This window comes from Rutilus rutilus (genome assembly GCF_951802725.1).
Source record: "Rutilus rutilus genome assembly, chromosome: 10".
NCBI lineage: Eukaryota > Metazoa > Chordata > Actinopteri > Cypriniformes > Leuciscidae > Rutilus > Rutilus rutilus.
In genome coordinates this window covers 6,925,172-7,064,665 of record NC_140215.1, presented here as the reverse complement: position 1 = coordinate 7,064,665, position 139,494 = coordinate 6,925,172, and the positions used below count along the sequence as shown (strand labels likewise).

Genomic DNA, 139,494 nt, shown 5'->3' with positions numbered 1-139,494 from the left:
CTCAAGGGCTGTTGTAAATCAGTTGTTCTCTTTTTTCAGCAGTAGATGTCATACGCTGACCTTCATGCAGGGGCAAACTGTGGTTAGATGTCTATCACAGGTGCTTAATCTTGGTCAGATGGATTGGTGGGTTAACCACTTCCTTTCTCAGTGATGTAACTTCCTTTCTGTCTGCTCAGTAGACATCTGTTGATAACTGTAGGGTATTATAGGTTTACTTTACATGCTCATAAAGAGAGCTTTACTTTGTTAAGCCTTACAGGCATCTTATGAGTTGATCAATAACCAAACAACTGAGACTTTAAAAAATAATCGGAAACAAAAAGTGTATTTTGTATTCACAATCGTAATTTCAAAGCATCAAGAATTTGGAATTCAAGGACGTTGTTACAAGGAGCGTCAAAAATAATCTATCTATCTATCTATCTATCTATCTATCTATCTATCTATCTATCTATCTATCTATCTATCTATCTATCTATCTATCTATCTATCTATCCAACAGAACTGTTATTAAAAAGAGCTTTTTTACACTACTTTTTAAAATATATATCTAGACTTCACATTTCAAATGTCAAGCGTAACTGTTATTGGTGAATAAGTGATGGATCAGGTATGGATGGTGCGTGCACTGCATATCTTCTTCCAGCAGGTTTCAGGCCAGGCGTATTTTTGGGCTTCGTCTCGCCCATGTTGTTACTTTTCACTTTTTTTTTTCCGGAAGCGGAAGCATTGCACTTGAAGTTTTGGAATAGTTTTGGCAGATGATTCCGTACAGATACTTTCTAACTATCGGCGCGCAATCATCATCACGTCCTGCTGTTGAGAGATGGTAAGATGCGTTTTTCTGCTTTTTGAGGGCTATTCCTTTCTTTAATGTTTACTTTAATCTTGCGTGCTCTCATATTGGCTTGAGGTTGTTTTATGCGTAGATGCTCACTGAAATACAGACATTTAAGCGCTCGTGCTAGTTTAATGCGTGTTATGGCGTGTAAGCACGCGCGCGCTTATTTCTAGTTTAGTAGTAGAGTTGTTTTGTATGCGCGTGTGATTGAAACAGTATAATAGTATCCATATTTTAGAAAAGTAAAGTAAAGGGAACTTTTGCACTGTGATGCAACAGTTTCGCGACTGATCGGATGACATTGACATTATTATTTTTTTCGTGAATTCCCTTTTTTAGTTGACACTTATGATCATGGTTATGATAATGGGTCATGTTCATGTCACTTGCTACACCCTCCTGTTTGTGTATGGAAAGTTGAAACCGACCAACAAGTTTACAGCCTCATTAGATAGGCTACTCTTGATTTGCTAGAACATTTGTGTTGTTTATTGGAATGATAATGACTTGCTCTTCATAGCTGATAGTATCTCCTTCATTGCATTTTTGATACATTGCTAATAAAGCCAGATGACTAGAAGAAAGTTTTAGAAGTCATCAGGGCCACCCAAAGCTCACCTAAAGTGGCAGCTGTATTTAGGCCTATGTTTATGGTATGTTGGTCATCCCAAATGACAGAATCATCAAAAGTTTGTCTGGAAAATGTGTTTGATTGTGGACCACCTGAACAGTGAAACAAAACATGTGGACCATTTAACACCTTAACTCTGTGGGAAACTACTTGAAAACAGTTACCTCCAGTTTAAGAAATGTAAACAAAAATAGCCTTACTTTTACCATAATCTTGCCGAAAATTGACATAAACCTGTCAGTTATGCATTTGAAGTGAGACAATTGAAGCAATGTATCATTAATTATTGTGGATCAGTTATTTACTATTAAGTTAATCACTTTATTAATTAAGTGTTGGTGGGTCTTATCAGTTATTATTCATTGTTTTATTTATGTACACTACCATTTAAACGTTTAGGGTCTATACTTTTATTCAGCAAGGATACTAAAATGAATCAAAAGTGACAGTAGAGATATTTATAATGTTATAAATACTGGTCTTTTGAACTTTCAAATAATCCTTATTTAAAGGGATAGTTCACCCAAAAAATGAAAATTCTGTCATTATTTACTCACCCTCAAGCTGTTCCAAACCTGTATGAATTTCTTTCTTCTGCTGAACACAAAAGAAGATATTTTGAAGAATGTAAGTAACCAAACTGTTGACGAGCATTGACAAACTGTTGACGAGTCATGGAGCATTGACTTCCATGGTATTTTTTTTTTTTATGGACAAGAAACTTTTTGGTTACCAACATTCTTCTGCTGAACACAAAAGAAGATATTCTGAAGAAAGAAATTCATACAGGTTTGGAACAGCTTGAGGGTTGAGTAAATGTTGACTGAATGATCATTTTTGGGTGATCTATCCCTTTAAATGTATCATGGTTTTCACACAATTTTAAGCAATTTAAATGCTTCTCGATCACCAAATCAGATTATTAGAATTATTTCTGAAGGATGATGAAAATTCAGCTTTGTCATCACAGGAACAGATTACATTTTCAAATATATTAAAATAGAAAGCAGTTTTTTTTATTCTAATAATGTTTCACAATATTACACATTTTACTGTTATTGATCAAATAAATTCAGCCATTGTGAGCATAAGGTATTTCTTTGAAAAACATGAAAAAACCCTGCCAACCCTAAACTTTTTAGCAGTTGCTGTGCTTTATTATTAAAATTAATATTATTTTTAATTGCCCATCATCTCGCAGACCACTTGGGATCTTTCAAGGACCACTAGTGCTTCACTGACAGCAGTTTGAGAACCACCGGTTTAGACTGATCTGAAGTTTTAGTACTCTTAACCATTCTTAGTTTTAGCCTAGTGGCTCTCAAGTCTCCTTAAAAGTTCATTCCACTCTCTCATGTTCGTGACTTTTCCACAGTTTTATTGCAAGTAGGGCAGCTGTGTTCTATGCAAACATAAAAGTCAGGACTGTGGACTGTCTTCTGGGTGTCTTCAGATAACATTGGCCGGGTGTAAACACAGCTGACATATGTGTGCGTGAAAGAGTGTGTTTGATCAAATGAGAGCACTGGTGTGTATTTGCAGAGATAACACGGGTGAATCCGTGTGTTGTCGCATGATTTACCGCATTCCTTCCACAGGTAGAGACCGTGTAAACGCGTTCTTTAAGGAAGAGTTCTCCCAAAATTGAAAAAAATCAGTTATTCACCCCTGTAGATGGCTTAGTGGTAGGGATAAACTGAAATTTAAGCTGTTATTGACCGTAAGAGCTCTCAAATCCCATTTGCGGTTGTGATATTCAAACTTGCTGCATTGCAATCTGTAGAATTTCCATTTAGGTGAGCTATCTCTTTGACAAGAGAAATCAGCAGTAGTGGTTGAGAGTAAGCCAAGTTTTTGTGTTAACAAGTCTCGAGTTGCTTTTCGTGGAAGATATGTCACGCTAACTAAACAAAAGGTGTGGCTCTGTTTCCTTAGCAAAGTACTGTTATTTACAATAGGAAGTTAGATTATATTAAAGAGAACCATTTCTATTGATGCCACTGAAAGTCACTGCAACAGCGGATTACGTTTCCTTCCCTGCATGGTCTAAATGCCATCCTGATTAGTTTGGCTTAATGCCTACTGTTTCACATCCAAAGTACAATTTTACAAGCCATCAGCTTTACAATATTCCCATATTAGACATGCAAAACAGTTGCTACATGCCGACTGCTGCCGATGCTGTGTTATAGTTACTTATTACACCACGGCTCTGTGGAATACTATCAATCGTGCCATCCAGCGGTATGTTATTCCTTGAAAACAACTGGTAAAAACTGATAACAGGCTCATCTGGGTAACTGAAGTCAGCACTATATGCTTGCTAGGAATGTTTTTTCTTCATGGAAGTTTTGCGTTTGGTGTGCTAATAAAATATTAAAACTCAAATCAATATTCAAGTGCGCAATTAATTTAATTATGTCATCAGGGTATCGCGGACTCGCTGTTTTGTTTCATCCAAACACAGCTGGTGCCATTGATTGTTTTGTGCACTGTTACTGTAATGGATAATGAGATAACAAACTAATAAGATTTTAAAGTTTAATCTCAAATCAATCAATCTCTTATCCCCATAATTATTTATGTGGTGGTGAAATGCCATGTAATAAGTGACATTACTGTACCGTATCCCTTAAATGTTCGTCTAGTTTGAACTTGCCGCTTACTAGCAACTGCTTTCTTCGTGGAAGCTTTGCGTTTATAGACCTTTTTAAATATTTCAACTCAAGTCAATATTTTGTGTCTATTTATTTACTTATGTGGCTAGTAGCCGTGTAATAAGCGGGATAATGTACATCCAGCCGGCTGTTATCGCAGAATAAACCACGGCATGGTGATCAGTTACCCGATGTGCCGCGGAGATTGTTTTATAGCCTACATTGTACAAAACAATCATTGCAAATTGGCAACAGCTGCATTTGTATGAAACAAGACCGAGCGAGTCCACAAAATACTGATTTGAGTTTTAACATTTTATCAGCTTGCCAAACGAATTCCTAGCAAGCATATATAGCGCTGACTTCAGTTACCCCGGATGAGCCTGTTATCAGTTTGTACTGGTTGTTATCGGGGAATAACATACCGCTGGATGGCACGATTGACCAATCAGAATCAAGTATTCCACAGAGCCGTGCAATCTGCGATAACAACCTGTTGGATGTTCATTGTCCCTGAAGCAGGTTAGGAAGTTTTCTGATGCATTTTAGCAGTCATCTGCCTCATGCTTAAGCATCTTCTAAACGGCTTGATTCAGGAGAAATTGTCCTAAACTGGTTGTTTGTTTTTATGCACAGGGCAGAAAAACAAGTGAAGGTCCTGTGTGGCTAATGTGAATGGCTATTCGGAGGCTTTGTCCACAGGAAATGAATTCAGCTAGGGGCTTGAAACAGACACGGCTTATTGAAATCTCAAGAGAAATGCTTCAAAGAGACTTGAGGGAAATGACACTGTTGTGTTGTAGGCTACAGTCTACATTACTCTCACAATAATTGTAAGATGAGGGTTTAGTAAATACTTTATAAACCCCACAAAATGATTTAGTGACGAGCACAGTTTTCTTTTCTTTTCTTCTTAAAACTAGATAAGTTTTTTTTTAAATGGCTAAATAGGTTGTGAACTATGATTTACTACTTGCTATAGCTAGTCAGATGCAGAGGGAGAGATATTCTTATTCTAGAGAGCTGAAAGTATTTGGGCTAATTTGGTCAAAAGTGACAGTAAAGACTTTTATAATGTTACAAAATATTTCAAATAAATTCTGTTCTTTTGAACTTTCTATTCATCAAAGAATCCTGAACAAAAAATGTAGCACGGTTTCCACAAAAATATTAAGCAGCACAACTGTTTTCAACATTGATAATAATTAGAAATGTAGTTTCTTGTGCACCAAATCAGCATATTAGAATGATTACTGAAGGATCATGTGACACTGAAGACTGGAGTAATGATGCTGAAAATTCAGCTTTGCATCACAGGAATAAATGACATTTTACAATATGTTCACATAGAAAAGAGTCATTTTAAATTGTAATAATATTTCACAATATTTAGCTTTGGTGAGTAGCCTATAAAAGACTACATAAAAAAATCTTACCGACCCCAAACTTTTAAACTGTAGTGTATCTGCCAAATGTTAATGTTGTCAACTTTTAGTTTTACCATGTGACCTCAAAACCTGACATATGAGACATTTTTGAAAAATAAGAACTAGTTTACCTGGTCTCAAAAGCTTTTAGCCCTAAGGCTAGTGCTTGCTAAAGCAAAACCAGAGAATGTTATTTCCCCTTTACTGTGGGAAAATCAGAGTATAATGCACAGCTTTAACTGGCTTATTACTTTGAAATGTGATTACATTAAAGGGATAGTACACCCAAAAATGAAAATTCTGTCATAATTTACTCACCTCATGTTGTTCAAAACCTGTATGACTTGACTTTCCTTCTTCTGTCGAACTCAAAAGTATCCGTTTTTGTTGCCGTTTGTTTTGTTGCCGCATTGTTTGTCATACAATGAAAGTAGAAGTCACAGAAATAATGACAGAATTTTCATTTGGGTAAACTTTCCCATTAATGTGATTAAGAAACACCAATGTTAAATACATATGTTTATTAATAATAAAAAATGCCATGTAATATAGTTTATTAACCTGACTGTAGACCTTTTACCGGCTTTGAATGTTAATAAAGAACAGTGTTCACAGGTGTGAGTTTATCTACGTTTTCCATTGACTCTAAAAATGACTCATCTAATCCTAATTTAGATTTTTATAATGACATTTTAAGCTATTTGACATTTGTATCCCCCCTTGAAATTCATGTGAAAGTGCTGTCATTAAATATTCACTACTTGTACTTCTGGCAATGCTGCAGGCAATTCTGCGTTCTGAATTAAGTAGGGTGTCTAAGAGTAGTTGGAATGAAAAGCAGTGCACTCATAATCCATCAGGACCCTGTGCTGAGATGTTTACAGTGCTGTTTTGAAGAAGCGTGCCGGTCTAATGGATCTTGCATTGGTTTTTCTCATCAACTCCTTCCTATTGCTTTCCATATTTCTTCCATAATCAGATCCTTAGCTGAGGCCTAGTTCCTGGGATTCCAGCCAGCCCTCCTCTGGGTCCAATGTCAATGCTATTCATCACAAAGAGTGTGTGTGCGTGCATTTGTAATGGTATGAAAAAATAAAACCGATTAGTATTATTATTATTATTATTATTATTCACTTAAGCTTTAAATGTTGCTGATGAGAGTTAGATATTTCCACCAGGTATGAAATCGGAGCCTGTTCCAAACTGAATCCCAGTGTCTGGTAAACTACCATGCTCATGGTAACACCCTGGGCGCTCCATATGTTTGTTTCACACTGCGCAAATTGAAACCCTGGGAACCGCTGACCTTGTTCAGGCTAATGATTAAACGGTTTTATCATAATGCTGGTACATGGTGTGTCTCTGTGTCTGGATCTTTAACAAACGGGCAGCCGATGAGGAGCCTATCTTGTATAATCAGTTTTTTTGTATGTTGCTGTTCTATTCTGCCTCTAGTCGTCTTTATTTTGGACGATTGTAGTGTTTCAGATCTGATGCAACTCTTAAATAAGGAAACGATTAGGTTTAGAAAATTCCAGAACAATGTAATTTCATGACTGTTTCCTGCACCACTGTTTTGAGTGGTGAGTTTTCCTCGTCTTTCTATCGGGATCTCCTCATTGTATGAAGTCCGTCTCATGAACTCTTATGAGCTAATTCTATTTAATGAATCACTCAAAGACAACTGTTATTGGTTTGTATCACTCTTGACTCCAAGTCATTACTTGCATCATGTCCGACTCAAAATGATGCAAAAACTATTATATTATGTGACACTTAAATCAGTTTAGTTACTGGCTTGTTCATTTAAGCGTACCAGAAAATAGCATTGTTTAGAGTATTTGTTAGGTATATACACTACCTTTCAAAAGTTCGGGGTCATCAGATGAAAACAGTGAAGGAAGTCTCTCATGCTTACCAATTAAAGGTATAGTGGAGGATTTTCCCGAATTTTAGAAAAGAACCGCCCTCTCCACTTTTTGAAAAAATGCACATGCGCAACACTCTACCTGCTCCCGAGAGGGAATGCCTATTAAACGTGTGCACGAGAGAGCATGCACGAGCTAATCATAGCTTACATTAACTTTTACTAGCAGTGATTTTAAATGGATTTCTCCAAATAGCATGCCAAACTTTACCTGTCAAGTAGAAACTTCGCGACTGAGGCATCAAAACTGTGTTTTGAGCGCACGCCATCGTGTGAATCGTGTGCACGAGCACGTACGACGGCCTTACGTAAACATATCAGGAGGACCAATAGTCTTGATGATCCACCCGGAAAAAGAAAATCCTCCGCTATACCTTTAAGGCTGCATTTACTTGATAAAAAACAGTAACAGTAATATTGTGAAATAGTAAAATTGATTAATTTTCAGCATCATTATGTCTTCAGTGTCACATGATCCTTCAGAAATCATTCAAATATGCTGATTTGCTGCTCAAAAAAACAATTTCAATGTTGAAAACAGATGTGCTGTTTGATATTTTTGTGGAGACCATGCTTTTTCATGATTCTTTGATGAATATAAAGTTTAAAATAACATTTATTTGAAATAGATATCTTTTGTATTAATCAATTGAATGCATACTTCCTAATAAAATAATTAATTTCTTAAAAAATGGTAGTGTAGTTTGAACCAATTGTTGAAGTACTTAACTGGTCATTAAGGTGCCAGGTATAGCCTAACTATTAAGAAACAATGTTGTTTTGCTACATTTTTGCCATAAGTGGTGTGTAGACAGTGGTTCACACACACTTTGAGGTATGTTGTTTAGGTCTTAAGAAAATCTAACCAACTTCACTGCATTATAGATGCAGTGTGTTGATCCTGTAATTAAGTTACATAATCAGCCCTCTAAACGCTAATCACGTCCCATCTCACTTCTTGGGTGGTAGAGTAGCTGTGACAGGATGTCCTGTTGCTTTCACCACTTATAAAGTATCAAGATCCATCAAATGGTTTGTTTGACCTTGTGCGTTACCCTGGCACCCTGTCCTCTCTCATTTTACCCTTGCTCTCTTGCAAGCTTCATGAAACCCAGTGTCTAGAATACAAAGTGTGCCATAGAGCAGACACTTGGATTAAAAAAACATAAATCAGTGCGTGTAGAAAGACAGGGTTTTTATCTGCCTCTTGCTATTACAAACATTTTTCATTAAACTAACATGGGAAAATGAGCAGGTCCAGGTGGAATCAGTGTACATGTATTTTCTGCGCTGATTTATGGGGAATAGTTATGATAACAATCAGCTTTAAAAAGTGGTCTTTTGATTTTGACATCACACTTTTGGTACTAATTCATAATGTTGCTTGTTAGAAACTAGACATATTAGGTAGGTGCCTGACACTTGTCCAAGAAAATGTACAGAACTGTGCAAGGTAAAATAAATGTTTAATATATAATAAATAAATGTATAAATATTTATAAACTTCATTTTGTTTACCTGAGTATCACAAACAGTTACGGTAATTTGTTGGGTCGCCACTTGATGTTGAAAGTAAAATGGATCTTGAAGCAAAAACATTTGAGGATTGCTATAATAACACATGTGATAACTGGACTGCATGATATGATTTTGCTCTTGTCCACTAGCACTGTAAGAGAACTGTGATGAAAGTGTGTGGGCATTAATAAAGGTGAAAGGCAAAGAAAAAAGGGTTAGTTCACCCAAAAAGTATCCCATAATTTACTCACCCTCAAGCCATCCTAGGTGTATATGACTTTCGTCTTTCAGTCAAACAAAGTTATCTCAAAAAATATCCTGACTTTTCCATGCTTTATAATGGGAGTGAATAGTAACTTAGATTTTGAAGCCCAAAAAAGCACGTCCATTCATCATAATAGTGATCCATACTGCTCCAGGGGGTTAATAAAGGTCTTCTGAAGCGAACTGATGCGTTTTTAAGAAAATTATCCAACTACAACTTCATATAAAATTCTCGTTTTAGACTTCTAATTCGTGACTGGTGTTTTGTTTTGTTTTGCTTTGCTCTATCCTCTGCGCTTCCACGTTCGCCAATGCGTCGTGTCAGAGGATTCTCTTCCGCCGGAACTCAACTAGCGTATTGAAGCCAGTGATTCTATTTTATAAAGTTATAAATATTGATATTTTTCTTACAAAAACGCATCGCTTCGCTTCAGAAGGCCTTGGAGCCGTATGGATTACTTTTATGATGGATGTGCTTTTTTGGGCTTCAAAATCTCAGGCTCTATTCACTCCAATTATAAATCTGGGAAGAGCCAGGATATTTTTTAATATAACACAGATTCTGTTTGGCTGAAAGAAGAAAGTCATATATATACAGTATATACCTAGTATATACTCGCTTGAGGGCGAGTAAATTATGGGATAACTTTCATTTTTGGGTGAACTCGCCCTTTAATTAGTATTTTAGTATTACTTTTTCCTTTATCTTGTTTCAAAGACGTTTAAATATTTGTACTGGGAAACAAGACAAACATACTGATTAAGAAAGTGATTTTTTTTGGCTGTGAAACTTCCAGCTGCTCTGGCTCTTGAGGACACACTGAGTTTGATAGTGTCTTAATTTATTGTCTCAGTCCATCTTCTCACTCGCTGTCAGAAGACAAGTGGAAAAAGACTCAAGTGTAAGCAGAGAGGGAGAATTACCCAAAGTGCCATTACTATAAGCACAGTGTCACTTGTTCAAAACAAAGGAACATCACATTCTCAGAAGAGATTGATGTTTAGACTTTAGCCCTCCGGTGAACACTTTTCTGGTTGAATAACAAAGAGATATTCTGGAATAGGTTTCCCTTCTTTATCCTTGATCTCTATTGAAGCTAAAAGCATTTAGGTAGTTTTAAGATTTAGGTATGTTTAATGTATTTCCTGTCTGCATTGCATAAGTGACATTCATTTTTGGTGCCCATATTAGGATGTTGTGATATTTACCCTGCACATGGAAGACCTGAAACTATTAATTAATTAATTAATTAAAAACATCCTCTGGAATGTAATGTTCTAATCCTAGAAATTAAGTCTGGGGATCAGCAACTACCTCATACACATTTTGTCATGGTTTAGTATTTTGCGATATATATATATACAGTATATATATATATATATATATATATATATATATATCACAGTGACATAATTGGATTTTGATTGACAGCTGGTCAACTGCATGGGAGAGAGAGAGAGAGAGAGAGAGTGGTATCACTTTCATCGTTTGCTTCACTTTTGTCCAGTACCGTATCTCATAGAAGAGACTGTGATGCACTGAAAATGACCCATCATTAAGTTGAAAATGATATGAGTGAATGCAAAAATAAATACAAATATTTATATAGGATCCTTATGTATTGGAGCATTATTGTAAAAAAAAAAAAAAAAGAGAACTTTTTTACAGTTTGTGCATAACATCCCTTTGAATTGAGGCGCTTAGCTTACCATTGTTCATGTTTGCATTCCTCAGAGAGAAATCTCATGGTTCACAGCATGCGGACATTGATCTTCTGGTGATCTTTACGGAGGTATGGAGCATTATCGGTTTGGAAATGCTGAGCATGAACAATACATGATTGTTTTGTTTTAGGTGTACCACAGGGTGTTATATTTGGCTCTAAAATGTTGTCAACAGCAGCACTTTTCACCCCTAAGGGACTTATGGGAGGGCTACAGAATAACCTTTTCTTTTCATAGATGCCGTGGTTTCTAAAACAATATCACAATGAAGGACTTCAACAGAATGCCATGTTATTTCACATACTAGGCCTTGGGCTTGTGTCTAGAGCCAATACCAAAGGTCATTGAGGGTGGCAATTCACCAAGGCACTGGCGCAGACTGGATATTGTGTTTCTATTTTGGGAAGAAAACATTGCAGGTGTGGTTCAAAAAGAGCAGCTTGCTGGGTAAGGCTTATCTTGTTCTGCTTTAAAGCTCTTGACATCACTGCATGGTTGCAAGATAACATTTCTTTCAGGTCACTGGCCACTCTTTCTTAAAATCAGTTGTGTTTTCCTCACTAGCATATTGTTTTAGCTCCGTGTCTGTAAAAATGGATTAAGCTCCTCTTAAAGGTTAAAATAGCTGAGAATTATGCCTGGGTGAAATTTCTAAAAACAATAATATCTCAATATTTTTCAGCCTTTTTGGCCATGTTTGATGAAATATATTTCAGTATTTAGGCATTAGAGCTGGAACCATCATTTTAACCAAAAAAGTGTTATTGCCAAGTAGATTTAAAGTGTTTAATGCAAGAAGTAAAATGCATTATATATGTAGTTAAAAATAATTAAGCCATGTTTTCACCACTTGAAGAATGATATAATCATTTTCATTAGTCAGATGCAACAACCAATGATGTGATTTTGGAGTTGGACTATCTGTTTGTCCATCCAATTCATTATTTTTGCAATTCCATTTGATGATGCTAGTGACCACATACATGATGTAATTCACCTTCATGTTTAACTCAGAAGCACTAATAATCACTTTCATACCTGAGAGACAAGGAAGGATTGGGGAACTAGTCTGACGAGGTTGTCCTCTGGAAACATAAATAAATATTCATGTTTAATTTTATATTTCCAGTGAAATTATCCTGAATATTCAATAAATCGCCCAGTCCTACTAAGAATCAGCCTGTTTGAACCGGATGTGTTCTTAATCACTAGTTCTATGTGTAAGCATGATGCATTATTGTGGGATGTTTCTTAGGATGCGCTTTGATGTGCTGTTGTTTGTGCCTGATTGACTCGGAGCCCCGGGCCTGTTTTTGTTTGGGGCCTTTGGGACGTGGGGGACGGAGACAAAAAGCAACCGGTCAGATCTGGAATGAGATGTGGGAACTGGGACGTCCTCAGTTCAACAGAAGGAGGTCATAGCGAGAGCATGTGTGGGGTGCATGCAGCATTTTAAAAATAGTGACCGGTTTTCAAGGAAATTTCAGCCAAACAAGCTTTTGTTGACAGGTTTGAGAAGAGTGAAGTATGATAGTGACAGCGTGTTTATTCAGTGGAATTGAAGAGGTCACTGATTTTTCTCACAGCTCTGACTTTCAGCTATTTTTCATAGACTTTTTTGGTTACAGGGTTTAGAGTGGGTTTTATCAACAACAACAAAATTCTCATATTTAAGTCTGAAGGTCCAGAAGGTCCAGTTATGGCATTTTGATCAAACATTACGAGGTCAATTTTTATTTTTTTTAAACATGCACTGTCACGTATGCATTTAGAAAATAGGGTGAAGTAAAGAGATCGTTCAACCAAAAATTCATTATTACTCACCCTCATGTCGTTCCAAACCCATAAGACTTTTGTTCATCTTCAGAACACAAATGAAGATCTTTTTTGAAGAAATCTGAGAGTATTTTTACGATCTCTTCATGAACTTTTTTTAAGCATCAAAGTGGTAGTTGCGTAGACTGTCAATGGAGGGACAGAAAGCTCTCAGATTTCATCAAAAATATCTTCATTTGTGTTTCTGAAGATGAACAAAAGTCTTACGGGTTTGGAACGACATGAGGGTGAGTAATTAAAGGTGCAGTGTGTGATTTTTAGCGGCATCTAGTGGTGAGATTTGCGAATTGCAATCGGTCAATAATTGAAATTTCAAACTCGAATGAGAGGCTACGGTGGCCGACGTAGGAAGCCGCGTCTTTTTCTGCTGCTTCTCATTCAAGTTAGTGATGAAACGCGTCTGTCTGTTCGCTGTCGGCTACGGTAGAAACATGACGTCACGATATGGCGACCTTCATAGAAGGGGTGGCCGCGGTTATGTACATATAAATGACTCATTCTAAGGTAATAAAAACATAACGGTTCATTAAGTAAGGTCTTTATACACCACTGAAAACATAGTTATGGATCTTATATTGCATTTCTGTCAATAGATCCTCAGAAATATCACACATTGCACCTTTAATGATAGAATAAAAATTTTTTGGGTGAACTAAACCTTTTACTTTCATTTCATGCTATCTATAAACAGTCAAATTAATGCAAATATCTTATATAATGCAAGGTTCATAACACAAACACAGCTGGATTGCCCGGGAATATTGGAACATTTGGTTTACTCTTGGATGTGTGTGGGGTTTCATCAAATGTTTCCCCCTATTTAGCATTCTGCATCTGTTCTGTGATTGGTGGATACGCGGCATGCTTGACGTTGCTTAGTAGCGCCGCTTATTTATGTTAAGTCGCTGCTTTCCCCATCCTTCTTCCCCAAGTCTCTACCCATTTAAAGCAGAGTATGCAACTGTTTACAAATCGCAGGTCCAAAATGGAGCGGAGAGCATGAGTTCTGCTGTGTTTATGGAATTAAAAGACTACGCTGTTTGTGAAAGAGAATGGACCATGTTGCTCTCATATGTGGCTGCTGTTACCTGGGTTATTGACAGATTTAATAAAGAGCCCAAACAAAAGTCTCTATCAACATGCTTGACTGTTTTGATACTACCTTTGTCAAAGGTGGCCATGTATCAAACTGTTTTTAGGACTCATATTTGCAGTATTTGCACACTCTTTGGTAGTAGACTCTTACAGCAGTGGGTTTACGCATCTCTTCAGTGGGTTGTACCATTATTTAATGTTTTTAAATCGATCTGCTGACGAAAATTTCCAAGAAATTTCAGTAGACAAAAAACTCCAGAAAGTATGAGCTTTGAAAATTATAAGTGATCTAGGAGCTTTATACAGCGTTATAACGCGGATGCATTGAAAACACTGTAAGTCTATCCCTCACAGCCTCACGTTCATGCCTGTCATGGAGCTGCTCTGAATAAGGTATATTGACACAGTGCTCCAGTCTGGACTGCTCTGGCAAAGCAACATTTGCTGATGTGATGTATTAATTGTGTTTAACATGACATTGGAGAAGGTTTATTTTGTGTACTAAATGTAAGTGTGTTCCAAATTAACAATTTGTTTTTAATGAGAAACGGGGTGTTTGGCATGTTTTTTAGGGAGTCTACATACTGAAGGACACCGTTTGCTTCCTTTTAACTTGCTCCAAGTTGACTTGACATCAATTTTGTCATTGGAGTCCAAAAATAACAACCTCTGAAGAGATTTCAACATGTGAACAGATATGCAGCTAAAAATGAGACTCTGTTTGCATTAGACATTTTTTTTTTATCAACCTAGCTAGTACATATTCTACAATATTAGGACATGGAATACTTGGTTGTGATTGTTTGTTTGCAGCAGTTTTCAGTCAAATATTGATTGTATGAAGACTGATTAACAATTTTATAACTGATTTTCAAAAGTAGTTGACTCTGCTAGTTTTTGTCTTGTGTATTGCTCTGCAGTCTTAAAATTTAAACTCAAATCAAAATTAAATGGCCGTTTCTATCTCGTTTTTAATGGATCCATGCAATAAGGAGGTGAATGTAAGATTAGCCAGACGTAATCGCAAAATAAACCTCTTTATGGTGATATGAGACCTGATCTCCCTATCTTGAGATATACTATGACTGTAGGTTAGTATTTCACAGCCTTTTTTGTTTTAATAAATAAACTGAATGAAACAAATTGCCCTAGCTTTGTTTTCATTTAATCTATGGGCTTAATGTAACTTTCTGTAATCTAAGAAAACTAAAATATGATAAAAAAAATTATATTACACACATATTACATCAAATATTATATTATTAAAATATTTAATTAATTTATAATAATTACATTTCAGGATTGCAGAAGTTTGAGGAGCTGCATTTTTCTTTAGTGACTGCTAATAAATTTACATGACTCTTCCAGTCATTTATGATTTTCTGCATGTTTCTTTTTTTTTTTTTTTACTTACAATTTCTATACCCATTAAAATATTTTAGAGCTTGTCATAACTATTAAAATGTATAAAAAAATTTTTTCTTAATTTCCATGACTTTTCCAGGGCTAGAAATCACTTTTAAAATTAGGCTACATCATATATCCAGTTTTTCCAAGACTTGTGATTTTTAGCTTATTTTAATATTTATTTTTGTCTTATTTGAAGGCCCCCTTGGAAGTTTGCTGATGCCTCCTGGTTGTAGATTAAATAACTTTCTGAAGGCAGGTATATTCCCTAATGTTGATCTGCTTCCTGATAATCAGTGGACTTTAGCATTAAAATGAGGTGGTTGTGCTGGCTAACAAGATTTGATTTTAGTCATACTTCTATGATCAGTCTTAAAATAGACACATGCTATTAATAGCAGTGTGTGAAATGTGGGAGATCAGACCGCTGAATTATAAATCCATCCCATTTGGTCAGGCTCATCTGTTCCTTCATAAAGTGCCAGATCCAAAACAGGAAATGACTTCGCACCAGCTTGTAATCTTTCAACTAAACAGACATTTCCTGCTTAACTTGTTTTTTGACTTTTTCTTTCTGCCATCAATTCCAGCTAAGACCCTCATCCCGCCCCCATCTCTCTCTTTTTCTCTCCCTCCTTCACCCTCTCTTTCTTCTTCTGTTTGCGCCGTATTGACAGGAACCTTGGATTCTCTGTAGATGTTATTAGTTTCTCATGCTGGTTATTTGTTGTCCCACTGCCGTCACATGGCCACATCTCTTATTTGAGTTTCCAGTAATATCTGGAAGCAATGTTCCCTCTAATTTGTGTTCTTGCTAAGCAAAACATATTCCTATTGGACAGAGCCTTGGGCCATGTAACAGTTTGGTTCTTAGGTTATCACATTTTGTAGACTCTTTGAAGACGTGTTTTTTTGTTTTTTTTTTTTTCGTAAAAAACATTCTCTTCAGGATATTTAGACTGACTCTGTCAGGATGATTATGTTATTTAAATCTGCAGTGTGTCATTTCTACACCTCTAGCATCTGTTACTGGACAACAATATGGCACTGATAATTAGAGCTGCACGATTAATCGTTGTAAAATTGCAATCTCGATTCAAACACACGCTATCTTATTCCTAAATGGCAATGATTCGCCTGTGTCTACTAAACCTTTGACAAGTACAATCACAGCGAACATTCAGATCTGCTTCCGCGCTGCTGCTGAGCCAGAGACAGCAGTTTTCATGTATAGGTATTCTGTTACAATAATTTAAATGATCACAGAAAATAAAATACTTGGTTAAAAGTTTACATTTCGGATATAAACACTAATGTCTGCCCTATCGATCAAAATAGATGGATTAATCTTTTGAAAGTAACTTTTTCAAATCAAGATTGTATCGATTATATCGTTAAGCCAGTAGGTGGCAACAAGCGAAATGTATTTTGTCATTGAATCATTCACTCAAGATATTCGTTCAAAAACGCCGATTCATCCAGTAATGAAACAAGTCTTTATAAGTGAGTCGTTGAATCATTCATTCAGTTTTTTTTTTTTTTTTTTACTTTTTAAATAGACTGCAGCAATTAACATTCATGTTACTTAGTTGTCTGTTCTGAATAGTGGGAGAATCATGATCTCTAGTTGAAACAAAAAGAAAAAACACCCAATGTCTATTTGGGTTTATGGGTTCAGCAATAATTACAGAGAATTACTGTTATTATTCTTGAAAGTGGGAAGTTACATTTAGGATAATATATGTACTTTCAGAATCTGTTTGTGATTGCGTCCAGCATGCAATTTTGGCTTTGAGAGTCTGTGTGATTGGAGACGGTGCTTTTTAATGTGCTGACACCTGGTCTATTACACATTCTGTTTTCAGTTAACACCCTTCACCAACTTCATGTGCAAGTAATGCATCAAAGACATGTCGGCTCATGCATTTCTGTTCTTGCTCAGACGAGCATATGATGTGTGCAAAGTTTTGGTTTATGTGGCTTGGTTCAGTAGAGGAAGACTCTTAAAAGTCTGCTTCATGTGACACAAGACAGTCACAGCACTTTTCTTTGGACCTGCCACCAATCCCTCTGGAGAGATTGGGGCCTGGATACTGTTGTGCAATTCAGATCTGACCCTCTTTGCTTTTTGTGCAGGTGAACCGTCCCCCACTGTAGTTTCCCATCCGAGCCAAGGACATGGAGTGCGAGTCCGCCCCTGCCAGTTTCAAGAGGAGGGCCTGGGCTCAGAGCCGAGACTCCTGGCAGGCTCCTGAGTCTCAGGACCAGGGAGCAGAGGAGCTGCTGTCTCCACAGCCTATGGAGGATAAGACTTCGACAGCCTCAGAAACAGGTACAGCCTTTCTTTTAATGATATAGCGGTTCCAGTTTTTCAGGTTTGTTCGGTTCTGTGGTTACCTTCATACTTATCTAACCTTCCTCATATCTACACTTCTACTCGTACTTTGAGATAATCTTCTGCACTCACTCTTGTTCTCCCTCAAACTCGCACAACTTCTATAGGGTCATATTGTTTGTTGCCACAGGATGTGCCAAACAGTGAAAGTCTTCTTGTTTTTAAATGTTGCCTTAAGACCCATCTTTTTAGGCAGGCTTTTATGTGATTGCTTTTATGCTTGTATCCAGTTTCCAGGCTGTAATAATGATTTATTTTATTTTTTTTGTCATTTAATGTTGATTGTTTTATTGTGTTTTTAAGGTGTCCAAGAGTGTCATGTAAGGCGTCGGAATAAAAAGTATAATAATAATGCATAGTATTAGGGTTGAATTTTCAGGAATTTGTCATTTCAACCAATTAAGCAATGATTGGCGCAGCCATGCGGATTCAAAAATGCAGAAAATACAATAGAAATCTTGTTAAAAGATTGAAGGTATGTTTACATTTAACAACATGTAATGAACAGCAGTATTTACCATTGTATATTGTTGCGTAAATGTTTTGATATATGAAAAAAACCACACAAAAACTTATACCACTCAGAGATTAAGCGATGCAAACAAATAGTTGATTTTAAATCATTTGATTGAAATGGACAGTTTGAACTGATTCATGAAAATAAAATTAATTATTATATTAACTATATTTTTGGATGTTTCAGCCAGAGATGTTATTAAATACTCTTGATTCTGTAGAAAATGATTAATTAATCTCCAAATATTCAATATATTTGATATGCTAAGATTGTACATTGCTAATAAGGATGTTAATTGCACACACACAATTACTGATAACTAATATTTTAACATATTGTTTGCTTGATATGGATTGTATTGCCTCTTTAAATTTCACAGAGCTGTTGTTGTGTTTTTTTTAACCACACTTTTACATGAATTAAGCCTACAGATAACAGTCTGCATTTTGTGAATGTTAATATTTCTAGGCGTATAAAAATTCAGCGATATGGAGAAATACCATTCATACTCCTATAAATAGACACCTAAAAAATGTATGCAAATTTAGGCTGATATTCATATGCAAAACAGAATGGCAACCCATAAGATTGTTGTTTTTATCATTTGAATCGGAGTTATCAACACGACTTTTGGAGGTTTGAAGGTTTACTGGAAGTCGTAACGTCATAATGAACACAGCATTTTGTCTGCTCGGCTTGGCATTTGATTCTCCATGCAAGTCATGATAAACCAATTAAGAGCAAAGAAAGGTTTTTTTTTTTGAAAAACAGGAATCGCAGAACACAGTGGTAGTTCAGAGAATGCCGTGTTTGTCGTCACAGTTAGATTTGTTGTTTGTTTGTTTGACGTTGCTTTTAGGGAAATTTATTTGGTTATTACACGGAACAGTTACTTGTATTTTCTTTTCTCCTCAGGTCCTAATCCAAATCAAGTAGAGAACTGGCTCAGGACCTGCAGGTGAGTTACCTTAAAAAAACACTCTGTTTCTAAAATACAAATGCAAATAGTGTGAGAAAGATGTGTGTACACGCCATGGTGTGACGTGAATTGGTAAGTAAACAAATCGCTCAGATCCCTTCTGGCGTTCTGTCTCCTGTCTCTGGTGTCTCTGACAAGCTGTAAATTTGAGAGAATTGTGTGAATAGTCTAGTTGGTTCAGACCGTGATCTTCCCAGAGTCAGGAAAGTCTTTACTTGTGAGGACTGACTATTGTCCTTTGTGCTGCTGGGTTTTTTTTTTTTGGTAGCTTTTCTGGGTCTGTAGGGGCCCATTAATGCTGGAGTTGTCCTCAGAGAGTTTTTAGTCTTTCTCTCTGTACTGCCAGGCTGTTTTTTTTTTAAAGATGCACGACTGTTTAGCTCTGAAACGCAGGAGGAAAGGGCCGTTTATTTACTTTGTAGATATACGTCCCTCATGACCAACATAAACCTTCCACGTGAAAAACAAAACCGAGATTCCAGAGTTGTTGGTGCGTGTCCATGTCTGCCATTTCATCTTGTGATCTAAAAGGAAGCCTTGCGTGTTTGTTTGAACATTGAAAGAAATTTGGCTTGAGAATCATTTGTTCTCAGTGATGTGATATTTAATTGCGGTCATAATCTGAATATTTGAGTAATTGAGTTTAAAAGCTGGTATGCTTGTAAAGGTTTTACCAACATGTTTGGAATTATTCACATTGATGAAGTTATGGTGCTGTTCCAAAGTGAAAAAAAGAAATAAAAGAGAGCCAAATCACATTTGATATGGGCCATTATACCATTTAAAGTTTGGGGTTGGTAATATTTTTTGAAAGAAGACTCTTATGCTCACCAAGGCTGTGTTTATTAGATGAAAAATACAGTTAAAAAAGTATAATTGTGAAATATTATGACTATTTAAAATGACTAATCTCCATTTGAATATGTTTTATAAGGTGTTGCAAAGCTGAATTTTCACCATCATTACTCCAGTCTTCAATGTCTAATATGTTGATTAGCTGCTCAAGAAACTTTTATTATTATCAGTGTTGATGAAATGAAAGTTTGGTTACACTTTATTTTTTTATACACTGCCTGTGCCAGTGTTAAATACTGAGTAATAATAATTAACTAGCCTACATGTACTTACTGTAGGATTAGAGTTAGGAATAGGGTTTGGTTTGGGCTAGCTACATGTAATTCTGCATAATTAGCTGTTTTTACTAAAGTAAGTACGTGTTACTGAAAGTTCAAAAGACTTATTTCTCAGAATCTTATTTTCGGGTGATCTGTTCCTTCATCGTTGATTTAATCAAATGCTCAGAACTAGTGCAAATTCCCCCGTTGAATCCAGTGCCACACACTAGGTCAATAAAAATACCTCGTGCTCGTCCTATTCCCAATTCCTGCTCATTATCATTAAACACACATGAGACAGACATCCTCCTACAAGCTGACAGGAAATGTAAGTGTCTCTAGCGCCGAGAGTTTGCTGGATATCCGGAGCCTGAAAGACTTTCGGTGGTGCTGCTGGTGTTGTGAAACATGGCGTGAGCTATTCTTAGCCTTGTTGTACGTGGTGTGGTTTTTTTCTCACGCCGTTCGGATCTCCAGGTGTCTGGATGAAAGTGCCAGGGGATTTCGAAGGCAGCGTTTTGTAAGTGCCTAGAGAATCTGTGTCGGGGCTTTGCAGTTCTGTGTGTACTAAGAAACGAACACGGGAGGGAAGGATGTTTGAGCGTGTTTTTTAGGGAGAGATCTGGCGAGTGTAAGGAGAGGAAATGACGTGTTATTGATCTTTCAACAGGACTCCTCTCGGGGCCTCTTTGGATGAACAGAGCGGCAGTCCGTCCAGAGGTGAGTTCATCTTCTTCAGACCGAAAATGATGCATGTGTCTGCATTTACATAAGTCGCATGTCGACGTTCTGGGATCGGTTTTACTGTAAAAGGTTACTCAACTGCTGGCTGACTCTCTTCTCCACCACTCCTTGTGAACTTTGGAGCAAGACCTCACAGTGCACTACAGCGCACATGCACATTCATTGGCACACACACACGCGCGCACACGTATGCTGCTTTGGGGCCAATAGCAGACCCCCACACACTCCAGGCAAAGTAGTGCTTGATTAGATGAAGGGTTCTTCAGAGATTAACACTATACGGACTGAAGCCAAGAGCCAGATAATGTGTTATGGATCAGGTCATTCGAAACTTCATCGGCAGTCTTCCTGATAACTTTGTAGGTAAGGCAAATGCACTTAAGAGTAAATATTTACTTTTAATCTCTCAGTGCGTGCAAGCCATAGCCACGTTCGGGCTCTGAAGTACTTGGATGCATTTAAGTGTTTTTTTATGTTGAAGAGAATGGGAAATGATCACTTGTTCGTCACGATTGGTCTGTGTAAAGTGTTTGCTCTCTGAAAGCTGTTCTCTTTGTTTTTCAGGGCCATTAAAGAATGGCTGTAGCTTTGAAGATGACCTGTCCCTGGGAGCTGAGGGTAAGTACTCGACACTTTATCCCTCAATCAGATGTAATTGCTCTCAAGTGTGCTCCTTTGTGAGGAATGTGCCGAAGTATTCTAAGAATCCCACGTAACTCTTAGAGAATAATGAACCAATTGACAAACAAGAATGACTGCTGGCCGCCTTGTGTTATGGCTGTGTTGTTGTTGTTTTTAAAACCTAGTGGGTTTGTTTTCAGTTTTTGTGCTCTTTAGTGTTTACTTTCTATTTGGATGTTGTGCTCTTAAGGACACACAGTGACATGTTCACACACGCATGTGATATTCTGTTTGAAAGACTGGTCTTGGCACGTCAGATAACTTTTCTCTGGTTTCATGGTGCACCTTATGGACCATGTGTTAGCGGGAGAGGAACGCTTAAATAATAAAAGTGACTTTGCAGCTCACTTTTAATTCCACTAGTTCTCAGTGTCATAGCAGAGGTGTAGCAGAAGTCTGATGTTAGCTAGCAATTATTTGTGGTGAGGGAATTATTTAATGCTGATGTGTTATGTTTAATTAGGGAGTGGATTTTTAAAACATTTTTGTGTGTTACATACTGAGGGTCCAATATGGCACAATTTCAAGCCATAACCCATGCTTAAAATTTTTTTTCACATTATATTAAAAATATGTGTATGTGTATATATATATATATATATATATATATATATATTACACTGTATGCATATATTTATTTATATTTACTTTGTTTTAATTTTTTTCTGGAGGGAAAAATTTAGGCATCCTAAATTTTTGGCTGTGGAAATCATTATTTTTTAGAAGGCTGTATTGTTTGTTTTGACTCATGCACGTCTTTGCTTGGTGAGTGTTAACTTTGGAACCTGTGTGTGCTACTTAACTTTAATAATGTTTAAAAAAACAACAATATTTATGACAAATGAATGTAAAAATATTAATAGTATGAAAAGCACTTGCATTGTTTGCTTGTGTAATGGGCCATCAGTTATACTGTGTTTTCTTGTATTATGCTATTTTATGTGTGGGTGTATTTTTACAGTTGTAGAATGACTAGTTTAAACAACACAACAAGTTGAGGAGAAACTTTTTTCTGCAGATTTGCCACAAGCCATTGTGAAACTGCAGTTGACCAGGTTTCACCCCTCACTGTGTGTCTGTATGTGAAGAAACGAGTCCAGACTAGTTCCACTGAATGACTCAGCTCCTATCCGCACTTATTGACAAAAGCACAGGAATCAGGCAGCACCAGTTGTGGGAATTTCTGTGGAAATTCGAGGTTGAGCATTTACACCTGAGGCTGATGGATGAGTGCATGTAAACCAGGATGCTTCAGGCCAGAAAATCTCTGGCTAATGTCCTCAGCGTCTCTGTGTTCAATCCTGTCCTCTTTAGTGAACTCAAACTTGGTGTCTAATGTGATTTGTAACACGAATCGTTTGGCAGGTTAGGATGTGTGCACATATAATTCTGTCATTGTGCTCTAAGTGCTGAGGAAAAGTGGATTGTCGTCCAGAGTGGATGTTCTCAGCTGAATAAATCACTTTTGGAAATGAACATTATCACAACGTTAAATAAGGCCCTTTAGTAACAGAAAATCAGACTATTCCCACAATGCTAAAATGACAGCCTGGGCTTTTGCTAACTGCACTTGTTGTTTCAAAGGTCGACAGGTGTTTTGAGAGGAATTTGGTATCAAATTAGGTAGGAATCCAGCACAGTTAAGCCTATATTCTTCTTTTTCTCTCTACAGCCAATCACCTCCAGAACAGCAGCACAAAAACAGAGGCCAATGGGTAAGTAGGATTTCAGAAATGTTCCCATCTTCTGTTTTGGTCTAGTCACAGGTGGATGACTGTCTTCTTTCCTCAGCTATGAAATGCCAGCCAAGGCCAAAAGGAGCCAGTTCAAACAGAAGGGCAGAAGTATGAACTCCACAGGCTCTGCAAAGAGCAGCACCACAGTGTCCAGGTACTTTACAACAATGACGTACTAAAGTTATTAACACATGTAAAATCTATGTGCTTGTGACTCAGCAAAAACTCAACCAGTGATTGGGCAAGGAGTTTGAATACAATAAATGTATAATCTTTTTAATTTATGTTTTACTATAGTTAATGACAATCTGGCTATATTTAAATAACTTTTACTTATGTTTCAGATTAGTGATAGACCAATTTGTTGGCTGATATTTGGCTAGTTAAATGGCTATTACTAATTATTTTATATGCATTATATATTGTATGTACAGTATGTATGTATGTGTGTATGTATGTGTGTGTGTGTGTGTATGTATGTATGTGTGTATGTACAGTATGTGTGTATGTATGTGTGTGTGTGTGTGTGTGTATGTGTGTGTGTGTGTATGTATGTGTGTATATATGTGTGTATGTATGTGTGTATGTATGTACTGAGTTTTGTTTAAGTTTAGAGACGTGTTCCAAAAAAAAAAAAAAGCCCATTTCCACCTCCATTGCATTGGAGAAGCAATCCCACGTAAAATGCAGGTTGCATACTCCTGCTCTAGGCGGGAACTCACGGTCTTCCAGGCCAAGTGCATGCAACCACTGGCGCCTAATTTCCAAGTCTGCTGGAAAGCTATGCAGACCAGCAGTGCTGTTGCAATCAGCAACACTACACCTACGTCCCATCCTAAACACTGTACTAAATACAGATAAAGCTAATGCTAAAAATCTACGCTAACTTGAAGCTATCCTAACTGATGCAATACTGTGCTACTAACTAACTATGCTTCTAACAGCGTTCCCATGGGTCCTTGAAATCCTTGAAAGTTTGTGAATCAAAAAAATAAATAATTCAAGGCCCTGGAAAGTTTTTGAAAATAAACATGCGTAGATACAGGTCCTTGAAAGTGCTTGAATTTATTTTGTGCAAGGAAGAAATTCCATATTATTCCCTCCGGTCCGGAAATGTGTTATTTCGCCAACACTTCGTGGCCTATGCATACTAGCTTGTTCGATTTACGTTAGTTACGCGCATTTACGCGTTACATTTAAGTGTTTCCCGCGTGAGGTGCTTTGTGGTGTACGTTGCCAATGACGTTCACCCGAGCACGAAACTAGGGATGCACCGATACCAGGTTTTTTCAGACCAAGTACAAGTGCTTACATTTGGGTACTTGCCGATACCAAGTACCAATATGAGTACTTAATAATACCATCACAGTTCTTCTAACAATGTTTTATGTTCATCAGATGTTTTTCACTTTCTGACTGTAACAAAGTAAATAGGCCTATACAACTTGTATAATCAAATTACGAGAGCGCAATCGCTTGTGGAAAGAAGGAGAAACATTTTACGGAAGCGCTCCGTCATATCATTACGCCTGCTGCACCCATGGTATGGCAGCAAAGTTTCTTCATTATTACGCAGGAATGAGAGTATAGTTCCTAGCCATATCAGCCTAGAAAATTGCAACTTTACATTTTCCGTCGGTCTTAGTACACGATGTACTGTAACTACAGAAGAGTCAAGTTTTAAATAGGAAAAATATAGAATTTTTTTTTTAGAGGGATGCTAATGGCCCTGTCCGATTCAATGATCTATGCTAAGCTGTGCTAAAAGTGGTACCGCCAGACCCGGAGAACGGCTGAATGGATTCGAAAACGGTAAAACTCAACTGTTTAACTCTGGGGGAGTTGTAAAAGAGTATCCCTTTAAAGTAGTATCGGGTGCGGTTGCATCGGGGTAGTTTTTACGAGTATGAGTACATGAGCACAGTATCAGACTGACACCCAAGTACTGCTATCAGAATCAGTGCATCCCTACACGAAACTACTACGATGGTACCTCAACGTTTGTTGAACTTGTCCTTGAACTTGAGGGTATTGGACCTGGAAAGTCCTTGAAAGATCCTTGAATTTGAAGTTAACCAAGGTGTGGGAACCCTGTTCTAACAATACTACACTAACAACTATGCTAATTAACTACTTAGGCTACACGAAATAATCTTAATAACTATATAAATGCTATGCTAACTAGATGCTAATATCGTTTTCAATACTCGCAATTCCAACTCCAGACTCTCCAGTGGTTTTGACAGAACAAGATGTTTTTATACCAGGGGCTGAGTCTATGCCAAGGGCATGGTGAGCTGGTACCTGCTTGTGTCATGTGGGGAAACAACTTCCAATAGGAAAATTCAACTGCAGTAGCCACGTTCAACCTGAAGAGGGCAGCACTCAGACGTTTTTACACCATATGAAGTTTTATTAACTAAGTTCGGGAGGAGCACGTTCAGATAATTAACACGAGTGGATAGCACTCAGCAATCAATGATAAGAGGGTATATATAGACTCAGCAGTCTTACCTCGATCCATTGACAGTTTGCAGCATCCCCCCACCACCCCTTCTCCACACTTCTAGTTCTAAACACTTACATACTCTGGGTTTGGGCTGAATTCCGAGCTCGGAGCCCTCCCTCCGGACAGCACGCCAAATACGCATTAAATCTTACTCCCTCAAAATTATATGTAAGTGTGAACTCGTGAAATATTGTAGAATTAAAACGCTTTATACCCAAATGTCAAAAAATTTACTCGAATCAATGAACAGCACAGTCTTACAGATCATTAACTAAAAAAAGTTGTTTTAGGGTTTAGTTACCCTTTAACTAAGGTTAACCTTACTGTAAAGTGTTACCAAGATCTTTATCTTTTTGGCAAATATTGTTTGGGTGATGCAGATGTGTGTCTTCATTGATGTTGTTTTTCCTGCAGTGTTTCGGAACTGCTGGACCTGTATGAGGAGGATCCAGAGGAGATTTTATACAACCTCGGCTTTGGACGGGAGGAGCCCGACATCGCCTCAAAAATCCCTTCTCGTTTCTTCAACTCGTCTTCTGGCGCCAAGGGCATCGACATCAAAGTTTACCTGGGAGCCCAGATTCAGCGCATGGAGTTGGAGAACCCGAACTATGCCCTGACAAGTATGTCAACTGAGCTGTCAACACAATCTATGACGTTTGATAGCACTTCTGCCCCCGTGATTCACACCGATCGAAATGATGAATTGAGGGAATGCAGGCAGGGTGTAGCGAGCATTTATGCCTACATTTGTCCCCTCCCCTTTTTTTAATCTGAAAAATAATCATTACATCATTGTTTCGTTTCGCGTGGCCTTGATGCTTAGAAATAACATTGTAGCTAGGCAACCGGACAACATTTAAGTCAACATAAAGTCAAAACAGACTGTTTACCTTCTTAATGCACGTTCTTGGTCTTATTGTGCACAATTTATCGTGCATGTTATTGCAAATAAAATAATGTTTGTTCTAGAAATCTTTTAGCAAAATAACTTAACTTCCTCTGCTTATTGAAATGACTTTCTTTTTTGGCTCACATGCAAAGCATTCTCCAGTAACTCCACTCCAGGTTTTCAAAAATTCCCACTCCTCGCTCGCTCCCTGCTCTCAAGTGAAAGCGAAATTTGCACCGTTACCGATCTACTGTCAAGTTTTTTTCCATATTTTTTTGCATCTGGAATGCCTATGTATTTCTAAATCTTTTTTCTTAATCTCAGTAATATTTCACAAAACGTTCTTATTTTGTATGCTTTTAGTCTATTAACGCGGTTTAATTAAATGCATATTTCTGACATGCAATTGAATTTAGGGATGAATGATGTATCATTATTGACCAATATTTGTTTTATTTTTAGTTTATCAGTCTTGGCATCAATTGTTTAATTGAAAAAGCGAATAATTTAATAACACTGTTAAATATTAAAACTGCGTTAATATTGCAAATCTCAAAATGAATATCCACTTTTCATTCTTTACATTTATATATGCCTAAATTCACTTCCAGCATTTTTTTAATTCATATATATTGACAAAATAGTGCCAAATTTTAATATTGGACATTTATTAATTATCAACCATAACATGAAAATATTTATCGACATCATTATCAGCCAGGATTTTAATATAAATTCATCCTTAATTGCATTTTTGAACCTGGGGCGAGAGAGAGAAAAAAGAAGCACTGCTTACACTCGACAGTCTTATGCCACTGCATACATGTATTTAACCATGTAAAGATGTAAGACAAAGACAGCAAGAGAAGAGTTGAGGGAAGTTGCGGTGCCTAGAAAAGAAGTGTGTTTGACACTAAGACCACATTGCAGAACATCTAATCCATGGCGTTTCTCAATTACTCCATATCTTCAACCAAACACTGAGCTCCTAACCCTCAAACACTCGCTGTGTGTGCGAGGGCTGTTCAGACTCAGTAGAAGTAGAGCACAACAAAGCCATTGTCCTCCGTGGGCACAGAAATGAGAGGCAGAGACAGACGGCAACGGAGAGAGAAAGTGACAAGCAGGCTGTGGCACAGCAGAGCGGATTCTGCCACCCGCTCACATCAGGATTCGGCCTGTGTGCCAGCTCTGTGCCAGCTTTTGTGTTGGCCTACATTTGCATAATTCTCACTGAGCCAAGACAAAGCATCGGAACAGGAAGAACCTTGGTGAGGGTAGGGACGTGTGAAGTCTGTAATAAGGCCTGTTTTGTTGATCGTGAGTGCACTGGATTTGGCTTCAGGTTCGCTTTGTTGCTTAGTTTTAGTAAGTGCTGGTCTGGCTGTGAACTGTTGGGGTAAATACCAGTTATAATTGACTCACCCTTTATTATAACCTTTATTTTACCAGGAAAGAAGCACTTTGAGATTCAGAATCTCTTTTACAAGAGCGTCCTGGCCAAGACTGACAGACACAGCACGTTTGAGTTTAACAAATAACATCCAACAATACATACACATAAACACACACAAGCAAATCCAATAAAATTTCAATATCAAATACATAACTAACTAAAACATCTACAGCCCGATGTTTCATTCTCCAAATCATCTCCAAAAATAATTCCTGTGACCGGAGGCTATAGCTAGAAGGATACTTTTTTACAGATGTATGTACAAAGATATGAAGGAAGTAAACCCAGGATAGATTTATAAATAAAAACATGCCAGTGTATGCATGCCTTTATGTATTTCCAAACCAAGAAAAGAATCATAAAAGCCTGTAATAATGTGAATAATGTTTAGTTTCTCACAAAAAGCTATGATATGACTTTACAGAAGTCATCTATCCATCTATCCATCTATCTATCTATCTATCTCAAACAAATTGTAATTACAGCGGGGAAAATAAGTATTGAACACGTCATCATTTTTCTCAGTAAATATATTTCCAAAGGTGCTATTGACATGAAATTTTCACCAGATGTTGGTAACAACCCAAGTAAGCCATACATACAAAGAAACAAACAAAAATAAGTTCAGAAATTAAGTTATGTGTAATAATGTGAAATGACACAGGGAAAAAGTATTGAACACGCGAAGAAAGGGAGGCGCAAAAAGGCATGGAAAGCCAAGACAACTGCTGAAAACTTACAGTAATTAAAAAGCAATCCAGCCCCCTGTCAGTGGAAATTAATAACAGCTGGTTCAGTCCCAAATGATGGCCTACAAAAAGGTCTCATTGCCAAGGTGTCACACAAGACACATCTCATGATGGGTAAAAGCAAAGAGCTGTCTCAAGACCTTCGCAACCTAATTGTTGCAAAACATAATGATGGCATTGGTTATAGGCGCCATTCTAAGCTTCTGAATGGTCCAGTGAGCACTTTTGGGGCCATAATACGGAAGTGGAAAGACAATCATTTCACCATAAATTTGCCTCGCCCAGTGCTCCTCGCAAGATTTCTGATAGAGGAGTGAAAAGAATAATCAGAAGAGTTGTCCAAGAGCCAACACCAAGTTGTATGGTGTAATGTGCACTGCCATTTCTCCTCCAAATATGGTGTGTATTATGGCATCCAAACAGTTCAATCTTGCTCTCATGTGACCACACTATATTCTCCCAGTATTTCACTGGCTTTTCCAAATGTTGTGCAGCAAACTTTAAATGAGCTTCAACATGCTTTTTTTTCAGTAATGGAGTCTTGCGTGGTGAGCGTGCATACAGGCCATGGCGGTGGAGTGCATTACTTACTGTTTTCTTTGAGACAACAGTACCTGCTATCTGCAGGTCTTTTTGAAGTACTCCACAAGTGATCCTTGGCTCTTGGACAACTCTTCTGATTATTCTTTTCACTCCTCTATCAGAAATCTTGCAAGGAGCACTGGGCGAGGCAAATTTATGGTGAAATGATTGTCTTTCCACTTCCGTATTATGGCCCCAAAAGTGCTCACTGGACCATTCAGAAGCTTAGAATGGCGCCTATAACCAATGCCATCATTATGTTTTGCAACAATTAGGTTGTGAAGGTCTTGAGACAGCTCTTAGCTTTTACCCATCATGAGATGTCTTGTGTGACACCTTGGCAATGGGACCTTTTTGTAGGCCATCATTTGGGACTGAACCAGCTGTTATTAATTTCCACTGACAGGGGGCTGGATTGCTTTTTAATTACTGCAAGTTTTCAGCAGTTGTCTTGGCTTTCCATGCCTTTTTGCGCCTCCCTTTCTTCATGTGTTCAATACTTTTTCCCTGTGTCATTTAACATTATTACACATAACTTAATTTCTGAACTTATTTTTGTTTGTTTCTTTGTATGTATGGCTTACTTGGGTTGTTACCAACATCTGGTGAAAATTTCATGTCAATAACACCTTTGGAAATATATTTACTGAGAAAAATGATGACGTGTTCAATACTTATTTTCCCGCTGTATATTTGATGGTGCAGAAAATTTTACACTTTATTTTATTATTTTAATTTAACATTTTATTTATTTGTTTATTTGTTGAAGCCCCATACAATTCATGATATTTTTTATATTATAATGTTTCATTATATTCATATTTTAATATAATTATTTGAAAAGCTTTGTTTGAATGTAGTTTTTTAAATAAACAGATTTCAATTCAATTTGATAAAATATAAATATTAAAAAAGAACTCTAATTTAGGTCAATTCTTTTAAAATAAACATTCAGATTATTAATTCAAGTAATTATTAAACATACAATGTATTATTCAAGCAATTATTGCTGTCAGTATTAAAATAAACAACAAGGAAACAATTTACACGTAATAGAACAAATAATATTCCTGACATGCAGCAACAGTTTTATTAGGTTAGTAGTAAACAGTTATTTTTAATGCCACAACCTAGACTAACTTACTGTTTATGCTCATACCTCACTAGGCAGGCATTTCGGATTTGAATGTTTATTCACGTTTTGTGGACTTGTCTTTTCTTGCATAACTCTTGCTTCTTCCTCCCTAAATGCTCCTCCACGGGGGCTGTGATCTCGAATCGGACTTGCTTGTCCCTCTTTCACAGAAAACCACACTCTCTGTTCCTCTTTTCTTTTTCTGGCACATGTCCTTCGAGCCGTTCCTGAATGCTGACTCAGACAGCCTGGCTGCATTGCAGGAGATAAATGAAGACGATTGATTTCTGAGCACCACACATCACTGGCTTGTTATCACTTGTTATCATTCCATTACATGCCTGCAGTATTGTCAAATCTTTTTCCTTTATGTCAGCCATAATGACAAGCTTGATGTTGATAAAAAACCATTGACATAAAACCTTCACACAAAAGTTAACCGGATCTCATATTTGCACCGAGAGGCCCTGTCTTTTTTTTTTTTTTTTTTTTTTTTAATAAAATACACGCTTCACTTACATAACTCCCATATGAACAACAAATAAGTAATTACACTGCTTTGAGTTTAACTAACCTTACTAATTAGCATTTTAAACATTGCCTTTAGAAAATCAGCCTAAACAATTCTTGACTCAGTCAAGAGTCTGACATGATTAAGCAGCGGTTAAAGTGAGTCAATTCTTTCCATGATTCAAAATGATGAATCCTGTAGTCAATTCATTCTAATTTACAATGCGGTTTAAGAGATTACTTTATTTGTCAGTTATTTATTTATTCATTTGTTTATTAGCTTGTTTATGTGTTGAAACCTTATATAATTCATATATTATAATATATTATTATTACAATTATTTATTGTACTTTACTATAAAAAAATACAATACAATATATTATTATTTTTTTTTATTATTATTTTTTTTTTTACAATAGTAGGTGTAGGAAACACTTGTTTGAAAAGTGCTTTCTATCGTTTCTGTTTTAATTTCTTAAGTGTCTCCTTTTTTTTTCTTGACTAAATCAAGTTTGCTCTCCTTTTTCTGTAGGTCGATTCCGTCAAACAGAAGTACTGGCTACGGTGGCAAACGTTTTCACAGAAATCTACTCCCACGTGTCCGGAAGACCCATGGAGAAAATCGGCAACGGCGACATAGAGGTTAAAACACCTCCAGTGAAAAGGAATAATTCGGCTCTGAATGTGGCCAAAATTCTAAAACGGAACATTACGAGACAGAACCTGTTGGCCTCCGGCACGGAAGGATCGGCCAAACAGCCTTCAGCGCCTGATGCTGACAGCGCAGAGAGTGTGAACTCTGAGATACGGGACGGGCTGACGGATACCGAGCACAAGCCACAGCAGAAGGTCTTTAGGAAAAAAGATTCATCTCTGGCAACAGTGACCGAGGAAGCACAGCAATGTATCTCAGAGGCCTCACTCAACGGAGACATCCCGGAACCTCTAGCCAAGGACTCAACGTTAACGAATGGTGATCACTCCAGTTCGTCACCAGCTCTGGACAAAGACACGCCACTTTCCCCGGTCCTGGTGAGCATCAGTCGCGTTTCTGACGAGAGTGACCTCACAGCAGAGTCAGAACTCAAAGAGCACGAGTGCCAGAACACCATCACTTCCACGCCAGATAAAGAACCATCCAACCTGCTGCCCAACCCACACATAGCCCACCTGCTCAGCCAGCCCAGAGACTCCTTTGAAATGGAGGAGGTAAAGTTCCCTCTTGCTTCCACTTTACCAAAACAATCCTCCCTGCTTTCCCTTGTCCAGTTCTCACGCTGACAATCATCTCCAAGTTTCCCCTAAAGTTTCTTTTGTGTGCGTTTTGTTGTAAAAAAAGCAGAGGGTCATGACACTTAAAGCTAAAAATAAGTAGGGAACATGGAGCGCCTGGAGTATTTTCTGGGGATTATGGTTTTGCCTTTGATTATGTTGGAGCATGATACTAATTCCTAATAGCAGACAATTTTCACCAGTGATACTTGGGGTTGGGAATCAAAAATCGATTCCAATTCTGGAACCGGATACTTAAGGTCAGGAATCAGATGCGTGTTATAAAATTACAATTTCTATTCCTCTCATTGATTCCTTTGTGTGCATTTTAATATGACTTTAAACCATTCAAGCGCTGTTTTCTATGCTATGCACACATCCAAAGCGTGAGCACAGAAAGCCGCCTCTCATACTGTATAATGCGCGATACAAAACTGAGTTGTCTTCCGCGTCTTTTTGCACTTAAACTGACAAATACACACAAAAATATGTACAAAATATCCTCGTAAACACAGTTGGCTATTTCTTAAGTGAATGAAAAAAGTTGATAAGCAGTATATTGTATCCATTCAGCTCTTAAAGTGACAGCAGCCTAATATTCCTGCTGACGTCTCTATAATAGCGTTAATCAGACACCAAAAGAGAAAATGTACTCGCTTGTTTTTGAGTGAATAACTTTTGTAACGATATTTTCTAATGTATATTTTATTTATAAAGTGCTGTTATTTTTACATTTGATTACAGTTTCTGTATCATGAAAAGTACATGAAAATCTTTAAAAAACTGTTTTATCTTTGTTCAGTTGTATTTATTTGTGTGATTGCTAATTTGTTTATTGTTCTTTTTTAATTACTTAGTGTTTAGATGTCTTTAATAATGCTTGAAATTTATATTAGTTAGGCTAGTTGTTTTTGCTATGGTATTTTTTTAAGCCATAGTCAAAAGTTCCTTCTGTGAAATTATATTATTATAAATTAATTCATCAGTCAAATATTTATTGTAAATTACTAGTTAAGATATAATAATAATAATAATAATAATAATAATTGTACAATATTAATTTACAATTAATAATTGAATGGTTCGATTTATTTGTATATCTTTTTCTTTTCTTTTTCTTTTTTGTATGCTTGAAAAGTTGATTGTTTCGAGTGTTTCCCAACTTTAAGGGATAGTTCACCCAAAACTGAAAATTGTTACTCGCCTCATGTCATTCCAAACCTGTATGACTTCCATTCTTCTTTCAAACTCAAAATTTCTGTATTTTGTCCATACAATGAAAGTCAATGGGTCCAATGTTGTTTGGAAGCCAGCATTGCATAAAATATATATTTTTTATGTTCTGCAGTAGATAGTAAGTCTTACAGGTTTGGACCAACATGAGGGTTAGTAAATGATGATAGAATAATCTCTTATTGCTCTGTTTGTTTGAGCATCCGGACACGGCATGATATAGCAACATTGACTTGACCAATAGTTTGGGTTTGGGGTGTGACTATCTGTCTGTCAAAACCACCCAGTACTTTTACCAGGTCATTTTATACGCTGGCCCTTGGTCATACCACATTTTCTAACATTGGCTTATGTGCAGCATCTTTTGAGTATCTAAAACTGGTGTAATGTTCAAGTGTGACTACGCTGCTGTGTTGTAACCTGTCAGAATGGTAATAATCTATTTCTTTGCAGTTGCAGAGTAATGAGGATGAAGCTCTTCCTGGTCCTGGTGGCATGTCTCGAGATGGCAGCGGTGAGTGTGGACTGACTGAGGTTATCAGTCACGCTACCAGGAAACTGAATTTGTGTTCGCTATTGGCTATTTTGAAGCATTCAAAACACATATCATGTAAAAGAGACCTCTTAGCAACAGGTTTTGTAGTTACGTTTGCTATGGTATTGTTTACAACATGACAATCAGTAAGATCTAACTTTGAATTAAGATAAAAATGGTTTCAGACTGTTTGATCATATCGGGTTGTCTTTCCCTAGAAGAAAACAGGAAAAAAATTCTTATTCAACTATGATTCTGTCTATCATGCTGTCCTATAGCCCAGCCCTAAAGAGCTGAAGGGGACTCTAAGTATATGTCTTTTAGAGACAGTATAGAGCAAGTCTGCCCTCGTGTGGTAGAATTTAGTAGATGTTCACTAGAAGAATGTTCTAGATCAGGGGTGTCCAACTCAGAGTTTAGCTCCAACCCCAATTAAACACACCTGAACCAGATAATCAGACCTTGATTATCTGGTTCAGGTGTGTTTAATTGGGGTTGGAGCTAAACTCTGCAGGACAGTGGCCCTCCAGGACTGAGTTTGGACACCCCTGTTCTAGATTCAAGTTAAAGTTGTTTGAGTCATAATTATGTTCTGTGATATGCAACATTATACTAACAAACTTGTTATTATTACAGTGAATAAGTGATAGGAAAACAGACAAATATGTGGCAATAATTTACAATATTCACCACACTGAACCTAAATAATGAGATCTAAGCCATAAAACTCATAAGCATGAATGATAAACTGGCTTTAAATTTGAGAAGTCTTCTACCACTGGGAAATTAGTCATTCGCACTCAGTTTTGGTGCTTGTGTTGTTTCTCCTACAGAGCGGTTATTGAGGACTGCCAGCCAGCAGTCTGACAGCAGCGGGTTTGCAGAGGACCCATCCACAGACGGTTCGGGTTATCACCTGAAGGTACGTGAGTGTGGGCATAACCATCTGGGCTCTCAACAATCTATGAATACAAAGTGTAATCCTCCTCGGATTCATGTTTATCAGACCCATGTTATTTTGTTACCCATGTGAATTTAGTTTGCACTGATATCATAAAAAAATACATATATAGTAATAAATCTGGTTCTGATTGATGGCCTTAAACTCTACATCTTGAAAATGTCCTCTTTAAGATGCACCAGAACTTGTGCCATGTGTGTTCTCAGGGAACATAAATCTAACTTTCAACATAAAGTGTCCTAAGAACCAGTTAATTGGATAATGGAAGTGAAACTTCTCTCTTTTATTAGGTACAAGAAAGCTCAGACAGCTGTGACAGTGAAACTACAGTGACATCGCATGCAGGTGAAGTCAGCACTCCAGTAGCGTTGGAGTACCCCAACTTTGAAAAATTGCTGGGCGAGGAAGCCCATCCTCTGCCCAGAGGCACATCTAGACAGAGTGGAGCCAACAGACAAGTCCCTGTGATCCCCAGCCTCCAGATTCCCAATCCAAACTCTGACAATGTTAGCACCAATGGACCACTCCTTTCTCCTGACTCTGATAGGGCTTCCAGCATAGTGCAAGAACCCACCACAGACTCTCCAGAAGTGGATTTGACCGTGATTGTAAATCCTACAACAGATTCAGATGTAACTCATGAGGGCAGCATATCCCAGCCTGGTTTGGGCATGGATCCAGACTCTCCTGAAGATCTACATTCATCCTCTGGACCAGAGTCATCGGATCTTGAGCAATGCCACCCCACGGCTCAAAGCAGGCAGATGGCCCTCCACACGGCCCATCAAAGGTCATCCTCAATGGACGAGGAACGTCCTGGCCGAGTATGGGTGAGGGACAAGAACTTGTTGAGGGAAAGCTTAGAGAGGAATCCTTTAAGGAGATCCAGCTCCCTCCCAATGTCTTCGCTCAACCCGGCTCGAGTGGTCACCTCCATGCGCATCCAACTTGGAGAGGGTTCGGTCAAACACTGTACCCCACCCTCGTACACATACCGCTACGACGAGGAGAATCGCAGTGACCGGGAAGAAGTGGATTCCATCATGGAAGAAGACGAAGTTGATCATGCCGACAGTAAATCTACGCTCTTGAATTCTGCTCCAGCAGGTAGATCAAAGACTGATAGGGGAACACCACCACCACCACCGCACCATCTTAACATACCCCAACATCTGACTCGCTCTTCCAGCTCGCTTTATAGTGTCCCTGCCGACTGGCCCCAGAGGGACCTGGGTGAAGGTTCAAGCTGGAGCACATCTAGCGTCCCAAACCTTTCTCATTATACAGGTCAGGCCCACCCTCTTCCTCCTCCTCCTCATGGGTCCTTCTACTCTCCACAACATGGATTGGCCTACAATTTCTCGTACCCTACAAGATTTCCCCACCACACTCCCTTCCCACAACCGCAGAGCTCGCCTTGTCCTCAGCCGCTTCAGAGCAATACATTTACTCCACCACAGGGGGTGACCTTTGCACCCCAGCACAATATGCATTATGCGCATCCGCACAGCACACCATACAACCCATTCTCTCCACCTTATAACGTTTCTCAGGGAGCTCCCTACGGCCCTTCATTGAACATCCACGGCAGCCCGTACCAAACTCACATCCCTCTTGCGCAGTCCCACAGTGCCCCCTACAATTTGGGGTACAACAATTCTTCACATCACCCCGGTGCCCCCTACAGTCATCCATATTATCAGTCTCCCCACTACCCTTTCTCCTTTGGGACTCCTCCGGCACCCGCTCCTGCAATGGGCAGCACAGAGATGCAGCTCAGGAGGGTCCTCCATGACATCCGTGGGACAATGCAGAACCTTGGTCAGGTGAGAACTGCCAAAATTATTTGTATACTTGTGTGCTGCATCCAAACGGTCTTAACCTATGGTAAACCTGGTTATTAATAAGGCTGTGCCTGACAAGGATGTATTAGTAACCGTTTCTGATTCTGATGGTAGAAATAGGTTAGGTGATGGAGTTTTTGCTATAGCACAGTAGATATATTTGCATGGGCTGGACTTAGGAAACATCAAGTAATGTGAAAAAGGTGTGTAGAAAAAGTGTTTCTAGGTGTGTGTGAGTGGGTGGGAGGCAAACCCTACATTATGGGGACAAAATGTTCCCACAAAGATAGCAATATATGAAATCCTTGTCCTTGTGAAAATGTTTTGGTCCCCGTGAGAAAAACAGCTTATAAATCATAAGTGATTTTTTTGAAAATGAAAAGAAGCAAAACTGAGATGTGTAGGGTTAGTGTAAACGGATAGAATATACAGTTTGTACAGTATACAAATCATTGTCTATGGAATGTCCCCATTAAACATGAAGAAGAGGTTGTGTCTGTGTGTGTTCATGTTTTTCTGTCCCGGTGGGGACTTCAACCTGAATGCACACTTACTCCAGGGGACTCGTGTCACCGTGGGGACCTAAATCGAGGTCCCCATGATGAAACAAGCTTATAAATCATACAGAAAAATGTAAAAATACACAGAAAATGCAGTTTTCTGTGATGGGTAGGTTTAGGGGTGGGGTTAGTGTAAGGGGATGTAGGCTACAGTTTTATACAGTTATACTTTTATACAGTTTGTACAGTATAAAAACCATTTATGTCTATGGAGAGTCCCCACAAAGATAGTGAACCAGACGTGTGTGTGTGTGTGTGTGTGTGTGTGTGTAACCTATGACGTGTGTGTGTGTGTGTGTGTAACCTATGACGTGTGTGTGTGTGTGTGTGTGTGTGTGTGTGTGTGTGTGTGTGTGTGTGTGTGTGTGTGTGTGTGTAACCTATGACCTGTAATAAGTGTTTTGTTTCACACAAAGTTTTATATACACATACATACACACTTCCTTGTTCTACTTTATATATATATATATATATATATATATACACACACATACACATACATATACATATACATATATACACACACACACACACATATATACATATACATATACATATACATATACATAAAGTAGAACAAGGAAGTGTGTTCCGGATTCTTGCGAATCCCACCTTGAATGCAAATATTCAGCCGAGTCAGCATGCTGCATATCCCGGCCTCAGTTTATACATGTATTTCCTGCATGACTCATAAGTGATAACTGATCTGTGGTTTTGTTGGCAGAGCTCATCGGTGCATGGAGGGGACACACCCATTGACAGGATCAGTACACCACGCTCTGTCCAACTGCTTTATGAGGTACATCATTTCCCAAAGAGGAAGCAGTCTCATAGTTCATTTTGAAAATAGTTGTTCTCTTATGAAATTGAGATGATCATATAGCTTGTGCAAGAGTTTTCTGGATAGTGTTTAACCTAATGTTTATGTCCCTACCAACTTGCTGAAGGAGCTCCAGATGCGGCGCAGGAGTCTGAACGTCTTCCGGACTCAGATGATGGATCTGGAACTGGCTCTCATGAGACAGCAGTCTATGGTCTACCAGCATCTTAGTCCAGATGAGAGGTGAGGAACAAAATCACAAGCCACAAAGGGCAAAGTGCTTCACCCTCTGGCTCCTTTTGCCCAAGTCTCACACACTGGTCTAGAAAGCCAAAAAACATATTTTTTAAACTGGGGCCCTAAGGGGGTCTGTAAAAATAAAATAAATAAATCAAATTGAAAAGATAGTACAAAATGTTCCTTGTCGCTCTGAATGGCAGTACAATTTTACAGAGAAAGCCACTAAATTAATTGTCAAATGAATCATACATGCTAATGATTTAAATGCATATTAGTATGATTTCTGAAGGACATATGACACTGAATACTAGAGTAGGCCTAATTGCTGCTGAAAATGCAGCTTTGCCATCACTGGGATAAATTACATTTTAAAATATATTAAAATAGAAACAGTTTTTTTTAAACTGTAATATTTCACATTTCTGTTTTTACAAAAGTATGTTAGTTTCCAGTAGCACAGCTTTACAATTTGACCGAGAGAAAGGCGGATGTAGCAATAAACTAATCAAGAACCCTAAAATATGTAAACAAATCATACATGCTAATGATTAATCACTATTGAAACAAAATGACCATCGGAACGGTATTGGCAAATAATAGTGTTAAAATATTGCTTTTCTGTTTCAACCTCAAATTGATATGATCGCTGCACCTCTCCTAGCGATTTACCAAGTATTTACTAACTGTCTGGAGAACTGATTAAAAACGTGAAACTTTGCTGTTGCAGGCGGGAGGCGGAACATCTGGAAACCCTGCGGACTGCAGTCAGACAGGAGCTGCAGGATCTGGAGCTTCAGCTGGAGGATCGCCTGCTCTCTCTGAATGAAGAGATGCGCAGCAGCTCCCAGCACAGCAGCCTCTACCGCCACCACATGGTCAGTGGATGTGACTGCAGCTGCCTCATAATAAATGATAAAGGATGCTGTAATAGCTTAACTTAGACCTAATTCTGCTTTAAATACTTTACCAAAAGTGTCTATCTATTAGCAGGTAATATAGCAAAATATGCATTTCTCATTTTTATTATAGCCTCTCAGGATTGGAAGTGCAGAATAAGTCTAAATGTGAATTCTAATGTGCAGTTCACTGAACCTGATATATTTAGAATAACCATTTTTATTTCTAATAAATACTGTTTTTATACTTTCTACTCATCAACGAATCCTAAAAACCAAACATATCTCTCTCAAATATATTAAGCTGCACAACTGTTTTCAACATTGATAATATTAAGAAATGTTTCTTGAGAACCAAATCAGCATGTTAGAATGTTTTCTGAAGGATCATGTGACACTGAAGACTGGAGTAATGATGCTAAAAATGTAGCTTTGCATCAAATGAATAAATTACATTTTTAAATGTAGAACAGCTATTTTAAATGGTAAGGAATATTTCACAATATTACACTTTTTACTGTACTTGTGATCAAATAAATGCAGCTTTGTTGAGCTAAAGAGACCCCAAACTTTTGAACGGTAGATTTTTTTGACACTTTAGTAACAAATACTTGCGTCTCACAGGGCATGCAGAGAGGTCACAGCGTGGAAAGCCTGTCTAATTCTTCAGCACTTCGGGCCATGGAGCCGGTGAGTGAATTATTCTCATGTTACAGGGTCCTGTATCGGATATCATTTCAATGCCTTATTCTACTCTCAGTTTCCTCTTCTAATTCTTGTGTATGAATGTACAGGTGACGGACCTCCTGAAGGAGCAGTTGTACCTTCAATCTGAGCTGGGATATGAGGCCGCCACACTCAGTTCAGGCCGCTCATCGAGAGCATCCAGCCCTGGCAGATTCAACCGATCACACGACTGTTCCTCTCCTTCCCTGCAAAGAGGCAGCGTTTACCGGGCCACCCTCAACCTCACACCCACCGTCCCTCCACGGCCTGGAATGGAGGTTCCTCGGCCCGAATCCCCGGAAAGGATGGAGTCGAACCTGACACCTACTTCTTTGGAGTTCAGCAGAGATGAAGACGAGTTGTCACTGGATGGTCGCAGGAGCAGGACGGCGGATGACTGCTGTCCCACCGAGTGGAGGAGTAGAAGTAGAGGGAATGGTGACCTGCAACATCTTATACAGGAGGTGAGAGAACTTATACATTTAACCCAATGAGCCGACTGATGTACAGCATTGTCAATGGCCAATATGTACGGTGTAATGTACTATACATCCAGCCGGTTGTTATCGCAAAATAAACCCCGACAGGATGATCCGGGCCCTGAAGGGGTTAATATTGTTATTAACATAGGTAAATAATTAGACATGAAATTTTGATTTGAGTTCAAATATTTGATCAGCTCATTAAACGCAAAGCTTCCGCAAAGAGAAACTGTTTCTATCAAGCAACTTTGAGCCAGGGTTATTACAGTGAACTGAAACTAAAATTAAAACCATAAAAAAATTATGTTGCTTTAAATAAAATAAACTCTAACTGAAATAACATTTTATTTTTATTTTAGCCAAGGCTAAAACATTTCTTATTTTCATTTAATTTAACTTGATGTACTAAAATAACTAAAAATAAAACTGAAATAAAAATGTATAAAACTATAGACAAAAAAAAACGTATAAAATGACAATCACACTTTAAAACTTTAACTAAAATTAAAAGAAAACCGCAAACTATAAAAATAAAATTCAATAGCTAAATTCAAAATATTAATAAACACTATAATATGATACTAAAATACTCAATTATAAAACTACTCGATACTAAAATAACACTGCAAACGAACAAGTTCAAACAAGACATTTAAGGGTTAATTTATTACACAGCTTTTCACTACTTGCATAATGACGGGGACATGAAATATTAATTTGAGAAGAAACCATTTTAAAATCGTACCTGTTTATTATCTAATAATCCATTACAGTGAACAAAAAATCGTTCTGGCAACAGAAATGTCGTGACTGACCAATCAGAATCAAGCATTTTAGAGAGCCGTGGCGTGTAATAATAATAATAATAATAATAATACATTTCTGACAGCTAAATGCCACGACTGACCCATCAGAATTGAGTACTCCAGAGAGACATGTAAGAAAAATACTGTTAGATTCTGCCAAAAAAATTTGAAACGATGAAATGGAGACACAAAAGTAGCATGTGTTTTCCGTCCCCGTCTCAAATGGAAGTGGAAAAAGCATATTTTACTGTGTCTTTGGCACCGTTTGAGCGAGTCCTTTGTAGCTGTAATGGTTTTTGGTGTGTGTGATGATTGACAGATTTGCTTATGAAATATCATGCATCAGTGTAGGCTGATTTACAAGTCTGTCATGATGGTACAGCAGTTCTGATGCTCCTAAAGGAAACTTGGACTGAATTGGTTCCTTGAAGTAATGTGGGGCCTGTGGGGTGATGTAACAGCCTGGCAAAACCTGATGTTCTTCATCGGCGTGTCAATATGTATTTGACACTTCACAGCACTGCCAGTTCTTGGGATTTCATATATGAAAAAAAAAAAAACCTTTTCAAATTGTTCTTGATTATAACTGCATTATAAGTCACTTTGAAATATAATTTCATGTAAATAATTCAGATGATTCACATTTTAGGTGGTCTTACTATGCATTTAGTGTTTGATTTTCCTGCCTTTAATGCAGTCTAACATCATTTCTTTTGTATCCTCCCGCAGATTAAAGAAAGCATCGCTCATGAAATCAGGCAGGAGATTGTGAACGAGCTTCTGGCTGCTGTGTCGCCACATAGATCTCCTCTTCCAGCCAGGAAGCCTCCTGTGTAAGCAGCAGAACAGAGGACGGAGGTTGGTTTGATAGATCACATTATGCTCAATACATATCTGTTAAGTGCTTGAAAACTTTTCATCTTGGAGGTAACGGGAAGAGATATACTTCCCTCTCCTAGAAGTGAATTGAATGTGAAATGACACATCACGTTCATTCATATGTATATATAAAGTGTTAAGTGTTTTTTTTTTTCTTTAATTGCTAATGCGACCTTTTTACACCACAGACTGAACAAAATTAATCATTGCTTGGTAATTGGTTGACCTAAATTGGTATTATCTAATTGTGTACTTAATTAACAGCTGACAGCTATTCAACCTAATTCATTTGTGAGACAGTCTAACAGAAGGATTGCCAAACCCAGTGAAATATCAACTGATTTGATAACTCTGAGTTCTTGTCATATTTGAAGGTGTGTGTGTATATGTATATGTGTATGTATATATATGTGTATATATATGTATATATGTATATATATATATATATATGTATGTATATGTATGTGTGTGTATGTATGTATGTATGTATGTATGTATGTATGTGTGTATATATATATATATATATATATATATATATATATATATATATATATATATATATATATGTATATGTATATGTATGTATGTATGTGTGTGTGTATATGTGTATATATATATATATATATATATATATATATATATATATATATATATATGTATGTGTGTGTGTATATGTGTATATATATATATGTGTAGATATAACATATATGGTGTTTATATATTTGCATTAAATCATGAAATTGCATTTTATATATAAAGTGTTATGTGTGTGTGTGTGTAGATATAACATATATGGTGTTTATATATTTGCATGAAATCTTAATGTTTGGAGGCAAAAATATTGTATTTCGCAAATACTTAGGAACACTTTTGATAGTAATGCTGTATTTCTTGGGCATTTAAGAGTGTTTCTTAACTCTAGTGAGCTGCCTACATAGACATAGACAGCATATTAAGACATCATAAGTCAAAATCATCAAAATACATCAAAATTGTAGATGTATTCAAAGATACGTTTTTGGAATTCCATATTATTCTTCACATAGAAGGTAAACCAGAATGCATTGTGATGATCTTTTGCCAAGATGGCAGGATATTGAAGCAAGTGTTTGTGGATTATAAATATATGTAGAATTCAATCAGTACCGAAATGTGTCGATAGTTGGTTTAATATAATTGTAAAAAGGTCTGTGTAATTTTCTGCGACTATATGCTTTAGAAGTCAGTTATGGTTACAGTCTTTTCAGTCAGCATCACTGTTTTGTTTCTTTCTGCAGGTGAAGAAGTAAATCCTGTGAAATAGTCGCAACGAACACTGGTTAAAGCTTTGCACTGAGAAAGGCCCAGCACCTCTTTCTGGTTCTGTCTGTGAAGCCCTTCCAGACTCTAATGCTTCTGGACTGTCGAGTTGCAGTGAATCTTTGCAGCGGTTGAGATCTTCCACTGTCCAAATCCGCAAAGGGCACACGGCTTATTGTGGCATCTGTCTGGTACATATTACAGAAATGTAATGAATCTTTTGGGATTGTATTTAAGTATGTGATGCAGGTCTTGTCGAATGTTTGAAAAGACTTGTGGGTGACTAAAGTTTTCTGTGTGAGTGTGTCTTTGTCTGTCTAGGACAAAAATGTCTACTGTAATCACACTTGTTTTCTAATTCAGCCTCTGTGAGGAACTAACTGTGCAATACATTTCACTTTTTTCTCTTAAACTTGAACTGACCAATCACAACTACTGTTCTACTGAAAATGCACACAGCTGTCTTCATTTCCTGTTGATAGTCTATCGCATACTGTATGTATAGATAAGACACTTAAGCCTTCGGAGCACATTCATAAACATTTTGTCCTGTGAGAAGAAAAAGCACTAAATTCTCTTTATACTTACAATATATATACACTAGCACGCTTTTAAAATATTTTTTTATTCTTAAAGACAGCAGAATCTGCTTCTGGATTTAAAGTGTTCAACTTAATTTTCCTCAGTGTGAATGAGTTTTTGTTGTCTAAGATGAAATGAATTGTAATACTAATTGATTTATGCGACTAAGGGGACTGTGTGTTCCCTTTCCGCCTGGGATGCATGAGGGATAATCTTTAATGCAAATCATTAATAAAGATTTATTTATTTTGTACGTACACTTGCCGAGTCATAATTTTGTTTGGGTTGTTTCAGATGGTGTTTGTATTTTTGTATGGTTTATACTGAATGTTGTCTTTGTAGAATTACATCCAACCATTAAACCTTTTGAACGAGATGTGCAAGGATGCCGGAAAGGGGCTGTGTGCATGTAGCAAACTCCACGGTAGTAATGCATAACTAGCAAATTCATCCAACTTGAAGCTCTAATAACACTCTTAGAACAGAAGAGTTCACACAAGCATTTTAATAAAAGTATGAGCTGCACATTTCTGCTTTGAAACCATCTAGTATGCCTCGCCTCATAAACTTCTGAAGGGTAGAATTACAGTGCCTACTTATTAATATTATGCTTTCCTGTTTGGTTTATTAATGAGTTTGAAATTAAATTTACTAATGATTGTTATTGTGCTATCAATAGTTAATCAGTCTTCTTAATTAATTGCATTTATTCACTGCATGTTTTTAATCTTTTATTATTTTTACAATTTATTTTTACAGTGTATTTAGGATCTGAATATCTTGCCCAGGCCAAGAATCCATTAGCAAGGGATAATCCACTGCTAGCTGTGCATTAAACTGTTTTATTGCACAACTTCCAGCCAATCAAAATCGAGTGTTCAGACAGACCATTGTATTACAGTGTTTAATCTGGTAAACTGGCTTTCAGAAAGTAAATATGAACTCGTGTTGAACTTCTTTTGTTGATCTTTTTAAAATCAAGAATTACATTCAGAGAGAAATAGTTTTTAATGTAGGTTCCTCTTGTTTATTGTGTTATATATATATATGTATATGTGTGTGTGTATACACATATAAACACAAACTTTTATGTTAGATGCGATCGATTTGACAGCCCTAGTTCTTCTTTTATTCTCATGATCTCATGAGGGTACATTTGTTGGTGTTGAACCAGAAAAATGTTGTCCATGATCTGGCAATAAAACAAATTTCATAAAATAAATAACCAATCAAAAGTTTGAGATTGGCAAGATCTTTTTTTAAAGAAGTGTCTTTTGCTCACCAAAGGTGGATTTACAATACAGTAAAACCACAGTAATATATTCAGAAATATTATTACAACCTAGAATAACTGTTTTCAGTTTGAATATATCTGAAAGTATCATTTATTCCTGTGATGCAAAGCTGAATTTCAGCATCATTACTCCAGTCTTCAGTGTCACATGATCCTTCAGAAATCATTCTAATATGCTGATTTGAAACATTTCTTATTATTATAAATTTTGACAAAATTTCATATTTTTGTGAAAACCAAGAATTTTTTCCCCATGGATTCTCTGGTGAATAGAGAGTTCAAAAGAACAGAATTTATATGAAAGAAACGGTTCTACGTTGCATTAAGATAAGATATATGAGAGAGAGAGAGAGAGAATTTTCAATGGAATGCTTGAAAGGGGTTGAATATGAAACCTTTACAAGTGTTCCAAATATTAAGCACCTGTTAAAACATTCCTATATTGTGCTTGAACTGATACAGGCCCATATAATTTCAGCTGAAATGAAAAGGTCTTTCGTTCCCGATCGTGCTTGTCCTTTTTAATGCGGGCAACAGTGTTAATGGCAGACTCCTACTGCTGTGTTTAGCCAAGTATGATGATAAATATACCTGTGGGTCAGAAAATTATTTTGATACATAACTCAATCCGGCCCACTGTTACCATGGAAACACGTCTCTGAGATAGTAGGTTGGCGGGAGAGTGAGTTTGATACTGTGGGCACGCTTGAAATGATTCAGAGGGCGGCCATTAACATAAAAAGGCAACATTAGACCTGCGGGATACTGATATAACAGAAATGGGTTGAATAACTCGACAATCGAGTGGGATTTCCATTTTGAACTGTTTAAGCAGCTCAGCTGTGTCCGGTCAACAGCATAAAGGTGTTTTTTGTTCGTCTACAGACTCAGAGGAGACAGATTGAAAATTAACTTTATTACAGCTGCTACTGGGTTTCAGTCGCCGTCACGTCTAATAGAGGGTACAGAATGTTTCCCGACCACACAATCCCTTCTTTCTCACCCTGCCTCTTAAGGAAAAACACCAGTGAGCACAAATACATGGTTGTGCATTTGTGTGTGTTCTGAACTTCTTGAATACACAAATGGACTCTTGGACAGGACAGCCTGGTCTGATGACATCACCTGACATCTACTCTTTGCGTTTTCATCAAACTTCAGTGCACAGTGATTTTGACAGCTTGTGTGACTGCTCTTTAGATTAATTGCACTCGCTGTGTAATAAAAGCTTATCTGTTAAAGCTTACGCAACGCTCTGTCAGACGCAGTGGGACGAGGGTAATAAACAGTGCCTGTTTTGTGCCTTCTCCACCCTTTGACGTTCATTAAGCTCTAGTGATTTCCTCCCTGATATTACCTGCTCCTCGAGCGTGATGAGGGTCATGAGGTCAGGCCTCAACCTGTAAATGAGCGGCAGTGATGACAGGGTGTAAACATGGGTCAGGTCCGGTGGTGTAGTTCTGTTTGTTTCTGAGGTGAACAACTGGTGTGAGTTTGTTTCTTCGGGCTTCCTATATACTCCCTCTTTTTTTCCACCAGACTTGCCTCAGGTTTCACTAGCTGACTCCTGAAAATAATATACTATAATATAGCCTACTATATAAAATAATATCTGTTTAAACTAACAGTTTAACGAGCGGAAAAAAATAGAAAACAGCTTGTTTCGGGAACAAGCTTTGGCTATGTTGTTATTATGGAAGAGTTAAAAATTAAAGAATAAATTATCAATTTTTTTTTTTTTTTTTTACAGGAAAATGTAATCTATTCCTGTGCTTAAATTTCAGGTCATTTATTTAAAATAGAAATCTTTTGTAACATTACAAATGTCTTTATACAAATTGAATACTTGCTAAATAAAATTATATTAAAAAAAAAAAACTAACTTATATATACAACCCTAATATGTTTTATTTAATTCAGATTTCAAATTTCTGTCATGACAACTCTCTGAGTTTTTGGCATGGTAATGTGTATGACAATGTTGATATATTTGGTCTTGGCTGACTAGATCTGCTACGTTGCTAACAACACGCTGCTGTGAGCAAGACATGCTGCTGCTCTGCAATATAGCGTACATGAATTGCCTGTAGCAGATCTACCTATACAGGTGGAGCTGGGGAAGGTGGAGGGTTTCTGAAAGAGAGCTGAATCTGCTATAGCAAATGCTGACCAAGTATATGAAGACTAAGCAGCGAGCTCATTGGCTACTGATACAGCAGGAACCAATCAGCTGTGCCCTATAGAGAATGATGAGATTTCAAGCAGGTGTCACCATCTAGAGTTTCATGACAGAACTTTGTATTTAAATTTAACAATAAAATAATACATTTTTAATTATTTTTAAATGCAACTTTTACATTGCATTAAAAAAATATTTGCAATTTAGTTTTGTCTGTATACATACACACTGCAACTAAACAAGGTTATCACACCTCTTCTTAATCTTATGTAATGGACAGCATTACAAATATCCATTCGTCCATTCTCTAAACCGCTTGCACTCTGTGGATGCCCTGTACAATATGTGTGTTTAGTAAAATTGAACCAACTGTTCGTTTCATTTTCAGTCATATTAGTTATTGTTTCCAGAAATATCTCCATTTTGCCCCTTCAGGTTGTGTTTTAGACAGGCCACAGACTAATGACCTATTTCAGAGCAGACAGGTGGATCAATACCAGTTATCTCACTGGCAGATGTCCTGCAGCCCGAGCAAACAGCACAGGTGGCGTCTGTCCTATAGCGTTAGGATCGATACGTGGTCACACTTTGAATCATTGCACCTTAATACCTTTACTTTCATTATCCAAGAAAACAAAAACATAAAACAAATGCCATTGTTTCTTTTTTAAGGCATATGAGAAAATTAAGATTGTAAGTGTGTTTGAGTGTGTGTATTTTAAAGGAAAGCATTATTTTATTATTATTTAACATTTTCATTCCAATTACCTTTTATTTTTATATTTTCAGTTTTCATTTTAAGCTTAGTTCAAGTTTTAGTAATTATGTTTATTTGTATTACTCTAAAACAATCTATTTTAATATTGTATTTGTTTTTATTATTTGTTTTAGTTTGTTCAAGTTACTAAACTTATTTGAGAAACTTATTTCTTAATTATAACCAACTTAAATTTATTTTATTTCAATTTCAGTGAGTTGCCATGGCAAGTTTGGTAATTGGTAATGGTCATTTTTTTACTTGTGAACAAAAACAATTTAGTTTTGGTTAGCAATAACAACATTGTTACATGGTTCCCGGGGTTATTGAAAACCTGGAAATTCCAAGGAATTTTCTAATTATGCTCAACTTTAAAATACTAATATTTAAAACTACATTTTAACATTTTCTAAGGGGGTTTTTATGTGCAAAACTCAATGGCACAAAGCTCTCTATTATATTACATGTGATTTTCTTTTTGGATGGCTAAATATAAAATACAGTATATCAGCTAAATTGCTCTTTGTGAGGGCAATCTTTATTAAATTAAAAAAAAAACTAAAAAAGTCACAGATGCCTGGAAAAGGCATGGAAATCCTTTGGATCAAAAGATCTTCATTTTATATCTTAAACCGTTACTTCACAAAAACATTCTTCACTTTTGTCTTAAACCCTTGATTCATACTACATCCACTCTGCCTAAAAATAAAATGGCAGGTTTAGCAGGGCAGTGATTCATTCCCACCTCCTAAGAATCCCTGAATAATTAAAAATCCATAAATGAAGTGCCAGTGTGATCGAGCGTGTTATACATTATAAAGAACATTCTCTTGTCTCACGGTTTACCCGTGTCTATGAAGAGAAACCCGGCCATGTGATGCGAAAACTGCCGACAGCATCCTGAATCAGGATCATAAATAATGTAGGAGCATCAGCAGGTCCCAGTGGGAGCTTATATTGCATTGCTCTGAGTCTTGCTAATGATAGTGAGAGACAGAGAGAGAGAAAGCAAAGCAGAGAGAGATCTGAGCGTGTCCCGGAGCAGTCGGAAAACTCACACTGAGAAAGACCTGCAGCCAATCCTTGCTTCTGTGAGGTTTATGGGACACGGGAGCAAAGCGAAGTGAGTGGGACAACATGGATGTGGGAAGGACAGACTGACTGTTTGTTCTGCTTGTCTCTGTGGCTGATCCCCCTCTCTCTCTCTCTCTCTCTCTCTCTCTCTCTCTCTCTCTCTCTCTCTCTCTCTCTCTCTCTCTCTCTCTCTCTCTCCCTCTCTCACGGAGTAAAGGAAGGCGGGACGTACAGGAGAGAGAGAAAACACAGGGGCTGATAAGTAGGGTCCAGTTTGTCTCCATCTCTCTCTCCGTCAGCTCTCTCTTTCAGCATGGAGCCCAACAGCCCCAAGAAAATACAGTTTGCCGTTCCACTCTTCCAGAGCCAGTTGGATCCCCAAGCGGCCGAGCATGTAAGTAGAGAGAGGCTCTTTTATTGCATTGTGCCTAATGGAGACTGGCCTGCATTGCTCTTTGGCTCCCTTGAGACGGTCTTGAAGCATCAGATCTGTGCAGATTGATGCCAAAATCAGTTTTATGATATGATGTCATGCATAGTGGGATTGTAGTGCTTGGTAAATATGTAATTTTTTAGTGCACAGAACAGTAATGCGTCAAACAAATAGTGTTTTGCATGCACTTTAGTGTGAGGAAGAAATTAAATATTTACTCTTTGCTTTTACATTTCAACACTTCATGCCAAAATAGTTTTTGTCTCATTAAAAATGACAACGGTAATGCAATAAATGTGAATTTGGTGGTAAAGGGAAACCGTGCATCATAAACAAAATGTAACTGTGGTTGCATGCAGCAGACTAGATTTTTGTTGTGTTCCAGCTAGTAGAGCTGTTCATTGATGCATCCGGATCCAGCAGAGAGGCTGCATGTCTGGCAGTAAAAGTGTTTGATGTTGGTGCTGTTGCTGACAGTGTGATAACAGGAAAGTGCTGGGCTGATTTTATGATGATGCCGGTATGTCCAATCAGTGGCACTCTCTCTTGTGCTGAGTAAGTTCTCCATCAGTAAAGGCGGCATTCGCTCTTGCTTCTTAAGACTTTTTTTCTTTTAAAATGAACCTGGACCAATGCAGGTTCAAGGCTCAGTGATTTTATGTGCTGGTGCAATCAGGCTAGTAGTAGTTCAGATTTTTCAGTCAAAATTGTTTTGACTCAAAATTTGATATAAGCCTTGTGACAACTGGCCCTGGTCTCCCCTATATTATTAATTTGCATAAATCTTTTTCTCAGGAACCAACATACCAAAAATCAACACATGCTGGATAAACATTTGGCAAGCTTATTGGCTTTTCCTGGAAACTGACCAGTTTTGATTTGCTTTCAATCTATCTGCATCCAAGACGCTTGGAATAGTCGTTTTCAATAAGCTATTTACCAAGTTAAAAAACGTTACCTTGGAGACACCACCAGCATTTGCGACATCCAGTAAGATCATGGGAAACTTGTGGTCATGCAGCCAGTGAGTTGTCTGGGGCTTGAAAACAGTTGTACATGATCAACAAATGTTGATGATGCCCGGTAGGTCAAGTGACGGCTCCTGAATCTCTCTCACACTCTGAGTAATTCTTGTTTAGCGATATTTAAAACACATGGATGGAGAACGACATTGTTGAGTGTGAGCTCATGCTGTTTCACGTGTTGAGACAGCATGTTGTGAGGCTAAATGTGATCTAAACCCAGCAGCGTTCTTCAGGGAATTGATTATATTGACCCCAGTGAATCACCCAACAAATGCTGGTGTCCGGACACATGGGGTAAATCAGTCAGCATGAACATTTTACACCCATGTGCCATCTGTTATTGTCAGCTAACACTTACAAAAGTACTAAAAGTATCATGTAATACTACAACTGGATAGAGATGACTCTAAATCCTATTTGGATGAGCCATGTTCAAAGTTGTCATATAACCTGGATCACAGACAAACCTCCTCTCTGAAAAGGTGACAGATCATGTTTCTTTAAGTAACATTTTGAGGTGGCCTACATGTGAAATGAACTATATAAGCGGAAGAATTGCTCTTTATATCCTTATTAAATAATGTGATTTGGTACCTTAGCTGGTTTGCTAGTTTATTAACTGTTTTAGAAGGCATTTTCCAGCTGGTCAGGCTGGGGGACCAGCTTAAACCACCTAAGATCAGAAAACCAGCTTAGGCTTAGGGTTTTTTTTCCCCAGCAGGATGCTGCATAATATTAAACTAAAAAGCCACTCAAGGCTGTGTATCACAGTGATTTTACCATAGTTGAAGGGGTTTTAGACACTTCTAAGAATCCCTCTTATTCATATAGTACCTCCACTTTTGTGAATTATAATATTATTATAAAATGTATTTCTTTCTCTCTTCAGATTCGCAAGCGCAGACCAACTCCAGCCACATTGGTCATCTACAATGAGCCCAGTGCATCAGGTAAGAGCCTTAAACCATTAAACATGTTGCATGCTTGTTTACATTCACTGAAAGAGCTGGTTCAACCTACAGTATATGGACTGTTGGGTTGTAGCAAACAAAGCCCTATTGAACTACTATTGAAGCCCTTGTGCAACCTAAATGCATCTAATTTAAGATAAGAATCTACAGTGAACGGTCTGCCTCTCATTAAGCAGAACCTTTAGGGTAAAGTTCCCAGTATTCACTCATTGTACAGATCTCAAACTCTATATGTTTGCTTTGATTATTCAGCATCCCTAATGCATTAGGGCTAGAACTCATGACTGCTCTCAAAAACAAACCAGAGTTGGTGTATTTGAGCATCATTTGGCGGTGTTTTTCAAGGTTTGGTTGCTGTAAGGGTTCAGCTGTGAAGTATTCCTTTTGAATTTCTGCCTTTGTTTACATAAAGCCGTGGGTTTCTGTATTGTTATGAAAATAGGCCCTCTCCAATTCTCATGTACAATCATTATATGATATTGCGGGAGGAAATGTGCTCTTCTGGTTTAAAGGACAATATGATAGGTCTGGCGAGGTCATTTCACGTCGGAGCGTCTGTAATCTAGCCTTGGGTCGGAACAGGACAACACGCTGAGAATGTGGCAATGGTCAACAGGCTATCAGCACAAACAACCCACCTATGGCGTCAGCATATGCGAACGGCCAGTCTGTGTAGACCGTTGAGCCGTAGCTCTGTCATCTTTTTCAAGCGTTGTCTCTTCATGGGTCAACTTTCAGTTTAACCTTAACGTAGAACGATAGGGCTTATCTATGAGGGGAGTTCAGGGTTGCTTGGGAAATGGCTGGGATGTATTTTGCTGAGATTCAATTATACCTACACTTAGCATGTGCTTCTGCAAATGACCCTTTATAGAAGCCCGTTCTCACCTCAGAGTAAATAAAAAAGGAATTGTGATTTTATATCTTACATTTTGACTTTACATCTCACAATATGACTATACAAAATTGACTAGAACTATAGTTGACAATGTGACGTAATATCTACCAATTGTGACTCTACCCCCCAGTTTCACAGACAAGGCTTGAGTCTAGTCCCAAATTGCATGTTTGAGCCATTTTAACTGAAAGCAACTTGCATTGACATATCATAAAATATGTCAGTGCCATTGTTTTGTCTCAAGATGCACACCAGTAATGTTTTTTTTTTTTTAAAGGGACGTTTATAAAAGCTACCTAAATGCCCTAAATGCCCTAAGGCCTAATCCTGGCTTAGTGTAAGCCCTGTCTGTCTTAGTGTAAGCCTGTCATCTCACAATGCGACTTTATATTTTACAATTGTATATCTTACAATATGACAATATTTCTCAATATGACTTTATTATGTCCAAATGATCTTATGCCACAATGTGACTAAATCTCAAAATGTGACTTTATATCTCACTATAGTGACTATATATCTCACAATATGACTTTATATTCTCACAATTGTGACTTTAAATCTCACAATGTGTCTTTATATCATACCATTTATGCCTTTATGTCTCACAATAGATAATTTATACATCACAGACTTTATTATATCCAAATTTGATCTTATATGTCCAGATGTAACTTTAAATCTCAAAATATGACTTTATATCTCACAATAGTGACTATATACCTCACAATATGACTTTATATCTCACAGTTGTGACATTTAATCTCACAATATGGCCATAAATCTCAAAAGATGACTTTATGTCTAATGTAACATTAGACCTAAATATCACAATGTTAATTTATATCTCATAATATGACTTTAAATCTCACAATATGACTTTATATCTCACAATGGTGACAATTAGGACTTTAAATCTTACAATGTGATCTAAAATCTTTCAAGATGACTTTATATCTCACAATGTGACCTTAAATCTCACAAGGTGACTTTGTCTAGTAATGTAACCTTAAATCTCACAATATGACTTATATCTACCAATAGTGACTTTATATCTCACAAATGACTTCATATCTTCAAATGTGATTTTATATGCCACAATGTGACTTTATGTCTCACAATATGGCTTTAAATCTCTATGTTACGCCCTTATTAGGGAGAAACAATGAAGGAGGAGGAAACGGTTGACGGCGGTTACAATACTCTTTTATTTCCACATTCTTAATTACAACGACTGTCTCTCAAGTTCTCGCAATACGCCGCAACGCCGATCAACATCTCGGTCCTGGCCAGGGATCGATGTGACAGAATGGAACGCTCAATGAGGACGCCAAACAGGACACTTTTAATGACAGGCACACCTGTGCACCGGTGCACCCAATCCACCTGATTGCCTCAGCTCCGCAGCACACCTGTAGGAGGAGCAAAACACACCCAAACACGGCAAAGACGACAATACACAATATACAGCCGTGACACTCTACCAACTGTGAGTTTTTATCTCTCAATTGTATCTCACAAAAACAATAATTTTCAACAATTTGGAAAACCACAACCACAATTCTGAGTCAGAAACTGGCTTCAATGGGTAACATACTGCAGCTGTTCCTCAAGACTTGCATGGAACATTCTTGAAGTCTTTATGAGGACTTTTGCCATCAAACTTACATTATGCTGACAAAGTTCATATGTTTTCCACATGGAAGCAGAATCAATAAAGTTTTCTACTTGAGGGAAATACCAACACACTAGCGTCATCTGTAAACATGGTAACCTCGACCCTAATCCCACTCAACAGCCCACATGAGAAAGCGTTTTTTTGGCACTGTAAATGTGGAGAAATCATTCTAGAGTCCAAACAAATGTTGCCTTCGAGTCATGTCATAACGATCATGTTCACGATTTGAGTGCCACCACAATGTTTTTACTTGGGAAAATAAAGAGTGATGGCTAATAGGGATTGCTCATAATTAAGTTTTAATTGTAAGACTGTATAATTTACTTTGTTTATATTTTGATAAACAGTAATAAAGCTTGACAGAAAGCACATTTAGCCGTGTTTATGAGGCGCCAGGCTTGTGGGACAAAACTTCCCATAATTCTCTGTGGCTGCATGAAAATGATAAAATACACAGATAAATCATAATTTCTACACCTAATGCACATCCTTTGATCTCCAGTGTTGCATTAGCGCTAAAAAAGCTTCCTGTGCCAGTCAACTGAAAAGAGAGAAAGAAATATGAAATTGCTCAATGCCTACAATTTATTCCGACCGAAAATCTATAACACATCACATCATAATTATTCCAAGTTTGAAAATTGGAACTTCCCAGAAACACTTGAAGGCAGAAAAACATATTTTCATTTTGTGACAGTGAATCTTTTGAATGCTATGGGTACTTTGAGATCAGACATGAGTGATTGTTGAGAACTGCAAAACAAATCAAGTTATGTATCTGTTCAGATAGTTTCAAATGAATCTGTCCTGCTTCTTCCACTTCCTCAATGAGTGATTTTGTTGATAAATAATGGTAAATTTAGCATTCACTTAATTGAATGAATAAATTGATATCACAGGATGGTTTCAAATTAATTTCCAGCTCTATCAATTATATTGTCACCTCAGAGTGTTTGCATATTTTGCATATCACAAATGTATTAAATCCAGATTCTGATAGTTTTTTTTTTTACAATATGACAATATTTCTCAATATGTCCAAATGATCTTATGCCACAATGTGACTAAATCTCAAATTGTGACTTTATATCTCACAATAGTGAATATATATCTCACAATATGACTTTATATTCTCACAATTGTGACTTTAAATCTCACAATGTGTCTTTATATCATGCCATTTATGCCTTTATGTCTCACAATAGTTACTTTATACCTCACAATATGACTTTATATCTCACAGTTGTGACATTAAATCTCACAATATGGCTTTAAATCTCAAGGTGACTTTATGTCTAATCACAAATGTATTAAATCCAGATTCTGATTGTTCTTATATATTTTATTTGGACCTGTTCAATCATACTTTAAATGATTCATTTGAAACTATTTGAACAGATACATAAACTTGATTTGTTAGTTGACATGATTGTGACAGAAAATATAAGCACACTTACTTTAAATGAAATATATAACTCACTAGAGTCTGTGTGATGTTGTTGAAATCATAGCCAGTAAAAATGGAAAGATGACATTTAATCTTGCCTGATTTTTAAATAAATATCTGCCATTGTTTACAAAAGGTAGAGACAAAGCTGTGAAACATTTTAAATCTATTTTTATTTTTTATTATATAATTTTTTTATATGCATAATGTATTGGTTTGAGGTTATTTTAGGGGTGGTGAGTAATAGTTTAATGTAATAATTTTGATCAAATAAAATAAAATTGTTTGTGTGTGTGTGTGTGTGTGCGTGTGTGGTAAAGCTGTGACATGTTTTGTCCTGTGTCGTAAGAATCAGTGATATATAATCTCAAACATCCAGTGTCTTCACAAGTTGTTCAATATCAGTGAATAAACATAGCGATGATCCACTTCATCCGAGCGCTGTGGACTCTTGTCTGGAAACTCACAGAGATCATATGTGCCCATACTCCTGTGTTTGACTTGGCAGAGTTGACTGGTTTTCATGATAAAGCTAAACCAAACCCTCCCGCTGGAGCCAGCATTGCCATCTGCCAGTTCTGCTTGAGAAGAAGGCCTTTTTATGAGCTCACAAGCTTCCCTTGACTAAGACCGTTTATTCTCTGCCTTCGCTCGCCAGGTCTTACTCAACAGAGATGACATGCTCTCCAGCAAAGCCATTCAAACCTGACAAATGACTGGGAAATGCTGTTAATTTCAGAGCTGTTTGTTTTCCCTGATTGATGCAGATTGATGACTGGGTAGTTGTTGTCGAGTTGCGGTTGTGATTTTGGATGTAGATCGCAGGGGCGTGTAGAAGAGGTGGGACGCACAGAGCTGCATTCACAAAACAAGAACCTCTTTGTTTGGCTGGCATTTCTTCCTCTGATCCAAAACACTTGGAATCGGTCCCTAATAAAGAACGTTTCTGAAGCTTTAAGAACTTGCGTCACACGAGCGCCGCTTGTCATTAAACTGGGCAACGTCAACTGCGAACAGAAGATGAAGTTGAAAAGTGGCTTGGCTTGTTATTGCGGTTAGAGTGGTAATTTGGTGCAGAACCTGTGCCTATGGCAGGGACGTTTTGTACGATTCGTGTTTTTAACAAGGTCCTCGTGTGTGGAGCCAGTGGGTCCATAAAAGAAGAAAGCTCTTCTGGCTACTGTGGTTCACTGTGTACCTCTGTTTCCACTTAACATCAGGTCTGAAGTCATAATTCAGACTTCATTTAGGGGCTTAAGTGGCTATTAGGTCAGGGAATAAAGATGTTCAGTGGCTTTAAGAGAAATCAGGGGCTTTTAAAGTCTTCTTTCCCCCTTAAACAAGTGGAACGCCAGTCCTGTTGATGGTGCATACGCTCCTCACAGTACATAATAGCTTTCATTGTATGAATGTACGATACAAAACAGACTACATTCACAACTAATTAGTGTTAAAAACATAGTGCCCCCCAAAACATATCTGAATATCATTCAAATTAAATGGCATTAACGAACAAATTATTTTGTCGGAACTAATTTCACTTTTTTTAAATCATGTAACTTTTAATCACACTGTAAATCATGTTGATCAAGCAATATTTCTATTGTTTTTATTGCTAAAAAGTCCTATATTTCTTCAATATAAATGCAACTTTGGTGTTTTAAATCTAATAACATTTGTAAATATTTTAATGTGACTTCTTCGAAAGTTTGGTATCAGTATGTTTGTTTGTTTTTTGAAGAAATTAATATTTTTATTCATTCATAATTTTTCTTGAGCACCATATCAGCATATTAGAATGATTTATGAAGTATCATATGAGACTGAAGACTGGAGTAATGATGCTGAAAATTCAGCTTTGCAATCATAGAAATAAATGACATTTTAAAATATATTAAAATTCACATCTTTTTTTTTTATTGTATTTTTCTTTCAAAAACATTGCAAAGATATGTAATGTTATATCAGGATGTTTTCATCTGAACACTTTTTTCTGCGTGCGCAATAATATCTGTGAACAAAATCATAAGGAATAATTTGACGTTTTTGGTTCATTGAAGCTGCAGCAATAACAACCTTCCAGTGAATATCAGATTGCGAATGTTCCAGATCCTCACTGCATAATATGCAAATTAAGAAAGGTTTATAAGGACACTCCAGTTTTCATAAAATCATTCGGAGCCCACAGACCACTAAAGAATCAGTTTGTTTCCTCAAGTCATCCATATACGCTTTGAGAGCATGCATGAAACTGTAAGTTGCCCTGAAAGAAATATAATGACCATGGAAGATTAAATTGGTCTTTCAAGTCCTGAATTTGAACAAATATCCCCACTTTTCAACATCTGAAATAATGTATAAGCCCCACTTAGTGCAGTCAGGGAAAGAAATGGGTCGGCCTCCTAAAAGCAGTCTGCATTATGAAAAAGAAACTTGGGAGTGGAATCTAAAATCTAATTTTGTTAGTCGCCTAACGTATTCCATTCTTGGATCAAATAAGACTTAACTGCATGGTCTAAATTTGGCTTTACCCCTAGTGTCCTTTAACAGAATTTGTGGACATATAAATTTAGAATAAATGAAGCACAGATTGTTTCCATCATGTAACATATTACATTGTAAATGAGAATAGTATGTTGTACTAACAAATGCTTATTTAGTGTTGTACACTTACTGTACACGTGAGTTCAAGTAACTAAATCATTTCCAGTGCAATATATTATGTGTGTTTTCCAAACAACAAATTTTGAGCTAACTAATGTAACATTTCCTGCAACTTGGTATTTCTCGGTTGTATTTACTTGAACAACAATTGGATTTACTTGTTAAAACCATGCAAACCGATTGCCTTTTGCAAGAACATGTTAGTAACTTAAGAGATTCAAACATCCATAACAAATAAATGAAAAAAAAAGTTCCATTTATCACATACAATTATACACACAGAGACAGTTCAAAGGTAATGTTTTTCATGTTCATGTTTTTATGGTTCTTCTATCTACACCAACTGACGTTGCACATTTGCTATTATTATGAATTACACCAGCAATGTATTAGAACTATGTTTAAACAAATCAAAAACAGAATATAATTTAGTGTGTGCTTCTTGTAAACAGTGGAGGTAGCAGTAGGAGGAGCTTAAGTATGGCACAGGGTTGGTCACCACAAGTTGGCATTGGTTTACATAATTATTTTCAAAAAGTCACTTTAGTTTTAGGTTTTTTTTTTGTTCTGTCCCAAGTCAAGCATCACTCTTTGGATGAACTTGGAAGTGTAGCAGCAATCCAAATATGGCATATGACAGCCCAAACAAAAGGCAAATTGCTTGAGGTAGGCTCTGGAGATTGTCCAAAACTTCCCCCAACAATGATGACAGTAGACTCTGGGTCAGGGTAGAGAAGATTAGAAGAGAGATGTGCATCTTCTTCTAACGTCAGCACCCCAACAGATACTTGTGCCCAGACTTCATCAATATCAGACGCCTGTATAAACCAAACAACAACATTACAACAGGGAAATGTGGATAGACGTGATCAGTTGTCACAGTGTTATCTGTACTGCCTTTCAGCCATGCTCACTGAAGGGTTAGTTCACTCAAAAATGAAATTTGTCATTAATTACTGACCCTCATGACTTTCATTCATCTTCAGAACTCAAATAAAGATATTTTTTAATGAAATCTGGAGGGAAAAAAACATAATTTGTGTTCTGAAAATGAAATATTTATGGGTTTGGAATGACATGAGGGAGAGTAAATTACAATGTTCATTTTTGGGTGAACTATCCATTAATATTTTTTAATTAAGACGAAGATGAAGATGTTTCTTCATCTTGACTCATCAAAAATATGAAAAGTCAAGTAATTAAATGACTTTTTTGGAAGATCACATGACCTAGGCTGGTGGCTTACACTGAACTGTCACATTCTGTGTGCAGCCCATGCCCATTTTTGTGCCACGCTCACAAGGATTTAATCTCTCAGTAATATACCAGCAAATACAAGCAACTTTTCCCCACTACTCTGTGTGATTCTTTAAGGTGCAACTATGAGAACTTACAGTACAAACCAGGTGTTGTAAAAGTTACTGGGGTTACCAAGCAAAACTGGCACAAAAGTTTTAACCTGAATATACTGTTTATTTCATATTTCTCTTTATGCAATTGCAATTGTTCGAAATTGTGTTTGACTTTTTTCTTTTCTTTTTTTTCAAAAATAAAATTTTGCATTGAAGAAAAGTAGATTTTTGTTTGTATATAATTCTTAGAAAGAAAATCAGAAAGGGCGAAAATCGCTATCGGCAGGTCATACTTACAAAAAAAATTGCAATCGGTGCGTCTCTACTTATTATTAATAATGTTGAAAACAATTTTGCTGCTTAATCTTTTTGTGGAAACTGTGATACATTTTTTCGGGATTATTTTTTTTATTTTTTTTAAAGAAAGGCATTTATTTGAAATATAAATTCTTTGTAACATTTTAAATGTCTTTTCTGTTACCTTTGATCATTTTATTTCATCCTTGCTAAAAAAAAAAAAAAAAAACTCTCATTAGAGTATTAGACTGTTAGGTTAGTGTTCAGGTTAGTAGAATAAGTTGACATTTACTTGCAAAGTTACTTAGTAATGTCGAACCTGAACCATCAAACCAGTGTTACCAAAAATCGTACTGACCCCAAACTTTGGAACTGTTAAAAATAAAAGGTTCCAAAAGGGGTATTTCACAGTGGTGCCATATAAGAACCTTTTTTGTGTCATTGAAGAAACTTTCAGTGAACAATTCTTAAAAGAACGACTGTTTTCTAAGTGTAAAGAACGTTTTAATAAATGAAAGAACCTTTTTCCACCGTAAAGAACCTTTAAATAAATGGAAAGGTTCCGTGGATTTTAAAGGTTCTTCGTGGAACCATAGAGTAGATGCCAATAAAGAACTCTATTTTTGATAATGTAGTGTCTTTTTTCTCTCTTTGGAGTGCTATGTTACTTTTTAGCTACGTTTTCTGCATCTATAAAGCACTGAAAACAGTAAGTCCCTGTGTTGATTTTTCCCCCTTCAGGAGATGACAAGCAGACTACAGGAAATCAAACAGAGGTGAGTACTCTAAAGCAATAACAGGGAACCCAGCACTTAACACGAGCATTAGATTTGATCTTCCTCACTCACACCGTATCAGACATCACACGCTATTTCTTTTCAGCCGTCTTAGTGGACGTGGTGGTAATGTAAGCTAAGCCTCCGGGTTCTTCTCTGCACAGCTCTCTATGCTAAGATGCTCAGCTTTCCTGCGAGATGGATGGAGTTCTGATGCAGTTGTCATTGATTACCTGCTGGAGCAAAGCTCCTGAAATAGAGTCTGTGTGAAATCAGATCCCCTCTCTCACGCTGTGCTTTTCCACTGTCCACGCCAGGCCCAGAGTGCCCAGCTGTCTCCAGCCCAGAGGAAACAGAGCGTCTACACGCCACCGACCATGAGAGGTACCATATACACCATCTGCATAATATGTGACGTTTCAGGTTCTTACGTAACCATACACCATCTGAGTCATTCCTGTTATGCAGTACCTTTTGAGCTCTTAAAAAATGTATGTGCTTGTGTCAGAATTTACGGTACTATTTTTATAAAGGGATACACCAGACGTTTAGAAAAAAGGCCTTAAACTTTTTAATTATAACTTGATTATATTTATACAATTGCTAGAAAATTAATATAATAAACAGTCTCATTGATGATTGAGAGTTAGCTAAACTTTCATATTTTTCTACACCGTTAATAATATTGATATCATCATGCTCAAGTCAAACAAACCATTTCATATTTATAATAAAAATAAATAACTGTTACTGTAAAAAATAATAAATATTTATACAGCTGTATACAGTTCATAATATGCCAGGGTTATTATAGTTAACTGATACTAAATCTAAAACCTTAAAAAAGAAAAAAAATACGTTTTTCTTAATATTTAATTTTATTTCAGGTAATTGCAAAGGCAAAAATGCACATTTTTATTTAATTTAACTACAATAACTAAAATTGAAATAAAAAAATTTAAACAAAATGATTACAATTTTAAATAAAATTTAAATGAAAACAGAAAATATAAAAATAAAAACTATTCGAAATATATATCAATTTGACTAAAATAACACTGTGATATGCAGAAATGTACATTAGCCTTCTGCTTATTTTATTGTAATATTTTTTCATTATTACTTTTATTCTTCGTCCTATTTATTTAATTATTTGTGTGTGTGTGTGTGTGTGTGTGTGTGCTTGTTTATATGATTTATAGGGACACAAATGTGTATAATGACATGGGTATTACACTGTTATTACACCATTTATTTTTTGTTATAAGGATTTTACAAAAGATTAACAGGACGGAAAGTGATTCTGATGACAGTACACAGGAAAAATCTATAAACTGATTATCAATTAAAAATAACAACATCAGCTCAAAATTTAGAGAACATTGTGTAAAATGAACTTAATTATTAAGCAATTTCAATCTTTTTAAAAAAGACTATATTAATGCAATAAATGTACTGCATAGTAGGAATGATCTGTCTATGCCATCTGTGTTTGATCCACAGTACACTTACTTACTCAGCCATGCCATCTTCTCCATTAACATTCACACTACACATATTTCACCGATGGAGGCGGTGACTTGCATCCAATGACCCACACATGCAGCCCACTCAACAGACTGCTCACACTGCTCGTGCTTATGGATCAGTCGCTAATATTAACACAGTTCCTCCGCTCTCAACCACACACACTCCCAGAGGTCTGACAGCATAGTGAATATGCGTCTCTTTTGTAGCATGTGTTTTTTCCAGCATGATTTGAGAATAATTCAAAGAGCGTCTTGAGCTTCACTGGAAGCAATGACATCTGAGAGTCACAATTTTACAAACATAATTATTTGATGAGTGGCCTAGAAATAGTGCAGTGTTTAAAATTTAAAAAAAATCTATAAAAAATACATATATTCAGGTTTAAATTAGATTCTAAATCCCAGATTTTCAGTGTGGTCTCAGACTTTTCAACTATACTACATAATGATATATAATAGGATATAATAAAACAGTAAACTGCATTTGACCATCCATAGTTCTTCATTAAAAAGCATTTTCAATCATAAAATGTTTCCAAGCTTAATTCAAAGTAAAGATTTTAGTTTTTTGCACAGTTTAATACATCTAGTTAACAGCTTTTCAGATTTAAGTTTATTTAAATTTTTGACTGTTTAGGTATTTTTTAATCAAATAGCTAGAGATCCATTTTGTGTTTGCTCTTTCCTGATTTTCAGCTGCAATGATTTTATGGTAACACTTTGCAATAAGGTCTCATTTGTTAACATTAATGCATTATTAGCTAACATAAACTAACAATGAACAATGTGTGTTTTACAGCATTTATTAATCTTTGAGAATGTTAAAGGGATAGTTCACCCAAAAACTGCTGGACCAAATTCTGTCATTGTTACTCACCCTCATATTGTTCCAAGTCCCTCCACTGACAGCTACGCAACTACCACTTTGATGCTTCAAAACGTTCATAAAGAGATCATAAAACTAATCCATATGAATTGAGCAGTTTAGTCCACATTTTCTGAACAGACTCGATCTCTTTATATGATGAACTGATTGAATGTAGGCTTTTATTCACATTTAAACATTCATCAACACACACATCAGTTTTGGTTAACAGAAGCTCAAGCATGTTCGCTTGACGTGCGAGAACCAATGAGGTTCATTCTCGTGTTACGCAGCACGTTTGAGCTTCTGGAAGAACCAATGAGGTTCATTCTTGTGTTACGCAGCACGTTTGAGCTTCTGTAAGAGCCAATGAGGTTCATTCTCGTGTTACGCAGCACGTTTGAGCTTCTGGAAGAACCAATGAGGTTCATTCTCGTGTTACACAGCACGTTTGAGCTTCTGGAAGAACCAATGAGGTTCATTCTCGTGTTACACAGCACGTTTGAGCTTCTGTAAGAGCCAATGAGGTTCATTCTTGTGTTACACAGCACGTTTGAGCTTCTGTAAGAACCAATGAGGTTCATTCTCGTGTTACGCAGCACGTTTGAGCTTCTGTAAGAACCAATGATGTTCATTCTCGTGTTACACAGCACGTTTGAGCTTCTGGAAGAACCAATGAGGTTCATTCTCGTGTGTTACGAAGCATGTTTGAGCTTCTGTAAGAACCAATGAGGTTCATTCTCGTGTTACACAGCACGTTTGAGCTTCTGGAAGAACCAATGAGGTTCATTCTCGTGTGTTACGAAGCATGTTTGAGCTTCTGTAAGAACCAATGAGGTTCATTCTCGTGTTACACAGCACGTTTGAGCTTCTGTCAGAACCAATGAGGTTCATTCTCGTGTTACACAGCACGTTTGAGCTTCTGTCAGAACCAATGAGGTTCATTCTCGTGTTACACAGCACGTTTGAGCTTCTGTAAGAGCCAATGAGGTTCATTCTTGTGTTACACAGCACGTTTGAGCTTCTGTAAGAACCAATGAGGTTCATTCTCGTGTTACGCAGCACGTTTGAGCTTCTGTAAGAACCAATGATGTTCATTCTCGTGTTACACAGCACGTTTGAGCTTCTGTAAGAGCCAATGAGGTTCATTCTTGTGTTACACAGCACGTTTGAGCTTCTGTAAGAACCAATGAGGTTTGTTCAGTTGAGCTTCTGTTTATGTGCGCTGATCAATGTTTATATATGAATAAAAGCCTAAATTCAATCTGTTCATTACATTCAGTGATCGTGTATCTTTAGAAAATTTGGACTAAACCGCTCGATTCGTATCGATTCATTTTACAATTTCTTTATGAACTTTTTGAAGCGTCAAAGTTTCAGTTGCGTCAGTGCCCCAAAGATGAATGAAAGTCTTACGGTACATTCACACGGGGCGTCAGCGTCAACGCTTGACTGAAGGCGTGGCTGAAGTTTGGCACTGACGCCATGGTCATAGCAGCGTCAGCCAATGAAATTAGACAGGAACTCAACAACAAGCTTCATTGCCGTGATTGGCTGCCGCCTGGCTACTGTATTTGCATAGAGCGATCCTGATTGGCTGACGCTTCCGTCTGCGGCGCTTCACTGGCATTGCTCGCGGCAGAAGTTGAAAAATTCTCAACTTCTGCCGCGAGCAACGCCAGTGAAGCGCCGCCGACGGATCCACAATTCTTTTCGGCAACGCTTGACGTCACCCATTTAAAGTCAATGGGAAGCGTTGACGCTGACGCCCCGTGTGAACGTACCGTTACAGGTTTGGAACGACATGAGGGTGAGTAATTAATGACAGAATTTTCATTTTTGGGTAAACTAAACCTTTAATGAATAAAAATACTCTTGTTTATTGTTAGTTCATGTTAAGTGCCCCATTATGCTATTTTAAATGTGTTCTGGAGGTGTCCTACAAGCTCTCCAAGATCGAAAAACACTTGAATTTCTAATAATATACACTGCAGCATCACCGCTTCTCTCACAATGTCGATAAAGTATTCAGTCTACCGCTCCTTTCTACTCTGCTCTGATTGGTCAAATGGCCCAGTCTGTTGTGATTGGTCTACCGCTTATAGCGCATGTCACGAAATGTCAATTACCATACCTGAATTTCAGCTCCGGATCTTCCTTAGCACTTGATACACAGTGATACGAACAATGACGATGGCGTCTGTTTTACCGTATCAATTTGAGACGAGAATTTGAGTCCTCATCATTTGGAAGTGCATGCAAAGTGGATTCGCTTTCGCAGTGCAGAAAACGGTGTCTTCTTAACATGTTAATAACACGAAACAAACTCTTCCAGGCCTCGGTTACAACTACAGTATTTGAGGGCGAGTCAAAGTAGACATTGTTCAGAGGCATGCCAATGAAGACCATAGACTGGCATTATGCAAATTTGTTACAAATCTACGGTTTGTGCAGGAAGTAAGACTGGAATTCAGGCAGTTCAGAATCAGTTCTTTCCTTTGGGAGACAATAACTTACTTTGTCGTGTACTTTGTTTTTAGAAACTTTACGGACCTTTTACATTCAGCTCTATTACACACTACATGAAAGGTCAAATCTGAAAAAGCATAATAGGGGTGCTTTAAATAATGTAGTTAACTAATGTTAGCAAATTAATCCTTATTGTAAAGTGATATCGACTTTATTTATGATTTATTTGTTGAGTTTATGCAGTATTTTAGTAAGCCAACAACTGTGAATCGAAGATTGAGACAATTCTAGATGTCATTCCTTTAACTTTGCAGTGTGTATGTAGCCACTGTTTCTCTTTTCTTGTGGGGTTTCCGCTCCAGTGAAAATGTATCATCTTTCTTTTTCTCTTTTTTTTTTTATCAGTGCACATGCAATATTATGAATGGAGTATTTATTTTAATTCTTGTTTTAATGTCTTTTTGTCCAATTAATGGGGCAGTATAGAGCAGAAAATGACCCGAGCAGGATTCAAACTCACGTTGTCTGCACATAAGTGCCACCATGCAACATGATGAAGCATGTGCACTGCCCGTCAAGCCACGTTTGCGACAAAGTAGAGGTTTTAAGACAATGAGATGGGGGAGGGAGAGTGGTGAAGTCCGCCTCGCTGACTCATGGACAAGGCCATTTCCTGGCATGGACGTGCTAAATTCACATTAGCTTGAGCTATTGATTGGAGTGGGGGGAGGAGAGAGAGATACATCATTCTAGAGAGATGGCCTCAAATGGACAGCCTGGCAGAGCAGTTTTGAATGAACACTCAGCATCCTTTGGGTCGGTGCAGGGCAGAAACAGCTAAAGCAATCTGATTTGCGGAGATGCCAAGGTTGCTCGCTCTGCTGGTGTGGGCTTATAGTTGTGGTTCATTGGTGTCAAAACCTCATTTGTGTAAGTAGGGATCTTCTATCTGTCCATTAGCCAGAGATTGGGAAAAGTTTGGGGAAGATTGCTTTGAATAGTGACAAAATCCATTAAAGTGGAGAGCTTGAACTCCTTCCAGGGTAAAATTGCTGAGTGTATACTGTACGTAGTGCAGTGGTCTTGATTGCAGAACTTGATTGCATTTTTCCCATACGTTTTCTCCATAGGGATTTCAAAATAATCTTCAATTAACAGAGCCATGAATTAAACAAACCAGCTCTGTGTAAATCATTATATTACAAACTTTAAATTGAAGCAAAAAAAACAAAAAAGTATTCAGAAATTTTCTCTGTTTTTAAAATTGTAAAAATCTAATAATTCCAATTATGTTTATTTCCAGATTTAAATTAGATTATGAATATATATATATATATATTTCAACTACATTTAAAACAATTTTTTTATCGCCAAATTCCTGTTGAAGAATAACATACTATTTGTATGTCATTCTTCAACAGGAATTCTGCAGTGAAATATAGTTTTGTTAAGTGCAGTCTGTGGATTTTTAATCAAATTTAATTATACTGAAAAACTTCAAAGCTAATGGTACGTCTGTGTCAAGTGATATTTTTGTTAGTATTAAAATCTTGAGGTTAAAATAAATGGTATTTTTTTCTGCTGTAACTGGACTGTTGCGCTCTATTAGGTCATAGTTCTTCTATTTAGTTCGTTTATTATTTAGGAATTGCTGTTTTGCAGCTTGATTTTATTTTATTTTGCTTTTTCAAGGTTTTGATTAGGGTAGATTCTTTCTTAAACAAGGAAACATTGTTAAAACATTTTTAACACTTTGGTAAATTATGTCATTGTCTTTCGTACAATGAGTGTGTTGTATAAATGAGAACTGTAAGCGTTAGGCATCAACATCATCATCAGGTTTGCAGATGAAACCTTCTGGAAGCTCTTAAGATGCTTTCAGACCTGCTTCATGAGAGATATCAGCTTACAGTGCATTAGCTCTCTATTCTGATACGTCAATAAGAAATACTGTGCTGTTGATAAAAAACTAGGGCTGGGCGATATATTGAGAATGTATTATTTTATTTTGCGTATTTGCATTGATTTTGCTGGTGATATAAAATGAAGCAACACTGTGAACATCATGCTAATTTTAATGAGATTTTATAAGTTACCTGAAGAGCTTGCCATTAGACTAATTATTCAATCTTTCATTGTCTCGCGGCTTGCTAATATACACAAAACTGCATTAAAGCTAGCAGGTTTGATTCATTCAACTGAGTTCAATTTTAATGAATCGAGTCAAAACAATTCGCTTGTGTCACTCAGACATTTAAATATATGTATATGTATTAATAAAATAGTAAAATTATGTGTAGGTAAATTCCTGATTTTTTTTCTATATTGCCCAGCCCTATGCCCAACTGATGAAACAAGCCTATTGTACTGTTTTTAAAAGTGAATATAAATACGTTTAATGTATAAACACTCTCCTTTAAGTTTAAACGTTTTGGTTTGAGATATACATAGCATGCACACATCTCGTAAGCCATTCATTTTCAATTTCATAGCCGACCGTTGAGTGTACTTTGATTGATGTCATACATTTGGATGGGGTTCAGAGGTGTCACATCGCACGCCTGTGCTGATAGCCTGTGTCCACTGTGTGGCGCTGTGCTGTGTGTCCTGTGTTGAGTGCAGAGCTGCAGCTGGTGGTGGAGCAGCACTTTCAGAGGCAGGAGCAGCAGGAGGCGGGGCTCTCTGACAGCCCAGACACGCCCAGTCCAATCACAGCACAGCATTTTGCCAACGAAGCTCAGTGGGCCAATCACAACAGCTCAGAGCCCAATGGCAATGAGTCTTTTGTCAGTACTGAGGGGCAGCCAGGCAGCAGTGGGGCCGGGGGTAAGTCCAGAACAAAAACTGGGAAGGGACAAGGTTAAATCTCAGGGTCAAATAAATAAATCATTATGGAGGACCAAAGTACGTTAAATTAAACAATGAAACCAATTAAATTAATCAAAAAAATGAATGGTTCAATCAATGTTATTATTCTTAAAGATGTTAACTACTGTCAAAAACTACTGAATGTAATTAATAATTGTGAAAAATATTTTATTATTATGAAAAATCTCTCGTACCGAAAGTGCATGATTCATCCATACAGGTGTCATTCAGAAATTAGCCTTTTATTTTTAAATGATTTAAATGCAGTTTTAGTTTTGTATAAGTGGATAAACATGTTTTAACAATAATTGTGTTTTTATGAAATATTGCAAAATAAATGTGTACATTTAATTATTTAGATATTTAATTGTCAAACATTAATTATTGATTGTATCATTACAAAATAAATTGACATTTATTTGTATTTATTTAATTATTTATTTATTTATTATTTAATTTCCAGTGCTTTTACCCTCCATAAACAATCTCTTGGTGCACGAGCATGTAGTAGAAAAGCTGATTGCTTGGACGGAAGATCTGCTGGACTTTACTGACAAGACTTTTTTTTTTTTTTTTTGTCTCTGTCTCTCCTCCACTTTCTTTTAAAATCCTCATTCTTTTTTCTATTATAATTTTCAACATTATTATTATTATTATCCATTGTTTTGTATATTCATATGCAGGAGACACAGCAGACACCTCAGGAAGTGAGCAGAAAAACTTGAGCAGTCCTTCAGCTGTCTCTCGATAGCCATAATAATGTACCTGGCACACCGTAGACCCGTCCCAAACATTTACTGTCCCCTCCACTCTTTGGAATAAGAAGACATGTTTTCTCTAAATACATGCATTGTACTTTCTCAGCTCTTTCTAAGTTCCCTTCCAGTGATGACTTCCTTTAATTCGTTTTATTTGTGTCAAATGTAATGCTTGTTCTTCACTTTGAAATCTGTACTGAAATGATCTGACCTGTTTGGTTTTCTATTTGATAAAATGGCATTTGAAATATTTCCAATATGTATATCTGTGGCACCAGAAATACGGGCAGCATATTTTGGCACTGTCAGATAAGTTGTAACAATTTCTTTATGGGTATTGGTTCACTTGTAAAGTAGAGACAATGAAATAAAAAAGAATTTTGGAGCTTGAAATAAAAAAACAAGGAATGATGTAAATAATTTTGAGTAAGTGCTGTTTATCTGATGTTACTGTCATTTTGGTTCTTCATCTCCACCTCTAAATTGTCTCATTCTCAGATGTGTAAATGAAGGCTGAATTTGTTATTTGTACTATACAATATGTAATGAGGCTTTAAGGTGAAGTATGTCATTTCTGTGCAAACTAGTAGCAGATAGTGTGGAAAGAGAAGAAAAAGAATGACTGTAAGAATGAAATTCCTGCATTTGAGTGATAAAGGTGTCACCTGTTTTTTACTTAAGAATAGGGCTATGGTGCGTAACAGTCAGGTACCGGAAGTAAAAACTGGAAAAATGAATTTGAATAACTTATAACTGCTGTGAGATACGATGTGATTTGCTGCTGTTGATGCCGGAAGCCCATATTTATTTCAACTTATTTTTAAAATAATCGTGTTTAACAGCTGAATTTGTGGTGAAAAACTACATTACCCATGATGCTGTACTAAAAATACATACGCTAAACATGTCAAAAGAGCTCTATAGCTCCGCCCACTCCCATGAATAACTGTGAATGACGTGATTAAATCGTTTATCTCTCAAAATACATATATGCATATTTTGCAATAAACTTAAAATATATTGTTTATATATATATAGTTGTCTATTTCTCCATCGTTTTTTTATTTGATTATGCTGTTCGCAATGCTTCATGGGATTGTAGTTCTTTCCCTAACTAAAGCCGTTAGGTACACATTCTTGTACATTTGTATTTTTGTCGATTTTCATATACTTTATAAAGTTTGTAATGTTGTGATTTACCTTGAAGGCTAGCTTGGCCTGGTTATAACGCTTTAACAAAGGCTCTTTTTTTTTTTTAAATCCCTATGGAGAAATGAATGGAAAAATTACTTCCGGAACCAACGCCTTTGAAAAAGTGGGCGGGCACTGTTGCACTCTATTCAAAATTTGATACATCTGTTGTGAGATTTGATTGCTGACTTGAAATATCTTATTGAAATTGATATTATTAATATGTATCTTGAGTGACCGGAAATTTTGGTCCTTCCCCAGTGAAGTAGATATGAGTGGTATAACTTTATATTTATTTTCTAATGTGCAGGTGCATTACAAAGATGGTCAATGCAATATGTGTTTGAAGCTTGTGATTAGCCTGTTTCTGCAGTTCTGTTTGCTCAAAAATGACACGCACTTTAAGAAAAGAGCTTATTGTAACCTCCTAACTGTAAATATTCTATTGCATCGAGATGATCGCTATCAAACTTTGACCTAGACTTTAGTCAACTGGATCTAAAGAGGTAAGTCAGGTCACACTGGGACTGCTGCATGCTGGGACTCATGCTGTGTTCGTCCTGCAGGTAGAGAGCACAGCGATAGCCAACAAGAGGAAAGAGAGAGTCATCCTCCTCCGAGACTCTCTCAGAAACACCTGGACACACTGTCAGAGGAACCCGGAGACCTGTCACCACGACGCAAAGACACACCGTACCAGCACCAGCCACCATTCGGCCCTGGTAGGACCAGATCATAAGCACATCAAATATGGAAATGTGACGGAAAAGCTTTCAGTGCGATTTGCAGATTATGTTGATTTGTTGTTTGTTGGTCCTGGAACAGCATTGCTATCAACCAATCAAATTTCAGGGTTATGTTTTGGGTTAAGGTCTGTTTACATGATATTCTTTGTTCCATTTACTTCCATTCATTTACATATGAACGCTTGGTGAGCTTGATTCTGAGCATTCAGAAAATAGAAGCTTAACCAAAAGAAAATCCAATGCCACATCCACTCAGCAGCAGAATATGATTGACACGTCAACTTTGAAAACACTTTGATGTTTCATTTAGTCACTGCCAGTGTGGTTAAAGTTAATAGTCAATCTATAGCGCGAGAACAGAAGGAGATTGGCATCGGTTTGTTCAGGCCTATGATTCAAATACTGTATGTAAGCTGCTGTGTGATGGATTAAGAGTCACATCTGTTATGAAAAGGTATAAGCTGACGCTTGCTCAAATCTCTTCACAGGGGTAAAGGTGCTGAAAAAACAAACAGACCCGTCTTCACTTTTCCAGGAGGAAGAGGAGAACAATGGAGAACGGAAAGACTGTCAGACAGAGTAAAAATGGCTGAATGATGAGGAAGTGACATCATTTATAATATCCTTTTGGAGCCGTTTTTTTTTTTAACTTGCTTATATGTAATTTTTTTTTTTTTTTTTAATGATTAAAATGGTTTGAAAGTAAATTTCATCTTGCAGGTGTTGACAATTAATATAGTCATGCCACTCCAAAATACTGTTCAATCCAAAACGTGGTGTCAAAACGCTGAGACTTTAAACTTTCAGTGGTTAGTAGTTAAAGCTGCTGTCCGTAGTTTTTCCTCTGTCGCCATCTCTGTTCGAAATCTGCAATTGCATTTATTCGCAGAATTATCAACTTCAGGTGGGTTGTGCCTCGGCACGGCACGGCACAGCGCGGATGAATCCAATGTTTTGAGGAGAATGTGCGGCTGTCAGTCACCGCGCCGATACTGTCAATCACAGATTCTACTTTTTGGAAGTATGATCAACTTAAGAATTTTCACCGGAAAATGTCTCTTTTTTTCTGTAGCCACTCCGAAGTCCAAAGTCTTTTGCATTTTACAACGGGTGAATCTCAAATTGATGTTTAATTATATCAAGTGCTGTGAGAAAAGGCTATAAATCTCCACCTCCAACATCCTCACACGCAATATAGCCTACTAGCCGATACTCCTTCTTTATGTGTACAGATGTGACGTAATGACACAAAGACATGCTCGAATTTCTTGTGGAAATCCACCAGTACCACTGGAATTAAAAACAGCCGAAAAAGCTTACCGTTTTGAATCGAGCTAAGGCAAGTAGATAGTTTTGAACACTGGCTGGTTATGTACTTGCTCAAAAAATTATTTTGGATAAATTTTAACCCCAAAAAGTTACGGACTGCAGCTTTAATTTTGAGTAGTTTACTTCTTTCTTTTTTTTTACACCATTGAACATTCTGGTATTGTGTTTTATTTTATGGTAAGTTTCTTATTGTTACATTTTTCTAATGAGTTGTAATATGAAAACGGATGCTCCGTTGATGATGATTTAGCAATACATGGGGAGGATTGTGAAACCAATCACATCCTGCCACGTTATTTTTGATCACCTCGTGTGGAAAGAGCCTGAGGCGGCATTGATGAATCTTTCTCTGACAGAAGCAATATTTTTGTAGGTATGACGTTTTTTTATGCAGACGTGACTCTGAAGTCCCACACGGCTGTTGTACAGCCCACCGGCCCTCTGACACGAGTGTCTGAAATGTGGGCATCATACATGGATTTCAAGCTTGATTCATGCTAACCAGGGTTTGAAATTAACACCGACCAAATGTGGGTGAAAATCCCATATCAACACAAGCCAATTTGGCGGGTTATATGATTCATAAATTATGTTCTATCACTTTGCATGGCATCGCTATCAGAGCCCTTCCCCTAAAAGGAGCCTCAGACATTTGTAAAACAATGCATCGAGGGTCGCACACTGAGAGAACTTTTATATAGTCTTTAACTTTAACTTCCATGCTTTTTTTTGTTGTATGAATATCTGAACAAAAACCCGTTTTATTCTAGATTCGTGCATTATTTTTTTAAACATGATAAGTTTAATAAAAAAGCAGCATTTTGAGCAAAAAGCTGAGAAAATGCGTTTTTGTCAAAGACTACATCCAGATCGAATTCAGAATGATGATCAAAACAAAGTAGATCGAGTCACCCCCAAAGCTTCAGTTCTATAACTATAATTTCATTCAGTAACATTAGGCAGTTTTGATTTATATGCTGTCTGATGATCGCGTTATTTATATGATTACATATGCTTTGTTTCTGCTTCTTATTCGCCTGTATTGTTTTGATCAGGAGATTCGACTCATTCAGAACTTGAAGACGTATAATAGCGCCCTCTACCGTATAACAATGAAAACAAAGCGTTTTCTCATAAATTACGGAAAGTTCCGTTAATGGTGGGGAAAGAATTTAAATTCGATTCGAACACATTGTTTTCTATGACCATAAGCACACTGACGGCGCTCAACTATGACTCCAGCTGTTTAAAACCATTCCGCACCACAGCGTCACTCACATCCTAGTTTTCCATTAAAAAAACCCACAAGAATTTGGGACAAATATATGTTGGCCTACGTAGTGACTTTGCCCTAGGATATTGTGCATATTTCAGTAGCAGGTTTATTGTGGCTTGAATAGCCTAAATATACTTAATATAGCCTAGAGAAATAATATAGATTGCACTTTCTCTTTCCATTTGCTCTTTTTACAAATGCCTTAATTCAAACTCTGACAACACTTAATTCATTCTTGAAGTGAACTTCTGTCTGTATTATGATTAGTTTCACTGTTTTGGACTGCCGCCTTGACTGGTGTGTGATGAACAACTGTCTGTACTGTACTGTACTACTGTACTGTCTGCTGTTCAACCGGGTTAACTCTCCGCCAGAGCCCTAGTAGTCAATTAAGAGGCCACTTTTTTCCAACCCGTTCTTATAAATGTCCAAGACCAAGACCTTAGGGCAAAAAGGTCAACTCTTGGCAACTATACGAGAGGTCACAGAGAATTGTTTTTATTTCCATTTTATTTGAATGGTATCCGCAAACATTGATTGCCTGTCGTAAAGCTGAAAGCAATACAATGATTCAGAATCAGATTTAATAATAAATATATTTAAATCTAAGCTGTGACTGATAATCTGGTTTATTTCTGATAGTTTTGTTTTGGCTAGTAGAAGTTCTGAAATGTAGTAGCCAAATATGCCAGTGAGTGAAAAAGTTTTTTTCAAACCCTGATGCTAACATGGCTAGTAGGTTATTTTAGATCTTTTGCAACACACACACATGAAAATAATGACATTATGTGCAAATAATCAGCCTTAATCAGTCATAAGGTTGTGTCAGAAGAGATTTCTACATTACAACAGGGCCATTTTTAAATGATGAGAGCTTGATAACAGCACCATATTCATATTTTTTAAACATTAAATCTGGAGTAAATGTTGAACAAGTATTTCCAACAAATGTACTGTATGAATAACAAAATGTCTCAGTCTCTCATTGTTGACTTCAGTATAGCACATTTATAGTTTATAAAGCCTTAACAATTATAGGTTAATCTCACAAAACTAAGAAATGTCTAGGTACATTTCCCGCAAAAAAAATGAAAAGGAAAAAAATGTAAATAAATTTTGTTGCATAAAAAAATAAAGGCTTTTTTTTGCATGATGACAGTTTCACTACAATTAAAATTCCCCTCTACAATTCATATGAATGCAAAAAAAAAAAAGGATATATTAAACTTACAATTATACTTTATACATGTATTGTACAGTTTTTTATGGTGGTATGTGTTGTACTGAATTTATGATGGTTTTAATTTTAAAGCAAAAAAATAAAAATTTTGCATCCAAAAAGTAAGATTTTACACACACGCACGCACGGTACGGTACGGATGCAAATTCTTTGCAGAATTGGGGACAAATGTGCTTAATTATGATGAAAATAATGTCAATGCAAAAAATGTAAATGCTTCACCCTTAAAAAACAATTCTTAAGTTAAATTTTCAACAGATATTCTACAGGTGTTTCTGTCATTCCTGACTACGTGAGATGCAGTCTTCTTTTTTGATGCTTTTCTGTTTAATAAACTTACTTTTTACAATTTAACCGACCCTGAGCTCAAATGTGCTTTCAACCTCTGTGTGTGAAGGTGACGACAGCAAGTGTTACATCAGCCCACACCTCAGACCTGAAATAAGATACAAATGACAAAAATCTTGTTTTCGGCCATTTATGTCATATATAATGCAAAAAAAAAAAAAAAAAAAAAATCTGTATTTTCACATAAACATTATAAAACATGATACAGTGATTTGGTAGCATATGTTTAGCATGTTCTGAGATTCTGAGAATGGCTGTGTTCAGAAAAGCATACTACTCTTACAGTTTCTGTAGTATCTAATAAGTATGTATACAGAGCACAGTATTCTAAAATTATCTACTAAATCTGCCAAATGAGCAGTATACACTGAATAATGTATCCCACAATGCAATGTGCTTAATTCGACCTGTTCATTTCCAGTGTCATGAAAAGGAAGCAATATTAGCTTCCAAATGTTAACATGTTTTTACACAAAACTAGATTGTAAATGCAAAATAGAGCATATGACTGTTTTAAATGTTTATTGTTACAAAATGCATTCTGTTTCACTATTTTAAACAGTACATGCTGCACAGTATTCAGTGAATAGTAAATTAGTATTCCATTCCGAACACAGCCAAATGTATGTAACATTTATTTAGACACTGTACTAAAATACTGTATGGATTTAAAGGGACACAGTTCTGTTCATTTAGAGAGCGTGATTGAAGGGACATCAACGTTGTTTGTTCAAATGAAATATCGCCCCCTTGAGGACATGTACCTCTACTGTTAGGTAAAAATTGGCTCATGATTTCATAGGCGGCATGTTCTACTAAAATTTTACAGCTGCACATACTATACGTGTCATGCTACAATAATAAAAAAAAAGCTCTTTATTGATTGTTCTGGATATTGGAGGGAATAATATTCATAAGTCTACAGAGACACATCATGCCAGAATGAAGTACGTAAAATATTCCAGTCATTCTGACCTAATGTGCCGCAAAGAGCTGGTAAGCATGACCGTATCGAGAATAAAATACAGAAACTAATTGTGGTGCAAAGGGTAGCTGCGTAATCTTTAATAAATAACGACACAGTCTACAAACAAAGAAGAAAACAAATTACAAAAAAAAAAAAGAAAAAAAACCTAATTGAACAAACAGGAAAAAGCCCGGGAAGCAAATAGGTTGCATTTCAGGGACTTGCTAAATCCTCCTCAAGGGATGATAGAGGTCTGTCTCCAGCAATAACACAGTCGCCATGACAACACTGCACACTACCATCTCTAGGAGTCGCTCCGTGGACATTCTGTGCGTCCGTCTGCACAATTATCCCTCCGAGCCCGAGAGTATAATAGCATTACAATACAATGAGGACAATGCTGTGTACATCATCCTGTTTCTGATTAAAAACATTCAGGCTCCGTACCGTTCGTGAGACGTCAGGCCGTTTTACCGTTCCAAGGCAGAGTTTCTGAGCTGTGTTCCTCTGATGAACCGTCGCCCGGTCCCTCCAAAGGGGACTGGGAACTCTGGTCCAGAGAGTCCTGGGAAGAGTGAGTCGAGTCCGTGTTGTTAATTTCGTTCAGGGACTTTGACTCCGAGTCGAGACTCCCTCTGGCTGGACTGCTGCGGGACAGTGTGACTTGTGTGTTCCTCATGGACTCCTCTTCCAGGTCTGACATTCTCTCATGTTGCTTATTGGCCAACTCTGGGAAGATACAGGAAGTGAAATCAGATCTGGGATACCATATTATCCCCGTGCACTGAGATAAAGAGCTGTGTTATCATTTAAAGAAATTCAATTGAGTTTAACTTCCATTATTTATGTGTTATGTTATTTCTAAAACGTGACACTCAACAAATCTAGTCAGTTCAGATATTTCATGAGTTCTAGCTCAAGCACACCTGATGCAACTAATCAAGGGCTTCAATAGTTACACCAGGTGTGCTTGAGCTAGAACACATGAAATATCTGAACTGACTAGATTTGTTGAGTTCAGACAACATCTGTTTTGTAGATTTGTGCTGTTGTGAGGGATTCTATTTAGGGGGTTGAATAATTCTGAAACTGCAGAAGTCATTAAAAGTTGGGGAAACCACTTGAAACATTTGTTGTGTTGAGCTATTTCAATGACTTTTGTTTGATTTGCCTGGTAAACCCTACATTATGGGGAAAAATGTCCCCACAAAGATTACATTTATTGTGACATTTATTACCAAAATGATATTTTTGGTCCCCATGAGGAAAACAGTTATGAATCATACTAAGTGATGTTTTTTGACAATGTAAAAATGCAAAAAGGTTTCTGTGATGGGCTGTGTTTAGGGGTAGGGTTAGTGTAAGGGGATAGAATATACAGTTTGTACAGTATAAAATCATTATGTCTATGGAAAGTCCCCATAAAATAATGTTTGTTGTGTGTGTGTATGTGTGTGTGACATTTTTAAAAAATATCTTCTTTTGTGTTCAGCAGAGGAAAGAAATTCATACAGGTTTGGAACAAGTTGAGGATGAGTAAATGATGACAGAATTTTCATTTTTGAGTGAACTATCCCTTTAAGACACTTCTCCTTTAATATAACCTTTTTGGCATGAAAACGTTTTTCCAAATTGAGTCAAGAACCGTAGAATTCTATACAGAACCCCATTGAACCTTTTATTCTAAGAGTTGACTGTATAGAAACACGAACAGATGCGTGCACACCTTGAACAGACAGCTCTTTCCAGCGCTCCTTGTTGTTCTGGATGATCTCAGAGAGCAGGTGTCGGACGTGTTTCAGGTCGATGCCGCACAGAGAGTAGTCTGTAGTGGCTCCCTGCTCCTCGTTGGAACCCCGACCGCTGTGTCTCTGTACCGCCTCCACCACTGCGGCTGAGCCCCGACCCGTCAAACTGCACCACACAAGCAGATTATAGACAGATTATCATCCCTGAATCAAACACCTTTACCCTGATGAACATGTGACCATCACCTCACCTTGACCTGCGGACACCCCCAGATTTTACAGCTTCCTCTATGAGAGGACTAATAATCTTCTCTGTGGTGTCGACCAGAACAGAAAACGTGGGTTCGACGATAAAATCGATGAACCCTTTGAAGGAAAAACAATGTTGTTTGTTTAGAAGCCTTTGTCATTCATTTAATTAGTTAGAAACTCATTAGAAATAATGGGTTTTGATTCAATCAAGACACCTGTAGTTATTGTGTCATTAAATGAAACCACATTTATTTTATGAGCTCCATTAAACATTACAAGAGAGCATGTTATTGTCTCAGCAGCCTCTTGATGGCAGTAAAGAGCTGAACATGACTGGACTGAAGGCACGTCTGTATGGATATGTTCATAACAGCATAGTTGCAGTATAGTTCATAACAGCATTTCTACAGTAATAAATATGCACATTTTTACATAGAATACATGGATGTTCATGAGTGGCATCCAGTTTCCATCTTGCAAAAAAAAAAGATACTTGACATTTATTATCTATTTATTTTTTATTGCTATCCTGAAAAGTCTAAAATTAATATATATAAAAATAAAAATAAAAACATTTTATATATATGCGCACAGTAGAGAGATGAAAAACAAAATATTCTTCATTTTACAAAGTATTAATATTACTGTTCAGATTGATTTAGTTGTGGATTTAAAGAATGTAAAGGTTAAAGATTAGAAAAAGTAGCATTCTGAAAAAAAAATTAAAAATAGATTCTATAAAATTCTGATATTGCTTCTAGTTCATCAACCTTGAAAATAGGTCAAGTTGAGTGCATTGCATTGTGGGATAGTGTTCCACGCAAATGTAGCAGATTGCCTGTGTATTCCATACATACAATTTGCCAAGTAAGCAAGCATACATACTACAGTATATACTGCAGAGATAACAGAAGTAGTATGTGAGTACTGTTCCAAACATGGCCTTGGCTATTAGAGATCACATGTGCATGTGTGTGTTAGTTTTACCTATCTGAGACTGGGCAATCATGGTGGCTTTCCGGTCACATAGTGGAGAGAACGGCAGCCCTAGTTCTGCCTCCTTGTCACCCTGCAGAGACAATAAAAGAATCAGAAAGAATTACTCATACTGGTTCAAAGCCTTGTTAACAGTCTAATAAAACATTGCTCTTCCCTCTTTGTTCTTGAAAAGAGAAGCAGACAGAGACATCATGTTCCCGTGATTTCTGAGCCAACAGGATTTTCACTCAAAAATTGCTAGAAAGTTTTCATAAACAAAGTATGTTTTTTTGACTGGTAGGTGTGTGTTTAATTCAAAAATATAAGTTATGATTTTGATTACCTACTACATTGCATCTGCATAAGCTCTTCAATGGATTCAAACTTTCTGCTCCCAGATAATGTTTGTGTCTGTAGTAAGTGTGTCTCTCTGGGAGTTCTGCTTGTGTTATTGGAGATAAATATTATGATGTGTGTACCTGTCTGAAGAACTCCTCCATAAGGGCTTGTGTCCAGCGGTAGTGCAGCTTCCAGCCCTTAGCAGGGTGACTGATATCAGCCGCGTGCAGCATCAGGGACAGCACTTTAGCCTTGTCTATTCTGATAGACACACATTCATCACAGCTTCATCAGTCAGATGCAAAGATAGAAAGTTTGTAAACAAATTATGAATCCATAAAAAATACAATATGTATGCAAATCTAATAAAATCTTAGATATTGTGATATGGTCAAAACATGTGACACTGAAGACTGGAGTAATGGCTGCTGAAAATTCAGCTTTGTCAGCACAGGAAAAATGTATTCAAATAGAAAACAAAGATTTTAAATTATAATTTTATTTCACAATATTACTGTATTTTTACAGTATTTGATCATATAAATGCAGCTCTGTTGAGAATAAGAGGCTTTTTTGAACTGCACTTTTACTTCACGGCCTATTTGCTATATTATGTAAATTTGTCTTTGGCACTTTGGCAAAAAATCCACAATTAAAAGGCAGACAGAAATAGACTAGGCAGACATCAAATTAATTTAAAAATAAACTTTAAATGTGAAATTCAAGACGTCAAGAGTTTTAAAATAACTCCAGTTGAAGTACTGTTAAAAATAATTTCTGCCAACCAAACAAAGGATTTGTTGCATTAGAAGCACGCATTTGAAATGCAAAATGAAGATAGATCTGAAATGCTTTTTGTCACATGAATCGGGAAAATACATCCTGGAATTCTAGTTGGCTTTTTTTCAATAATTTTATGAGCCTGTTTAATGGTCTGTTTGGAGCTTGACGGACACAAGAACAAAAAATTAAATAATGTATGACAAAAGAATGAATAAGCTATAGAAAAGTCCCTAGCAGTTGACACATTTATTTCATCACATAATACTGTACGTCATACCACCCAGTTCAAATGGGTACTACGCAAGAAGTGTGACACATTATCATGAGGAAGACACACCGTCACACTCATTCATTCATTAACACCCTCATGTTCACGAACGCTCAGAGAGAACAGGACTCACCCCTCCGGCTGCTGCAGTGTGTTCCTCATGGTCTTGATCTGCTGGAAATGGCAGGACATATCTGTGCTCATGACCATCTCGATCACCAGCGTCCGCAGCTCCCTGTGGGAAGCACAACACAACGGCTCATTAGAACTCAAAGCACATGCACTTTCCCAGAACAGAACGGGACGTCCGAGGACATTGTTTCCCAGCGTTGAGAGTCAAACCCCAGCGTACCTCCAGTCATCTTTTGAGAGGTTGACCAGGATGTTCATCTCATCCTCTTGCATGAGTCTGTAGGCTGCGCTCACATGGTGGTTTTCCAGAACCGAGCGATCGTTGTACAGGATGGCCACTTCTGATCTGTGCAGAAGCAAAGGAAGAGGAGTCAAAAATGTCCTATATGTTCCAATTACTTTGACACCTTTATGCCATTGCAGTAACTTTTTAAAAGGTTAGTACACAAAAAAAATAAAAAATTCCCTTCATGATTTATTCACCTTCATGTCATTCCAAGTCTGTACGACTTTCTTTCTTTCGTGGAACACAAAAGATGTTCTACAGTATTTGAAAGCTTATCGTCACCAGGGGCTGTCAAGCTTCAAAAGACAAAAAAAAACTCCATAAAAATAGCTTGAAAGTAGATATGACTCATGCAGTACCTTTCAAGTCTTTTGAAGTTTTGTGTGGTGAAAAGAACGACATTTAAATGTTCTTTTTCACTGAAAATATTGCTGAGTTTTTCAAAACACAAGAACACAAGAACCAATTGCATTGATGTCAAAATTGGCATGACAGATCTAAAAGGGACACCTTTAAATTCAACACTCGATCTTGGTTGCACTTGTACATATTAGATTTTGTGCATATTACCAATGGCACATTTTGCACATTTCTCATCATAAGCTTGCAATTTGTGTGTTGGTTGGTTTGGGTCACTATATACTTTCATTGTATGGCGCTCAGACATTTTCAGATTTCCTCCTTTTGTGTCAAATGCAAAAAATAAATTGGATTTATAAAGATTGCAAAAACACTTTTTTATCACGTTCATGAAACTCAGTGAATGATACGTTTCTCAAGCATTGACTTCATAATTTCCCTCCCATCTCATATTTTTTCCACCACAATGTCCCCTTAGGGGCTCCGTACCTCAAGAACCCTATATAGCCAAAAAAAGTTTCTCAATAAGAACAGGGATTATTTTTCTGAACATAAAGTCCCGAAGAACTCTACTATCTCTTACTGTAAGTTCAAATGTACTGCAGAGAAAAACCTTTTTATTCAGTGAGTGACAGACAGTACTTTTCATTCACTTGAGGAGTAAATCTGAAGTGAACTACAAGATAAGGTGGAACATCAGCTGTAATCAGAGACATTAAGAGTAATGGCTCCATTTTTTCCCCATCACACAAGCCTTGTCTCCCATAATTCAATGATGATGGAGCGCTCCTTCAAGATCACTGTATACTGCAGCTCCGTCCTTGCCATCGGTTTTTGTGATGTACTTCTTCGAAGAATGATGTCTGCTATGGGCTGTCATGCACAATGAGGCCTGCTGTAAAAAGATCTTCTCAAGGATCCTTTGGCATGTATTAATGTGAAAAAGATACGCGTCCTGACGTGAACCAACACAGAGCAACAACAACATGAACGTAGATTCTGACGTAGATTCTGCCACTGAAGATTAATTGAAAACATGATAAATTCCGCTCTCAGCCCCACGATAGCCCACCACAAGGAAGATAAACTGTGTTAGAAATATGACCAGTGGATTCTCTCCCTCTATTATAAATAAACACACACTCTCACACACACCTACGCAGGCAGCATTCTAATGCATAACAGATGCATTCAATTCGTTCCAAATGGTAGGTAGAATCATTATGTTTCTGAGATTCTGAGACAGTATCACATCCATCCTTCACAGAGAAGGCAATTCCATAATGCATTGTGATAAGCTCGCATTAGTACAAATATCCATCACCCAATTGGCGAGTAAAGCAAAATAAAAGCTATTTATAAATATTAATGATACATACAAATATTATAAATATTTAATAAATATTAATAAATGTCAAATGAGAGTATTTTTATAAATATAAAAATATATATAAATAAATGTATATATTAAATATTAATTATATAAGTACTGATTAATAATGGGAAAATGTTTAAATAGTAATAAATACAAAACAGATTAAAAAACAAAATAAAAATAACTTTTTAAAATATAAAATCAACAATAATTCTGTTTGTACTGAGAAATAAACAGTTTAGGTACTAAATATAAGCTTGCTTATATCTACATTTTAATGAAATCTGCTCTAGATCAGGGTTATTGTTGTAAACTAAAACTATTAAAAACATTTCTATTAAGTGTTAATTGAAATGAAGCTAAAATACAATAAAATATACATATTTATTAGAAAAACTTAAACCAAACAAAAATTGGAAAAGTTTACACTAAAGGTTGAGGCACTAAAATTATTGACTGGAATGAACTAAAACTGAAATAAAAATACATTAAACCTAAAAAGACAAAAGCACATAATGAAATGACTGAAAATTAATTCAAAATATTAATAAAATTATAATAAAACTAAAATAAAAACTAAAATAGCGCTGCTCTAGATCATAAGGCTTGATGTGATGGTGTGTTTGGAAGCTGGTCTAAAGCTAGTTCTCATAACAGTTACCTTCATACAAAAACACAGAGCATCATTACGGCAGCTTATTTCAATTTTGGACAATTTATTGAGATTATTGGCTGCTTGTTATTGGAGAACATCACACACCTGGTCTGGATGTGGAAATTATTGGTCGTTCCAGTGTGTTCAAAGTCGTGGATAGCAGCAGCAAACACCATGGCCAATATTTCCAGTTCAGTGAGCCAGTGCTGTGGGAGAGCAGACCAGTCAACCATTACCCAAATAATCATCATTACCATCATTCAACATCATTAAAACGCATTTCAACAGCTGCGCATATTAACCTGCAAGTTAAGACCTCAAGCGTTTAGCTCGTATTGACTACAAACAGATGTCATATTTGTTTGGTCAGTGCGAGACATGCATACAGAATTCGCTGAGCGCTCTCACCATAATGCCAGTGTGGAGCATCAGATAGTGTGCCGTCTGCGTGACATCAGCAGCGTGGATCAGATTGTGGTAGGGGTTTCTGTGCTTGCTGTAGCCCATTTCCAGAGCTTCCACGAATGACACCAAGGAGGACACTGGTATCTACAGAGAAGAACAATCCCAGTTACAAAACCAGAGTGCTAGTGATTGTGCATTTCAACCACACTGCCGTTCAATAGTTTGGTGTCAGTAAGAATGTTTTTGAAAGAAATTAAGGATGCACTTTATTTTACAGTATGTGCACTTTCAATGTACTGTGTGCAGTGTGCTTACTTAAGAAAGTAATGGTTAATATAAGGTAACAACAGGGGTTAAGGTTAGGTTTAGGGGTTCAGGGTTAGTACCTAGTCATTACCCAGTTAGCGTCATTACTACAAGAAGTACATAAAACTGTATGCAAATGCAAAACAGGACTGTAAAATAAATTCCTACCAAAATTAATATTATTTAGTGAGAACATATTAAATTGATCAAATGTGACAGTGAAGACATTTATAACATTACAAAAGAAAATTCAAAATGTTGCTTTGCAACTGTTTTAGTTGAAGTACTATACTAAAACTGAAAAGTAAAATAAATTAAAGATGAAGATAAATATTTATAATTTTTTTTGACTAAAAATGAAAACTGAAAATATATAAACCTAATTCAATATATTAATGAAGTTTGGAATTAAGATTTTTTAAAATGTTTTTGAAAAGTCTTTTATGTGCACCAAGACCACATTTATTTGATTAAAAATAACTGTTTTCTATTTGAATATATTGTACAATGTAATTTACTCCAGTGATGGCAAAACTGATTAAAATTTCTTCAGGGAACAAGGGTTACATACGTAACCGAGACATTCTTTTGAACTTTCTATTCAAAGAAAAAATTTATGAATTTTATAGAAATATCGGTTTCCACAAAAAATTTAAGCAGCAATGTTTTCAACATTGATAATAATAATTATAATATCCTATAATTATTACTAATAATTGAGCACCAATAATAATAATTGAGCACTAAATAAGCATAATTTGGAATGATTTCTGAAGGATCATGTGACACTGAAGACTGGAGTAATGATATTGAAAATTCAGCTTTGCATCACAGGAATAAATTACATTTTACAAAATATTAAAACAAAAAAACTGTTATTTTAAAATGTAATAATATTTCACAATATTACAGTTTTTACTCTATTTTAGATCAAATAAATTCAGCCTTGGTGAGCAGAAGATACTTCTTTCAAAGCCATAAAAACCCATTGTGTTAAAGATGAGAAAAACTGGTTTTAGTTCTGGATTCCCAACCCGAATAGAGACACAGAATGAGCCTTCAAGCTGCAGTCTGAGGCTTTAAATGTCCTGCCACAGCAGATTAATGGAGCATGTTACAGGCAACCGAAAGGCTTCCTGTAAGGGAACAGTTTTCAGCAGCAAAATATGCATGTGTAATCTCACGGACAACAGGGACTCCATACCTAACCACCTTAACCCAAACACAGGCAATGCGTGTCTGCTGCATTTAAATTGTAATCATGGGCTCTGTGTGTGTGTGTGTGTGTGTGTGTGTGTGTTAGTTGAGAGTCTATCATCACCGCACTTGTGAAAAGGGTAAGAAGTGATGAGAGCTGACACAATGGTGAAAAACAAAGAAAGAGAGTGGATGGAAAATGTCAGATGCCTCATAGTATATCACATATAAATCTCCTGTTACAGGGTAATAACATGTATGCTTTGAAAACAACACTACCTTTGGTTAGAAAAAAAAAAGTGTAATTCCAAAAGGATGAAATCATTAGAAATAGTTCACAGAACAACTCACGTTCATGTTGTTTCAAAACTGTATGACTTTCTTCCATTAAACACAAAGAGAACATGATGTGCTGCTTGTTACTTTTTTTCAATGCGATTACAAAGAATTTGAGACTGGAGCTTTCAAGTTTTAAAAATGAAGCAAAGGCACCATAAATGTATCATAAAAGTAATCCAAAAAGAACTTGATTCCATACAACAGCTTTGTGTCATGAATGATTTGTGAACGAATCATTACTAAGTTTGATATTTTCAATTGATCATTTGATCTGGTATTGATATAGTTATTGGCCCTGTTCACACCTGGTATTAAGATGCGTTTTGGTCGATCGGATCCAACGCATTCTCATCCTAGGACGTCATATATTGACGCTTTTGACATTTCGTCTACATCCAACGCACATGGCACCCTTTAGCGTCAATATGACACGCACAGAGCTTTGTTCGGTTATGGGTAGGTTTAGGTCTGGGGTAGGGTTAGGGTTAGACCGCTAGGAGGCGCCTTCTGGCCCATATCTATCTGCGTCTCATATTGACACTAAAGGGTGCCATGTGCGTTGGATGTAGACGAAATGTCAAAAGCGTCAGTATATGACGCCTTGGGATGAGATCGGGCTGATCGGATCACAAGTGGATGACACTAAATACAGGTGTAAACAGGGTCTAAAACGGTTTGAGCTTGTCCACTTTCGACCACTTTTAGAAGTAGTAGAAAACACATTCGACCGGATTGCTTTAGTAGAGCAGATGCTCATGTGATTGAATGCGTTAGAACAACCATAAAAGACCACCTACTCTCCGCCTACTGACCTAATGCGTAAACATTATGGGAAGCGCGCTAACCAGACGGGATATAAACTTTCTCAGCTGAAGACCCAAATCTGGTTTGAAGACGAAAAACATACCAAGCGCAATATTCTCTCACCATTCCTGATTTCTAACTCTCACAGCGTTCGGCTGGTCTTGCAGCTGTCAGAGCAGAAACGAAAACTGATGCTCTCCGTATGTTTTTCCGTCGTCTCTAGTCGCGTTCATATGAAAATTGCGCACGCTTATTTTGTCCATTAGATCGAAAGATCTGAAAAAACCCATGCATTTAACCGCCCATAGACCCTCCCCTCAAAGAAATCAGGACAGAAGTGGTTGAAAGTGGACGAGATGGATTAAAACACCAAGTCTAAATGGGAATGTCTTCCTCGTCTACTTGTGATCCAATTAACCAAAACGTATCTTAATACCAGGTGTAAACTGGGCCATAGAGAAACTGTGGTTACACCCACTGATTGGCAAAGTTGGTGTTCAGCTTGAATGGCACGAAAAACACACAAAACACATCTAAAATGGGAAAGCGCTTTGCGATTGACTGTACAAATAGATTCAAGTAATCTGAGCCATCTTTTTACAGACTTCTGAAAGCTACAGAAAAAAGAAGCAAATGGATCCCTGCAATTCGCAGAAACAACTGGATCCAGGCAGCGAAACGTGGATTTGCATTTAACATTTTGTGTCAAATATTTTGAATATTGGGGTCAAATTATACCCTTATGGGTACCGTAACTGTAAAGTTTACGTCAGCGTTTATTAAAAAAACATCCATTCTGAGCCTTGTGTTCTACAAAGGAGGATGGTAGGATAATGTTAGACAAACCCAGTTTTCCTTACAAAGCAAGTTTAGATAAACAGATGGGAGCACAAAGCAGTTCTTTAATAGATTCAGTCTAAACTGCGGAACTCTGTATTGTCTGCATGACGGTAACAGCTGACAGTTATTTGGATAACTTTAAACGTTTTTGCAAAATATATAGGAACAACTAAAATATCAATTGATGTCACTTTTATCCCATCTTGAAGTACAACCAAGCATCAATTCAAATTTATTAGAGCTTCACAATACACTTCGCTTCCAAGCAGCTTTACATGAAGTCATAATGTTATATCTATAATGCCTTGGTGCTTTAACAAGGTTTAGGGCTGGGTGATATGACGATATAACAATGATATAAGTGATCATCCGAAATTAGCTTTAGCTATATTGTATTTATTTTATTTTCTAGCAAGGCTTTGGGTTCACAGGCTTTCCTTTATGTATTTCCCCGGCGTTTAAATCAGGGACATATAAATGTCAGGAAATCTGATTCCTGGCCACGTCAATGTCCATGGACCACTGGTTCTTTGGTAAGTTGTAAAGAACACTGTCGAGTCCAACTGCCTTCAATTTAAGCAGATTATCGTTTGTTTTACTCCCGTTTTTGCAGTTTCCCCTATTAAATCCAGTCATGCTGCAAGATGTTTTGCCACTCAGTCCTGCTGAGGGGGCGTATCCCGGCGGAAAAGTGACATCAATGCATACCCTCTATAGTAGGAATTCAGAAGTCTTTGAATATAGTGCACAAGTCATATGGGTTACATTTATGATATTTGATATGGTTCTTTTGCATTAATTTTGAAGCTTGAAAGCCTCTGTCCTCATGGAGCACGAAAAAGGGAACAAGTTCAAGTGTATGGGTTAAATGAAATGAATAAATGAAATAAAAATTTAATGACAGATTAAATTTGATCCAGTGTCAGTATGAGAGTTTCCCTATGGGCATATGAGTCAGAATCCAAAGTAAGCAATGTGTTTAATATCTCAGTTTTGGTGTGTGTCTGGTTTTTGCAGTCTCTCGTACCCTGAAGCGGCTGATCAGGTCATATCTGGTGAGCAGTTCATACACCAGGAACTTCAGAGCGTGTTCGCTACTCGCCTCTTGGAGCGTGAAGACGTCAAATGACCATTTATCAACATCCTGAAAAGTAGGAAGACTCCTATGAATTGGTGGCAGATATAAAACTTTAAGGAAATAAACTAAATCCCTGTTATAATCTAATGCAAAGATAATGTGTACCTTTAGAACTGAAATTACAGATGGTGGATAGGTCAACCCTGCCATGTTGGATGTTCTTCTGTACATTCTGCAAACATGCACACACAAACCATGATGTCTTTTTTTACTATTACCAGCTGAAGTTTATTTTTAACAAGGTACATTTCAGTAAAAAAATGTAAACGTATATGAATTCACAAGTAAAAATTGCATTTGGGTAGCTGACGTTGAACACTTTTGAGGAGTTCTGCAATGCTACTGTATACTCCAAATAAAAAAAATAAAAAAAAGTTTAATGGATGTTATGCATAAACTATTTATTTACATTGAAGCCTAAAAAGGAAAAATAGCCAGATTACATCAAAGGGTCGAAAAGGGGTAAAAAAAAAAAAAAAAAACGTGAATGATGCAATAAATAAAAAAAAATTAAGAAAAAAAAGTTAAGTTACCTTTACACAATGACTTTAGTTGAGTGGACCTCAGATAAACGATTTGACCCTTTTGCGCTTATACCATAAGTGACAAACAATGTAAGATCATTAAATTGTTCCTCACAATTAGAATGGTTTTACTAAAGTCTGAAGTAAAATGGGGCTTTATGGAAGTGTTTAAGAGATGAAAAGTTTTTGACAGCAGCAGTAAAGTCAGAAGTGACACATCTACATTTAGAATCTTCACAGAACTGTATTCCCTGTAGTATCAAGTACATTCAAGTGGGAACATTTTATAATCAGAAAAAAAAAGAAAGAAAAGCAGGTCATAACACTAAGACTTTCCATTTAAAATGAGGCTGGAAAAGCACTTAATATTGAAACCGTCACATTACTCAACACAGTCCAGATTCCAAAATAGTACATAATGATCAAATTCATATCCAGTGTTCTTATTAACTTAGCTCTCAATAAATTAATCCCAAATCTGGAAAATTAACAGGTTCATATATGCAGAACATTTGTATGTCTCTGTCGAGTGTCTTAATTTATTGGACTCACATATGTTAAAGACTGAAATCATATTAATTCGTTTTATTTCATCACAATGTCACAATTATACATATCCCAAAAAGGGACATGGTGGTAGGGGAAAAATGAGATTGGAGGGAAAAAAAAAATATTTAAAAACTTTTGCATTCCCTCGCAAAACAATTGCGTTCCCCTGAGAAAAAACATCTGCAAAAGAATGCAAAAGCAATGACACATAATTTTTCCTTCAATCAAATTTTTTTTCCCATCACCGTCTCCGTACAATTAAGTGACCGTTGGATGAATTTTAAATAATTTCACAATTTTACTTTATACCATCATCTAGCACTAATCATCATCTTATATCATCAAGGCCCTTGTCTTTTTGTCTTTCATATATTATAACAAAAATCAATCCATTTCATTACTAATATTTTTAGTGACATCATTTTAGTGGAGAAATTAAATCAATCTATCTTGTTTGATAAAAAAAAAAAAATTTTTTTTTATAATTTTTATAATTATATATATTTTTTTTATAATTATATATAATTCAATTTAAGTTGAATTATATATATATATATATATATATATATATATATATAATTCAACTTAAATTAAAACACCCTGATGTATTCTTCATTTAGTTTCATTTGTTGGAATGGAATATTATATTAAGTTTCATATAAATGTTATGGCCACTGTGTACAAAGTCAAATTACAATTAATAAAGTGTCTGAGTTTGTCCAGGACATATTTCTGGCTTATCTTTCTTTTTTTCTTTTTCTTTTTTTTTTTTTTTACAAAATAACAGATGTTTTCCTCATTTGAATGTCTTTATTCATTAAGAGAGCCCCTAATATCCGTTCGATATCACACACGCGGTGATCAGCGCTTCAAGCTCAACAGGTGTCTATGACATTCTGAAGGAGTTTCCATGGAAATGAGGGAGGCAGCTCACGCGTGAGGGTACATGCGACAGAGAAGAGGACTGCAATTCAAATGGAATGGATCGAGATGTTCATTTTTAGTTACTGGAAAAGATTATGCAGAACAAGCCCTTCAGTGTGTGTCTTATGTGTCGGTAATCTTGTAGACATTTTCCCAGTTAGAAGGGAAAAATGCAAGGTCTGTGAAATGAGACTGTCTGTTTGATTTAAACTCACTTAGAGGCTTAAATGCTCTGTCTCAAAACCTGGTGTGCCGCATTGCTGACTACAGCCTACATAAGCAGCTGCCTTCAAAGACAAAATCGTTTTTTCGATTCGCAATTTTAACAGTTATGTGTGTTGTCCTTATCCTATGAGAAGATGCCTCGCTTAATTATTCACTTTCCTTCAAATCTCCTTAATTATTTCCTTCAAACTGTGAGAGATGTATTAATGGATCAAAAATGAGTGTTTGTTTTTGCTTTGTAGGAGATTCTGTGTTGCAGAAATCCTCTTCCATAGACCCTTCGACGCAAATGCAGTTCATGCACATTAAGTGTCTTTACGGCTCCAATTTCACTGATCAAATGGCTTATGAAAATGAACCCTTAAAAGTCATTAAACATACAATAGCGTGTACACATATATTATCAATGCAGAGTACAAATGTGAACAGCCGTGCATTTATTTGTGCAGTAAATTATAGCTGTCACAGGATATGTATGTGTTTGTGTAATTTACGGTGAGCTTACAAAAACATGTATAATATATTTGCCGTTTTTGTTGTGAGTAATGGTAAATTGCAGCATGCATTTGTGGGAAGCCTTGATGCTTTCAACTCGATGAAATAAAACTGAATCTGAAGCTGTTTGTAGCATTTTTCAAAACTGTGGCGAGAACTAACCGGTGCTGAAACAGGGTGTTCATGACCCTTCAATGTTAGAATGTTTCTCAGCCATTAACATGATATTCCAATAAAGTATATTAGAAATAAACTTTAAAACATTACACAAACATTGAAACTTTGAAACTAAGCATATTGACATTTTTCTCAATTCATCTGCCATCTTGGAAAAATGTGTTCACAAAGCTTGGTGCAATGCATTCTGGGATTGTCTTTTCCGTGAACAATACATTTAAAGCTGGCTTCTAATTTTGTCAAAGTGAGCTATCTTAAGAGACAGCATAATTATGTTGCCTACGTGGGAAGCTCACTGGGTGAAAATGTCAAGGCAGAATGTTAAAGGGTTAGTCCACGCTAATATGACAATTCTGTCATCATTTACTCACCCTCATGACATTTTAAACCTGTATGTATTTCTTTCTACTGCTGAACACAAAAGATTATATTTTGAAGAATGGTTGTCCTGAATGTTCTTCTGAATTTTAAAGAACGGCTGTCCACAAAAAGTTATATTTTGAAGAATGGAATCAAAACAAATTTTAGTTCCCCTTGAATTTCATTGTATTTTTTGGCCATACAATGGAAGTCTGTCAATGGGAGCCGAAACTGTTTGGTTACCAACATTCTTCAAATGACATTTGAAGGACATCAGGGTGAATAAATGATGTCAGAATTAAAAAAAATTGGTGATCACTTTAATAAATATCATGAGTATTTTGTGTAAAATGTTTCCGACAATGATTAATTGAGCATAAATCACAATGGATTTATTATTAAATGAATAATCAAAAGCAAGTATTTCATTATCAAAATCAATAGATACCGTTCCACAAAGATCCCAGCCTGAACGGCGTGAACGATGCTGCGGAACCGGGGCTTCTCCTCGGGCCGTCTGCGCACCACTCCCATCTTCCTGGTGAAGGTGGAGGCCAGCCAGTCTCGCACCTCCATGGGCACAGAGTCTGCCTGGATATCACTGAGCTCATCCTCGGTGTCCAGAAGCCGCCTAGAGAAGAGCAAACATGTTCACAGAGGATATTACTCCAAAGAGCCAACAGCAGCTGCTGTGAAGAGCCGGCAGCCAGGTCAATATTGTGGGCTAGTGTTATTTGGCTGCAGTGTGTTTTTTTTTTTTTTTATAAATAGAATTGAAAAGAAATATTTCTTGATTCCTAACCCAATTAAATAAGATACTTTTGTTTTCAAATATTAATACTGAGTAAATATATAAAAGTAAATAATATTATATATAAAAATCAGCATCGGCCATTGACAAACTTATAGGCTGGTTGACCTATACTGACCAACAGGGAATCTGTGCTCTAGTGACAGTGTCAGAGAACATCAGTGGAAGTCAGAACTACAGAGTGGGGAAACCCATACAGTAGGAGGCTGCAGCCTACATTCAAATGTGCGTCGGTGGGTGTTACAATCACTGGAATGTGCAATAACCGATGTGTAAAGATTAAAAATACTATGTTTAGGGGAAATATTTCTGGCTCTGTCTTTGGGTTGTAATAGGTTGTTATAGTTTCACAAAACCTGTCAAGAATATGTCCCAGTCATATTTCACACCAGTCAAAAGAAATAAAAAAAATGTGTGCATGGAAAAAAAATAAGCCCTTTTTTAGTGCCAAAAAGAGTTATTTGCATTGTAACACTGTGTGTTTACATGCATGATCTTACTGATTATAATTCAACCTTTTTTGTGTGTGTGTGTGTGTGTGTCTGGCAGCTCTTTACTTTTGACATCACTACTGTCAAAAATTTGATTTATTAAATTTTCAATTATGATACAACAAAAATATGATCATCCTGCATAAGGCAGAATCGACATGTTAAATCCATATAGGATTCCGTCTGTCCCATATTTGAGCATTTTACTCTCAAACAACTGAGAATGCATGAGTATAAATTGCAGTTAAATAAAATTACATATTCGAATTTAAAATAAATGAAAGATGGATGGAAAAGATTCATATCGTTTAAACATTTATCATTGTATACGTTTTCGTCTTATCACACAATTACTGGTTTTACTGAGCATAAGAGAGCATATGTTTAAAATAATATGATTTAAAATAAATGTTTTCCATTTTAAAATATTTTAAAATGTAATTTATTCATGTGATGCAAAGCTGAATTTTCAGCATCATTACTCCAGTCTTCAGCATCACATGATCCTTCAGAAATCATGCTGATTTGCTGATCAAGAAAAATGTATTATTATTATTAATGCTGAAAACAGTTGTGGTGCTCAATATTTTTATTATTCTTATCCTCCTTACTTTTGACATAAAACCTGGAATAAAGTATAATACACAGTATATTGTGAACTGTACATGTTTTCGTGACATTCACTGGAGCTCCACACCTGTTTGATGTTCTGCACTGAAGGTGATATTTATGTGCAGACAGAAAGCAAGAAAACATCTCCACAGCCACATGCTCATTTTCTCATAGTGCCATGACTGATCCTGCACTTGCTCTATTAGAGAAAAAGCCAGCATTCAACGCTGAAGTAGCATAAGCAACTGGCACAAGATTAAATAAATAAGCTTTTCCTGAGAAATGAATGCGGCAGAAAGAATAGCGACTGTTATTGCTCAGTCTTACGCAGACAGCCCGACCGGCGCAGGAAATGCGACATGTTATCATAACAAATATTCTCCGACTTTCAGTAACAAGCTAAAATTGCTCAAAGCTGCTACCATGGCAATACATCCTGTGCCTGTCATTAGGAAAACGTAATTAGCCATAGCCGAGTCTGTCTAAACACAAGTCCATCAAACGAGAGGCTGGCAGGGCTCTAGTGGGACAACGCTAGCGCTCTGTACACGTCAATGTGAAGCACAACAGAGCGACAGAGCTTTAGGTCTCGGTTAATTAGGATCAAGGGCCCATGGGACGCACAGCTCCGCTGACTTCCGCGGGGAGCGAGATGAGGAACATGAACACTCTTAGCATGTCTCACTTCAGACGAATGTGAAAAACACTCCTTCTAACTGCTGGAGATAGAGATGAGAATGCTTGAACAATAAAAGGGTGGACTCGATCCTCAGAGGGAGAGCGCTAGGACCATTTATACATGTTGCCCCTTTCCCATGAGCCCATGAAAGTAAAACAAAAAACAGAGACTGAGAGAGAACCAAGTCGCTCTGATCATCTACTGTAGATAGAAGAAACCTGGCGGCATCCTTGCATGAGAAGAAAGAAATGTTAAAATAATTGTAAAATCAGAGAATTCAATCATGATCATCATGCACAAGTCAGAATTGACCCAATAAATCCATATACCGTTTGTCCCATTTTCAGTATTTCTCTCTAAATCAGCCAATAATGTGTCAGGTTTTAATTGCATTTGAATAAAATATGTTAAAAGCAGATTCCATATACAGTTCGAATCTTTCAGGTCGTTAAGATGCTTTTGAAAGAAGTCTCTTCTGCTCACCATGGTTGCATTTATTTGATCAAAATACAGTAAAAACACTAATATTGTGAAATATTATTACAATAGCTGTTTTATGTTTTATTATTATAATTTTCAGCATCATTGCTCAAGTCTTCAGTGTCTCATGATCCTTCATAAATCATTCTAATATGCTAATTTGGTGCTGAATAAAGCATTCATTTCTGTGTTTCATTGGTGTACAATGGCACAGGATTTTATGCTATGTTCATTAAAATGTGTAAAAACACAAAGCTGAACTGTAAAATATTTAAACTCATGGTCACACTTTAGATTAGGGTTCAATTCTCACAAGTTAGTATTAACTACGAATTTTGCCTCAAATTCCTAATTACTGCTTATTAATAGTCGTCAAGTCAAGTCACCTTCATTTATATAGCGCTTTTAACAATATAGATTGTTTCAAAGCAGCTTTACAGTGATAATAGGAAATTAAAGTAACAGAGATTGCTTTGGCTTTACAGCAGCTCTAGAATTAAGTTATTATCCAGCTAAAGTTAGTTTTGATTGACTCACTTCCGTTGCAAAGATCATTAGTTATTAACTCAGGGCCGCTAACACGACACCGCTCTAACAGAAAACCCTAAATGCGCTCTGGCTCACTCATTCACACAACAACAGTGCCTGGTGGATCAAGAACGCAAACCTTAAAATAGGTTCCAAGGTGACATTTTTGGGAAAAAAGTTGACAAACGCAACCTTCAAAAACGCAAACCTGTGAAAACGCTGACGGCGTTAGTAAGTTAGAATAGTTAGTAATAGTATAGTAAGGTAGTTGTTAAATTTAGGTATTGGGTAGGATTAAGAGATTTAGAATATGGTCATGCAGAATAAGACATTAAAGGGGTCATATAATGGTACATGCACTTTTACAAGTTGATTGTACTGAAATGTGTGTTGGCAGTGCCTGTACACAACCATCATAAAATTATAAAAATCCATCCAGTGTTTTTTTTTATCTCCTTATATGTTTTCCCCTGTCTCAAATCAAGCCGTTTGATCTTGTGACGTCACAAGATCGGACGCCCCTCCCACGATTGTTGATTGACAGCAGCGTTTCAACACAGACCCGCCCTCACTAGTGAGCGAGCTGTCATCATAGTCCGCGCGGTCATTGTTTATACGCTGGAGCAGAATGGTGTCTAAGCATGGGCGTCGGAACCATTGTATATGGGTGGGACCGGACCCACCCACTTTTTAAGATCAATGATATTATACCCACTCATTTTTACCGTCTCTAATTCAGCGCATTTGTCTGTTCGCTTTTCAGAGCGTCGTCAGTCAAATCCATTCCACTTGAGGAATTAAATTAAATATATTTTTTTATTAAAATTAATAAATTAAACTCCATTTCCGCTGAATCGCTACATTATATTTCTCAACGAGCCGCAACTGACGAAAGTAACCGCCCGTTGTACCTTTCCAGTCAAATATTGCGTTGCAAACATCAATAACAGGTTTAAGTTGTCATTGCTGGCAAATTACCATATTAGGGGGATAATCCACGGATAGCTGTGCATTTAATGCACGACGTGGAGGCAAAGCACCGCCCGACGTTAAGTGGAGTTTATTAAAAGGCACCAGAATGAAATGGTATTTACTCCAGTAACATTTTTCTGGGGGAGGACCCACCCACTTTTTTTTTTCTTCCGACGCCAATGCGTCTAAGCGATTGTGGTGTTCTGTTCGTGGGTGCAATAAGGAACACAGCTGTCATTTTGATGTTCCTAAATCCGAACCGCTGAAGGCGCAGTGGCTGAGTTTTGTTTTCGAAGGGAATATTCCCCATGATCAACGTCAATGCTTTCATGTTTGCGCGAATCATTTCACACACCAGACTGCTTTACAAACTAAGAAGCCGCTCCTGAAAAAAGGATCGGTACCAACTATTCGTGTTCCTGCTGCACCTCCAGAAGAACTGAAGTGAGTGTAACGTTTTATTAACCTTTATATTAATATTTATATTGATCTTTGCAAATCGCTAGCACGCTTCACGATGAATGTGGCTAAGGTTTACACTCAAGGAACATTACGGCATGTTTTCTATGTACGACGTTCTCAATATAATTCATAATCCCACGTTTATAATGAACAACGCGTTATGGTTATTGTGTTATTATTACAAACGGTGTAGGCACAGAACAGAGGGGCGGGGTGAGCAAAGCTCATTATCATTTAAAGCTAAACTGATATGTGTGTAATGGCAACACTTTACAATGACATTAAATCAATTCAAAGATTTAATGAACTCATATGTTAAAATTAAAGTGACTGCAGAAACTTCATCAAGCAGTGATAATCTTAATTATAACCTACACACACATAGCTACAGGCATTCGATTGTATTTACAAAGTGGCCCGCTGTCACATGCCACCAGTGGCTAAAACCAATCTCAAATGGCACATGTGGTCTAAAGAAATGAATAGCGTCACTTATTTCAACCCCATTCTGGGACTGTGAAAGGCAAATGTTCACTCACCTAGTTTCGTCGATGTACACAGCCTCTAGAACCGATGCGGCATATTCAATGTTTTTCCTCAGATCTACGACATTCACCTCCCCCTTATCCAGCTGCTTCACCAGACATCTCAATCTGCAGGAAAAAAACAGTCAGAGCTTCAATTCATGAAAATTCGACATCTGATCTGAAAGCACTGATGTTATTATTTGACATCACACTATGTGTTACAGGAATAGTTCGCATTTTTACATCATTTATTCAACCTCATAGACTTGCATTACTTTCTCCTGAGTTTGGCTCCAAACACCACATCATCGTCTATTTTCATTGTAAAGAAAAAAAGCAGCTCTGACAGGAAATTCATATGAGTTTGGAATGACATGGGTGGTAAATGATGATTCAAATTTTCATTCTTGTGTGAATTATTCCTTGAAAGCCAACAATAAACACACACACGCACACAGACACACAAACAAAGATAATTAAAACATATCCATGACAGGAAAACACAATCTGTTTTATGAAAGAAACAAAATGGGTAAATGAGACAGACACTGCCAGTTCCACACCCACAAGAAAACAAAGAGCATTAAACAAATAAAATAAAGGATTACAGTTCATCAGCATCTTAATCATCAAATCTCATGTGCCAAAACGCTACGCTCGGTTAATCTTTCATGGCACTCACGATAAGATTTTTTTGTATTTTGAATAAGCAGAGCCAATATCTTGGCAGAGTTAATGTGAGGTAACCCTGTAAATATGTAGGTCAAAAACAAAGTTAACATTTGAGAGTAATGAATTCCATGTAATCCAATCACACACTGCCTCCCATTCCTTGTTTTCTGAACAATATCCCTCTTATCGCTCCTCAGAAATGATAGCCTGGGAATGATTTACACACTGCAACAAGATGAAAGCACAGAAAATACATAAATATAAATACACCATAATAAAAACAACACACTGAATATTTTAATGAAATAAAATATTAATACATGTCAGAATTACAGGTACATAATGACATTACACTGTAAAAAAATTCTAACCATCCCAAATCAAAAATTTCAAGTGACCGATAACATCTACATTTTTCAATTGGCCCAAGTGAAATTCTGTAAATTATAACATTAAATTTACAGAATTTCACTTGGGCCAATTGAAAATTTTTGATGTTACCGGTCACTTGAAATTTTTGATTTGGGAGGGTTAGAATTTTTTTACAGTGTATCCTTTTAATAAAATAAAATATAATTTGACAATATTTACAACAAAAAATGTTTAAATAACACACACACGATTCATGTTTTATGGGGAAATTCCATAGACATAATGATTTTTATACTGTACAAACTGTATAATCATCCCCTACCCCTAAACCTACCCATCACAGAAACCTTTCTGCATTTTTATATTTTCAAAAAACATCATGTTTTCCTCATGGGGACTGAAAAACGATTTCGGATATTGCCATCTTTGTAGGGTTTACCACATATTATCTCAAATCTTATCACCAGTTTTACAGAAACCCACTGAAACGGGACAACACTATATATACAGGTACTCGAGATCCAAAATACCTCAAGATTCATCCATTTCAACCACATTTGAAGGTTGTTGAAAACATATGTGCCATGTGTATTTCATTGGTAAGGTAAATGCTAATCCGTTCTGATGATTCCCAGACAACACTGAAGTACTGCCCACTCACCTGTCAATCACTCACTGCACAAAAACAAGGGTTTTTACTTTGGCAGTTATCTGTGGCTTTAAAAGAAATAACTGTCTGATTGAAAATCTGGGAAAGTACATACATACACATGCAAAAGACTTCTCTGGTATATAGCATACATGATGTAAAGCATGTCTGTCATTTAGTTATTATGGGTATTCCACTGAAAGGATAAGTAACACTTCTGTTAATCGGACAAGTGGGCACAGTTATATCTCAAATGGCCAAATGTCTTCTGATTAATGTCTGCTTTCAATCACCCAGCCACTCTTTTGTTTATGACAGTGGTCTCTAGCATAGCAACTTGAATAAACACTCATTCCTTAGCGTGTTATTGACAGATAACACGTACGCCTAAACTCAAACTGCTAACATGTACGCCTAAACTTCATCCTGCCTCAGACATGCCATTACAGGATGAAAGACAAACAACAGCAGGAAAACAAACTGCAATTACTGATGAAACTACTGCAAAAATATATATATAACAAAAACTAAGGAACAGCACTGAACACAGAGCATGTTGTTTGTCTCAGTTATGATGAGTATTCTCCTGAAGTCTGGCCTGACATCATCTTCTAGCTATTTCCAATTCCTGTCACGATAGGATCTGGAATGATGTCTGACTCTGATTGTAGTCTGAGGTGGATCAGAATAACATGTGATGTGAAAATGAGACAAATCATCACAGCAAAGCGCTCTCAAAGCCAAGCTAGTCATTCTTGCATTCATTACAATTTGTCTGTCAAGTATGTGACTGGAAAGAATGAATTACCCTTAGAAGATTTTGGGCCCTATCTTATACGCATGTATCATTCCTATTTCGCCCGCGCACAGCGGACTTTTCCCTCCACAGACGCACGTCGGTTAACTAAGAAATACACTTGCGCTCCCCGGGGCGGTTCAGCGCAAAGAGGAGGCGTGTTCCGGCGCAAACGTTCCCTCATGCTATTTTGCAGGTTTAGAAAACAATTCCGCCACTGACCGAAAAAAAACTAGTTTAAAGTCAGTGGCGCGTTGCGCATGTTATTATATGCTATTTTAAGGGCGCATGCTTGGCCATAATCAATATAGCGTGTGCACAACGTGCATACACTTCGATTCTCTCATCTACACAGAAGCAGCAGTTTTCATTTTTGCAAATCATACATTATTACGATAGATAGATAGATAGATAGATAGATAGATAGATAGATAGATAGATAGATAGATAGATAGATAGATAGATAGATAGATAGATAGATAGATAGATAGACAGTTTATTATAAAAGCATACATCTAGCTTACACATTTACCCAAATTATTATACGCCTGTTTAACCGAAGTTAATTTGGGTGTGTTTCTCCATCCCCAACGTCACTTCTCTGTGTTTTACGGCCCTGACGAGAACGTCGGTCTCCTCGGCTGTGAACGCTCCTGGCGTGCGCCTGGCAAATCCGCCATTATAATAGGAATCCGCTATAGAAAAAGCGCGCCTGCTCTTAAAGGGAATGTGAGATGACAGTTATTTCACGTTATGCCCAAACCACACCTATGAATAATGAAGCTACTTCAGACCAACCCATTTTAGATTTGCATCGGGCGCAAGAGTCATTTATCCCGCCGGTATAATAGCAACAGCGCCCAAGACCCGCCCACAAAGTAACTTGCGTTTCGCGCTTGATTCTTGCGTTTCAGATCGTTAAAATAGGGCCCTTTATGTTGTTCCTGTGAAAATGTGGGTTTGATATTCCAAGTGAGGCTCTTTTAACATGATGCTTTTGTCAAATTACTGGACTTCATCACCTCAAACTGAGAGCCGGGGTAAGAAATGCTTTACGACGGAGCAAAAGAACCAAGATATAATGACAGAAACTTTACATTTCAAGGAGAGAAAGGTTTTTGCTGTCCCAGAGGAAAATATTATTCAGAGGTGTCTCTTTCATTGCTCAGGAGACAAAATGAGTTCTCAGATGTCTCAGATGTTTCTCCTTAAAATCCTTAAGAAAGACAGACACAAATTAGACTATTGTTGACATATTAGGCTAATTAATAAACTAATTAATTTGCCCTTAAAGGAATCTGATGAAATATTTGAGATATCTGAATTTGGATTGCAGGTGTTGTCTTTAACTGTGTAACTATTTGCAAAGATGACACATCTTTTGAACATTTAAGATTACTGGGATCTTTTTCTCAGGATATAAATCTTCATTTCAACTACAATTTAAGCTGAATAGGAAAATTAATGACTTAGGTTTCCCGAGAACTTCCCCCATCTGCCATTGGTCGGCCAAAAAGATAGCACCACCCCAAAACAGCGCCATTGGTACCTTAAACGCCACAACTAAAAAGCTTACATTTTCCTGGGAAAATAACCATCAAATGGATATAGAGTGGTGCAGGGAAGACGTATATTTGTAGGCCAACCTGTACGTTAGCATCGCCCTGGTTTCCTTGACAAAAACCCGATAGGATTTTTCCATTGACTTTCGGATTACTGCAGAAAATAAGCTCTGTGATCAACAAAAGCTTATTATTCTTACACATTTTGTTCATCGTGATAATCTTCACAAATTAACACAACTTTTATGAATTTTGAAGCATAAATCGGCAGAAGTCAAAAGCTAAATGTAGGCTATAAACGATTTACATCACAGTTGCATGACTTCAACGTTACCACCACTAAGCTTCCGACAATTCTTTCAGTCTTTGTTAAAAACATTTTCCCTGAAAGTTTGAGTTATAATAGTTTCCAAGAGCACGATTCTAAACACAACGAGGCTGTAAAAGCAGACTACTGAGTAGATGAGTTCACCTGTTAGATGTTATGACGTTTAATATCCCAGACAACCTCTGTTGTCCCATTTAGCCACTTAATAATAGCAACCGCCTTTTACAAGACAAGTAAAAGCTTTAAAAAGAATCACAAGAGGGTATTACTGATGTATATGATAGAATAAAACATGAAAATATCTTGAGCTTGTGTTCACCACAGACCTTTCAAGCATTTAACCAAAAACCCATTCAAAAAACCAATTGACTTCAGGACGATGGAACCGGAAGTGCTAAAATGCAACTTGTTTCCGAGTTTTGGCCTATAAAAAAAGATGTCATCCCTGCACCACTCTGTTATGCTGGGATAGGAGAAATTATAATAACATTTTTTTAAAAACATGTGTAATGTAAATAAAGATGTTTCAAGCAGGTTTATCGAATATAAGTGAAGACAGAATCTGGTTCTGGTTAAGTAGCTAGGGGCGAACAGCTCTGGAGTGACATGTCAACCTATCAGGGCCTATTTTTACCTGGAGTGCATGAAAGCATGTGAGGGAGATGGACTCCATCCGACTTGTGGAGAGTGGCTGAGGAAAAGGGCAGGAGAATGATAAGGACTTTGGAAACATTGTGGGTGATACTCATTCCTTCCCTCCCTGATGGTGATTTACCACATTTCCAAATGCCCAGCAGTGAAGTAAAATGGAGAGGAGAAGGGTGTGTAACTGTGCATCACTCACAAACACACCTACTCCCCCAAGAATGTCACAGTGTGTATATTTATCACATATGTTCTGACGGATCCAGATGGGAGGACTTTCCAAACAATGATAAACACACAGCACTGCAGCAAGAGGGGATTTACAGTTCATCACAAAATAGCAAAAAATTTTCTCCAAGTTTCATTCCATCTAAACACTCTAACACACCTGACTTCAATAAAATGTTTCTCATGATTTTAAAGACATTTTGATTCAAAATAATTGTTTTTGTAACTTTCGTTTTTGTTTCCGCAAATACCAGTAAAACTTTGCGTCTGAAAGGGAAACTCCTACCACCAATGCATATGCAAAAATAACCCTGTCCACGCCTTTTCAGCGCTAATTTTTCACTCTGTATCTTTAGTAAATCCTGACAGTAGTTTTTAACGGCAAAAGAGGGCTTGTGCTGGCACAAGCTGTTAGTAAACAGTATTAGTATTAGTATACAGTATTCCCTTAGTATTCAGACACTCTGTTTCAATGACAGCAGCACTGATGCTGACATGAACAAAGCATGATGAAAAAAATCATGTCCAAAAAACATCTTGAGCTTCAATGGAAGAAAGGAACAACAACAACAACAACAGCAGCAAATCTGTGGTGTCAAACTTTTGAACCCTTTTGTAAATGGCATTTAATATGACAGAAATGTAACGTGATGCAGAGCCTTGAGTGCATCACCCTCCCTCTGGTCCCCCCACAACAGCTGTTGTGCTTATCAGCATTCACATGAAGCCTGTAAGAGTGTGTTTAACATTGAAGACAGCAAAAGTGCAGAACCTGCTTCCTCCTTGCGCTGCTCGCTTAGATGATATATGACCTGTGCCAGTGTACTCTACTTTCTCCTCTGAATTTTGCACACGTTATATTTGCCAGCCACTTTTGTCCAAAATAATGTGCAGTGCATTCAAAGCATACTTTTTAGAATGCTAGTGGACTGCTTACTGAATACTGTGCAAAATATACTTTAGTATGTAAAAATAAACTTGTCCAGAAAATGAGCCAAGAAATAGTTAATCATTCATAACACTGGAAGGTCAAATTAAGTGCATTGCATTATGGGATACAGCACTCAGCTTTGTTGCATATTGGACAATGTAGCAAATGTAGTAGATCATTGAGGTCATTGAGGCATTGCATGCAGATATTTACCATATTTAGCACAATATATAAGTATATAGCTTACCTATATACTACAGAAATACTGTAAAAAAGTATACTAGGGCACAATGCACAGTGCGTATAACCCTCTTAAACACAATAAAACACTGGTCATTGTCGGAAAATTAGCAAAAATCACTGCATGACTGCTAATTTTCAACATATTTTAACTAATAAATTAACTTTTTGGTATTTAAAAAATATTAATATGACTAATAGTGTAATTATGTGTTTGTTTTATGAATGGACTTTCTAGGGTGCTGAGATTCAAATTAGCTTGCGCTACAATTTTATGCATCTTTCAGCTAAGAACAAATAAACTCAAGTGACATTTTATATGACATTCATTATAGAGAGTGCTATAAGAAGTGTTGTTTTTGCTAACTAAAACTATCAAAAATGTTGATTAAAATAAAGCTGAAATAAAATAAAATAAAAATGACAATTAATAATAAAATAATTAGTAATATTAAACTAATGAAAATGACAAAAGCACAATTACTTAAATGTAAACTAAAATTAAAATAAAAAAGCTAAATCAAAATATTAATAAATACTATAATAGTATCTAAATAATACTAAAATAACATTGATATGGAGTCTGCTACCAATAAAATAGCTGTTCTGTAAAAGAAGTTGCTGAAATTTAGTGACAATACTATATCAAATTTATGGCAAACGGATACTGACCGTTGTAAATATCTTAAAGTGACTCAATGGCGCCATGGCTTACGAGGCATATATGGCGCAAGTGCCATCTTCTCTGGTTTAGTGATAATTAAACAGAAATATCTGACAGAACAATGCAATCGACCAATTAGAATCAAGCATTCCAAAGAGCTGTGTGACTGCAAACTTAGCTGAAAAACACGAGATGAAGTATGGCTGGTTGACAGACACCATCCTGTCGAGTGGTTTCAGAGCACAGGCACTTAGACTGACTGTATTTTTGGAGACTTTGCCATGGCCCCTGACACAGTGTATCGGGGAGGGTCTTCAGACCACTGAGAGTGCATGGAAATATAAACAAGCATCTAAAAGAAGCCTGTCTGGAAATGAACAAAATAAACCCGCACCGCTTTACCTCTACAGCAGGCCTCCCAGAAGCAAAAACACGCTAAAGCCAGCTGGGTTGGTGCTTTTTAGACTCCCATTGAGTAACGTGCTGCTCCGTCAACCCAGTCCGAAAGTTCCTCGGGGACCCAGTTGCATCCATCTCCAGCCCTTTTCCGAGTCCCTGTTTTCCAAATCTAAAACCATCCAGGCTTTTCATAGCTCACAGTGTATCCACCCAGGTCAGATTAGAAATTGCCAAACAAGACAAACCCTGGAAGTTTGCTTTGAGTTTTTCAAGAAGAGTTTGTTTTCCAAAGGTGCATGAGAATGCCCTGGAGAAAGAGCGAAGGGGATGTTTCTCGTGGTCACTAACAGCGGCCCAGTGAGACGCTGGCACTGGCAGCCGGCAGGCCATCATCATGCCCCAGTCACACAAGTAAAGAGGAAGGTCAACCTCAAACATTTTCCCATGAGCTTGCTGTGCCATTCTACACACAAACATCCAAAACTCGGAGCCGCTGCCGTCACTGACGGTCCCTCGAGGGACCCGGCGAGGGCCCGCGATGGAAGGAAAGAAAGGACTTGCTACCAGCCTCTCAGACAGCTCTAAATTCCTCACTCCACAAAGATGGCACCCATAGGACCGCTCACTGACCTGAGAATAATTAGAGAGGAGGGGAAGAGCGTGTGATGAGTCCAGAGATGCAAATCAGCTCCTTTTAAGTACGAAAAATCGCATGAGTAATGTGCGTCGGACATAAGCAGTTTCCCGCCCCATTTATTCTGACAAATAAATGGACGTGTTCTCTGATTTCACAGATATCCCGCCGCTAACTTTTGGTTCCAAAAAAGTCCCTAGGCAACAGGGAAAATATTGTCACAAATTGTCCTCCCTTGACACCAACACTGCTTACCAAATGTATTAATAGACAGATTGTGAACACAGGCCAAGACTTGGAGAAAGGTGAACTGTCATCATGCGTCTGTCCATTTACTGGTAAGTACTGGTAAGTCCAGATACTGGTAAATTTAATACTGACTGAGTCATGCACTTGAATGATCGCTCATTAATAGCATACAAATGGCTTTGTAACAAAAGGTTTCTGAGTAAATGAACAGAAAATAAATCAACCAACCACACCAAAATATAAAGTCACAAAATATATGTATAATAATAATATAATATATAATAATAATAATATAAATACTACTTCTAATAATAATAATAATGATTATTATTTATATATTTAGTTTACCAAAACTCAATATTTACACAAAAAAAATTACAACATACATTCATCAGTCATGATATAATTATATTATTATATATTATTATTTTTATTATTTAATTTTTAAGTTTTAGTTCTCTTTACAAAAAAATTACATTCATACATCAGTCACTCACATATCTATATTGTATAACTATAACACATTATTATTATATCAATTATTTTATATACTACTACTACTACTACCACCTTTTTTTTTTTTTGCTCTTTATTTGTGAATTAATTTGCACATTCAAACTTGATCAAATAACATATTTAAATCAGTGGCTCTCGAAGTGTGGGACGCAGCTCAGGTACTGCTGGGGGGCGCAGGAGATCAGCAGAATAAAATTTATAAAAAATTATAAAAAAACAGCCATTGCAACAGCGCTCAAGTGCGTGACTAGCAGTTGGCGCTCTGCATTTATAAAGCGGCACTGAACGCCAATTCCACTGAATCATTCTTCTTCAGACCGTTGACTTATTGTCATCGTCTGAACAAGCCAGAGATAGAAGTTGCTTGCCATAGACTTCAGCGTAAGATGACGTAAGCTACAAGAAGCTGAGCTTGTTAGGCGCTGTTGAAAGAGCTCACTGCAGACACTGATTATATATTGTTCATTCAAAGCATCACTGAAATATATTCTCTCTTACTGATATACATTTCAATGATTCAATAACATTAACACAGTGAAACTATTGCAGGTGTTTTTCATTGCGTGTTTTTCAATTTATAAATCTTTCCATTTTAGTGAAATTGCTTGGTAGTCAGAGGTGGTGGTATTGAAGGGGTACCAGATTTTTTAATGATTTAAAGGGGGGCATGACCCAAAAAGTTTGAGAACCGCATACATATTGCAATTGCTACAAGAGGACCACAATCCCTCCAAGAATTTGCGTGCGTGGATTTGACTAGAGGACTTCAGGCCCTCTGGTGACGTGCTAAACACAGGTTGACACAAGCAATCTGGAGTGATCTGCGGTGAGCAAATTTTAGAGCCAAGCAGAGCTCTGATTAAACAAACATCCCATTTTTCACAAGCCTCAGTTTCTCCAGTCCTCCAAGTACTGAAGCCACATCTTAATGCCTGCAGGACAGGTTGGTTTACACTAGGTTGTAAACTAACCTCTTGGGTTCCCATTTGAAGCAGTTAAGCTAAAGCTCTAAATGCAAGTAACATCAGTCTAGTTGTGTTTTGGCAGCACGGAGTGCACTGATTTACTGGCTAAGACTATCTCAGTTAAACATCTCCCCATCTCCCTCCACAAGCGATATAAATCCCAGCCCTTAGGGGATGTGGATGACTTTACCTGATGTTCAAGAAATTGGACTAAAAAAGCAAGGCTGCCAGTTAACCGTGTTAATTTAGTGCCATTAAAGTTGTCATGACATGGATTTTTTCCCCTTGAGGTTCATTTATAATGTTAATAAAGTTGTGTAAAAAAAAAAAATATATATATATATGCGGAAAAACAATTATTTTTAACTTTCATTCTGACCCTTTAAGGCTTGTCAATAAATGGCCACTGTTATGATTGGCTAACGTCAATACATAGGAAACAGTATCAACGCCCAGTGTTTTGAAAACACAATTTATATAAAAACCGTCATTTACAGACAAAGCATTGAAATCATATTTACTTACGGTTTGTGATGCAGCTGCTGTCAGATCCAATAAAGTTGGCTACTTCATCGGTCAACAAAAGGTTTTTTGTGAACTCTCCATTACACTGTGCCTTGCTGACTAAACAAAATGCTCCGAACAAACATATAATCCTCTGACGTGATGCAGGACGGCATTAAAAAAACATGTTTTCAACGTTGGGATCCTTCTGAAGTCTGTACAGGGACTAATGAGCTGTTTAATCTGGATGCGTCAAAGCAAACATTTTTTACTCTTCAATTTGTCCTGTTGACAAACTCAAGTGAGTGGAGCATTTTAGAAACTGAACATGTGTCTGTATACAGTTTCAAGTGTAGACAGCATCATTGATTATAATGGGTTCTATTTACATTTGACACGACACTCACATCCAATGTAAGCAAATGTCAGCTGTTGTCTTGTCTTGCTCTGGAGGCAAGCATATGCAAATGTATTGCCCGTGTGACATCACAGGTCACCCAATATCAAAATGAGCTGTTTTTGGAGCTTGATTAAATAAATGCTTTGTCTATAATAAGGACATTTTAAACTATGAAACTTGCAGGATGTTTTCATGGTACAAAGACGTCTTATAAGTAAAAAAAATCACAATAATGTAATAGTGTACTCCTTGAATGATCTTAATCTTTCTGTGATTTCCAACAACACAACAGAAATTCTTTTCACAACTGACGCAGCGTTATTCAATAAATAGTACCAATTGCGGTGCAATTTAATCTGTCAAACCTTGAAATGATTTGAATGCTCTTGAATGGTTTAGAAGTCATTTGAATCACATAAATGAGAGCAGCTCCAGTGGAAGGCCGGATGGCACACAACTCTCATGTTGGTGCACTGACACTGTATGGTGATGAGCCTACAGTGAACTGTAAAAATTGAGCATTCAATGCAGATTTAGCATGAGTTGGGCTTTAAGATGTGATTTTCAATTGCTAACACTGATGCTAATATCTAGGGGGGGAAAGGGTACTGATATAATACTGATCTACAGTTGCTCCAAATAGTATTTGAACACTTATGCCAGATATAAAAATGGCTTTGCATGAAAAAATTTAAATAAAAAAAATCCAACCAAGTGACATTTTTAAGGAAAATAGAACAAGCACACCCACTAAAATTTGCCTTGATATTTTTAGTGGATTAAAAATAAATGGTTAAAAGTCATCACAAAAATGGCTGCCATTTAGATATACGGTTATTATTTAATGCAATGACATTTTTAAGTGAGAGCTAAGTGTCCAAATACTTTATGGACAAATCATTTTACACAATATTTACCCAAAATTCACTCAAGAATATTTGAAACCAGAAAAATAGGATGGCGATAGATTTGGGAATTAATACAAGGGGGAACAGACTTCTGATAATTGGTTAAGCAAGCATGGTTATCAGTCGAATAATCGGCCTGGTCTAATCTCTGGTTTATCAATACCTTCATCTGTGTTCACAATGTTCAGTGAATTTAACAATCACCTATTCAACTTATGAACAAGTCCAAGGTCATGGAAGTAGACACCGCTACAGTCGCTTGAACAATAACAACACCTAAACTACTTAAATTCAGGAAATTCACCCGTCTTGTTTCGTTTTCACTGCGTAAACATGCTTCCATTACATCCGCCACCAGCAGAGCTCTTCCGACCGGCTTCCAAAGGCACCAAAACATCAATTCAAATGATCCAGAACAAATGCAAGTGAGCTTTAGAGATAACCGAGCAAATATATAGTATTTGCTCCTTTCAACAGCTCCTTCTGAAAGCATTTATATACTTTCAACCAACCACTGAACCACACACAAAGAATTGTGGGATATCATAGGCAGTGAAGGACACATCTATACCACTTTCAAAAACCAACCAGATGAAGGCATCTCAGTAGAAAGGAAAAACCTCAGAAACAAGTTACTATTCAGAGTAGAAGGATGTGGGTGTCATCATTTGCAACTGTATTTCTCTATTGGCTCTAATAGGTTATTGGTTCTTTTAACTGACAGGCGAGAGTGTTGCATTTTTTCTTCCATTCATTACTCTACAAGTGTCCCTCTCATCCTACTCAGAATAGAGAACAATGCATACTAAAGCAATTTGCCAAATGGCAATTATTGTGTTACTGTGTAACTAGTCAGGAGTTAATTGGTCAAATAAATCAAAGGCACCGTGACTCCGTCTCATTCATTTACCAGATTAATCCATCAGTTTATAATTTGATGACAAGATAATTTTCTAAGAATAAATCAATGGAAATAAGCCTCTGTTTTTTAGCGTTTTATCCCGAAATGTTGTTTGCAGTCTGTATTTTCAGGGACATTATGCTTAAAAAAAACCTTGCCTAATTTTCTTTTAGAAACAAGAGAGAGATGTCAGGGGACGTGTTTGTGAGGTCAATGGTTTGAAAGCTGAATGTCCCGGAAGAGGGATACATAATATGTGCCTATGGGTAAATAAGGCAAGGCTATGACTGACATATTTTTCATTAACTTCCTAAATGTTGCTGGCTATGATGAGGAACATGGGCCAAGATTTCCTCTGAAATCTGTGCTGACTTATTCCATAGTGACAGACACCAGATACCATACTGTTTGTTCTCAAAACACAGATTATAGAGGACTGATTCTGGTATGCCAACCTTATTAGTGACGAGTCATGTGATACAGATTGCATCCAAGTCTCATAGGACAAATTAGCCCAATCTAGATTCTTATACGTATAAAAAGCTCAAAGGACCTCAACATATAATCACTTCTGGCAAAGACCGTGTTGATTTAAAAAGTAAAAGATATATCAGAGGCCTATAGGCGGATTCACAAGTGTGCATAATTTATGAGAGTAAAAATCTACTCTTCAGCTCATACATTCTGCACGGTTTGGCTTTAAGGTAAACTGAATGTTTGTATTCATCAACTGCATTCCACAGTTGCTATTTTTAATATTTATATTAATACACTACTGTTCAAAAGCTTGGGGTCTGTGAGATTTTTTATGCTTTTGAAAGATATCAATTCTGCTCACCAAGGCAGCATTTATTTGATCAGAAATACAGTAATATTGTGAAATCATTACTCCAGTCTTCAGCATCACATGATCCGTTTAAAAATCATTCTAATATGCTGATTTGCTGCTCAAGAAACATTTCTTATTATTATTATTAGCAATAATAACCATGATACATTTTTTTCTGAATTATTTGATGAATATAAAGTTCAAAAGAACATAATTTATTTGAGATAAAAAAATGTTTTAATTATAAATGTCTTTACTGTTTCAAAAACCTAAATCTTACTGAAACCAAAATGTGTATTTTGCATATGTTATTCTTTACCTGTAATACATTTCATAAAAAAAAAAAAAAAAAACAGCATATTTTTATACAAAGGTTATATATTGTGTGTGCCCCCTTTCAAGAAGACAGGCAGCTGTTTTGTGTTACAAACAAATTTCATGCAGGTTTCATAACCAAAATCACCCATGATCTTCAGTATTCAAAGCCATACCATGCAGGCTATACAGTCCTACATTCCAACTATACAGAATAAAATATTTGCTCTTATAGGTGATTTTTCCACTAGATAACTGAGACTACTAATCTCAAATGTGAGGAGTTAATTCAATTGATTTGTTATGAACTTCTATTAGCTTGCAAGAGTAAGATGTCAGCTCTGAAAAATGTGAAATACTTGGTTTCCCTTGACATTACGATAGTATCTGCAAAAAATGCAATTTGATAGGTTCTGTTTCATACTTTACTCATTTAGTGTTCAGTCTCTAAGACAGCTCCCTTCACTCTTCCCAAAACACTCTTCTGGCTTATTCCCAAAGATAAGATCGAAAAAGCGGCATAAAAAGATAATGAAGGTCTCATTTAGGAGATACAACAATTGATTATCTATTTATAATACAAAGCTACCATAAATCATGTAGGCCTGGTTTCAGACAGGGCTTAGATTAAGCCAGGATTAGGCCTTAGTTCAATTAGGGCATTTAAGTAGCTTTTATAAACGTGCCTAATTTTAAGATTTTAATATTTGGAAAATTGGATTGGAAAAAAGCAACATTTACTTCTTTAAAGTTTCACAGAAGAACGTCATGAGAGTGACATTTGGTGCACTAGTCTTTTAACTAGCATAACCAGCAAGATTTCCGTGGTCGCCAAAAGTACCAAATAGGCCAAAAATCTTCACAGCAAGTTACCAGCACCCAGTCTGGACCAATAAGGAAATTCAGCAGAGAAAGGAAACAAAAGAGATGACGGTTGGTTGAATCACGCTGATTCATTTTGTCTGTTTGATAGTAAACGTTAGCTCATTAAAGCTGTTCATGTGATGGACTGCAGATGTCATGTAAAACTGCACAATGGGATGTTACTCACTGCAAACAAATGGTAGGGTAAGACTCGTTTCCAGAGCCTTGTCTGCAAGTTTTAAAAATCTGCCATTCCCATGCAGGCCTCCCAGCAGGCTGTTATTGGAGTTAGCAAGGAGAGGAACCTCAAGGGGAACATCAGAGGTAAAAAACATACCATGAAACCCCTAAGAGATAACAAGAGTCACACACACACATATATCCCAGGATATTTGAAAAGCCAAGAACTCAGAAAGTCCCTCATGCAAAATCAGTACAGATCTGTTCCAAAACCAATTGAGTGCTACGCAGTAGCATACATATGTTTTCATCATTAAAGCTGCATTCTGTAACTTTTTTGGGGTTAAAAATGATCCAAAATAAAATTTTGAGCAAGTACATAACCAGCCAGTGTTCAAAACTATCTGCTTGCCTTAGCTCGATTCAAAACGATAAGCTTGTAATAATGTTTTTAATTCCAGTGGTACTGGTGGATTTCCGCGGGAAATAATTTTTTTGCATCATTACGTCACATCTGTACACATAAAGAATGTGTCTCGGCTAGCAGGCTATATTGCGTGTGAGGATGTTGGAGGTGGAGATTTATAGCCTTTTCTCACAGCACTTAATATAATCAAACTTATCAATTTGATAAGTTATGTTAAATATAAACATATTTGTAATTCATTCAATAACAAAAATGATCTATAAATAACATTTCAAAGTATTGCACACAACTATGTATTTTTATGCATTTTAGAGTACCAAATCATTAGCTTAGCAACATGTTGGCACCAAACTGCACTAAAATCCAGTGGTGGACGAAGTACACAAATCAAGTACTTGAGTAAAAGTACAAAAAGCTACCCTAATAAAATATTACTCCAATAAAAGTTTGAAATACTCCTTTTTAATTTAAGGGGGGGCTTAATAGATTACAGCTCAATCCGGCGGCATCATTATGAATTCCTATGAATCGTCAAGTAGCCAGAACTAGCCTAAATATGATTTTCATTTACAAGAATAAATCCTAAAATTCGGCAATAGTAACTTACGCACTAAAGCTCAGAGGATCTACGGATCTTGCCACATTTTGGGTAACTGAAGACTCGCTCTGACCAGATCATTTGAATCAGTGAGTTGTTGACTCGAGAACAAATACAATCAAATGCAATCCAATTCACAAATGAATTATTCAGTGTGTTTTGCAAACCAATTTAACAGGTTAACTGAAAAGATACAGCTTGTTCACGAATCGGACATGATTTCTTCAGTTCAAAATAACGAGGAGCAGCATGTAGTGGAGTAAAAAGCTTTGGAATGTAGTTAAGTAAAAGTAAAAGTTTCCCAAAATAAAAATACTATGTTACTGTCCACCACTGCTGAAATCAACTGAGCTTCATGTGAGAATTGCTATTTGAATGACTATTTGCTGTCTATGTCGAGAGTTCCAAATCAGTCACTTATGAGGTCGCATATCACTCAGTACCGAGTACTATGTACACACAGGTAGCTTGCCAGGTTTGGAACAAAGCCAGTATCTCCTAATCCTCATTTAAACCTGCTTTGAGACCGCTAGAGACTGATGTGCCTGACAAAAGTATGCAAAAGAACCTGTTGCACATCTGCTTCCATTTTACATGCAAAAAAATGATTAGCAACCTGCTTGAAATAACGGAGCAACGCAATGAACCACAGCTTAATGTTCTGCCTCTAATGACTGTGTAACCACATTAGACGGGGGCATTTAGCGAAGGGTATTTTGCTTCCATTCCTTTGAAACACACTGTGGCTGATTACAGAGCAAAAGCAGATAAGGTTGAAAGTGCCCCTGAGAATCAAAGTCACACTTTAGATGCACTACTTGCTCACCGGTTTGCTCATAAGAACTTTGTTTATGTTTCGCCTTAGTCTCAGATGTTTCTCCTGCACTTCTTTAAGAGAAATAAAGCTAAATGGGAAAATTGTTGTTGTACAGCAAGAGTATAATGCTATAAAATTCACATGGATAGCTCAAATAAATTAGACCTGTATGGTCCATACTGAGATATCTTATTATCAAGATCTCTTTTAAAACTCAAGAAGAGACATTTCTCAGATGAAACATCTAAAAAGATTCTCAATTTGTTCTCCGTTTGATCTCATCGCTCTTTAGAAACAGCTAGATATGCTAAAGCACCACAGATGCCAACTTTCTTCAAAGTTACAAGTACAAACAGACAAACGAGTTTCCAGACAAACTCGATCGCAAAAGATAAAAATGTAACTGGAAGCCACAGCTGAACCCCTTACCTGAAGATGGGTCTATGGAGAAGCTTTCTTTTGATGGTCACATACTCATCCATTTAAGAGCACGAGTCAAGGGAGTGTGTGAGGCTTCAGTCAGACTGTCCCCAGCTGCTCCTCACATCGCTGTGCGCACTCTGCCCGATCCAGCCTCCCTCTCTTCTTTCTTTCTCACTGACGGCCCAGTGCAAAAGGCCATGGAGGCCACATCACAGAAAACACCAAACGGTCAACTTGGAGTTGAACTCTTCACGGTGGCTTTTATCTCTCTGTCCCTCATGCGAAAACGCTTCCTCAACGCCTGCCTCCTCTCCCTTATACAGCCACTCTCCCTTCCAGAAAAGCTGTCGAGCACGCAAATTAACATTGGCGGACAAGGTCTGGTCAAAAAAGGGGCTGGACCCATGTCAGAAAACAGTAATTATATTACAATCTGGCTTGTGTTTAGTGTGATGTGTGGACAAAGTTATGCGATTCAGAGCGAGGTGTGCGTTTAAAGCGGTCGTGTCATGTGGAAACTGACTTTCCTTCATCTTTTGCAAATATACTGTAACTTTTCACCTCAAAACACCTTCTTAAGATGACAAAACGGCTTATTCTGAGCTTCTACAACTTTCTGGTGTCATTCTGAACACATAAAACATACACATTTACATCTCAACAACCGTGATTTGTATTGGGAAATGTTATCTTCATGTGGAAAGACAAACTGATTTGAAGCTTGTTGCATCACGGACTGGTTAGGACACGGTCAGGGTCAGGGAGAGAGTGGAAAATTGTCATGGAAAACTAAATACTGACTGTTTTTGGCACTGTGAAAACTTTGCTAACATTATAAGTGGACCTCAGGGAGAACATAAAATGATAAGAAGAGAAGAAAGATATGACCTCTTCAGGAGAGGCTCTCGTGCTTTATCGAAAAGAACTTGGCTCTTCATGGCTGGAGCGGGGCGGAGAAACGATGCCTTGACCATCATGATATTCAAGAAAGAGGACGTCAATCTCAGAGACTAACGGCATGGACACAGATGGAAACACATCAAAAAGAGAAAACAATTATATTAGTGTGTTCTCTGTGAACTGTTCAAAATATGTAGTATTAGATAAAGGTTACTTGAAAATGCAACTTTATGAAAGTTACCGCAGTGCTTATTACTCTCTTAAAAATAAAGGTTCTTTATTGGCATTGCGTTCCGTGAAGAACCTTCAACATTCACAGAATCTTTCCATTGCACAAAAGGTTATTTTCACACTAATAAAAAGTTGTTTGAAAACTAGGTAACACTTTCTATGAAGACCATTCTTATAATAAATTATAGCCCCATTTACACTTATTTATAAGTATCACTATTCTATAAATATATTTTTAGAGACTGATTAAGCATTAATTCATACTGCATTATAAGAACAGTTATAGTTACATTTATATTATTTTTTTAAATTACTTATTAGTCATGCATTTGCTTTTTGCGTGCATGCTCATAATCCATTATACACTGATTTATAATATAAAAATATATAAAATATAAAATACATCCAGAGACACTTGTTTGCTGTACCAATTAGTTATCAATTATGTCTTTAATGGCTCATGTTTCCATTAGAGGTCATGGATGGTAATTTTGATTTGTTAAAATCTATATCTCCTCAGCCATATGCATGGTATTGCTTATTGCGGTTTGGAATAATACTTTAAAAAATAATGTTGCAGTGTTTTGCTAGTATGTAACATAAAAAAGACTTTTAAAAAATTCCACTGTTTTTATAAATTATTTCTGTATTATCACTCACAATAAGAATTTATATAGGCTATAAGAAAACAACACGGCTATTTATAACAATCTATTCACTTATTTTACAGAAATAAATCTGAATTACTAAAAAGTAATTGTAATAATAATATAATTACATTATACCAAAGCAGGTTGCATCTTTATGAATACATTCATGGAACCATATGACTGACTAATTAATACTTATTATAAATCAGTGTATAATGGATTATGAGAATGTGCATTGAATGAAATGCATGACTTATAAGTTATTATAAAAATAATATAAATGTAACTATAACTGTTCTTATAATGCAGTAAAGGTCTTAATGAGTCTTTATAAATGTAAATGTAAAGTATAAATGGAGCTATAGTTCATTATAAGCTTGGACTTCATAGAAAGTGTTACTGAAAACTTTTTGGGAGCCCAAAATGGGTCTTCCATTGCATTGCTGCAAAATAATAATAATACAAAATTTAACCTTTATTTAAGAGTGTAGGTCTGGAGACTACATTAAAAATAAACCTGCTTTAAGACCCCATGAAATTCAGTTTTCTGGTTGTCCTATTAACACAAGAAATACAAGATAGGACATTTTTAAACAGCCAATGAGCTTTAGTTTCATCATGTTACATCTAAAAAAAAAGTTCTCAAAGCAAAAACACATGGACTAAAAGCCACAAACTCAAGTTTTGATTTTGTAGGGTCTTGAAAGGTTTGAGTAAAACAGCATATTTCCTCTTTTGGTCAGAAAGGCAGATCCCATGTGCAGCTCAAAAAAAAAAAAAAAAAAAAAAAAAAAAGTTTACTACATAAACCAAAAAATCCCTATGGAAAGAAAGTACAACACTGCAAACCCAGAGTGCATTGGTGTCACTACAGACTTTTAATTTTGGAAAACTGATCATTAAGATTTTAAATATTCAGACATAACATGCATCGTTAACACATGACAAATTCAACGACAAACTCAATCAATCAACCAAAAAAAAAAAAAAAAAAGAAAAGCCTGTAAAATCCAGACATGTCACATAAAAATGTTGCAGTGGAGAGAAAGACTGAAGCGTCCTAATAAGGAAGTGGACACAATGAAGGCAAAAATATGAAGACTAGGACAAGGTGAAATACTAGTTCAAATACAATTATATCTTGTCAATTTATCATAATTAAAATTAAATAAATAAATAAAAATATATTGTCAGCCTACACTAATAAAAATATGTAGCACTGGGCTAAAAGTGGTAAAATGTCATATAGATTGATGTAAATGTACACTTTAATGTAGGAAATTCCACATAAAGTCAGCATTACTCACACATAAACAGATCCCAGTTCTTTCAGGTAATCCAGAAATCATCCAGGCTCTTTGATCGGATACAGATGGAGCATATACCGTGTGTACATTTTTCAAAGAAACAGTAATATGGGAATAAAACTGACATCAGAGCCTGAGTAATGTTTAAATTTCTCCTAAATGGCCCATCAAATAAAATACAAACAATCCAAACTGTTTACTCATCTATCATGAGGCTCAGAAAGACGGAATACAGCAGACGGCTTATTAGGCAGTCATCTCAGGCTACTTTTAAATGCATGCGCCAAGTTTTTAGAAATGCACTTTTTGTATTTGTAATGGCCTCACGCATTTATATCGTTTTCTACAAAAAAAAAGTGTCATATTTTTCAAGGTACAATCAATATATATATTTTTTAATATTATGAAGTTTTCTTGAAGTCATTTGACATATGAGAACCTAAACTAACACTGCAGTGTTATAAATAGATCAAAATGTCCAATAAGTTGATATATATAAAAAAAAAAAAAATTACTGACCTTGCCAAAGTGTGATATCATTACCTGGTTTTCTTGTCATTTAACAACAAAATGGCTTCCGTGCATGTTGCTTTTACCTTACTAGCCTCTGCTGGTAGACACTGTAACTTCAATCATGATGTCATCTGAGTGAAGTTCAACAGTGAAGCGATTGGAAATTTAAATGAATGGGAATGCTCTCAAGGTATTGTACACCTCTTTGGTACAACATGACCAACATAGTAATACTTTATTTTTTAAACTTTAAAGCAAAATCTTTAAGAAGCATCTGCTGTAGTTTATAGTTAATTTGCAAATAGCTTATGAAAACACTGCTTCCTTCTTCCTTCAACCAAGTCTTGTATACTTACTGCATGCTAGTTTTTGAAACAGTACAGGATACCATATGCAGCCAAAAACATTTGAGATTGCGGTATAGAAGCCTTATCCTATACCACAATCCTTGATGGGTTTTTTTAAGCCAAAATGGAAACGTGCAGATGGAATCACCACAATGTGGAAAACACTACTTCAGCCAAATATAAAATATCATACAGACATGACTGAACATATCCATATGGTACAATACAGCAGAAAGTAGCTACTGAAGGGATCAAAGATAGAGGATAAGTCTAACACCCAATAAAAGCCTCCAGCAATAGTATCTATAGCAACAGACTTCACAATCCAGGATACAGCAGAAATTCAAAAGGACAATACAGACTTAAAGGATTATCATTGGACTTCCTTAGAGGCGATGGTAAAAGCACAAATGGACAGATTGCCATGTCTGTTCTCCTTGGGTACCACCCCAAAGAAGGCACATGACCCTAATATTAAGTTGATGCAAAGGTCAAAAGTCACCACCTTACTGCATCATAGACTTGAGAGTGCCATAATAATAGTGTCACATGGAGTTTTTCACTTGTTTTAAGACCAAATACACTTATAGTCAATCAATTGAAACACGTCATGATATCTTAGGCAGTGTTTAGTCTAGCAGGAGAAATAGGTTCCCATGTACCCGTTTGGCATTTTTTTGTAACCTGTTTTTTGGGACCCTAATGGTGTCTAGTTAAGAATTTTGGATGTTGCCGAGGTCAACTAATGTCCCATTGGGGTTTGTTTGGCGGCCATCTTGAAGTGATGTCAGCGCTAGGGGCAAAAAATGCAGATTTTCATATCTCCTGAACCACACAACATACAAAGACATATGAACCCACTTTTTCATTTAATTCTGACACCAGGAATCAAATGGAAAGGTCATTGACATGGTACAACCACTCTTTATTGGTGTAGAACAGGCAAATATCACATTTTAGGCTCAAAATTATGTAACTTTTGCTATTTTGTTTTTGCAATAGGTTCCTGCATTAATCCTGTTTGTCATAGACCCATGAATGAGGCGCCAAATCGTGCAAATTATGAGGTATGATTATGAGGTATGATATATACTTTATAAGCGATTGGGCATACGATGTTCCCATAGACTTAACATTGCAACGGATTTTCGCGAGTCATAGCTCTGAGAGAGGGTTTTGTAGAAACATATGGGTTACCACATTTGAAGAGGCTGGCAGGCTCTGTAATAACATACCTCACAATGGGGTGTAAGTTGTGCCCCTGGGGGGCAAGAGGTGCCCAAAATTGCCCCATAGACATTCTATGGTGAAGGGAGGGCTCATGAAACAGGGACGTGTTTATCCTACTATGTAACTTGAATAGGAATTTTGTATTGAACATACTGTAACTCTGGATCACAGTGTCATAGAGACAGGGGGTGGTCTCTCAGGATCACCATGAAGCTATCAAGCCACACCCTAGCAACCACTGTCTCATTTGACTCGGGGCAGTAAACAGCCAATCACAAATTCCCTTCAACACTTCCTAGCCATGCCCTAGTAACCATTGTTGAGCATCCTAGTAACCCAAACCCAAACAGGGATATCTTCAAAATCGAATGTCATAGAGGGATTGCAGTTGGTTTATATCATTCATACTGACAAGCATGCCTGTGGAGTATCATCATTGGCAGCTATCAAGCCACTCCCTAGCAACCAAACAGTACCCTAGCAACCGTTTAGCAAGACCTATATCTCTGCATCAGAACATCGTAAAGACATGGTGTTTGACTCCTTTGACAAATTTTAGCAAACAGGACTTTTGAGGACTACAGGACATTAGGACAGTCTGAGGAGGCTACAGCTGAGATCGGTCAGAAATACAGCACCTTCGATCTGGTCGTCTGCATGAAGGCTCTGCCACTTGTCTTGAAGTTCTGGGAGAAGTACGAGCACCACCTAGTCCTCCCAGGGCAGTTCCATACTGCCATGAACTACCTCAGCATGATCAATAACCATAAGTGCCATGGTTCAGGGTATGTTGAGATCGTTCTTGAGGCTCAGCTGATCACAAGTGGCTGCCTGAAGATTGTGCTCCAAGGCCCTCTTCTGCCTCAAGACCGTCTGTGTGAAACACTAGAGTGGCTGCTACTGGAGCGTTTCATTGAGGAGGAAGGTGTCCAGCTCACTCCTGAGGCTCTGCTCAACCTCACCAAGTCGTGTGACCAACAGAACCTCAACCTTTCTCTTCAAGATGACTCCACCCTTAACATCATCAGGTATTATCTGGAGTATCAGGATACATATTTTTATCAAGACAGAGATAAAAACTGTGTCGCTGCTCAGAGAACGACAGGACAGAGATCTGTTTGGGTTCACTCCATCCTCCGTCGCGGACATAAATATGGGGAATACCATCGGCTTGTTCTAGAGCTAAAGCTAGTTGCGTCAGAGCCGTTGAAATACTGTTGAATGTTTTTCAACCACTCTTGTTGCTTTCAAATAAAACAGTTGCCATGACAACTTGCTACTGTAAACAGAAACTGGCAATGCTTGCCCCGCCTCCAGGGTCTTCTGATTGGTCCGCTGTTTTGGTACTGACATTGATGAGCGTTGCTGCATGTAAAAGTTGAAATTATTTTAACTTGACACAGCGTGTCATGTGTGAAACACAGCAAAAGACACGAGACATGAGCGCAACAGTCATACACGACCATCTTGCGCGTGTTTACATAGAAAAACAATGGAAACCTAGCGCACTGGAATGGAAAAACACGTTCTGGGTGAACGGGCCCTTCAACTCTCAGCACCTCGTCACGCTCCCATTGAAAACAATTGGATAAATACGCTAGCCTCGGGAAAAAACGCTTTGGTGGACACAAGGCCTTAGGCTGTGGCTGAAATCGTCCCCTATACCCTTAAGACACTATTTAAGGGGACAGCCATTTGTAGTGGTGTACGAAAACATAGTGGACGTTATCGAGGCACTCATTCAATCCCACAATGCACTGCAATAACGAGTGTACAACCAATGCACACTCAATGGCTAGAGAACAGATGCACTGTGAGAGTCGAATGAATTCCTTTTAATTATGTCTGACCAGAAGATGGCTTCCGCAGCTGAATCATCCATCCATTCATTTTCCCAACCGCTGGTCCATTGTGGCTACAGCATAATATCATACAGGTATAAATTAATTTTTAATTGATTATTAAATTGTTTAATTAAGGTTTATACATGCTAGTTTCCATGGCAGAGTCCAAGATTAATCTTTTCATTGCTTATGGAGCTGCCAGTTTGCTATGTTTCAAATGATTATTAAACAGCAAGCACAAACTATGCAAAAGTGTCTGAATTTACTCATTCATTTTCAGTCACTCCATCAAGTGGACTATATAAGTGGAGTAATGTAGGGAATAGTGAATGAGGGTATAGGGGGCGATTTCGAACACAGCATTAGTGTTGATTTAATTATTAATTTAATATTCATTTATTTCTGTATTTTATGTTTACTATTCAATATAACTCCACATCATAGAAGGAAACCTACATCCATTTAAGTCTTCAAATTTATATTTCTGTCGTGTAAGGTGTTGTTTATGTTCTGTAAGTCTTGGAGAATGCTTTCAACCCTTTGTATCTAGATTAACTCCAGGTAGAACGCTCAACCAATGCATTGCACCACAAGTTGCGCTTTTGGTCTCTATGGCAACAAACTGCTGCTGCTTTCTCCACATTCCAGTCCTGAAGTGCCTCCATCACCTCATGATTAACAACATTTGTTCCACAATACAAATGCACTTTTTATTGAATATGTTGCTGCTGCATCTTAAATAGGTGTCAATAATCTCACTTTCAGAGACAGACGTAGTACGAGAGGTCTCAGTTTTGCACTGACGTGTTGTTAACTCTTTTTCTCCTAACATTTCTTACACTTATTTCACACAAAGAAATTACCTTTATGGGTACAACACTGGGGCATAACTCTTAAAGGACATCTTTGTACCTTATTTACCCCTATAAGGTTTATACTTTACATCTACAATATTTGGTGAAAATGTTCTTATTGAGATCACTGCATCTTTAGAAATCTGAGCACATTTTGAAAATAGAAAATTAATATGGATGGTATATCTCCGATGATTTGGTTCAAAAAAAAGAAAAGAAAAATGCTTTAGTTTAATTGAGATCTCTGACGTTTGATTATGCAAAGCATCTTTGCAAATCTGAGCATAGTTTGAAAACCATACTTAAGTAAAAGTACAGATACCTTATAGAGAAAATGACTACATTAAAAGACACAAGTCACCAATTCCAATACGACTTGAGTAAAAGTCCTGAAATATCTGATTTTAACAGTACTTAAGTATTTTACTCGTACTGAATGTAGGCTCAAAGATGCAGTATTCCTAAGAACACCTAAGAAACATGCCAGTGAAAAACAAGAAACAGTTGATTTGTTAGGAGAGGAAACGCATGTTTATCTTCTAAAATTAAAATAAAACTGAACTTTTCAATTAATCAAGGCTTAAATGTCTACAAACAGATGGGTGCTTATGAAACACTGCATGAAACACTGTGTGAATCTTTTGCTTCGTACCAGTGATTCGGAGTGCGTGTCAAACTGCCTGTCACACGCTTTCAGTAAATGAGGCTTTGTGACGTCAAAATGTCACATAACATCGTTTTTACCTGATCTCTAATCGATTTTATACATTTGTAGACATTTTTGTTGAGACATTAGTATAATAAAAAATTCCTACATGTATGGGCTGAATTTTTTATGCATTTACACCATTCTGACCAGCAGAACATTTTGTGAAACAATCGGTTCAATTGATTCAAAGTTTCAAAAAGCTTTGTTTCTCCCATCATTAACTCAAGAGCTCAAAAAGAGCACAAGTAAACCAATGTCCTTTAAAAAGGTCTCCATATAATGGATTAATAAAATAATGTTAAATAAAATGAAATAGCCAAAGCCTACTTGCCCTGGACATGCTGGTTTTGGCCTCATCACCAGCTGCAGTCATGTCCTCAAATCATATATGAAACACCTGCGATTCACAACTACCTGCTAATGACCTCACATTCGAGTAGAGTTAACAAGTTTGGGTGGGTAAAGGCGGGCATACACTGTGCGATTTCAGCAAGGAACCTACTCACACTGAACGAGTATATCGCATGCGATGTAAAGCCAAAGCTCAGGATTTATGTGCTCACACTGTACGGTCCGAACGTCGAGCTGCGACTTGACTGCTCACACTATACGTGTGAAATATGCGCGAATCAGCGCGATAAATCCTCGTGCCGGGTTGCGCCTATGGACGATATCAGCCTATCCAGAGATATTGTCAAAACAAGCATCAGCTATCAATATCAAGAAGATTTAGCATTTCCAATTTATATATTAAATTATTAGTAGACTAGTATTATTGTATTATTATTGTTATTATTATTATTATTATTCGGGAAGGCCTAGGCTACTTTTATTATTAAAGTGATAGGCTATTATAATTAAATTGCCACGCAACAATTTCATAGCCGCATAACCGCATAACCAACATTATTATGTGAGGATAATAAAATATTACATAGAAGCTTACTTCTCCTCATTGAAAATTGTCTAAAACATTTAGGTCGATTACAATGAATTATATACATATAATTAATTATTAACAGTCTATGTCCGACCACTGCATTAATTCATCAATGAAAATTAAAAACAGCTTTATTTCAAAAACATTTTTTAACAATAAAAGAGGCAAAGTGTACATCGCAGGTGGCTTGGAAGAAGTGGGTAATGGTTAATCCATTTTGCAACACGAACTGGAGGTAAACAACAGTAATTTGTAGCTTTGAACTACAGAACTTAAATAGGCCTTTCTCCCTTTTCTTTCTTTTTTTTTTTTTGTTGTTGCTGCAGATGAAACTGTTTTCGCGCAGGCGCAGTGAGGGAAAAAACACTGCGTTTAGGGCAATCGGTTCGTAGCTCTGCTTCAACTGTGCGATATAGTCACGAGGAGCGACCAAAATTTCTAACATGCCAGAAATTCATCCGACCATCCGATTGCCGGTCGTGAGAGGTTAATCGCCTCTCGTTTCCCCCTGTACACTGCACGAACACCGCACGACAAACGACGCTGAAAATCGGCCCGATCCGAAAAAGAGTCGCACGAGTCAGAATTCGGCTCAAAATCGGACGAAAATCGCACAGTGTATGCCTGCCTTAAGGGCAAAACATACAATACATAGTTCCTTCAATGCCCGTGTAGATGGCGATATCACTTCTTTTTGTAGCAGAAATAAACTGCTGCAGAAAAAGGTGCCATGCAAAATGTAACAAATAATTGTATTACTCATCACAAATGTATTGGGAGTAACATGTATATATTTATTAAAATGTACTCAAGGAGAGAGTAAAAGTTGCTAATATCTTTGACACTCAGTAAAACTACAAAAATATACTTTAGTACAGTAATTAATTAGGCTACGTTTACACCACTAATTACTGTATATCTCAGATTTTAGTTTTTAAAAGAATTTGATGAGAAATGTCTGAGTTCATATTGAGATCTCTGGCCTTTGATTGCACAAGGCATCTTTGCAAATGTGAGCACAGTTTGAGACATTACTGAGATCTCTTCTGAAACTCTACAGGAGAACAATGAGATTGCTATGGACTTTTTTTTTTTTTTTTTTAGGAGAAAAAGCAAGAGACTCTCCAATTTATTGCCATGCTGTCTAGGAGAAACGATTGAGACGTTGAAGCAATCTCATTTGTGATTTATTGGAAGAATTGTCTCTGCACTACTTCATTCAGTATGTGTCATAATCGCAGAAGCTTGTGACCTCCCACACAAAACTGCTAAAGTGTGACTACATTTTCCTGTGGCTACAGAAAAAAGAAAAGAAAAAAACGCTACTTGAGATCAATCATTGCAACAAATCTCAATGGTCTTCGCTCTCAGGAGCCATATGGCCCCGCCAAGATTTCTGTAAGTGACCTGAATGGAAACAATGTTGTGCTGTGCAAATAAATGACAGAATTGTTCTAGTGGGGTAGTGGAACACAAAGTGGGAGTTTGAGACAGCAAGACGTAGGATTAATTAGCACACGCAGGCTAACGTGCCGATAATTAGTTTGTATGTGGCGGATTCTGTTAAGACTGAGCTCCGACTGAAAGCCCTTGGGAAGCATGAGTCATTCCCCACAGGAGGCTGAGGAAAACATCACTCAGGACCCTTTTACATCGCTCGTGCCATTATGAGACTAAAGAGTATGTTGCTAGTGGTAACAGCCCTTTTGATGAAATTCCTTATGATGATATTATGAGAATTGATCTGACATTTAAAGTAAGCATGGAAATTCTTATTAAGAAATCTGCACACACATACAAATAATTTCTCCAATTCAAAGTGACACTAAATACAACATAAAGACGATGTGAAGGCTTTTCAGGTTGTTTTTCTGTGCGGATGGGTTTGATTGCTTTTGACTGAACATTTGATTTAGGGAAAATAATATTTTATTAAAAAGATCAAAATTAAATAAATGTAGCTGTTGATTATTGAATATGAAAACACATAATAACATCATTTAAGCACACTTTTTTTTTTATCTTAATAGACTTTGAAATATTACTTCTCATGTTTAGAGGAATAAACATGTTTTTTTTTATCTTTTTTTTTATTTTAATGTCTCAGTTGTCCTAGACAGCAAAATGAGAGCAAATGTTAGACCTTTACTTTTTTCAAGTGTACAGATTTTTCTCCTTTAGAGTTTCATTCACAACAATGGCTCAAATTGTGCTCATATGTTCTAAGAGACTTCTCAATATGAACTCAAACAGTTCCATAGTATTTAGATCATGTTAACCACAGTAAAACCCACACATTGCACCTCACTACCATGGTAAAAATTAACTATAGCTGTGTCTGAAACCGCTCACTCGTTCACTCATTCACTAATCCCTACATAGTGAATGGCAGTTGAGTGCACTACATCAGCGAAGAGTGAATGAAAATGAGTGAGCGAATTCGGACGCTGACATAATTATCACGCGCCAGAGAGCTCGGACAATTTCGTCATAAACATTACCTACCCATCTTTAATATTTCCTTTTTTGGCTGTATGAATTGTATGTAACAACTGTATGTATGTATTTTTCACGTTTATTTGATAAAAAAAAAAAAGATAATACAAACACTTGCTTGTCATATTTATTTTTACATTTATATGTGAAAATAAAAGAGAACAAAACACTACACAACACATTTGTTTATTCAAATATAGATATAACGGTATATATATATAAATAAATAACTAGGCGTCTGGACTTATAAATGATTGTTTTCTATCTCGCGTGCGCCGTTGCCATGGTGACATTGTTATTTATTTTTCCTTATCGTGTTGGATTGTGGGAAATAGTGTCTCAGCAAGTGTACATAGCATAGACATAATAAATACATGTATATTATGTCTATGGTACATAGGATGTACACTCAAATTCAGAGAGGATTGTGGGTAAAAGTAGTGAACGAATGTTGGGAATGATGTCGTTCACTCAGAATTCGGACACCACTACAAAATGGCCGACACCCTAAATAGTGCACTATATAGTGGATAGGGAGCGATTTCAGACACAGCTTATGTTGCTTCTATGGTATTTGTTGTGAAAAACAGTAGCTTAAAGACATTTAGTATAATACAAATGCACAAAAACTGCTATAGCTTTATAACAAAAATACTGTAATATTCCATTAGTCCACAGCATGATTTATGTAGTGCAAAATCATTATATTAAACATTTATTGATTTTTTTTTTAAATAATTTTATCAAGAAAAATAATTTTGTAGTTCATGGCTTTTTTTGTGTGTCCATTTTAGAGCATTTTCAGACTTTCAAATTGCTTGCAGGGTATGATTCAAAAACTCACCTTTTGTGTTCCACAGAAGAAATAAAAGTCATACGGATTTGGAACAGCAGAGGGTGAGTAAATTATTTTCATATTTTGTTGATCTATTCCCTTAAGTCTCATGAGATGTAAACGAGACAACTTTGAGCAATACAATTTTCCTCTGGGTTGGGTAAATTCACACTCTCTTTTCTTTCTCATCTCTCTCTCTCATCTCTCTCTCTCTCTCTCTCTCTCTCTCGGGCCGATCAGGTTGGGTTAGTGACATTGAAATTACTGCAGTACCACCAAGCCTGGTGTTCTTTTATTCTTCACAGAGATGTCAAAAAAAGCACTTACATTTACCTCTGACAATTCGAGATGATGTAACGGAAATAACGAGAATCCAAAATTTGTCGCATTCAGTTGCTAATGACTTTGTTTGTTTGTTTCCAGAGCCAACCATAGCAGTTTTGTCCCGATCTAAAACTGATAAAGCAATTCTAATTTAACCTTATAGCCTCACGCTGTGATTCATGTTGCTATAGCAACCATCATATATGAGCGTGGAGCGGATAGTGCTCATATCGAGAATAAATTTGTTTTTGTTTTCTATTCACTTCTGTTTCTTTTATCACTCACAGCCAGCTTTTTGTGCTTTGCAGCTTTACATGAGTTATGAAATGATTGCAAGGCAGCCGATTGTTGATTTTCAATTTTTGATTGGTGCTCTCAACATGAAGTGATATAGGCTAGTATTGATGACATTGTTCTGTGAATGTTCTTCCTATATTCTTCTACAATGGCACAAAAATATCTCCAAAGCCTCTTTAAGTTTGTCTCTTTAAGGTTGTTTGCCGAAACCATTAGAGGCCTCGAGCATTTATTGATTGAATGCAAGAAAATAGTAATTGCATTGCTACATTTTTATTTCCAGGCAAATTTAAGTCTGGCGGCCTTATTTAGACAGTCAGCATCAAGTTAATATAAAACAAAGTAAAAGAGGTAAAATAAAAAAGAAGAGAGGGAGAGATTAATCAAGCAAGGACAAATCATGGTCTAAACTGCTCTCAGAAAATTTCTCAGATGACTGGACGGCTTCTAAATATGGATGCAGATAATCGTCGTACAGGGTGCACATATGGTGCCAAGCTCTGGTATTCCAGTCCACTAAACTAATTGTTGAGCTGCCAGCTGAAGCCCTGTTCACACTGACAGCAGTTTCAGCTCTGGAGGTTTGTGTGCTGTTGGTAGTGAAGGTGCTCATGCTGCGGGATACCCGAAAATTATTTTTTAACGCTTTTGAAAAATCTGAACACAAATAAGATGTATCCAGAATAAAAGGTTTGGGGTCAGTAAGATTCGGTTACTTATGATTAATTATGATTATTTAATGTTTCTGAAAAAAGTCTCTCACCAAGGCTGCATTTATTTGATCCAATATACAGTAAAACCAACAATTTATGAAATATATTTTCAACTTAAAATAACTGTTTTCTATTTTACTTTTTTTTTTTTTTGCAAAAATAAAATAAAAATAAAAATGCAATTTATTTTTGTGATGCAAAGCTGAATGATTTTCAGCATCATTACTCCAGTCTTCAGTGTCACATGATCCTTCAGAAAGCATTCTAATATACTGATTTGCTGCTCAAGATACATTTCTTATTTTTATCACTGCTGAAAACAGTTAATATTTTTGTGGAAACAGTGATATATTTGTTGAGGATTATTTTATGAATAGAAATTTCAACAGAACAGCATTTATTTATTTGAAAGTGATTTTTTTTTTCATTACTGTCAATTTTGAACAATTTGATTTTTTTATAATTTATTTTAGAAAAACAAAATAAAGTCTTTCTGACCCCAAACTTTTGAGTGATAGTATATATATCAATATTTTCTATATTGTATTATATTATATGTGTGAAGAGATAAATCCCATTGAAAATAACTTTCTGTCACTTTGCTGCAAGTTGCTGTCAGTGTGAACAAAGGCTTAACTCAAAAAATATTGTGCATTACTTTTTTTTGCATGGAACACAAAGGGAGAAGTTTAGCTAAATGTCCAAACTGCTCTTTTTCCCCACAATGAAAGTGGATTGTGAACAAGGACAGCTGTGATCACAACCATTCATTTTTGGAAATACATAACGGTGAGTAAATTATGACAGAACCTTCATTTTTGAGTGAATTATCATTTTAAATAAAAGTGCACTAACCCAAACATGGTTTTGTTGCTTTAGGAAACACACAAGTGACAAAAGTAAATGGCTTTCAAGTAAATCATAGACATACAGAGGAAGTGGATAAAATAAACTATAGCATTCATTCTCACCACATGCAAGAGTGTGTGTGTGGCTTATTTCTGACAAGAAGCAGAAACACACGCTCACTTCTGGCATGTGCACGGTCGCCTCTCAATTCTATTGACAACTACGAAACAACAGTAGATTAATAAGCTACATGTTCCCAAAACAAGCTAAAGCAACACAACAAAACAACCCAAAGCCTTTTTTGCTCGCAGGATGCCGGTCTGTTTGTTAACATCTGCCAATTTCTGGACAGCTTGAAATGAATTCAGATCCAGAGAAAAGGAAACACTCGGTTGCCAGGAGACATCACCAGAATGTTTTAGCAAATGCTGGAGAGGTGGTACGAGGCCTGAGACAGGAACCTGTTGACAGGAGGCCCACACGACACAATGCAGAAATATCTGGAATGTCTACTGTGCAGATGTCACATTTTCTTTCTCACATTAGCAGCTAGTTTCAAAGTACACACATGCTCAAAACACTGAAAGTTGCACTTATAGGCTCGTTCTGTTTTAAAATAACTAATAGACTTAGCCATAATCATTTTCTACTTGATATGCGAGTCACAAGCAGACCGTATTAAGGGAGGGGCATTTTTATTCTAGAGAGCATTTGATTGGACAAAAAGTTTTAGTTTTTCTTTTCAAATGAGAAAAACTCTACATTTGACATGCACATACATGCTTAGGGCCAGATTTTCTAACAGCTTGCGCCAGCGCAAACTCAGTTTTGGCGTTAAAAAACCTATGCAGTGTAAAATTAGCGCTGAAAAGGCATGGGCACTTTTGCAGCTGACCTTATATTGCATATGCATTTGTAGGAGTTTCCCTTTCCAGACACAAAATATATGGGAGGAGAGTATTTAAATTAATCACGCAAGGTGATTTACTAAGGTTTGCGCTCGTCAATTTACTGGTATTTGCACGATTATTTAAGGCCCAATAAACCAGACACTAATTTGCGCTGGTCTTAGTAGATTGCATTGGTCATTATGGAAATGATCCGTCTGTGTCCCATCTGCACTTTTTTGGAATTGCGCTAATTCACCCTGTTTAGTAAATCTGGCCCTAAATGTTCATTTTGTCAAATAGATGACCTCAGAACTAACAGACATGAGCTAAAGTTTTTAAGTCAACATATAAAAAGAAAAAAAAATTGGATATGTTGGGCAATTTCATATTTTTTTCCTATTTACTTAAAAAAGTAAACTTTACTTGATAAAGTTGCCCATCCCTTATATATAGGCCTAGAATGAGATTTTCCCCTTACCTATTGGGGCAGAGCATGGGAATTTGTGATTCGTTCCCCCATGTTAACTGATAATTCGCCGATTAGAGTATATAAGTGCTCCGGGTTATATTTGGAGTAGACACTCACTCCCTGTGGGATAGTTTCTCCCACGAGTGGCTCGTGACCAGGATGTAGCATCTTCCTGACTTCTTTCTCATTTGTGTCTTATGCATTTCTTATATCATGTAGCTTAAAGTTTGTGGTTTTTATATTTGTTTTACTTTATAATGCCATATATATATATATATATATATATATATATATATACACTGTCTTAAAACTTCAACAGCTAATGACACAACACAGCAGGAAATTGTTGAATGGCTACTCGACACTCGTTATATTATGCTCTATTCTTTTCTATTGTGTTTTCAGAGAAAGAGTGCCAACACAATGCCGCCTCTTACATGAACAACCTGTGCACAGCTCTTCACACTTTTATATTCACTCAACACCCTTATGGACTGTGTTGCTCTAATGTAAAGGTCAGTGCAAGAAAGCTTGGTAACCCTTTCTTTTACAGTCCCCTAATTACTAGGTATTTACCTGGTAAATATATGGTAAGTTATAGTTGGTTATTGGTAATTACCACAGGTAACAAGTATGTAAATGCAGAGAAACTACAAACTAATTACTAGGTATTTACCTGGTAAATATATGGTAAGTTTTAGTTGGTTATTGGTAATTACCACAGGTAACAAGTATGTAAATGCAGAGAAACTACTAAGTATTTACCTGGTAAGCATAATGGTAAATTATAGTATTTTAGTGTGTAATTACTTAAAGGGATAGTTCACCCAAAAATGAAAATTCTGTCATCATTTACTCACCCTCAAGTTGTTCCAAACCTGTATGAGTTTCTTTGTTCTGCTGAATACAAAGTAAGATATTTGGAAGAATGTTTGTAATCAACAGATCTCGGTCCCCATTGACTTCCATAGTAGGAAAAAAATATACTATGGTAGTCAATGGGGACCGAGATCTGTTTGGTTACAAACATTCTTCCAAATATCTTCCTTTGTGTTCAGCAGAACAAAGAAAATAAAAAGTAATAAAAAGAAATAAAAAGGCTTCCTTTTACAGTACAGTTTCACTTTACTTACTGAGTAAATTGTCATGTTTTCCTTGGTAACGTTGCAGGACATACGAGGTAAAAAATTGTGACTATATGGAAAAGGGGAATGATCAAGTTATATGGTACAATTCCGGTAATACCATGGAAATAAACAAGGCTTCATTTTACAGTACAGTTGCACTTTACTTACTGAGTAAATTGTAAAAACATTTGCAAGAACATACCCAGTATTTAAGATGTGCCATGACATTAGGGAAAACTGTTCCTGCGGGGTAGTTACCAGGTAAGTGTAAGGTAAATTATTTGATAAACCCTCTATAAATGGGTGTAGCAATGAACAACAACTATGTAAGACAAGGTAATTTATTGTAAACTACGTCTTAATTTCAAGATAGTAATAAATAAACATGGACTGTTACCAACATAACCCTAGGATAACTACAAACCTAACTTGAATTGATGGGTAATACTGGAGGTGTTTCTAAAAATAGTCTGCCTACATTCTGAGGAAGTACACAATTAAATCGGAGTTATTACCAACCTAAACAGGTAACAAGTACACAGTACTTTGTTGAGTTGATATTTAACAGTGGTGTTTTTTTTCCCTGGTAGTTTCTCTGTAATTGCATACTAAAATACTATCATTTACCATATGCTTACCAGGTAAATACTTAGTAGTTAGTTTGTAGTTTCTCTGCATTTACATACTTGTTACCTGTGGTAATTACCAATAACCAACTATAACTTACCATATATTTACCAGGTAAATACCTAGTAATTAGTTTGTAGTTTCTCTGCATTTACATACTTGTTACCTGTGGTAATTACCAATAACCAACTATAACATACCACATATTTACCAGGTAAATACCTAGTAATTAGGGGACTGTAAAAGAAAGGGTTACCGAAAGCTTTTGGTGTCTCTGAAGTGGTTTTGATGTAGCTGAAACCATGAATAGTCTGTGCATTTGAATTTACGAGTAAATAACTCAATGCCACGTTAAAATAATGGCAACTTTGCCATAGTCATTAAAGCATAAAGATTCCAAAGGTAGTTTTTGCAGCAATGCCATACTTTTTTTTTTTTTTTTTTACATTTTGGGTTCCTCAAAGAGCCTTTCAGAAAACAGTTCTTAAAATAACCATTTTTCCCACAATGAAGAACATTGTAATAATCGAAAGAATTTTTTTTCACTATAAAGAACTACATTACGTATATGAATGTTTTCACTGAGCTTTGTTTTGGGACAGTTTAATGGGGGCCTCTAGTGGATACATTACTCACATCTTCTGAATTCCAAAAGATTTGTAAAAGGATCCTTTGCTTTAACAGCATCTGTAGAGTTTAATTCATTATTGTTTAGAGTCATTTAATCAATGAGATCACCATACATTATTCATAACAGCTTGCTGAACACTAAGTGCTTAAAGCACTGCTTATATAATTAGTTTGATTGATTATCTCCTGCATTATATGGTGTCACACGCTGTCAGTTCACATTCTATCTAAGTTCACGCCATAGGACTAATTGTGGTTGAATATACCTTTCACACTACAGAACAACCAATGGGATCTCATTAGTTGGATCTCATGAAAACATGTTAAAGTCACGTCATTTTAAAATGAAAATGAAAAGAATTTGAGATTTCTTAGAGAATTAGAGACCAACTTTAAAGGCGATGTTCTCAATGTTTAGATTTTTTTGCATCCTCAGATTCCAGATTTTCAAATAGTTGTATCTCGGCCAAATATTGTCCTATCCTAACAAAGCATCAATGGGAATCTTATTTATTCAGCTTTCAGATGATGCATGCATCTCAATTTAAAAAAAAAATATTGACCCATATGACTGGGTTTGTGGTCCAGGGTCACATTTCTTATTTTTTTCTATTGATTTTGGGGTGAAATGTCACCTGAACTTGATCCTGACAGGTTTTGTGAGATTCACCCAATTACAGTAACCACTGTTTTCCACGTAAACCTCTCACACCTTCAGGACATGACTGATTTTGACACATGAATTACCAATCGACTCTTGTTTCCTGAGGTGAATACTGATGCAGAAATGTCGTTGTCCTCTCCACAGATTCTCTGAAGTGCACATGCTGTGGTCCGCCTAACTGATAGTGGAAAGCTGTGCTTTGAAGGAAGGCCATTGTTAAGTAGCACCTCTCAGCGTGCATTACATAAATGTGGGGCTGTTACTGAGGGCAGGCGAGTGTTTAGCATCAGAGGCAGTAATGTGGGTGTGTGTGAGGGCCACTTCACCCGAACTAGACTGCTCTGATTGGCCTGCACACAAGAGCTTGACAGAGGTTTCCACATAGAGGAGGGCCAGTGAAGGCATCAGGGCCCTTCAAAGTCAGTAATGCTTTGTGTATGTATGTGTGTGTGTGTGAGAGAGAAAATGCATTGACACATGTTTTATTTATGCGCTGGGCTACATCTGTAGTACTTTGAACACTTTGGCAAATATTATTAATGCATGATTATTTAGCTACTATTCACTTAAGTACCATATTAAGAGAATAGTAGCTAAATAATCATGAATTAATAATATTGTGTATTAATGTGCATTTACTAAAGGAATTAGCATTGCTTGCAAAGCAGCAAAGGAATATTGTTAAAGTTTGAGGTAAGGGATTTAGCTTTGGTAAAAAAATATTATTTTAAATAATATAATACGTAAAATAATAAATATTAATATTTGTATAGAAAAAAATCTACTATTTTTCGGGGGGGGGGGGGGGGGGGGGATATTGAAATGCAAAAATGGTGCATTTGAATTTTAAGTGTGCGTCATCAGTGGCGCAAGAGATGCGTCGATGATGTAAAAGTTTTTACGTTTCAATGTTTTTCTTAACCTATCTAGTTGATCCCACTTGATGCAGCGCTGCTGCGTTGTTTATTCAAAACATTGCCAAAATACATGAGCTAGACGGAAATCTTTGAACATGCTCCTTTCCAAAACCAAGTGAGGCAGCACTGACAATAACTGAACTGAACAGAATGGACTATTGAATGGACTGTTTTACCTGAAATAAACACATTTTTGTACATGTTAGAGTATTGTGCTATTAGCTTAGCAACATCAAACTCTATTTGAAATAATTTGTGAGTCAAGTCTCCATCTCAGGTTTTGAATGCTGCCTATGTAGGCAGTACACTATGTAGGCAGTAGGCAGCTCACTAGGTATTGAAACATTGAAACATTTCCTTTGTGGCAGTGAACTGCAACCAATTACAAATCATTATTTAAATAGATGTAAGAAAGAATACCAAACATAATTCCGAATTCGGCTACTATGACGACGTCGTCGCTGTTGGTTACATTATGAATGCTAAGTGTTCTATCAATGCTCCATGAAAGTTTGAATAGTACAAAAGCACACCCAAGGCTAAAATTATCCACAAAACAGTTTCGAATTAGTCTGCAAGTTAAACGGTTCAGGCTGAATCAATAGCACAAGTTCAATACTTGGTGTCAGGGCTTTAGAACAAACCCGAACCAGAATGTTTTAGGAATATCAATACAGAGCTGCCATGAATGCGTTGCGATAATCTCTTCAGCGTTCCATTCCAGAGCTGCCCCACTTCTGTAATCCGTACATCTGCACCAGACAGTGGGTGCAGTTTGTATTGTGTGGGCTGTCACACATGGAAATGGAAGAACACTTGTTCCTGGTTGATGTTTTGTCTGGATCGAGATGCTAAGCCATTTAGCAAAGCCTAATTACAGGGATGGTCTCCTTGAAGCACCATGTTCATTGGCACAGGTGAAAGCGCTGGGTTGTACTGTCAATATCTCTCCTGCTCCTTGATCAGCCCATTTAATCATGATTTCAGCTGCAACCTTCACGTTAGCACACCAGATCTTTACCCATTACGCAACCCCCACACTATGGAGGTGGCAACGAAACCATTAGTGACCCAGCTGGAGTGATAAGATTGCGGTTCGATTCATCCAGCCTGCATCACTTGTCATGCATGAAATGTTCCTCCAATGAATTGCTGTGACACAAATAGAGACCAACTTTGGACTTACCTTTGAGATGTGCTTTTGTACTTCTGCCTGTAAGACAAAAAAATGGAAGCACATTAGCTTGCATCCATAATGAGCACATGCCATGGGAGTAGGTTACGTGATACGTACTTTACGCGTGTAAAGTACATGACTGACAAGAACAGCATTCTCTCTTTCCAGTTTGAACAAAGCCAGGATTCTCAAGGACTTCAGTGATAGTTATCGAATGGAGCTGCTGTTATCGGATGCGTTTTAGACTGACTGAAAATCTACAGCGCACTGGGACGAACTGCAAATCAATCGCTAATACATTTGTTTATATATTAAACAGCCGTAATAACTCATTTTGCTTTTGATTGTGTTTAATCCACCTAGAAGTTTCCAAAGAACAACTGTGAACTGGATGTTGAGCAGTAGGGCCGTTTCAACGCATCCCAAAACAACACTGTCTACCTAGGATGGGATGAATGGATGAGCACGATTGATCTATAGGAATAGATCCAAAGAGGCTTGAATAAGCTTTGCAGGGAGGTGATGGAACTAGACTGGTTTAAATCCTGGGATCATCCATTCAGTGACTCTGACTTTCTACAAATTTGCTTCTGTTATAGGTCACAGCGCCTGATTAGATTGCACCGATGCATTTACATCAGACTAAAGGTTATGTTTTCGCAGTGACCAGAACAACAGAAAGTAATTTTTATAATGGAAAATAGGATAACAAGTTTTAAGTAAAATTAAGCATACTGAAGTCAAAGTATATCATTTTATTTTTGTTTTGAATAAGGTTTGCTAAAAGATTAATTATTTAATCATTATGGCAGAAAAATTAGCTGGAATATTAATGTAAAATGAATGTTACTCTCTGTATAACATGAACTACTGACACTTATGAATGTACTAACTATAGTGTTTGTGCTGGAACTTGCTTTTATGAATTGTATGAGTCTCTAAGAATGTATGCTTTTATTTCTGTTTTGAATATAAAGTTTGATAGATGATTTATTATTAATTATTGTGGCTGGAAAATAAGTTTGAATTCTTAGTTAACTTTGATGTTTCATAAATGACCCGTTATTAATTATTTTTGCTGAAAAATAAGTTGGAATTTTTAGCTAACGTCCAATTTAAAATGTTAAATTAACATTACATTTGCGTAATGTGCACAATACTAGAGTTGGTGGTGAAATGCAAAATACGACATCAACATTTCTCATACTTTGTTTAAAATGAAATCCCCAAAGAATTATGTTTGGATAGTTTCACCATGAAATGACACAATCCAAACACCGCTGAGCCCAAACCCTACAAGACTGATTTGAATTCATTAACCAAAACTGTCAGTAGATTTGCTTGATTAGGCTTGACAGTCTCATTAGTATTACATTCACACACTTGCTGCCCCAAGAGTCAAGATTCACCCACTCCCAGCATCATAGCGCACAGTCAACACAACCATACTGCTCATAAACAGCTCTGTCATTCTCCCTCCCAGGAATCAAACCAGATTTTCTAGTCATTCTGATGAAAGAGTATGAAACAAGAAGCACTTACATTCCTTTCAGCCTAATCCACATCTTCTCCGTCTGGTCGCACTTGGAGTACTTCAAGGAGTTCTCCAGCCCGTCCGTGTCGTTGGCCAGAGACTCCATGGTTTGCACGAATGCACGAGCGTGTGGAGTGTTCTAAGACGCAGAGGGATACGCAGGTATGCGATTCAACACGTGTAGCGCAGAGCTCCGAGTCTTCAAAGCATCTCCGGCAGTTCGAGCGGCACACGTTTCCCAGAGGGTCCTGCTCTCAGCTCCAGAGTGCATCAGCCCGTTGGAGTGAGTGTCAGCGCACAGACCTGTCTCTCCACTACGCACTGAGGGAACGCTGTCACACACACACACACACGTCACACAAATGTCTCTCTCTCTCTCTCTCTCTCTCTCTCTCTCCCAATGTCCGGAAAATCAGCGGTGTGCCTTGTGAGTATCTATCACCCTCTCGGAATCTGTTCCCTCTTGCTCTTTCGCCCTGTTGTTTTCAGCCTTTTCGATCAATCTATGATGGAGGTTGTCCTGTCTCCTCTTGACATCTCTAATCTCACGCATTTATACCACTGCAAATACACAAACACTCACAAGCCTTCACTATCACACTCGAAAGAAAAAGGGCACCTGTGTGCGACGCAAGTGTCACTCCTCGAATGGAATCCGTTGGCTGGAAACGGATCAGCGATTTCCCCCTCCTCTTCCACAGCCGGAGAAACGCAGAGGGAGAAGGAGAGAGAATGGTTTCCTCACATCCTCACCAGCATCACTATCCTGGCCACCAGGGGCCGAGATTCCCCTGCCGTTCACCAGCTTCCCCGAGACGTCGTTCTTCAGAAGAATGCATCATTAAGTAGTATTTTACAGAGACTTCCCTTCCGTTGGCAAGCTGAATGATAAGCTCCCTCGGCGGCATCTCCAGGTCCCGAGTTGGCGTTTTAATGAAATTAACCTGTGCACTATAGCATCCCGCGCTCGTCTCGCGCACGGCAGCCTAGTTTCAACACGCTGTAATCCTCTCATTCCAGCGCAGCTGCAAGAAGCAGCATGCTGATAAAAATGTCACGATTGTTCATGAAATATAAGGTGCTATTAGGCAGGCACACACTCAGAGAGACCGTGAAGGGTTTCGGAGGAGAACCAAATCAGCAAACATGCTCCAGTCCGAGACAGGGGCACCTTGCCTAATATAGCAGCACTCCTATATCTCGTTTCTGTAAATAAGAATGGAATGAAGATTGTGAGGTTTTTTTTTTTTGTTTTGTGCTGTTGCAGCCAGGCATGGCTGATTTTCATTCATTAGAGGGAAGGGCACATCTCCTACGGAGCATCCGCGGCATGAATAGGCTGAATCTTAATGATCACTTCTTCTGGGTTACCGGTCTATTGGATTACACTCTGCAATGTAAAATAGCTTAATCATTGCTGCATTAGCATAGGAACAAAACTAATTTCTCATTAGTTCATTTCATCACATAGGAATTGCTTGAAAT

General features: G+C 36.9%; 3 protein-coding genes across 9 annotated transcripts; 2 read left to right on the top strand and 1 right to left on the bottom strand.

The window, feature by feature from the left end:
* The first annotated feature begins 725 nt into the window (after nt 1-725).
* Nucleotides 726-44,726, top strand: itprid2 (ITPR interacting domain containing 2). Of its 3 annotated transcripts, XM_084421607.1 has the most exons (19): nt 726-832; nt 17,468-17,663; nt 19,159-19,201; nt 21,008-21,057; nt 21,646-21,699; nt 23,435-23,477; nt 23,554-23,652; nt 26,422-26,630; nt 31,865-32,541; nt 34,291-34,351; nt 35,206-35,294; nt 35,624-37,159; nt 38,462-38,536; nt 38,685-38,800; nt 39,525-39,672; nt 40,318-40,383; nt 40,488-40,883; nt 42,437-42,565; nt 43,864-44,726. In XM_084421607.1, exons 2-18 carry the CDS (start codon nt 17,510-17,512, stop codon nt 42,542-42,544), a joined length of 3,924 nt encoding a protein of 1,307 aa, XP_084277733.1. In that variant the 5' UTR covers nt 726-832; nt 17,468-17,509; the 3' UTR covers nt 42,545-42,565; nt 43,864-44,726. The 3 variants fall into 3 exon arrangements, with proteins under 3 accessions (XP_084277733.1, XP_084277734.1, XP_084277735.1); XM_084421608.1 differs by lacking the exons at nt 726-832; nt 17,468-17,663; nt 19,159-19,201 and adding an exon at nt 20,724-20,857; XM_084421609.1 differs by lacking the exons at nt 726-832; nt 17,468-17,663; nt 19,159-19,201; nt 21,008-21,057 and adding an exon at nt 21,319-21,444.
* A 4,959-nt stretch (nt 44,727-49,685) lies between these two features.
* Nucleotides 49,686-72,438, top strand: ppp1r1c (protein phosphatase 1, regulatory (inhibitor) subunit 1C). 2 transcript variants are annotated; one of them, XM_084421988.1, is made up of 7 exons: nt 49,686-49,820; nt 49,989-50,165; nt 52,119-52,179; nt 61,278-61,312; nt 61,630-61,696; nt 68,798-69,001; nt 69,727-70,215. In XM_084421988.1, the coding sequence occupies exons 2-7, from the start codon at nt 50,085-50,087 to the stop codon at nt 69,792-69,794; spliced, it is 516 nt and encodes a 171-aa protein (XP_084278114.1). In that variant the 5' UTR covers nt 49,686-49,820; nt 49,989-50,084; the 3' UTR covers nt 69,795-70,215. The 2 variants fall into 2 exon arrangements, with proteins under 2 accessions (XP_084278114.1, XP_084278115.1); XM_084421989.1 differs by lacking the exons at nt 68,798-69,001; nt 69,727-70,215 and adding exons at nt 71,559-71,714; nt 72,227-72,438 and having other exon boundaries at nt 49,708-49,820.
* Nucleotides 72,439-75,164: 2,726 nt separating this feature from the next.
* On the bottom strand, nt 75,165-138,340 carry LOC311298762 (dual specificity calcium/calmodulin-dependent 3',5'-cyclic nucleotide phosphodiesterase 1A-like). 4 transcript variants are annotated; one of them, XM_084421982.1, is made up of 16 exons: nt 138,018-138,238; nt 136,485-136,511; nt 97,932-98,045; nt 92,806-92,988; nt 89,209-89,275; nt 88,993-89,109; nt 84,483-84,623; nt 84,180-84,280; nt 81,619-81,744; nt 81,400-81,501; nt 80,356-80,476; nt 79,886-79,967; nt 78,898-79,012; nt 78,625-78,812; nt 77,346-77,627; nt 75,166-76,019 (listed from the first exon to the last, which is right to left on the bottom strand). In XM_084421982.1, the coding sequence occupies exons 1-15, from the start codon at nt 138,113-138,115 to the stop codon at nt 77,359-77,361; spliced, it is 1,851 nt and encodes a 616-aa protein (XP_084278108.1). In that variant the 5' UTR covers nt 138,116-138,238; the 3' UTR covers nt 75,166-76,019; nt 77,346-77,358. The 4 variants fall into 4 exon arrangements, with proteins under 4 accessions (XP_084278110.1, XP_084278108.1, XP_084278107.1 ...); XM_084421984.1 differs by lacking the exons at nt 136,485-136,511; nt 138,018-138,238 and adding an exon at nt 114,942-115,290 and having other exon boundaries at nt 75,165-76,019; XM_084421981.1 differs by lacking the exon at nt 75,166-76,019 and having other exon boundaries at nt 76,055-77,627; nt 138,018-138,340.
* Between the last annotated feature and the right edge of the window lie 1,154 nt (nt 138,341-139,494).

Coding starts and splice junctions, on each gene's coding strand:
- LOC311298762 (XM_084421981.1), bottom strand. CDS start 138,115: ATGGAGTCTCTGGCCAACGACACGGACGGGCTGGAGAACTCCTTGAAG. Junction 84,624..88,992: donor ACCTGATCAGCCGCTTCAGG/GTACGAGAGACT, acceptor TCTTCTCTGTAG/ATACCAGTGTCCTCCTTGGT. Junction 78,813..78,897: donor GGGGGTGTCCGCAGGTCAAG/GTGAGGTGATGG, acceptor TGTGTGGTGCAG/TTTGACGGGTCGGGGCTCAG.
- itprid2 (XM_084421607.1), top strand. CDS start 17,510: ATGGAGTGCGAGTCCGCCCCTGCCAGTTTCAAGAGGAGGGCCTGGGCT. Junction 32,542..34,290: donor ACTCCTTTGAAATGGAGGAG/GTAAAGTTCCCT, acceptor ATTTCTTTGCAG/TTGCAGAGTAATGAGGATGA. Junction 40,384..40,487: donor CACTTCGGGCCATGGAGCCG/GTGAGTGAATTA, acceptor ATGAATGTACAG/GTGACGGACCTCCTGAAGGA.
- ppp1r1c (XM_084421988.1), top strand. CDS start 50,085: ATGGAGCCCAACAGCCCCAAGAAAATACAGTTTGCCGTTCCACTCTTC. Junction 61,313..61,629: donor CTACAGGAAATCAAACAGAG/GTGAGTACTCTA, acceptor TGTCCACGCCAG/GCCCAGAGTGCCCAGCTGTC. Junction 61,697..68,797: donor CACGCCACCGACCATGAGAG/GTACCATATACA, acceptor TGTTGAGTGCAG/AGCTGCAGCTGGTGGTGGAG.